Source organism: Oncorhynchus kisutch, unplaced genomic scaffold (assembly GCF_002021735.2).
Source record: "Oncorhynchus kisutch isolate 150728-3 unplaced genomic scaffold, Okis_V2 scaffold3988, whole genome shotgun sequence".
NCBI classification, from domain to species: domain Eukaryota; kingdom Metazoa; phylum Chordata; class Actinopteri; order Salmoniformes; family Salmonidae; genus Oncorhynchus; species Oncorhynchus kisutch.
The window spans coordinates 274,521-410,332 of NW_022265933.1; the positions used below are offsets into that span (position 1 = coordinate 274,521).

Genomic DNA, 135,812 nt, shown 5'->3' on the forward strand with positions numbered 1-135,812 from the left:
CTTCTCCCCTTCTCCTTCTCCCCTTCTCCTTCTCCCTTCTCCTTCTCCTCCCCCTCTCTCATTCTCCCCTTCTCCTTCTCCCTCTCTCCTTCTCCCCTTCTCCTTCTCCCTCTCCCCTTCTCCCCTTCTCCTTCTCCCTCTCCCCTTCTCCCCTTCTCCTCTCCCTTCTCCCTCTCCCCTTCTCCCCTTCTCCTTCTCCCTCTCTCCTTCTCCCCTTCTCCTTCTCCCTCTCCCCTTCTCCCCTTCTCCTTCTCCCTCTCCCCTTCTCCCCTTCTCCTTCTCCCTCTCTCCTTCTCTCCTTCTCCCCTTCTCCTTCTCCTTCTCTCCTTCTCCCCTTCTCCTTCTCCCCTTCTCCTTCTCCCTCTCCCCCTCTCTCCTTCTCCCCTTCTCCTTCTCCCTCTCTCCTTCTCCCCTTCTCCTTCTCCCTCTCCCCTTCTCCCCTTCTCCTTCTCCCTCTCCCCTTCTCCCCTTCTCCTTCTCCCTCTCCCCTTCTCCCCTTCTCCTTCTCCCTCTCTCCTTCTCCCCTTCTCCTTCTCCCTCTCCCCTTCTCCCCTTCTCCTTCTCCCTCTCTCCTTCTCCCTCTCTCTCTCTCTACTTGTACACTGTGTGACCTCTTAGAGCCAGAGATGGAGTGTAGAAATGTATTTTGTTTAACTAGGCAAGTCAGTTAAATCAGTTAATAAAAACAAAACAATAGACTCAATTAAAAAACAAAAAAGCAAAGGCCGTGCCTTTAAAAAGGTCAGAGACAGTAGACTGTCGAGTCAAAATGAGTCCCTCTTCTACTGTTGAACTAAATCATTAACATTCTACCTACAGTATCGGTTTGGAGACGTACTGTTAGACGATAACAACAGAGCTCACTCATAGCACTCGGGCCAAAACATGGCTGTCTTTGATTGAAAATGCCCTTTTGATCTCTCTCCTGCTGTGTGTATCTAGGGGGTTATGTATTGCTGTTGGGCAGGTGATGTGGTAGAGAAAAGAGAAAGACAGAATGAGAAGGTTGGGTGCCAGTGCTGTGACCATAGACACCAATATTCATGTTTATATCGTTGGCTGTGGCAATAGCTGTCTTGGTTGAGGTTGCTGGGTGCAACAGGCAGGGTCAGGAACAAGGTACAACAGGGTCAGGAACAAGGTACAACAGGGCCAGTAACAAGGTACAACAGGTAGGAACAAGGTACAACAGGGTCAGGAACAAGGTACACCAGGGTCAGGAACAAGGTACACCAGGTTCAGGAACAAGGTACAACAGGGTCAGGAACAGGGTACAACAGGGTCAGGAGCAAGGTAAAACAGGGGCAGGAACAGGGTACAACAGGGTCAGGAACAAGGTACAACAGGGTCAGGAACAAGGTACAACAGGGTCAGGAACAGGGTACAACAGGGTCAGGAGCAAGGTACAACAGGGTCAGGAACAGGGTACAACAGGGTCAGGAACAAGGTACAACAGGGTCAGGAACAAGGTACAACAGGGCCAGGAACAAGGTACAACAGGGTCAGGAACAAGGTACAACAGGGTCAGGAACAAGGTACAACAGGGTCAGGAACAAGGTACAACAGGGTCAGGAACAAGGTACAACAGGGCCAGGAACAAGGTACACCAGGGTCAGGAACAAGGTACAACAGGGTCAGGAACAAGGTACAACAGGGCCAGGAACAAGGTACAACAGGGCCAGGAACAAGGTACAACAGGGCCAGGAACAAGGTACAACAGGGCCAGTAATGAGATACATAATTCAGTTAACCAGCTCCAGCAAAGGGAAGATATCTATGTCCACTAGACTCCACACTACATCTCCAGTAAGAACAACACATAGTCACAAATCCACCTAAAACACAGGCAACATTCAGTGTATGTAACTACAACAAGGAATATGGTAGGGTGAGGGGAAGGGGAAGGGAGGAATCACCCAAAGCCCACAATGCACTGCCAATCACGATCATAACAAATTAGAATTCAATTACTACCAATGAATCCATGAACGATTAACCCTAATCCCCACTAGTGGGTGTCTATTAGATCCCCTCAAGCACGGGAGTCTCAGGAGCAGCAGGCTGTGGAGGGTTGGCTCGCCCTCACAGGGTGTCCAATTTCACTCCACCAGTGGAGACATGGGTTCCCTGGGGAGCATGGTAATCCAATCCCAGGCTTTCCTTAGGCCTCAGGTGGGAGGCTATGGGGTAGTCTGTCTGTCTGTCTCTGTCTCTGTCTCTGTCTCTGTCTCTGTCTCTGTCTCTGTCAGTCTCTCTCTCTCTCACTCTCTCTCTCTCTCTCTCTCTCTCTCTCTCTCTCTCTCTCTCTCTCTCTCTCTCTCTCTCTCTCTCTCTCTGGTTAGACAGCTCTGTCTCTGTAACTAGCTGGTTAGACAGCTCTGTCTCTGTAACTAGCTGGTTAGACAGCTCTGTCTCTCTACCTAGCTGGTTAGGCAGCTCTGTCTCTGTAACTAGCTGGTTAGACAGCTCTGTCTCTGTAACTAGCTGTCTCTCTGTAACTAGCTGGTTAGACAGCTCTGTCTCTGTAACTAGCTGTCTCTCTGTAACTAGCTGGTTGGACAGCCCTGTCTCTGTAACTAGCTGTGTAGACAGCTCTGTCTCTCTGTAACTAGCTGGTTAGACAGCTCTGTCTCTGTAACTAGCTGTGTAGACAGCTCTGTCTCTCTGTAACTAGCTGGTTAGACAGCTCTGTCTCTGTAACTAGCTGTGTAGACAGCTCTGTCTCTGTAACTAGCTGGTTAGACAGCTCTGTCTCTGTAACTAGCTGTGTAGACAGCTCTGTCTCTCTATAACTAGCTGTGTAGACAGCTCTGTCTCTGTAACTAGCTGGTTAGACAGCTCTGTCTCTGTAACTAGCTGTGTAGACAGCTCTGTCTCTCTGTAACTAGCTGGTTAGACAGCTCTGTCTCTGTAACTAGCTGTGTAGACAGCTCTGTCTCTGTAACTAGCTGGTTAGACAGCTCTGTCTCTGTAACTAGCTGGTTAGACAGCTCTGTCTCTCTACCTAGCTGGTTAGGCAGCTCTGTCTCTGTAACTAGCTGGTTAGACAGCTCTGTCTCTGTAACTAGCTGTCTCTCTGTAACTAGCTGGTTAGACAGCTCTGTCTCTGTAACTAGCTGTCTCTCTGTAACTAGCTGGTTAGACAGCCCTGTCTCTGTAACTAGCTGGTTAGACAGTGCTAGGGAAAGCAGCACTAGTAGATACAGGACAGAATACCATTTAGAGTCTGACTCAGCTCTGTCTCTCTGTAACTAGCTGGTTAGACAGCTCTGTCTCTGTAACTAGCTGTGTAGACAGCTCTGTCTCTGTAACTAGCTGGTTAGACAGCTCTGTCTCTGTAACTAGCTGTGTAGACAGCTCTGTCTCTCTGTAACTAGCTGGTTAGACAGCTCTGTCTCTGTAACTAGCTGTCTCTCTGTAACTAGCTGGTTAGACAGCCCTGTCTCTGTAACTAGCTGTCTCTCTGTAACTAGCTGTCTCTCTGTAACTAGCTGTCTCTCTGTAACTAGCTGGTTAGACAGCTCTGTCTCTGTAACTAGCTGTGTATACAGCTCTGTCTCTCTGTAACTAGCTGGTTAGACAGCCCTGTCTCTGTAACTAGCTGTGTAGACAGCTCTGTCTCTCTGTAACTAGCTGGTTAGACAGCTCTGTCTCTGTAACTAGCTGTGTAGACAGCTCTGTCTCTCTGTAACTAGCTGGTTAGACAGCTCTGTCTCTGTAACTAGCTGTGTAGACAGCTCTGTCTCTGTAACTAGCTGGTTAGACAGCTCTGTCTCTATAACTAGCTGTGTAGACAGCTCTGCCTCTGTAACTAGCTGTGTAGACAGCTCTGTCTCTGTAACTAGCTGTGTAGACAGTTCTGTCTCTGTAACTAGCTGGTTAGACAGCTCTGTCTCCACCTAACTAGCTGGTTAGACAGAGCTGTCTCTGTAACTAGCTGTCTCTCTGTGACTAGTTGGTTAGATAGCCCTGTCTCTCTAACTAGCTGGTTAGACAGCTCTGTCTCTGTAACTAGCTGGTTAGACAGCTCTGTCTCTGTAACTAGCTGGTTAGACAGCTCTGTCTCTCTACCTAGCTGGTTAGGCAGCTCTGTCTCTGTAACTAGCTGGTTAGACAGCTCTGTCTCTGTAACTAGCTGTCTCTCTGTAACTAGCTGGTTAGACAGCTCTGTCTCTGTAACTAGCTGTCTCTCTGTAACTAGCTGGTTGGACAGCCCTGTCTCTGTAACTAGCTGGTTAGACAGCTCTGTCTCTATAACTAGCTGGTTAGACAGCTCTGTCTCTGTAACTAGCTGTGTAGACAGCTCTGTCTCTCTGTAACTAGCTGGTTAGACAGCTCTGTCTCTGTAACTAGCTGTGTAGACAGCTCTGTCTCTCTATAACTAGCTGTGTAGACAGCTCTGTCTCTGTAACTAGCTGGTTAGACAGCTCTGTCTCTGTAACTAGCTGTGTAGACAGCTCTGTCTCTCTGTAACTAGCTGGTTAGACAGCTCTGTCTCTGTAACTAGCTGTGTAGACAGCTCTGTCTCTGTAACTAGCTGGTTAGACAGCTCTGTCTCTGTAACTAGCTGGTTAGACAGCTCTGTCTCTCTACCTAGCTGGTTAGGCAGCTCTGTCTCTGTAACTAGCTGGTTAGACAGCTCTGTCTCTGTAACTAGCTGTCTCTCTGTAACTAGCTGGTTAGACAGCTCTGTCTCTGTAACTAGCTGTCTCTCTGTAACTAGCTGGTTAGACAGCCCTGTCTCTGTAACTAGCTGTGTAGAAAGCTCTGTCTCTCTGTAACTAGCTGGTTAGACAGTGCTAGGGAAAGCAGCACTAGTAGATACAGGACAGAATACCATTTAGAGTCTGACTCAGCTCTGTCTCTCTGTAACTAGCTGGTTAGACAGCTCTGTCTCTGTAACTAGCTGTGTAGACAGCTCTGTCTCTGTAACTAGCTGGTTAGACAGCTCTGTCTCTGTAACTAGCTGTGTAGACAGCTCTGTCTCTCTGTAACTAGCTGGTTAGACAGCTCTGTCTCTGTAACTAGCTGTCTCTCTGTAACTAGCTGGTTAGACAGCCCTGTCTCTGTAACTAGCTGTCTCTCTGTAACTAGCTGTCTCTCTGTAACTAGCTGTCTCTCTGTAACTAGCTGGTTAGACAGCTCTGTCTCTGTAACTAGCTGTGTATACAGCTCTGTCTCTCTGTAACTAGCTGGTTAGACAGCCCTGTCTCTGTAACTAGCTGTGTAGACAGCTCTGTCTCTCTGTAACTAGCTGGTTAGACAGCTCTGTCTCTGTAACTAGCTGTGTAGACAGCTCTGTCTCTCTGTAACTAGCTGGTTAGACAGCTCTGTCTCTGTAACTAGCTGTGTAGACAGCTCTGTCTCTGTAACTAGCTGGTTAGACAGCTCTGTCTCTATAACTAGCTGTGTAGACAGCTCTGCCTCTGTAACTAGCTGTGTAGACAGCTCTGTCTCTGTAACTAGCTGGTTAGACAGCTCTGTCTCTGTAACTAGCTGTCTCTCTGTAACTAGCTGGTTAGACAGCTCTGTCTCTGTAACTAGCTGTCTCTCTGTAACTAGCTGGTTGGACAGCCCTGTCTCTGTAACTAGCTGTGTAGACAGCTCTGTCTCTCTGTAACTAGCTGGTTAGACAGCTCTGTCTCTGTAACTAGCTGTGTAGACAGCTCTGTCTCTCTGTAACTAGCTGGTTAGACAGCTCTGTCTCTGTAACTAGCTGTGTAGACAGCTCTGTCTCTGTAACTAGCTGGTTAGACAGCTCTGTCTCTGTAACTAGCTGTGTAGACAGCTCTGTCTCTCTATAACTAGCTGTGTAGACAGCTCTGTCTCTGTAACTAGCTGGTTAGACAGCTCTGTCTCTGTAACTAGCTGTGTAGACAGCTCTGTCTCTCTGTAACTAGCTGGTTAGACAGCTCTGTCTCTGTAACTAGCTGTGTAGACAGCTCTGTCTCTGTAACTAGCTGGTTAGACAGCTCTGTCTCTGTAACTAGCTGGTTAGACAGCTCTGTCTCTCTACCTAGCTGGTTAGGCAGCTCTGTCTCTGTAACTAGCTGGTTAGACAGCTCTGTCTCTGTAACTAGCTGTCTCTCTGTAACTAGCTGGTTAGACAGCTCTGTCTCTGTAACTAGCTGTCTCTCTGTAACTAGCTGGTTAGACAGCCCTGTCTCTGTAACTAGCTGGTTAGACAGTGCTAGGGAAAGCAGCACTAGTAGATACAGGACAGAATACCATTTAGAGTCTGACTCAGCTCTGTCTCTCTGTAACTAGCTGGTTAGACAGCTCTGTCTCTGTAACTAGCTGTGTAGACAGCTCTGTCTCTGTAACTAGCTGGTTAGACAGCTCTGTCTCTGTAACTAGCTGTGTAGACAGCTCTGTCTCTCTGTAACTAGCTGGTTAGACAGCTCTGTCTCTGTAACTAGCTGTCTCTCTGTAACTAGCTGGTTAGACAGCCCTGTCTCTGTAACTAGCTGTCTCTCTGTAACTAGCTGTCTCTCTGTAACTAGCTGTCTCTCTGTAACTAGCTGGTTAGACAGCTCTGTCTCTGTAACTAGCTGTGTATACAGCTCTGTCTCTCTGTAACTAGCTGGTTAGACAGCCCTGTCTCTGTAACTAGCTGTGTAGACAGCTCTGTCTCTCTGTAACTAGCTGGTTAGACAGCTCTGTCTCTGTAACTAGCTGTGTAGACAGCTCTGTCTCTCTGTAACTAGCTGGTTAGACAGCTCTGTCTCTGTAACTAGCTGTGTAGACAGCTCTGTCTCTGTAACTAGCTGGTTAGACAGCTCTGTCTCTATAACTAGCTGTGTAGACAGCTCTGCCTCTGTAACTAGCTGTGTAGACAGCTCTGTCTCTGTAACTAGCTGTGTAGACAGTTCTGTCTCTGTAACTAGCTGGTTAGACAGCTCTGTCTCCACCTAACTAGCTGGTTAGACAGAGCTGTCTCTGTAACTAGCTGTCTCTCTGTGACTAGTTGGTTAGATAGCCCTGTCTCTCTAACTAGCTGGTTAGACAGCTCTGTCTCTGTAACTAGCTGGTTAGACAGCTCTGTCTCTGTAACTAGCTGGTTAGACAGCTCTGTCTCTCTACCTAGCTGGTTAGGCAGCTCTGTCTCTGTAACTAGCTGGTTAGACAGCTCTGTCTCTGTAACTAGCTGTCTCTCTGTAACTAGCTGGTTAGACAGCTCTGTCTCTGTAACTAGCTGTCTCTCTGTAACTAGCTGGTTGGACAGCCCTGTCTCTGTAACTAGCTGGTTAGACAGCTCTGTCTCTATAACAAGCTGGTTAGACAGCTCTGTCTCTGTAACTAGCTGTGTAGACAGCTCTGTCTCTCTGTAACTAGCTGGTTAGACAGCTCTGTCTCTGTAACTAGCTGTGTAGACAGCTCTGTCTCTCTATAACTAGCTGTGTAGACAGCTCTGTCTCTGTAACTAGCTGGTTAGACAGCTCTGTCTCTGTAACTAGCTGTGTAGACAGCTCTGTCTCTCTGTAACTAGCTGGTTAGACAGCTCTGTCTCTGTAACTAGCTGTGTAGACAGCTCTGTCTCTGTAACTAGCTGGTTAGACAGCTCTGTCTCTGTAACTAGCTGGTTAGACAGCTCTGTCTCTCTACCTAGCTGGTTAGGCAGCTCTGTCTCTGTAACTAGCTGGTTAGACAGCTCTGTCTCTGTAACTAGCTGTCTCTCTGTAACTAGCTGGTTAGACAGCTCTGTCTCTGTAACTAGCTGTCTCTCTGTAACTAGCTGGTTAGACAGCCCTGTCTCTGTAACTAGCTGTGTAGAAAGCTCTGTCTCTCTGTAACTAGCTGGTTAGACAGTGCTAGGGAAAGCAGCACTAGTAGATACAGGACAGAATACCATTTAGAGTCTGACTCAGCTCTGTCTCTCTGTAACTAGCTGGTTAGACAGCTCTGTCTCTGTAACTAGCTGTGTAGACAGCTCTGTCTCTGTAACTAGCTGGTTAGACAGCTCTGTCTCTGTAACTAGCTGTGTAGACAGCTCTGTCTCTCTGTAACTAGCTGGTTAGACAGCTCTGTCTCTGTAACTAGCTGTCTCTCTGTAACTAGCTGGTTAGACAGCCCTGTCTCTGTAACTAGCTGTCTCTCTGTAACTAGCTGTCTCTCTGTAACTAGCTGTCTCTCTGTAACTAGCTGGTTAGACAGCTCTGTCTCTGTAACTAGCTGTGTATACAGCTCTGTCTCTCTGTAACTAGCTGGTTAGACAGCCCTGTCTCTGTAACTAGCTGTGTAGACAGCTCTGTCTCTCTGTAACTAGCTGGTTAGACAGCTCTGTCTCTGTAACTAGCTGTGTAGACAGCTCTGTCTCTCTGTAACTAGCTGGTTAGACAGCTCTGTCTCTGTAACTAGCTGTGTAGACAGCTCTGTCTCTGTAACTAGCTGGTTAGACAGCTCTGTCTCTATAACTAGCTGTGTAGACAGCTCTGCCTCTGTAACTAGCTGTGTAGACAGCTCTGTCTCTGTAACTAGCTGTGTAGACAGTTCTGTCTCTGTAACTAGCTGGTTAGACAGCTCTGTCTCCACCTAACTAGCTGGTTAGACAGAGCTGTCTCTGTAACTAGCTGTCTCTCTGTGACTAGTTGGTTAGATAGCCCTGTCTCTCTAACTAGCTGGTTAGACAGCTCTGTCTCTGTAACTAGCTGGTTAGACAGCTCTGTCTCTGTAACTAGCTGGTTAGACAGCTCTGTCTCTCTACCTAGCTGGTTAGGCAGCTCTGTCTCTGTAACTAGCTGGTTAGACAGCTCTGTCTCTGTAACTAGCTGTCTCTCTGTAACTAGCTGGTTAGACAGCTCTATCTCTGTAACTAGCTGTCTCTCTGTAACTAGCTGGTTAGACAGCCCTGTCTCTGTAACTAGCTGTGTAGAAAGCTCTGTCTCTCTGTAACTAGCTGGTTAGACAGTGCTAGGGAAAGCAGCACTAGTAGATACAGGACAGAATACCATTTAGAGTCTGACTCAGCTCTGTCTCTCTGTAACTAGCTGGTTAGACAGCTCTGTCTCTGTAACTAGCTGTGTAGACAGCTCTGTCTCTGTAACTAGCTGGTTAGACAGCTCTGTCTCTGTAACTAGCTGTGTAGACAGCTCTGTCTCTCTGTAACTAGCTGGTTAGACAGCTCTGTCTCTGTAACTAGCTGTCTCTCTGTAACTAGCTGGTTAGACAGCCCTGTCTCTGTAACTAGCTGTCTCTCTGTAACTAGCTGTCTCTCTGTAACTAGCTGTCTCTCTGTAACTAGCTGGTTAGACAGCTCTGTCTCTGTAACTAGCTGTGTATACAGCTCTGTCTCTCTGTAACTAGCTGGTTAGACAGCCCTGTCTCTGTAACTATCTGTCTCTCTGTAACTAGCTGTCTCTCTGTAACTAGCTGGTTAGACAGCTCTGTCTCTGTAACTAGCTGTGTAGACAGCTCTGTCTCTCTGTAACTAGCTGGTTAGACAGCTCTGTCTCTGTAACTAGCTGTGTAGACAGCTCTGTCTCTGTAACTAGCTGGTTAGACAGCTCTGTCTCTATAACTAGCTGTGTAGACAGCTCTGCCTCTGTAACTAGCTGTGTAGACAGCTCTGTCTCTGTAACTAGCTGTGTAGACAGTTCTGTCTCTGTAACTAGCTGGTTAGACAGCTCTGTCTCCACCTAACTAGCTGGTTAGACAGAGCTGTCTCTGTAACTAGCTGTCTCTCTGTGACTAGTTGGTTAGATAGCCCTGTCTCTCTAACTAGCTGGTTAGACAGCTCTGTCTCTGTAACTAGCTGGTTAGACAGCTCTGTCTCTGTAACTAGCTGGTTAGACAGCTCTGTCTCTATAACTAGCTGTGTAGACAGCTCTGTCTCTGTAACTAGCTGTGTAGACAGTTCTGTCTCTGTAACTAGCTGTGTAGACAGCTCTGTCTCTGTAACTAGCTGGTTAGACAGCTCTGTCTCTCTGTAACTAGCTGTGTAGACAGTGCTAGGGAAAGCAGCACTAGTAGATACAGGACAGAATACCATTTAGAGTCTGACTCAGCTCTGTCTCTGTAACGAGCTGGTTAGACAGCCCTGTCTCTGTAACTAGCTGTGTAGACAGCTATGTCTCTCTGTAACTAGCTGGTTAGACAGCTCCCTCTCTGTAACTAGCTGTGTAGACAGCTCTGTCTCTGTAACTAGCTGTGTAGACAGCTATGTCTCTGTAACTAGCTGGTTAGACAGCCCTGTCTCTGTAACTAGCTGGTTAGACAGCTCTGTCTCTGTAACAAGCTGTGTAGACAGCTCTGTCTCTGTAACTAGCTGTGTAGACAGTACTAGGGAAAGCAGCACTAGTAGATACAGGACAGAATACCATTTAGAGTCTGACTCAGCTCTGTCTTTGTAACTACCTGTCTCTCTGTAATTAGCTGGTTAGACAGCTCTGTCTCTGTAACTAGCTGGTTAGACAGCTCTGTCTCTGTAACTAGCTGTCTCTCTGTAACTAGCTGGTTAGACAGCTCTGTCTCTGTAAGTAGCTGTGTAGACAGTGCTAGGGAAAGCAGCACTAGTAGATACAGGACAGAATACCATTTAGAGTCTGACTCAGCTCAGTTCTACAACAGCTCTCTATATCACACCATGGCTTGACAGAGACTCAAGAATATTAAGCAGTACATGGTTATGGAGGAGAGGAGAAGGAATGGAAGGATGGTGAAGGCTGGGGGGAGGGAGCGATAGAGGGAGGAGGACGTCGGATCCCAGATACCCTGGAGAGGGAAGAAGAGTGTCTGCTTCAGAATCATTAACAGCTGGAGCTCTTTTATAGACAGCAACTACAGTAAAGCTCTTCTGACATACTGACATCATTACCAAGCCTGTGAAGCCATCTACAAAGCACAGGGATCTGACCGTACACATAGAGTAGAACCAACCTCCCCATTCAGGTCAATGGTGGCATAATGGGTGGACTGGTTAGCAGCCATACTGAGTCTCCCCATACGTTTCCAGTCAAACTGCCCCGGTTAGAGGTTCCAGTTTCCAGTCAAACTGCCCCGGTTAGGGGTTCCAGTTTCCAGTCAAACTACCAGGGTTAGAGGTTCCAGTTTCCAGTCAAACTGCCTGGGTTAGAGGTTCCAGTTTCCAGTTTCCAGTCAAACTGCCCTGGTTAGAGGTTCCAGTTTCCAGTCAAACTGCCCTGGTTAGAGGTTCCAGTTTCCAGTCAAACTGTCTGGGTTAGAGGTTCCAGTTTCCAGTCAAACTGCCTGGGTTAGAGGTTCCAGTTTCCAGTCAAACTGCCCTGGTTAGAGGTTCCAGTTTCCAGTCAAACTGCCCTGGTTAGAGGTTCCAGTTTCTAGTCAAACTGCCTGGGTTAGAGGTTCCAGTTTCTAGTCAAACTGCCCCGGTTAGAGGTTCCAGTTTCCAGTCTGGGATATTAGGTTGGATCAGGGCTGTACTGTGTGAGTCCTCCATTCATTAGTTTGCTAAGCACAACAAGGTCTGAGGCCTGGTGCCCATTACTGCAGATGGCAGGTCATCAAGACTATGGAAGCTGCCTGAACACACACACACACACACACACACACAGACGGACACACACACACATCCCCACACACACATACACACACACACACACGGACACACACACACACACACACACACACACACATACAGACGGACACACACACACAGCCCCACACACACACACACACACACACACACACACACACACACACACACACACACACACACACACACACACGGACACACACACACACACACATACAGACGGACACACACACACGGACACACACACACACACAGACCGTTACACACACACATGCTAATGGTGGACAGTAACCTCCCGTTAAAAGCCGGCCAATGCCAGGTGACTCCATAGCAACCACACATCCACGCCACAGAACAGAGACTAGCTTCTTCTGCCAGAGAAGAGTTTACTCATGATTGATCAACAGAACGATGAATAAACATTTGGACATTGGGAATGAATGGTTATACTCATACACAACAGTCAACTCTGAATATAGCCTGTAGGAATAGCACATATGTTGATGTGTAGCCTAGTCTACGGATGAGAAACATTACCTTATTGTCTTTATAGTACACTACTGTAGACCAGGTCTCTATAGATGTATCCTAGTCTACGGATGAGACACATTACCTTATTGTCTTTATAGTACACTACTGTAGACCAGGTCTCTATAGATGTATCCTAGTCTATGGATGAGACACATTACCTTATTGTCTTTATAGTGCACTACTGTAGACCAGGTCTCTATAGATGTATCCTAGTCTACGGATGAGAAACATTACCTTATTGTCTTTATAGTACACTACTGTAGACCAGGTCTCTATAGATGTATCCTAGTCTACGGATGAGTCACATTACCTTATTGTCTTTATAGTACACTACTGTAGACCAGGTCTCTATAGATGTATCCTAGTCTACGGATGAGAAACATTACCTTATTGTCTTTATAGTGCACTACTGTAGACCAGGTCTCTATAGATGTATCCTAGTCTACGGATGAGACACATTACCTTATTGTCTTTATAGTACACTACTGTAGACCAGGTCTCTATAGATGTATCCTAGTCTACGGATGAGAAACATTACCTTATTGTCTTTATAGTGCACTACTGTAGACCAGGTCTCTATAGATGTATCCTAGTCTACGGATGAGAAACATTACCTTAATGTCTTTATAGTACACTACTGTAGACCAGGTCTCTATAGATGTATCCTAGTCTACGGATGAGTCTGCACTCGTTGAAAAAAACCTAAAAGAGTTCCAAAAGTGTTCTTTGCGGAGGGATGCGGTTTCTACCAGGAACCGTTTTGATCTGATGAACCCATTTTTAAGGAAGACAAATGGCTCTTTGCAAGGTAAACGGTTCTACATAGAACCTTTAACATTCTAATAAGTGTTTTGAAAGATAGGGTTCTTTGATGATTCTTTGGAGGTTCAGAAGGATTCTTTGGAAGTTAAGAAGGATTCTTTGGAAGTCCAGAAGGATTCTTTGGAAGTACAGAAGGATTCTTTGGAAGTTAAGAAGGATTCTTTGGAAGTCTAGAAGGATTCTTTGGAAGTCCAGAATGATTCTTTGGAAGTCTAGAAGGATTCTTTGGAAGTTCAGAAGGGTTCTTTGGAAGTCCAGAAGGATTCTTTGTAAGTCTAGAAGGATTCTTTGGAAGTCTAGAAGGGTTCTTTGGAAGTCCAGAAGGATTCTTTGGAAGTCAAGAAGGATTCTTTGGGAGTCCAGAATGATTCTTTGGAAGTCTAGAAGGATTCTTTGGAAGTTCAGAAGGGTTCTAAGCATGCTCTATTGCCTAATTGTTTTTTTGAATGTTTGAATGTGTTTTTGCATGGTTGATTAATTGTATGCTGCACATAAGAAAGAAAAAAAAAATATTGTTTTTTAAACTAAAACAATCTGTTGGTATTTGGACTTATTGCATCTTGTTACTGAGATGGTTGTTACAGTTTAGATGATTGAGCTAGTCTCAGTATTGACTTACTCCTACCCTGGCAGTCCTGCCCCTACCCTGGCAGTCCTTCCCCTACCCTGGCAGTCCTTCGCCCTAACCTGGCAGTCCTTCCCCTACCCTGGCAGTCCTTCCCCTACCCTGGCAGTCCTTCGCCCCTACCCTGGCAGTACTGCCCCTACCCAGGCAGTCCTGCCCCTACCCTGGCAGTCCTTTGCCCCTACCCTGGCAGTCCTACCCCTACCCTGGCAGTCCTTCGTCTAACCTGGCAGTCCTTCGCCCTAACCTGGCAGTCCTTCGCCCCTACCCTGGCAGTCCTTCTCCCCTACCCTGGCAGTCCTGCCCCTGACCTGGCAGTCCTGCCCCTACCCTGGCAGTCCTTCCCTTAACCTGGCAGTCCTTCGCCCTAACCTAGCAGTCCTGCCCCTACACTAGCAGTCCTGCCCCTAACCTGGCAGTCCTTCCCCTACCCTGGCAGTCCTTCCCCTACCCTGGCAGTCCTTCCCCTACCCTGGCAGTCCTTCCCCTACCCTGGCAGTCCTTCGCCCGACCCTGGCAGTCCTTCTCCCTACCCTGGCAGTCATGCTGAATTCAGGTTGTGGGTAATACATTTAAGCGTTCCACAGGGATGCTGGACCATGTGGATTCTACAAGGTGTTGAAAGCGTTCCACAGGGATGCTGGACCATGTGGACTCTACAAGGTGCTGAAATCAGGGATACTGGCCCATGCGGACTCTACAAGGTGTTGAAAGCGTTCCACAGGGATGCTGGCCCATGTGGACTCTACAAGGTGTTGAAAGCGTTCCACAGGGATGCTGGACCGTGTTGACTCTACAAGGTGTTGAAATCAGGGATACTGGCCCATGTTGACTCTACAAGGTGTTGAAAGCGTTCCACAGGGATGCTGGACCATGTGGACTCTACAAGGTGTTGAAAGCGTTCCATAGGGATGCTGGACCATGTGGACTCTACAAGGTGTTGAAAGCGTTCCACAGGGATGCTGGACCATGTGGACTCTACAAGGTGTTGAAAGCGTTCCACAGGGATGCTGGACCATGTTGACTCTACAAGGTGTTGAAAGCGTTCCACAGGGATACTGGCCCATGTGGACTCTACAAGGTGTTGAAATCAGGGATACTGGCCCATGTTGACTCTACAAGGTGTTGAAAGCATTCCACAGGGATGCTGGCCCATGTGGACTCTACAAGGTGTTGAAAGCATTCCACAGGGATGCTGGCCCATGTGGACTCTACAAGGTGTTGAAAGCAGGGATACTGGCCCATGTTGACTCTACAAGGTGTTGAAAGCAGGGATACTGGCCCATGTTGACTCTACAAGGTGTCGAAAGCATTCCACAGGGATGCTGGCCCATGTTGACTCACAATGCTTCCCACAGTTCTGTCAAGTTGGATGGGATGTCCTTTGGGTGGTGGATCATTCTTGATAAACAAGGGAAACTGTCGAGCATGAAAACCCCAGAAGCGTTGCAGTTCTTGACACAATCAAACCGGTGCGCCTGGTACCATACCCCGTTCAAAGGCACTTAATTGATTGTTTTGCCGACCCACCCTACGAATGGCACACATACACAATCCATGTCTCAAATGTCGCAAATGCCTGAAAAATCATTCTTTAACACGTCTCCTCCCCTTCATCTACACTGTTTGAAGTGGATTTAATTCATACGTGACATCAACGAGGGATCATAGACTGAACACGTGAAACCAGGTGAAAGCTATGTCATGGAAACAGCATGTGTTCATCATGTTTTGTACACTCAGTGTGTATATATATATATATGTCATTTATTGTCATAAATAATACCATTTTAAAGGCTAAAGAGGCTGGTGGAAACCCTTCATAAAGGGGTAGAAGCAAACAGGAGGTTCTTTGATGATTATTTGGAAGTCCAGAAGGATTCTTTAGAAGTCCAGAAGGATTCTTTAGAAGTCCAGAAGGATTCTTTAGAAGTCCAGAAGGATTCTTTAGAAGTCCAGAAGGATTCGTTAGAAGTCCAGAAGGATTCGTTAGAAGTCCAGAAGGATTCGTTAGAAGTCCAGAAGGATTCTTTAGAAGTCCAGAAGGATTCTTTGGAACAGGGGGTTCTTTGAAAAACCCTAACTAGAGGGTTTTAGGTTAAAAACCCTCTGCAAAAGGTTCTACCCACATTAGCACCAAAAAAAGAAGTTCCCCTATGAGGACATATCGAAAAAAACACTGGATGGTTCTAGTTCGCAACCTTTTTTACGAAGAGTGTACGCATGAGACTTTCATCTAAGTCGAAGGATGAGGTCTGAGTGAGTGTCCCTGTCTTCATAGTGAGGTAGACCTACAGGCTAGGATGTAACCGTCTCTCTTGATAATGAGGTAGACCTACAGGCTAGGGTGTAACAGTCTCTCTTCATAGTGAGGTAAAACTACAGGCTAGGGTGTAACCGTCTCTCTTCATAGTGAGGTAAAAGTACAGGCTAGGATGTAACCGTCTCTCTTCATAATGAGGTAGACCTACAGGCTAGGGTGTAACAGTCTCTCTTCATAATGAGGTAGACCTACAGGCTAGGGTGTAACAGTCTCTCTTCATAATGAGGTAGACCTACAGGCTAGGGTGTAACAGTCTCTCTTCATAATGAGGTAGACCTACAGGCTAGGGAGTAATAGGTAATGACATGATACAACCCCGGGTCTTCACGTGATAACCACAGCTTCCTTATATTTTGTGGATAGGAGAGTCGTGTTTTAAGGGGTCTGAGTCTCCCTCCTCATAGTGTATTAGGACTGGCCTAGCACACAAAACAGGAAGTGGTGACATCATCATTATTTACAGTGTGAGGGTCAGGAGGATATAGCATCCCACGGGGTGGGGGGTAGACACACACACACAGGCAGGCACACACACACATACAAAACAGAGAGAGGGGTAGAGACAGAGAGAGGGGTAGAGACAGAGAGAGAGGTAGAGACATAGAAAGAGAGAGAGAGAGAGAGAGAGGTAGAGACAGAGAGAGAGGTAGAGACAGAGAGAGAGGTAGACACAGAGAGAGAGGTAGAGACAAAGAGAGAGAGGTAGGGACAGAGAGAGAGAGGTAGAGACACAGAGAGAGGTAGAGACACAGAGAGAGAGGTAGAGACAGAGAGAGAGAGGTAGAGACAGAGAGAGAGGTAGAGACACAGAGAGAGAGAGGTAGAGACTGAGAGAGAGGCAGAGACACAGAGAGAGGTAGAGACACAGAGAGAGAGAGGTAGAGACAGAGAGAGAGGCAGAGACAGAGAGAGAGAGGCAGAGACACAGAGAGAGGTAGAGACACAGAGAGAGGTAGAGACACAGAGAGAGAGAGGTAGAGACACAGAGAGAGAGAGAGGTAGAGACAGAGAGAGAGGTAGAGACACAGAGACAGAGACACACAGAGAGACAGAGACAGCGAGAGGTAGAGACACACAGAGAGACAGAGACAGCGAGCGGTAGAGTCACAGAGAGACAGAGACAGCGAGAGGTAGAGACACAGAGAGACAGAGACAGCGAGAGGTAGAGACACACAGAGAGACAGAGACAGCGAGAGGTAGAGACACACAGAGAGACAGAGACAGCGAGCGGTAGAGACACAGAGAGACAGAGACAGCGAGAGGTAGAGACACAGAGAGACAGAGACAGCGAGAGGTAGAGACACAGAGAGACAGAGACAGAGACAGCGAGCGGTAGAGACACACAGAGAGACAGAGACAGCGAGAGGTAGAGACACAGAGAGACAGAGACAGCGAGAGGTAGAGACACAGAGAGACAGAGACAGTGAGCGGTAGAGACACAGAGAGACAGAGACAGCGAGCGGTAGAGACACAGAGAGAGACAGAGACAGTGAGAGGTAGAGACACAGAGAGACAGAGACAGCGAGCGGTAGAGACACAGAGAGACAGAGACAGCGAGAGGTAGAGACACACAGAGAGACAGAGACAGTGAGAGGTAGACACACAGAGAGACAGAGACAGTGAGAGGTAGAGACAGAGAGACAGAGACAGCGAGAGGTAGAGACACACAGAGAGACAGAGACAGTGAGAGGTAGAGACACAGAGAGACAGAGACAGTGAGCGGTAGAGACACAGAGAGACAGAGACAGCGAGAGGTAGAGACACAGAGAGACAGAGACAGCGAGAGGTAGAGACACAGAGAGACAGAGACAGCGAGAGGTAGAGACACAGAGACAGCGAGAGGTAGAGACAGAGAGACAGAGACAGCGAGAGGTAGAGACACAGAGAGACAGAGACAGTGAGCGGTAGAGACACAGAGAGACAGAGACAGCGAGCGGTAGAGACACAGAGAGACAGAGACAGCGAGCGGTAGAGACACACAGAGAGACAGAGACAGCGAGCGGTAGAGACACACAGAGACAGAGACAGCGAGCGGTAGATGTGAGAATGGAGCCGTAGTTACAGCAAGCAGCAGGCCTACTACCATCTAGTGGATCAGAGCTTTGTGTTGCCATGGTGCATCAGCCTCAAATGATAGCCTGTACTCTCCTCCTACAACATGACACACACGACTCAGCTGAAGGACATTTGAAATCCAGCATTACAGAGGTGTTGGTGACGTATCTCTATCTTACCTCGCTCTCTCTGAGAGAGATAGTGGCTTGAAGAGCTTGAATAATATGATTCTTCTGAAGCCTAATTGTCTAGCCAGGGGGCTTGCGAAGAGCACAACTAACCACGGTCAACCAAAACAAACTATTTCAGAATTTCCCAATATGAGCAATATTCATAGTGGCTTGATGTTTGGTTAGTTAAACACACACTACACACAGATACACTCCCGTTATGTAACAGTAGACCTACTGTCTTATTGTATACAATGATGTTTGGTTAGGTAAACACACACTACACACAGATAGACTCCCGTTATGTAACAGTAGACCTACTGTCTTATTGTATACAATGATGTTTGGTTAGGTAAACACACACTACACACAGATACACTCCCGTTATGTAACAGTAGACCTACTGTCTTATTGTATACAATGATGTTTGGTTAGTTAAACACAGACTACACACAGATACACTCCCGTTATGTAACAGTAGACCTACTGTCTTATTGTATACAATGATGTTTGGTTAGGTAAACACACACTACACACAGATAGACTACCGTTATGTAACAGTAGACCTACTGTCTTATTGTATACAATGATGTTTGGTTAGGTAAACACACACTACACACAGATAGACTCCCGTTATGTAACAGTAGACCTACTGTCTTATTGTATACAATGATGTTTGGTTAGGTAAACACACACTACACACAGATAGACTCCCGTTATGTAACAGTAGACCTACTGTCTTATTGTATACAATGATGTTTGGTTAGGTAAACACACACTACACACAGATAGACTATTATCTACTGTATTATTTTCCTCTCTCTTACCTTTGCGAATGAGGTCTTCTGTGTCCTGGTCGAAGCCCAGTCGGTGGCATTTGCTCCACAGTCCCATGTTGGTGGAGTTGTACTGCCTGCTACACTCGTCCGCGGCGGACATAGCGAACAGCTGTCTTCTGTTCCGGGATAGGAGCAGCTTGTCCTCCCAGCGGTCCAGTCTGGAGCGGCTAGCCCGCAGAGGGAGGCTGTTGTTGGGGATGTAGATAAAGCCTGGGTTCTTACGGCTGGAGAAGCTCCGACAGCGCTCCCGATACCTCCGCGCGTCAGTCTCGTACCAGTGGTCGGAACAGATCGCCACTGCTAGCATTCCTAGGGCGCACAGAGAGAGGGACAGGCCGGCGTAGAGCAGTAGCTTCCCTGCAGCCATGCTCGGTTTCTCTGCTTTACTCAGAGCCGCCGCATCAGCACCACCAGCCTATGGACAGCTCCTCTGCTCTCCTCTCCTCGCTCTGTCGGTCTGTCGCTTTGTCAGTCCGCACAGCGCTACTACGGCTACAACCCACCTCCAACGAATCAGTTTACATCTCCCCTTGGCGCCGATAGCAAGACCATCATCGAGGTTACAACCATGAGCAAATAGAATTTAAGTCTAGGTTGCAAATCATAAAATTAGTTGAATCTACCGGATAAGGCAAGGTCCTTGCTGTAAAATAGTGTTCCGTTCCGTTCTTTCCTGCGTACGGGAGAGAGTGATCTGGAGAGAGTGATCTGGAGAGAGTGATCTGGAGAGAGGGAGCGAGCGGCTGCAGCTGTTCGGATGCTGCCTCGACGACTGAAAAGATGCTGATCTCACTCCCCGGCTCTCAGCAAACCTCCATCTGCTGCGATTAGGCGGAATGGGGCGAGACAGGAACAAACGTCCACGCAGAACACAATCGTTTTTTCCCCCCAAAGCGTTTCAGTTCGAGTCGAAAACCTACAAAACCAGAGAAACAAGGAATATTATTAGCCTGAACAATCGTGAGATCCCACTTTTAGCATGAGCTCGGATGTTTACAAGAACATGCCTTTGCTCTTGTAGGCTATTCTGTAACAGGCCACGCTACAATGTAATCTCCCCAAAAATTTAACGTTATGCTTGCTGGGTGTTCAGTGATGTTTTTGTCGTGCAATGTGCACATGAAAAGGTCATGTTTTGTTGTCAGTCAAAAGCCCTTGGCATGCAGCCCCCCCCCCCCCCCCCTGCCATCCCATCTGGACTAAAAGGGCTGGCGATACGTGAATGTAGAGCCGTCAAATTATCTTAATTTTCCTCGGCCTAAATAATAGGGATATGACCTCATCCAGGACGCACCGTAACATAATCACTCATTGTCAAATTAAACCGCACAACGTCTGTCGTTCAAAAAGGAAACGTCCCCAATAGATATTAAACATTTTTTTTTTTAAATACGTTGCTTCATTACCATAATAAATGTACATAAGATAATTCACCATGAATATCCAAATGACCGTGACAAGACAATCAATTACATGCGGTTGAATACGTCTCTATGTCCATCAGAGTCAACTCAAATAGCTACATCACATCAGTGTGTGACTCGAGGAGGGTTGGACGCGCATCAACTCACCGCTCAGAACGACGCGACTTCGGCGTAGCTTTACGTTCCAATGGGATTATTTCAAACTCTACGTTCCAGATGTCTTCAAACGTTCAGTAACCGGAACAGGCTAAAGTTTCGCCTTCAAATATTAATTGCACAGAGAGACTCTGATCCCTGCTGCACTGGGCGACATTGACAGGAGCCAGGAAGCGTTGCGTAAAGATGTTATTTGACGCGGCAGATGTCGCCGTTGGGATTAACTCCTCAGAGGGATATATATATATATATATATGTAGGGTAAAACAATATGCGTTATCGTTACTGTCGAGTTTAAAACCCCTCTGGCAGCTAGGCTCCTAACGCATTCAGACTAGTGTGGACAGTCTACAGCGGTGACGTCATGGTGTCCAAATTCATTGTTTATTAACAAAAAACACCTTCTTAAAGAAATAGTACCCCTCCCCCCTCCTCTTTACTTGTGAGGCGAGGATTTAGGTTTCCAAACATATTACGCCTCTATAGAAAATGGCCTGTGCTTTTGTTTTTTGACGGAATCAGCCTCATAAGAACAAAGTCGACAACCCAACATAGCACCTGCCCGGTCTTCGTCAGAAATGAAAAGGAGTCATTGAACCAGGGGACCATTTGATATCCCTGACTACGTAGTTGTCAAGGAAGAAGACAGGGGGCGCTGCTGCATAATTTATGACGAGGCTGAGATGCACCTGTCACACCACTGGAGATGACGGACGGAGAGTCGTCTATCTACTGTGACTGACAGTTTGCTACGACATATATGCCAATACAAAACGGGCTGCACTGACGTAGATATTTTACAGCTTAATGAAAACTATATATTTACTACACAACATTTCTTCACTGGACTAAAGCCTGTTATTATATATCATGGGTGTCCCCACCACTCTCAACAACAACAAGACCAATCTATTATAAGTGGAGTACAACAGGGACAATATAACAGGGACCTTACTGGAGGGACAACAGGGACAATTTAACAGGGACCATACTGACTGGTCTGGAGGGACAACAGGGACAATATAACAGGGACCATACTGACTGGTCTGGAGGGACAACAGGGACAATATAACAGGGACCATACTGACTGGTCTGGAGGGACAACAGGGACAACATAACAGGGACCATACTGACTGGTCTGGAGGGACAACAGGGACAACATAACAGGGACCATACTGACTGGTCTGGAGGGACAACATAACAGGGACCATACTGACTGGTCTGGAGGGACAACAGGGACAACATAACAGGGACCATACTGACTGGTCTGGAGGGACAACAGGGACAATATAACAGGGACCATACTGACTGGTCTGGAGGGACAACAGGGACAACATAACAGGGACCATACTGACTGGTCTGGAGGGACAACAGGGACAATATAACAGGGACCATACTGACTGGTCTGGAGGGACAACAGGGACAATATAACAGGGACCATACTGACTGGTCTGGAGGGACAATATAACAGGGACCATACTGACTGGTCTGGAGGGACAACAGGGACAATATAACAGGGACCATACTGACTGGTCTGGAGGGACAACAGGGACAATATAACAGGGACCATACTGACTGGTCTGGAGGGACAACAGGGACAACATAACAGGGACCAGACTGACTGGTCTGGAGGGACAACAGGTACAACATAACAGGGACCATACTGACTGGTCTGGAGGGACAACAGGCACCATACTGACTGGTCTGGAGGGACAACAGGGACAACATAACTATAGTAGTGTACTATATAGGGAATAGGGCTCTGGTCTAAAGTAGTGCACTATATAGGGAATAGGCCCTGGTCTAAAGTAGTGCACTATATAGGGATTGGGGCTCTGGTCTAAAGTAGTGCACTATATAGGGAATAGGGCTCTGGTCTAAAGTAGTGCACTAAATAGGGAATAGGGCTCTGGTCTAAAGTAGTGCACTATATAGGGAATAGGCCCTGGTCTAAAGTAGTGCACTATATAGGGATTGGGGCTCTGGTCTAAAGTAGTGCACTATATAGGGAATAGGGCTCTGGTCTAAAGTAGTGCACTAAATAGGGAATAGGGCTCTGGTCTAAAGTAGTGCACTATATAGGGAATAGGGCTCTGGTCTAAAGTAGTGCACTATATAGGGAATAGGGTTCTGGTCTATAGTAGTGCACTATATAGGGATTAGGGCTCTGGTCTAAAGTAGTGCACTATATAGGGAATAGGGCTATGGTCTAAAGTAGTGCACTATATAGTGAATAAGGCTCTGGTCTAAAGTAGTGCACTATATAGGGAATAGGGCTCTGGTCTAAAGTAGTGCACTATATAGGGAATAGGGCTCTGGTCTAAAGTAGTGCACTATATAGGGAATAGGGCTCTGGTCTAAAGTAGTGCACTATATAGGGAATGGGCCTCTGGTCAAAAGTAGTGCACTATATAGGGAATAGGGCTCTGGTCTAAAGTAGTGCACTATATAGGGAATAGGGCACTGGTCTAAAGTAGTGCACTATATAGGGAATAGGGCTCTGGTCTAAAGTAGTGCACTATATAGGGAATAGGGTGCCATTTGGGCAAGAGGTGTCACTACAGTCCCCGGTTCGATTCCAGGCTGTATCACATCTGGCCGTGATTGGGAGTCCCATAGGGGCGTGTCGTCTGGGTTTGGCCCGGTGCTATGCCGTCCATTGTAAATAAGAATTAGTTCTTTAACTGACTAGTTCAATGAAAGGTTAAATCAACAAACAGCTGCCATCTGGGTCACCTTCTGGCTCTGCTTGTTAGCTGCTCTCCCCGTTACACACTTCCTGTCAACTGTCTCCCACTTGTTAACTTCACACAATATTAGGCCATTTGTGTGGCTCGCTTTCGGCTGATGTGTTCCCTTGTCTCATTCTTTATCCCTGACATCGTCTTTAATGGAAACATCCTCTCGCTGAAGAAGAGTGGACATGACTGTGTTACTAATGCCCGGTTGTGTCCTGAATGGCGCCGTGGCCCTGGTCAAATGTAGGCCTCTGTATAGGGAATAGAGTGCCATTTTTGGAGGCAGTCCTGCTACAGCTGACTCTATCAGCTTCCTGTTTATCAGCTTCCTGTCTATCAGCTGACCTCCACCCTTCTCAAGAAATACTTTCATTATTCAAAATCATTGTGGGGGGGAGTATAACAAACGCTCAGTAACATCAGTTTATTCACATTACAGAGACCAAGACCCCCCCCCCCCCTCCGTGTGAGCCGAAGAATTAAACAAATATCCAGATCCAGGTCTCCAGATTTTGGTACGAGGAGAGGGGCGGCAGGGTAGCCTAGTGGTTAGAGTGGAGGGGCGGCAGGGTAGCCTAGTGGTTAGAGTGGAGGGGTGGCAGGGTAGCCTAGTGGTTAGAATGGAGGGGCGGCAGGGTAGCCTAGTGGTTAGAGTGGAGGGGCGGCAGGGTAGCCTAGTGGTTAGAGTGGAGGGGTGGCAGGGTAGCCTAGTGGTTAGAGTGGAGGGGCGGCAGGGTAGCCTAGTGGTTAGAGTGGAGGGGCGGCAGGGTAGCCTAGTGGTTAGAGTGGAGGGGTGGCAGGGTAGCCTAGTGGTTAGAGTGGAGGGGCGGCAGGGTAGCCTAGTGGTTAGAGTGGAGGGGTGGCAGGGTAGCCTAGTGGTTAGAGTGGAGGGGCGGCAGGGTAGCCTAGTGGTTAGAGTGGAGGGGTGGCAGGGTAGCCTAGTGGTTAGAATGGAGGGGCGGCAGGGTAGCCTAGTGGTTAGAATGGAGGGGCGGCAGGGTAGCCTAGTGGTTAGAGTGGAGGGGCGGCAGGGTAGCCTAGTGGTTAGAGTGGAGGGGTGGCAGGGTAGCCTAGTGGTTAGAGTGGAGGGGCGGCAGGGTAGCCTAGTGGTTAGAGTGGAGGGGCGGCAGGGTAGCCTAGTGGTTAGAGTGGAGGGGTGGCAGGGTAGCCTAGTGGTTAGAGTGGAGGGGCGGCAGGGTAGCCTAGTGGTTAGAGTGGAGGGGTGGCAGGGTAGCCTAGTGGTTAGAGTGGAGGGGTGGCAGGGTAGCCTAGTGGTTAGAGTGGAGGGGCGGCAGGGTAGCCTAGTGGTTAGAGTGGAGGGGCGGCAGGGTAGCCTAGTGGTTAGAGTGTAGGGGCGGCAGGGTAGCCTAGTGGTTAGAGCGTTGGACTAGTAACCGGAAGGTTGCAAGTTCAAACCCCCGAGCTGACAAGGTACAAATCTGTCGTTCTGCCCCTGAACAGGCAGTTAACCCACTGTTCCTAGACCGTCATTGAAAATAAGAATTTGTTCTTTAACTGACTTGCCTCGTTAAATAAAGGTAAAATACAACAATACCTACAGTACATGTCTAAAAAGTTTGGACACACCTACTCATTTTTTTCTACATTGTAGAATAATGGGGAAGACATATTTTATCTTTGAGATTCTTCAAATTCTTCTTCTTCCACACCTTGCCTTGATGACAGCTTTGTACACTCTTGGCATTCTCTGAAGCAGCTTCATGAGGTGGATTGGAGGTGTGCTTTCTTTAAAGTAAATGTTTTGAATTTCTTTCCTTCTTAATGCGTTTGAGCCAATCAGTTGTTGTGACAAGGTAGGGGTGGTATACAGAAGATAGGACTATTTGGTAAAAGACCAAGTCCATATTAAGGACAAATCAAATAAGCAAAGAGAAACTACAGTCCATCATTACTTTAAGACACGAACGTCAATCTGGAAGATAAGTGCAGTCGCAAAAATCATCAAGCACTATGATGAAACTGTCTCTCATGAGGACCACCACAGGAAAGGAAGACCCAGAGTTACCTGTCTCTCATGAGGACCACCACAGGAAAGGAAGACCCAGAGTTACCTGTCTCTCATGAGGACCACCACAGGAAAGGAAGACCCAGAGTTACCTGTCTCTCATGAGGACCACCACAGGAAAGGAAGACCCAGAGTTACCTGTCTCTCATGAGGACCACCACAGGAAAGGAAGACCCAGAGTTACCTGTCTCTCATGAGGACCACCACAGGAAAGGAAGACCCAGAGTTACCTGGCTCTCATGAGGACCGCCACAGGAAAGGAAGACCCATAGTTACCTGTCTCTCATGAGGACAGCCACAGGAAAGGAAGACCCAGAGTTACCTGTCTCTCATGAGGACCGCCACAGGAAAGGAAGACCCAGAGTTACCTGTCTCTCATGAGGACCGCCACAGGAAAGGAAGACCCAGAGTTACCTGTCTCTCATGAGGACCGCCACAGGAAAGGAAGACCCAGAGTTACCTGTCTCTCATGAGGACCGCCACAGGAAAGGAAGACCCAGAGTTACCTGTCTCTCATGAGGACCGCCACAGGAAAGGAAGACCCAGAGTTACCTGTCTCTCATGAGGACCTCCACAGGAAAGGAAGACCCAGAGTTACCTGTCTCTCATGAGGACCGCCACAGGAGAGGAACCCAGAGTTACCTGTCTCTCATGAGGACCACCACAGGAAAGGAAGACCCAGAGTTACCTGTCTCTCATGAGGACCACCACAGGAAAGGAAGACCCAGAGTTACCTGTCTCTCATGAGGACCGCCACTGGAATGGAAGACCCAGAGTTACCTGTCTCTCATGAGGACCGCCACAGGAAAGGAAGACCCAGAGTTACCTGTCTCTCATGAGGACCGCCACAGGAAAGGAAGACCCAGAGTTACCTGTCTCTCATGAGGACCGCCACAGGAAAGGAAGACCCAGAGTTACCTGTCTCTCATGAGGACCGCCACAGGAAAGGAAGACCCAGAGTTACCTGTCTCTCATGAGGACCGCCACAGGAAAGGAAGACCCAGAGTTACCTGTCTCTCATGAGGACCGCCACAGGAAAGGAAGACCCAGAGTTACCTGTCTCTCATGAGGACCGCCACAGGAAGGAAGACCCAGAGTTACCTCTGCTGCAGAGGATAAGTTCATTAGAGTTACCTGTCTCTCATGAGGACCGCCACAGGAAAGGAAGACCCAGAGTTACCTCTGCTGCAGAGGATAAGTTCATTAGAGTTACCTGTCTCTCATGAGGACCGCCACAGGAAAGGAAGACCCAGAGTTACCTGTCTCTCATGAGGACCGCCACAGGAAAGGAAGACCCAGAGTTACCTCTGCTGCAGAGGATAAGTTCATTAGAGTTACCTGTCTCTCATGAGGACCGCCACAGGAAAGGAAGACCCAGAGTTACCTCTGCTGCAGAGGATAAGTTCATTAGAGTTACCAGCCTCAGATTGCAGCCCAAATAAATGCTTCAGAGTTCAAGTAACAGATAAATCAGGCCTTCATGGTTGAATTGCTGCAAAGAAACCACTACTAAAGGACACCAATAAGAAGATACTTGATGGGCCAAGAAACATGAGTAATGGACATTAGACTGGTAGAAATATGTCCTTTGGTCCGATGAGTCCAAATGTGAGATTTTTGGATCCAACCGCCGTGTCTTTGTGAGATGCGGAGTAGGTGAACGGATGATCTCCGCATGTGTGATTCCCACCGTGAAGCATGGAGGAGGAGGTGTGTGATTCCCACCGTGAAACATGGAGGAGGAGGTGTGATGGCGTGGGGTTGCTTTGCTGGCATCTGTGATTTATTTACAATTCAAGGCACAGTTAACCAACATGGGCTACCACAGCATACCACAGCGATACGCCATCCCATCTGGTTTGCACTTAGTGAGATTATCATTTGTTTTTCAACAGGACAATGACCCAACACACCTCCAGGCTGTGTAAGGGCTATTTGACCAAGCAAGAGAGTGATAGAGTGCTGCATCAGATGACCTGGCCTCCACAATCACCTGACCTCAACCCAGTTGAGATGGTTTGGATTAGTTGGACCGCAAAGTTAAGGAAACGCAGCCAGGAAATGCTGAGCATATTTGGGAACTCCTTCAAGACTGTTTGAAAAGAATTCCAGGTGAAGCTGGTTGAGAGAATGCCAAGCGTGTGCAAAGCTTTTATCAAGGAAAAGGGTGGCTACTTTGAGGAATATAAAATATATTTTAATTTGTTTAACACTTTTTTTGGTTACTACATGACTCCATATGTGTTATTTCATAGTATTGATGTCTTCACTATTATTCTACAATGTAGAAAATAGTAAAAATAAAGAAAAACCCTTGAATTTGTAGGTTTTCTAAAACGTTTGAAGCTCCAGCGCTGAGGTCTGTTCAACGCTGGTCCGACCAATCTGATTCCACACTCCAAGACTGCTTCCATCACGTGGACTGGGATATGTTTCGTATTGCGTCAGACAACAACATTGACGAATACGCTGATTCGGTGAGCGAGTTCATTAGACCGTGCGTTGAAGATGTCGTTCCCATAGCAACGATTAAAACATTCCCAAACCAGAAACCGTGGATTGATGGCAGCATTCGCGTGAAACTGAAAGCGCGAACCATTGCTTTTAATCAGGGCAAGGTGACTGGAAACATGACTGAATACAAACAGTGTAACTATTCCCTCCGCAAGGCAATCAAACAAGCTAAGCGTCAGTATAGAGACAAAGTAGAATCTCAATTCAACGGCTCAGACACAAGAGGTATGTGGCAGGGTCTACAGTCAATCACGGATTACAAAAAGAAAACCAGCCCCGTCACGGACCAGGATGTCTTGCTCCCAGGCAGACTAAATAACTTTTTTGCTCGCTTTGAGGACAATACAGTGCCACTGACACAGCCCGCAACTAAAACATGCGGACTCTCCTTCACTGCAGCCGACGTGAGGAAAACATTTAAACGTGTCAACCCTCGCAAGGCTGCAGGCCCAGACGGCATCCCCAGCCGCGCCCTCAGAGCATGCGCAGACCAGCTGGCTGGTGTGTTTACGGACATATTCAATCAATCCCTATCCCAGTCTGTTGTTCCCACATGCTTCAAGAGGGCCACCATTGTTCCTGTTCCCAAGAAAGCTAAGGTAACTGAGCTAAACGACTACCGCCCCGTAGCCCTCACTTCCGTCATCATGAAGTGCTTTAAGAGACTAGTCAAGGACCATATCACCTCCACCCTACCTGACACCCTAGACCCACTCCAATTTGCTTACCGCCCAAATAGGTCCACAGACGATGCAATCTCAACCACACTGCACACTGCCCTAACCCATCTGGACAAGAGGAATACCTATGTGAGAATGCTGTTCATCGACTACAGCTCGGCATTTAACACCATAGTGCCCTCCAAGCTCGTCATCAAGCTCGAGACCCTGGGTCTCGACCCCGCCCTGTGCAACTGGGTACTGGACTTCCTGACGGGCTGCCCCCAGGTGGTGAGGGTAGGCAACAACATCTCCACCCCGCTGATCCTCAACACTGGGGCCCCACAAGGGTGCGTTCTGAGCCCTCTCCTGTACTCCCTGTTCACCCACGACTGCGTGGCTACGCACGCCTCCAACTCAATCATCAAGTTTGCGGACGACACAACAGTGGTAGGCTTGATTTCCAACAACGACGAGACGGCCTACAGGGAGGAGGTGAGGGCCCTCGGAGTGTGGTGTCAGGAAAATAACCTCACACTCAACGTCAACAAAACTAAGGAGATGATTGTGGACTTCAGGAAACAGCAGAGGGAACACCCCCCTATCCACATCGATGGAACAGTAGTGGAGAGGGTAGTAAGTTTTAAGTTCCTCGGCGTACACATCACAGACAAACTGAATTGGTCCACCCACACAGGCAGCATCGTGAAGAAGGCGCAGCAGCGCCTCTTCAACCTCAGGAGGCTGAAGAAATTCGGCTTCTACAGATGCACAATCGAGAGCATCCTGTCGGGCTGTATCACCGCCTGGTATGGCAACTGCTCCGCCCACAACCGTAAGGCTCTCCAGAGGGTAGTGAGGTCTGCACAACGCATCACCGGGGGCAAACTACCTGCCCTCCAGGACACCTACACCACCCGATGTCACAGGAAGGCCATAAAGATCATCAAGGACAACAACCACCCGAGCCACTGGCCATCAGACTGTTAAACAGCCACCACTAACATTGAGTGGCTGCTGCCAACACACTGACTCAACTCAAGCCACTTTAATAATGGGAATTGATGGGAAATGATGTAAATATATCACTAGCCACTTTAAACAATGCTACCTTATATAATGTTACTTACCCTACACTATTCATCTCATATGCATACGTATATACTGTACTCTATATCATCTACTGCATCTTTATGTAATACATGTATCACTAGCCACTTTAACTATGCCACTTTGTTTACATACTCATCTCATATGTTATACTGTACTCGATACCATCTACTGTATCTTGCCTATGCCGCTCTGTACCATCACTCATTCATATATCCTTATGTACATATTCCTTATCCCCTTACACTGTGTATAAGACAGTCATTTTGGAATTGTTAGTTAGATTACTCGTTGGTTATTACTGCATTGTCGGAACTAGAAGCACAAGCATTTCACTACACTCGCATTAACATCTGCTAACCATGTGTATGTAACAAATAAAATTTGATTTAGATTTTTGATTTGATATAATATTAGTATATTTATTTAATACAGTCTAGATTTTAAAAAACAGTGAAATTATGATAATATTCTGATCATGATAATGAAAAATGTAAAAAAACTAAAACATGTTTGCCCCTCCCCTTTTTAAAAAATGTGTCTCATCTCATTTGCATAACTTTACAGATATTTCTGACTGATGAACACTGACATGCTGGTGGGTGTGGTAAATAAAACCCAGCCTTGAAACCAAACGTAGGATGACAATAATTTGTCATATCATAGGAATAGACGATTCACATGGATTTGAACGGAAGGGTCAGATTGAATTTGTCACTGCTAGTCCATATATGTCACACTGCCTAAAAAAAAAAAAAGACCTATTGACATAAATCGTGGTGCAACGTAATGGGTAAGTTCTGGCCATTATCTTTCTGCTCCAAAAAAAAAGTGGATTTCTACTGGTGCAGGCATTTTAAGGATTAGCTCACGAAAGCTTGAACATTGGAGATGTTGTCTCCAACAGCATTGTTCCCCTCCTGACCTCCAGAAGGTCTGAAAATAAAGAAAAACCCCTTGGAGATGTTGTCTCCAACAGCAATGTTCCCCTCCTGACCTCCAGAAGGTCTGAAAATAAAGAAAAACCCCTTGAATGAGCAGGTGTTCTAAAACATTAACAGAGTAGCCCTCCTTGTCTCCCTTAGGACTAAACCAAGTCGTATGAAAACAGGGGAGGACTTCACTTTAGCAGGTAAAAAAATGACACACAATGAATACACGACATGAATAACCAACACTCAGGTACTGTGAGCATATCCAACATTATCCAACTGCAATAACTATGCAAAACCTTTTACATAACTAACACCAAAACTATTTCAAATATTCCTGTGTACATTGACGTTTTACACAGACAAAGTCACGTTCCCTATGATCACTGCATCTAACTGGCGGCCTAATATGCACGAGGTCAGGGTCAAAGGTTCCTTCCCAGACGATGGGTGCCAACCACGGGGTGACTGCCACCACATCAGTACGACTAAAGAAACAAAACAAGATGAAGCCTGACTGTGTTGTTCTGATTATGAGCTCAATGTTTACAGATATACAGATCAAGCTGGACTGTGTTGTTCTGATTATGATCTCAATGTTTACAGATATACAGATCAAGCTGGACTGTGTTGTTCTGATTATGATCTCAATGTTTACAGATATACAGATCAAGCTGGACTGTGTTGTTCTGATTATGATCTCAATGTTTACAGATATACAGATCAAGCTGGACTGTGTTGTTCTGATTATGATCTCAATGTTTACAGATATACAGATCAAGCTGGACTGTGTTGTTCTGATTATGATCTCAATGTTTACAGATATACAGATCAAGCCGGACTGTGTCACGTTCTGACCTTTATTTCCTTTGTTTTGTCGTTATTTAGGATGGTCAGGGTGTGAGTTGGGGTGGGCAGTCTGTGTTTGTTTTTCTATGATTTGGGTATTTCTATGTTTCGGGCCTAGTATGGTTCTCAATCAGAGGCAGGTGTCATTAGTTGTCTCTGATTGAGAATCATACTTAGGTAGCCTGGGTTTCACTGTTTGTTTGTTGGGTGATTGTCTATGTTAGTTGCTTGTGTTCAGCACAGTTCTCATTATAGCTTCACGGTCGTTATTCCTTTATTGGTTTTTGTATTCAGTTGTTCAGTGCTTTTCTTTAATTAAAAACTTCATCATGAACACGCTGTATTCAGTTGTTCAGTGCTTTCTTTAATTAAAAACTTCATCATGAACACGCTGTATTCAGTTGTTCAGTGCTTTCTTTAATTAAAAACTTCATCATGAACACGCTGCCTTTTGTTCTGCTCCTTACGACGATCGTGACACATGTTACCAAGGTAACCCTATTACCAACAGACAGGGAGGTGTGACCTCTGACATGTTACCAAGGTAACCCTATTACCATCAGACAGGAAGGTGTGACCTCTGACATGTTACCAAGGTAACCCCATTACCACCAGACAGGAAGGTGTGACCTCTGACATGTTACCAAGGTAACCCCATTACCACCAGACAGGAAGGTGTGACCTCTGACATGTTACCAAGGTAACCCCATTACCACCAGACAGGAAGGTGTGACCTCTGACATGTTACCAAGGTAACCCCATTACCACCAGACAGGAAGGTGTGACCTCTGACATGTTACCAAGGTAACCCCATTACCACCAGACAGGAAGGTGTGACCTCTGACATGTTACCAAGGTAACCCTATTACCATCAGACAGGGAGGTGTGACCTCTGACATGTTACCAAGGTAACCCCATTACCACCAGACAGGAAGGTGTGACCTCTGACATGTTACCAAGGTAACCCCATTACCACCAGACAGGAAGGTGTGACCTCTGACATGTTACCAAGGTAACCCCATTACCACCAGACAGGGAGTTGTGACCTCTCGCTCCTGACAAAGATCGTGACACAGTGGAGGTGAACCAGGAAGTGTATGTGTTTGTTTATGCAAATACTAATATGCACAGTGGAGGTGAACCAGGAAGTGTTTGTGTTTGTTTATACAAATACTTTGGCTGTGAACTTCCACAAAGTAATAAATGTGTCTGCGTGATTCTGTAACTGTGATTAATCAATAGTTTGATTAGGACGTAACAATGTTGACAAACTATAACTAACAAAGCTAGCATGGTTCATGTAAAATCAAGCAACTTTAATTACACAAGCAAACAGCATGGAGCAAGTTAACCCAGGAAATGGAGAGAGGGATGGAGCTGGTTAACCCAGGAGATGGAGAGAGGGAGAGAGGGATGGTGCTGGTTAACCCAGGAGATGGAGAGAGGGAGAGAGGGAGAGAGGGATGGAGCTGGTTAACCCAGGAGATGGAGAGAGGGAGAGAGGGATGGAGCTGGTTAACCCAGGATAGGGAGAGAGGGATGGAGCTGGTTAACCCAGGAGATGGAGAGAGGGAGAGAGGGATGGAGCTGGTTAACCCAGGAGAGGGAGAGAGGGAGAGAGGGATGGAGCTGGTTAACCCAGGATAGGGAGAGAGGGATGGAGCTGGTTAACCCAGGAGATGGAGAGAGGGAGAGAGGGAGAGAGGGATGGAGCTGGTTAACCCAGGAGATGGAGAGAGGGAGAGAGGGATGGAGCTGGTTAACCCAGGATAGGGAGAGAGGGATGGAGCTGGTTAACCCAGGAGATGGAGAGAGGGAGAGAGGGATGGAGCTGGTTAACCCAGGAGAGGGAGAGAGGGAGAGAGGGATGGAGCTGGTTAACCCAGGAGATGGAGAGAGGGATGGAGCTGGTTAACCCAGGAGATGGAGAGAGGGATGGAGCTGGTTAACCCAGGAGATGGAGAGAGGGATGGAGCTGGTTAACCCAGGAGATGGAGAGAGGGATGGAGCTGGTTAACCCAGGAGATGGAGAGAGGGATGGAGCTGGTTAACCCAGGAGATGGAGAGAGGGAGAGAGGGATGGAGCTGGTTAACCCAGGAGATGGAGAGAGGGAGAGAGGGATGGAGCTGGTTAACCCAGGAGATGGAGAGAGGGAGAGAGGGATGGAGCTGGTTAACCCAGGAGATGGAGAGAGGGATGGAAGCTGGTTAACCCAGGAGATGGAGAGAGGGAGAGAGAGGGATGGAGCTGGTTAACCCAGGAGATGGAGAGAGGGAGAGAGGGATGGAGCTGGTTAACCCAGGAGATGGAGAGAGGGAGAGAGGGATGGAGCTGGTTAACCCAGGAGATGGAGAGAGGGAGAGAGGGATGGAGCTGGTTAACCCAGGAGATGGAGAGAGGGAGAGAGGGATGGAGCTGGTTAACCCAGGAGATGGAGAGAGGGAGAGAGGGATGGAGCTGGTTAACCCAGGAGATGGAGAGAGGGAGAGAGGATGAGGCTGGTTAACCCAGGAGATGGAGAGAGGGAGAGAGGGATGGAGCTGGTTAACCCAGGAGATGGAGAGAGGGGAGAGAGGGATGGAGCTGGTTAACCCAGGAGATGGAGAGAGGGAGAGAGGGATGGAGCTGGTTAACCCAGGAGATGGAGAGAGGGATGGAGCTGGTTAACCCAGGAGATGAGAGAGGGAGAGAGGGATGGAGCTGGTTAACCCAGGAGATGGAGAGAGGGAGAGAGGGATGGAGCTGGTTAACCCAGGAGATGGAGAGAGGGAGAGAGGGATGGAGCTGGTTAACCCAGGAGATGGAGAGAGGGAGAGAGGGATGGAGCTGGTTAACCCAGGAGAGGGAGAGAGGGAGAGAGGGATGGAGCTGGTTAACCCAGGAGATGGAGAGAGGGAGAGAGGGATGGAGCTGGTTAACCCAGGAGATGGAGAGAGGGAGAGAGGGATGGAGCTGGTTAACCCAGGAGATGGAGAGAGGGAGAGAGGGATGGAGCTGGTTAACCCAGGAGGTGGAGAGAGGGAGAGAGGGATGGAGCTGGTTAACCCAGGAGATGGAGAGAGGGAGAGAGGGATGGAGCTGGTTAACCCAGGAGATGGAGAGAGGGATGGAGCTGGTTAACCCAGGAGATGGAGAGAGGGATGGAGCTGGTTAACCCAGGAGATGGAGAGAGGGAGAGAGGGATGGAGCTGGTTAACCCAGGAGATGGAGAGAGGGAGAGAGGGATGGAGCTGGTTAACCCAGGAGATGGAGAGAGGGATGGAGCTGGTTAACCCAGGAGATGGAGAGAGAGAGAGAGGGATGGAGCTGGTTAACCCAGGAGATGGAGAGAGGGAGAGAGGGATGGAGCTGGTTAACCCAGGAGATGGAGAGAGGAGAGAGGGATGGAGCTGGTTAACCCAGGAGATGGAGAGAGGATGGAGCTGGTTAACCCAGGAGATGGAGAGAGAGGGATGGAGCTGGTTAACCCAGGAGATGGAGAGAGGGAGAGAGGGATGGAGCTGGTTAACCCAGGAGATGGAGAGAGGGAGAGAGGGATGGAGCTGGTTAACCCAGGAGATGGAGAGAGGAGAGGGATGGAGCTGGTTAACCCAGGAGATGGAGAGAGGGAGAGAGGGATGGAGCTGGTTAACCCAGGAGATGGAGAGAGGGAGAGAGGGATGGAGCTGGTTAACCCAGGAGATGGAGAGAGGGAGAGAGGGATGGAGCTGGTTAACCCAGGAGATGGAGAGAGGGAGAGAGGGATGGAGCTGGTTAACCCAGGAGATGGAGAGAGGGAGAGAGGGATGGAGCTGGTTAACCCAGGAGATGGAGAGAGGGATGGAGCTGGTTAACCCAGGAGATGGAGAGAGGGAGAGAGGGATGGAGCTGGTTAACCCAGGAGATGGAGAGAGGGAGAGAGGGATGGAGCTGGTTAACCCAGGAGATGGAGAGAGGGAGAGAGGGATGGAGCTGGTTAACCCAGGAGATGGAGAGAGGGAGAGAGGGATGGAGCTGGTTAACCCAGGAGATGGAGAGAGGGAGAGAGGGATGGAGCTGGTTAACCCAGGAGATGGAGAGAGGGAGAGAGGGATGGAGCTGGTTAACCCAGGAGATGGAGAGAGGGAGAGAGGGATGGAGCTGGTTAACCCAGGAGATGGAGAGAGGGAGAGAGGGATGGAGCTGGTTAACCCAGGAGATGGAGAGAGGGAGAGAGGGATGGAGTTGGTTAACCCAGGAGATGGAGAGAGGGAGAGAGGGATGGAGCTGGTTAATTCAGGAGATGGAGAGAGGGAGAGAGTAATGGAGCTGGTTAACCCAGGAGATGGAGAGAGGGAGAGAGGGATGGAGCTGGTTAACCCAGGAGATGGAGAGAGGGAGAGAGGGATGGAGCTGGTTAACCCAGGAGATGGAGAGAGGGAGAGAGGGATGGAGCTGGTTAACCCAGGAGATGGAGAGAGGGAGAGAGGGATGGAGCTGGTTAACCCAGGAGATGGAGAGAGGATGGAGCTGGTTAACCCAGGAGATGGAGAGAGGGAGAGAGGGATGGAGCTGGTTAACCCAGGAGATGGAGAGAGGGAGAGAGGGATGGAGCTGGTTAACCCAGGAGATGGAGAGAGGGAGAGAGGGATGGAGCTGGTTAACCCAGGAGATGGAGAGAGGGAGAGAGGGATGGAGCTGGTTAACCCAGGAGAGGGAGAGAGGGAGAGAGGGATGGAGCTGGTTAACCCAGGAGATGGAGAGAGGGAGAGAGGGATGGAGCTGGTTAACCCAGGAGATGGAGAGAGGGAGAGAGGGATGGAGCTGGTTAACCCAGGAGATGGAGAGAGGGAGAGAGGGATGGAGCTGGTTAACCCAGGAGATGGAGAGAGGGAGAGAGGGATGGAGCTGGTTAACCCAGGAGATGGAGAGAGGGAGAGAGGGATGGAGCTGGTTAACCCAGGAGATGGAGAGAGGGATGGAGCTGGTTAACCCAGGAGATGGAGAGAGGGAGAGAGGGATGGAGCTGGTTAACCCAGGAGATGGAGAGAGGGAGAGAGGGATGGAGCTGGTTAACCCAGGAGATGGAGAGAGGGATGGAGCTGGTTAACCCAGGAGATGGAGAGAGGGAGAGAGGGATGGAGCTGGTTAACCCAGGAGATGGAGAGAGGGAGAGAGGGATGGAGCTGGTTAACCCAGGAGATGGAGAGAGGGAGAGAGGGATGGAGCTGGTTAACCCAGGAGATGGAGAGAGGGATGGAGCTGGTTAACCCAGGAGATGGAGAGAGGGAGAGAGGGATGGAGCTGGTTAACCCAGGAGATGGAGAGAGGGAGAGAGGGATGGAGCTGGTTAACCCAGGAGATGGAGAGAGGGAGAGAGGGATGGAGCTGGTTAACCCAGGAGATGGAGAGAGGGGAGGGAGAGAGGGATGGAGCTGGTTAACCCAGGAGATGGAGAGAGGGAGAGAGGGATGGAGCTGGTTAACCCAGGAGATGGAGAGAGGGAGAGAGGGATGGAGCTGGTTAACCCAGGAGATGGAGAGAGGGATGGAGCTGGTGGTTAACCCAGGAGATGGAGAGAGGGAGAGAGGGATGGAGCTGGTTAACCCAGGAGATGGAGAGAGGGAGAGAGGGATGGAGCTGGTTAACCCAGGAGATGGAGAGAGAGGGAGGAGAGGGATGGAGCTGGTTAACCCAGGAGATGGAGAGAGGAGAGAGAGGGATGGAGCTGGTTAACCCAGGAGAGGGAGAGAGGGAGAGAGGGATGGAGCTGGTTAACCCAGGAGATGGAGAGAGGGAGAGAGGGATGGAGCTGGTTAACCCAGGAGATGGAGAGAGGGAGAGAGAGGGATGGAGCTGGTTAACCCAGGAGATGGAGAGAGGGAGAGAGGGATGGAGCTGGTTAACCCAGGAGATGGAGAGAGGGAGAGAGGGATGGAGCTGGTTAACCCAGGAGATGGAGAGAGGGAGAGAGGGATGGAGCTGGTTAACCCAGGAGATGGAGAGAGGGATGGAGCTGGTTAACCAGGAGATGGAGAGAGGGAGAGAGGGATGGAGCTGGTTAACCCAGGAGATGGAGAGAGGGAGAGAGGGATGGAGCTGGTTAACCCAGGAGATGGAGAGAGGGATGGAGCTGGTTAACCCAGGAGATGGAGAGAGGGAGAGAGGGATGGAGCTGGTTAACCCAGGAGATGGAGAGAGGGAGAGAGGGATGGAGCTGGTTAACCCAGGAGATGGAGAGAGGGAGAGAGGGATGGAGCTGGTTAACCCAGGAGATGGAGAGAGGGAGAGAGGGATGGAGCTGGTTAACCCAGGAGATGGAGAGAGGGAGAGAGGGATGGAGCTGGTTAACCCAGGAGATGGAGAGAGGGAGAGAGGGATGGAGCTGGTTAACCCAGGAGATGGAGAGAGGGAGAGAGGGATGGAGTTGGTTAACCCAGGAGATGGAGAGAGGGAGAGAGGGATGGAGCTGGTTAATTCAGGAGATGGAGAGAGGGAGAGAGTAATGGAGCTGGTTAACCCAGGAGATGGAGAGAGGGAGAGAGGGATGGAGCTGGTTAACCCAGGAGATGGAGAGAGGGAGAGAGGGATGGAGCTGGTTAACCCAGGAGATGGAGAGAGGGAGAGAGGGATGGAGCTGGTTAACCCAGGAGATGGAGAGAGGGAGAGAGGGATGGAGCTGGTTAACCCAGGAGATGGAGAGAGGGATGGAGCTGGTTAACCCAGGAGATGGAGAGAGGGAGAGAGGGATGGAGCTGGTTAACCCAGGAGATGGAGAGAGGGAGAGAGGGATGGAGCTGGTTAACCCAGGAGATGGAGAGAGGGAGAGAGGGATGGAGCTGGTTAACCCAGGAGATGGAGAGAGGGAGAGAGGGATGGAGCTGGTTAACCCAGGAGAGGGAGAGAGGGAGAGAGGGATGGAGCTGGTTAACCCAGGAGATGGAGAGAGGGAGAGAGGGATGGAGCTGGTTAACCCAGGAGATGGAGAGAGGGAGAGAGGGATGGAGCTGGTTAACCCAGGAGATGGAGAGAGGGAGAGAGGGATGGAGCTGGTTAACCCAGGAGATGGAGAGAGGGAGAGAGGGATGGAGCTGGTTAACCCAGGAGATGGAGAGAGGGAGAGAGGGATGGAGCTGGTTAACCCAGGAGATGGAGAGAGGGAGAGAGGGATGGAGCTGGTTAACCCAGGAGATGGAGAGAGGGAGAGAGGGATGGAGCTGGTTAACCCAGGAGATGGAGAGAGGGAGAGAGGGAGAGAGCTGGTTAACCCAGGAGATGGAGAGAGGGAGAGAGGGATGGAGCTGGTTAACCCAGGAGATGGAGAGAGGGAGAGAGGGAGAGAGCTGGTTAACCCAGGAGATGGAGAGAGGGAGAGAGGGAGAGAGCTGGTTAACCCAGGAGATGGAGAGAGGGAGAGAGGGATGGAGCTGGTTAACCCAGGAGATGGAGAGAGGGATGGAGCTGGTTAACCCAGGAGATGGAGAGAGGGAGAGAGGGATGGAGCTGGTTAACCCAGGAGATGGAGAGAGGGAGAGAGGGATGGAGCAAAATGGCTTTGTACCTGTTCAGACAACACCCTCCAGGGGGCAGTGTGCACCCTTTCAGTTAGTTTACCAACTCATAGAAGTAAAAGAAGAACAAAATGGAGAAGTCCTCAATGGCACTGCCTGTGATCTCACAGACACCTTAATGGGGCCAGTAAAATGATGCAATGTCTGTCCCTGTAAGAGCACATGAGACTGGGTTAAGGGTGATATGGCCAGGTAGAGAAACCTGTATTTTGTCTGTCCCTGTAAGAGCACATGAGACTGGGTTAAGGGTGATATGGCCAGGTAGAGAAACCTGTATTTTGTCTGTCCCTGTAAGAGCACATGAGACTGGGTTAAGGGTGATATGGCCAGGTAGAGAAACCTGTATTTTGTCTGTCCCTGTAAGAGCACATGAGACTGGGTTAAGGGTGATATGGCCAGGTAGAGAAACCTGTATTTTGTCTGTCCCTGTAAGAGCACATGAGACTGGGTTAAGGGTGATATGGCCAGGTAGAGAAACCTGTATTTTGTCTGTCCCTGTAAGAGCACATGAGACTGGGTTAAGGGTGATATGGCCAGGTAGAGAAACCTGTATTTTGCAAACAAAAGTCAATGTACATTTGATATCTGACTTTTTAACTGACAACAAATCACTTTTACTTGGTCCTAAGTTCTCGGTTGACTTACTGTTGAAAGAGTTATTTACTATTATACTTGTGACCAATCAATGGGAGAGTCTGATAGATGACTACATTGTAATGTAAATGTAGTGCTCTGTGTATTATGTATGTTATGGATTTGTTGTGTTATTTCCTGTTTGCTTCCCGAGAAGAATAGCTAATTAGGAATCCTAATTCATGCTAAATATGAGGCCTTTTTTGACCTTATTTGGTCATATTTGACCTTATTTGGTCATATTTGACCTTATTTGGTCATATTTGACCTTATTTGACTTTACTTTCTTATTTGGATGGATACTACATGTACAACTGGTTAGGGTTGGTTGGTAAAGGACTGTATTTTCAGGTTACTTCTGGTTTGGGTGTGGGTTACCGTGGTGATGTGTGTCCATATGGAGGTACAGTTCAAAGGGCTGAGGCTCCTCCCCCTCATTTGCGTAGGCTCGCTGAAGAGATCCAAAGGTTTCATTGGAGAGATCTTCGTTTGATTGGAAATTGCTTCTAGTGTAGGATGGACTAAATATTTGCTGACACTATTAGAGGAATAATGTATCATTTCAGTGCAAATGCAAAGCAGTTTGTTCTCCTTCTCATTGTTGGAATTGTTTTGCTTCTGGGGTATGTATGTTTCTATATTTTATGTAATTACTATGCGTGTACTATGTGTGTAAGTAAATTGTGTTATTTTGGAATAACTAAATCTGTACTAAATAAATTGAAGTTGAATTAAAGTGATGTAACAGTACTGTTTCCTGTTCAACTAAGTGTACTGAGTAAAGTGACCCACCTAAACGTGTTTAATACCCACCTTATCTACCCACCTAAACGTGTTAAATACCCACCTTATCTACCCACCTTAAACTGTTAAATACCCACCTTATCTACACACCTAAACGTGTTAAATACCCACCTTATCTACCCACCTAAACGTGTTAAATACCCACCTTATCTACCCACCTAAACGTGTTAAATACCCACCTTATCTACCCACCTTAAACTGTTAAATACCCACCTTATCTACCCACCTAAACGTGTTAAATACCCACCTTATCTACCCACCTAAACGTGTTAAATACCTACCTTATCTACCCACCTTAAACTGTACTTGTCAGATAGTATTCGAGTGTTCTCTATACACATTCGGTGTACTTGTAGCGTCACCGAAAGATAATTGCAAATAGTAATGTCACTAGCATATCCCATGTACACTAAAGATGCACTTTTTTAGCTTTGGTGCACATTTTTACATTTGACATGTCACTCATTTAGCAGACGCTCTTATCTAGATTGACTTACAGTTATTGCATTCATCTACAGATAGCTAGGTGGGACAACCACATATCTCAGTCATAGTCAGTACATTCATCTTCAGATAGCAAGGTGGGACAACCACATATCACAGTCATAGTCAATACATTCATCTCCAGATAGCTAGGTGGGACAACCACATATCTCAGTCATAGTCAGTACATTCATCTACAGATAGCTAGGTGGGACAACCACATATTACAGTCATAGTCAGTACATTCATCTTCAGATAGCTAGGTGGGACAACCACATATCTCAGTCATAGTCAGTACATTCATCTCCAGATAGCTAGGTGGGACAACCACATATCTCAGTCATAGTCAGTACATTCATCTTCAGATAGCTAGGTGGGACAACCACATATCTCAGTCATAGTCAGTACATTCATCTTCAGATAGCTAGGTGGGACAACCACATATCTCAGTCATAGTAAGTACATTTTTCCTCAATAACATAGCTGTTAGTAGAGTCAGAGCTAGAATGGGGGATGGGGGGGGGGGGGGTCCAGGTGAGGAGAAGGATTATTTAAGATGCTGTTTGAAGACGTAGGGTTTCAGATGTTTTCAGAAGATGGGCAGGGACTCTGCTGTCCCTGTTTTAGGGTGAAGCTGGTTCCACCATTGGGGTGACAGGTCAGAGGAGAGTTTGGACTGGGCTGAGCGGAAGCTCAGGGGTGGGAGTGCCAAGAGACCTGAGGTGGCATAATGGAGTGCTTGGGTTGGGGTGTAGGGTAGCCTGAAGGTAGGGATGGGCATTTCCTCCTGCTGTTCCATAGGTAAACACCATGGTCTTGTAGTGGTAGGGAGGGGCAGGTCCTCCTGCTGTTCCGTAGGTAAACACCATGGTCTGGTAGTGGTAGGGAGGGGCAGGTCCTCCTGCTGTTCTGTAGGTAAACACCATGGTCTGGTAGTGGTAGGGGGGGGGGGCAGGTCCTCCTGCTGTTCCATAGGTAAACACCATGGTCTGGTAGTGGTAGGGAGGGGCAGGTCCTCCTGCTGTTCCGTAGGTAAACACCATGGTCTGGTAGTGGTAGGGAGGGGCAGGTCCTCCTGCTGTTCCATAGGTAAACACCATGGTCTTGTAGTGGTAGGGAGGGGCAGGTCCTCCTGCTGTTCTGTAGGTAAACACCATGGTCTGGTAGTGGTAGGGAGGGGCAGGCCCTCCTGCTGTTCTGTAGGTAAACACCATGGTCTGGTAGTGGTAGGGAGGGGCAGGTCCTCCTGCTGTTCCGTAGGTAAACACCATGATGATCTTCATGTCTGAAAGTGCTGACTCACAAAGCTAGTTAGATCCAAAATATGCTGTCAAGTACATGGCAACTTTTCTGATGTTTGGATATTTCTCCTCCACGATAAGGTTCCGAAAGTGTTGATGCCCTCGATTTGATTTGGAAGTCGCTTTGCAGTGTAAAGTTTTCACTCTCGATGGCTGATGTTTCCTAATGAAACAATTATGACATTTTTGTTGCAATCCACACCTAACGGAAAGAACACAAATGTTGCCATGGTTCCAGGATCGCAAAGTCTGGAACGCGTCAGTCTGCGATAATGTTATCCAACGCTCTAACCACTAGGCTACGCTGCCACCCCATGATGGAGAGGTCTTTGAGGGTGCGGACCTTCCACCGGGAGGAAGAGCTGCTCCGTCTTGCCGAGGTTGAGCTTGAGGTGGTGGGCCGACATCCAAGTTGAGATCAGATCCTAACGAGCAGTATGGCTGGTGGCATTGTCATGCTGGAGGGTCATGTCTGGATGAGCCTGCAGGAAGGGTACCACATGAGGGAGGAGGATGTCTTCCCTGTAACGCACAGCGGGGAGGTTGCCTGCAAAGACAACAAGCTCAGTCCGATGATGCTGTGACACAGCGCCCCAGACCATGATGGACACTCCACCTCCAAATTGATCCCGCTCCAGAGTACAGACCTCGGTGTAACGTTCATTCCTTCTACGATAAATGTGAATCCGAACATCACCCCTGGTGTGACAAAAACCATGTCTCGTTGATGAAGAGCACTTTTTGCCAGTCCTGTCTTGGCCAGCGACGGTGGGTTAGTGCCCACATGCCTTCAAGCCCTAAGTCCAGCCTCTCTCAAGCTATTGCGGACAGTCTGAGCACTGATGGAGGGATTGTGCGTTCCTGGTGTAACTCGGGCAGTTGTTGTTGCCATCCTGTACCAGGTGTGATGTTTGGATGTACCGATCCTGTGCAGGTGTTGTTACACGTGGTCTGCCACGGCGAGGACGATCAGCTGTCCATCCTGCCTGTAGCGCTGTCTTAGGTGTATCACAGTACGCACATTGCAATTTATTGCCCTGGCTACATCTGTAGTCCTCATGCCTCCTTGCAGCATGTCTAAGGCACGTTCACACAGATGAGCAGGGACCCTGGGCATCTTTCTTTTGGTGGTTTTCAGAGTCAGTAGAACGGCCTCCTTTAGTAGCCTAAGTTTTCATAACTGTGACCTTAATTGCCTAACGTCTGTAAGCTGTTGGTGTCTTAACGACCGTTCCACAAGTGCATGTTCGTTAAATGTTTTTGGTTCCTTGAATAATCAGTGAAACAGTGTTTAAACCCTACAATGAAGATCTGTGAAGTCTTTTGGATTTTTATGAATTATCTTTGAAAGACAGTGTCCTGAAAAAGGGACATTTCTTTTTTTTTGCTGAGTTTATATTGGTATTACTACATCCTATGGATGTGGATACTGCTTTAAATCAAATTTCTGCAGCATTAGTATAAATGGGATCAGTACATGTTAATGATTTAATTCCTGTGCTGTTTGTAACTACCCTGGTAGGTTGACTGATTACCTGAACCAGGTTGCAGGCACTGATTTAACGTTTTAAATGTTTTCTTGAGTGGGCAGCTTTATGAAAGCCAGTCAGTAGTCACCCAGAAATTATACATCTCAGTTGATATCACATACATTATCAAGCATTTCACACATGTTTTCCAGATACTGACTGTTAACACTTGGTCTATAGCAGCTTCCCAACATAATGGGCATTAGGTGAGGCAGATGAACCTGTAGCCATATTACATTATTTAACATGAGATCCTCTCTAATCTTTACAGGAATGTGTTTCTGAATATAATCTGCAACACTGCCCCCATTGGCATTTCTGTCTTTTCTGTAGATGTTATAACCATGTATCATACAATGAGTCCATATGGCAGAGGCAGACACATTCATAACTGGAGTTTAGAGGCCTGCCCCAATCCCGTTATAGACGGAGCCCCATCTGTGCAAAAGCCCACCATTCGATCCCATGGAATCAGTTTGTCATCAATATAGCCACGCAGCACACTGAACATCCCCTGTGCAGTTTCATGCTCGGGAATCGTGAGACAGAACAATATGTCCTCGTGAATAGCATGCCGCGACATGTAGAGAACAATGGACAATGCAGGGGCATCTCGGACCCCACAGCTAACGTCCATTTGGAGAGCGTAAGGTGGGGAGTTTGAGTCGTTCAGTCAGAGTTTCCTCTTGATTGCTAGCTATACCATCAATTCTTAGTTTCACAGTGTTATCTGACAAAGGTATTGATGTTTGTAGTTTCTGTTCCTTTCTACACATTGCTTTTACCATTTCAACTGCGGCTGGTAATATCAAAGTCTCTGCAAAAGTGTATGGTTTCATAGCGCGGGCGGGCTTTCACCGTGGGAATGATTCAAGAGCAACGGTCAAGTGTGGCAATTTGTCACGATCTAAGGTCGGTATTTGAATTTTAACTATTCAATTGTAATACATTTCATTCCGATTCTTAAGGTTAAATTACAATGATTTTGAGAGACAAAGACGACATAATACAAAATAATAATTCAACCAGGGTTTTGGAAAATCTCCCGTTGACCCCATTTTCATATGGGGTTGTGACCCGTGGTTTGGAAACCGCTGGCTTAGATTGTTGACAACATGAAAGCTATATTTTGTCTCCAATGTTTATTGAAAACAAATATACATTAGCACAATGATCACTCTTCCTCTCTCATATACATCGTTACAGTTGTTGGTTAGCTAGCTAGCAAATTGTAGCCATATTAGCATTGACATGAAATCAGTTCAAAAACCTCAAGACATGGTATCCCCACATGGCAGTTTCTTGTCATTGCGACCATCCAGAATCACAACAACAGGCTGACTTCCATTTCTTTCCTTTCTTTCCATAGAACAACATAATTAGAGTGGTGTTAGAGTGGTGTTAGAGTGGTGTTAGATGTGTGAGTCTATCATCAAGTTCGACTAAGACTGGTGTTGGATAGAGAGTGTATCATTAAACTTCCCCTTAACCTGGACATCCACCTCATGACCGGACATTCTGTGGTGGTTTGGACGTTCTACAGACCATGTCAACACCTAGGCTTTCCTATTACGTCCATGATTCTTCTAATATCTACAACCCCACCCCTATTTTTCAGCTTCACCTTTAAAACTTGAAATCCTTAATTGTTGAAACTGCCAACAAAGAAGTTACTGCAAACAACAAACCAAGTCAGGGTCCCCCCCCACCCCCCCACGGACATCATTGAACGCAGGATAGAACACGAGAATATGTACTGATAACGATATGTACGCTGAGCAAAACAATAACAAAAGGTGCTGTTTCCCCAAAAGTGATTTTAAATGAAACACATTGTCTCTCTGAGGCCACATGCCCATGCAATAATAACACATCATTGTTGTCGTAATAGCTAACGATTAAACCCTTTTAAAAATAAAATTTATTCACACCTTTTTTTTAAATCATTGCATTATTCAAGTGTGCAATCTGGTCCTCTATAGTTTGAATATCTTGCTTCCATTTCTATACTACTATATACACTATACACTATGGTTTGGACTTCAGGTTAATAGATGCACACATGCATGTAGCATGCATGAGGCTTTGCCCACACCACATCCAAGGTAATGTAAGGATAATGTAAGGATAATGTAAACTTGTGCAGCTCATAATTTGTAACTCGACTCAACTAAGCTGGATCCCCATTTTCAGTAGCTCATTGCATTATTGCGTTGCGTTGAAGCCTAATTGTGTAGCGTATAAATTAGGCTTCAAAGACAAGCTGCAAATCGGATGTAGAAGAAAAGCAGCGTGAGCAGCACATTTTGGGTAATAAGGCCTTTAAATGTTTTCATGACAGACTTGAATTGATTTTCTCCTCTCTTCCGAAAGGTATGTTCACTACAGCTTCTTCAATGAAAGGCTCAATGGGTAAGATCACGTTTCTGTTAATTTATTACACCCTAATGATGCTATAATGTGATATGGATTTTCTGATTGATTCATATTCACAGGGTTTGGTTTGACTCTTCCAACAAAGATATCCCAGTTGATGAGGACCAGAGGAACACCAGGTTAGTTGATATGAACGGAGAAATCCTCCCAACAAGTCATGATACTTCTAAACGCTCTTTCCTATTTCCTTAATGTTACCCGCTAGATCATTAACAGAGATAATTTACATAACAGAGATGTACTGTACACAGTTACTAGTGGTGGGCACCAATAAGGATATGAACAAGTCATATTGTGATATTGGTTCATTGCTGTTACCCTACACTATTATGAAAAAGAGCAAACATGACTGTTCCCGGAGGCACAAAACCCTGGAGGCACAAAACCCTGGAGGCACAAAACCCTGGAGGCACAAAACCCTGGAGGCACAAAACCCTGGAGGCACAAAACCCTGGAGGCACAAAACCCTGGAGGCACAAAACCCTGGAGGCACAAAACCCTGGAGGCACAAAACCCTGGAGGCACAAAACCCTGGAGGCACAAAACCCTGGAGGCACAAAACCCTGGAGGAACAAAACCCTGGAGGCACAAAACCCTGGAGGCACAAACCCCTGGAGGCACAAAACCCTGGAGGCACAAAACCCTGGAGGCACAAAACCCTGGAGGCACAAAACCCTGGAGGCACAAAACCCTGGAGGCACAAAACCCTGGAGGCACAAAACCCTGGAGGCACAAAACCCTCTCAAAGGCCTTCAACGTAGCAAACTTAACGGATGGCATGCGAAGGGTCTGTGGGGCATTTTCTCTCAGATTGTAGTTGAATCAGGGTTATTTGTTACAATGTATTTTTTCCATTTGGTTGTTTTCTCATTGTAAAAAAATTGTCAAACAAACTACAATACTTGAACAAAACCATGTGTGTATCGGAAGTCACACCGCTTGCTCAGTGAGTACCAGTTCCTCCTAATTCGGCTTACACCAATACTGCAGCCAATTGGACGTAAGATTCTCTAAAATGCCGTTTGAGGCGGCTTACGGTAGAGAAATTAACATTACATTTTCTGGCATCAGCTCTGGTTGACATTCCTGCAGTCAGCATGTCTATGGCCTTTTATTGTCCCCAGCAGAAGGTGCACCTGTGTAATGATCACATTGTTTAATCAGCTTCTTGATATGCAACACCTATCAGGTGAATGGAATATCCTTGGCAAACGAGAAATGATCACCAACAGGGATGTAAAGACATTTGAAAGAAATAAGCTTTTTCATGGATCATTTCCTGTATTTTTTTTCATCTCGTGAAACACGGAACCAACACTTTACATGTTGCGTTTACACACTGAGTGTACAAAACATTAAGGACACCATGTCTTTCCATGACATAAACTGACAGGGGAATCCAGGTGAAAGTTCAGATCCCTTATTGATGTCACTTGCTACATCCACTTCAATCAGTGTAGATGATACTATCGAGCATTTCACACACATTGTCTAAGTACTGACTGTTAGCACTTGGTGACCTATAGAGATGAGGCAGGTAAACCTGCAAATCAATAACACTGGAAATGAGATCTTCTCTAAACATTACAGGGAAATGGCTCTAAATATATAAAGCAACACCTCCCCCATAAGCATTCCTGTCTCTTCTGTAGATATTATATCCCTGTATTGCTACTGCGGTATCATTAAAGTAATTATCTACGTGAATCTCACAAATGGCTAATATAAAGAATGTTATCTGATGTTAGCAAGTTACTGATTTACGGAATCTTATTTCTAAGGCTACATATACAGTGTATTCAGGAAGTATTAAGGCCCCTTGACCTTTGACACATTTTATTTAATTACAGCCTCATTCTAAAATGGATTACATTGCCCTCCCCCCCTACACACGATACCCCATAATGACAAAGCAAAAAAAACAGATTTTTGGAAATTTGGAAAAAGTTAGGCTGCCAGAAAATTCACAATTGGCCTAGGCAGGGTAGCCTAGTGGTTAGAGTGTTAGAGTGTTGGACTAGTAACCGAAAGGTTGCAAGTTAAAATCCCCGAGCTGACAAGGTACAAATCTGTCATTCTGCCCCTGAACAGGCAGTTAACCCACTGTTCCTAGGCCGTCATTGAAACTAAGAATTTCTTCTTATCTGACTTGCCTAGTCAAATAAAGGTCATTTAAAAAAATGGGCAATCAGCATGCAGTTGTCTGGACTTCACAAAGCCATGGAAGTGAACAGACAATGAAACATTGACACAGTTGCAACTCAATGGATTGGCTGTATTGTCGAAAACATCAGACTCCTTGGAAAAACAAATGAACCTTCTGCACGTATGTGGCATTCTCTACTTTATAATATTGTTCTCCCTCTGCTACCGCTTCCCCCTCATGTGTGTGTGTGTGTGAAGTTGGGAGAGTTAGCTGAGTGTTCAGGGTTAATTTAATTTGATAATTTTTAGATACAATGTTATTACTATTGTAATGATCAAAAAGGCTGCTTTTCTACTTGGGAATGAGCTAAAAAACTTGGAAGGAAAACATTTGGCTTCAAATTTGTTTTTTTGCTGACATCTATAGAGTTTCCATATTGATGCCGATCACTAACAATCAAATCAAATGTTATTGGTCACATACACGTATTTATCAGATGTTATTGATTCGTGTAGCGAAATGCTTGTGTTCCTAGCTCAACAGTGCAGTACTACCTAACAATTCACAACAATACACACATCAAAAAGTACAATTATGGAATTAAGAAATATATAAATATATGGGTATTATGATGAGCATTGTCAGAGTGGCATTGACTAAAATACAGTAGAATAGAATACAGTATATACATATGAGATGAGTAAAGCAGTATGTAAACATTATTTAAGTGACTAGTTAGTAAATACAGTAGAATAGAATACAGTAGATACATATGAGATGAGTAAAGCAGTATGTAAACATTATTTAAGTGACTAGTTAGTAAATACAGTAGAATAGAATACAGTATATACATATGAGATGAGTAAAGCAGTATGTAAACATTATTTAAGTGACTAGTTAGTAAATACAGTAGAATAGAATACAGTATATACATATGAGATGAGTAAAGCAGTATGTAAACATTATTTAAGTGACTAGTTAGTAAATACAGTAGAATAGAATACAGTATATACATATGAGATGAGTAAAGCAGTATGTAAACATTATTTAAGTGACTAGTTAGTAAATACAGTAGAATAGAATACAGTAGATACATATGATTATGATCTCAATGTTTACAGATATACAGATCAAGCCGGACTGTGTTGTTCTGATTATGATCTCAATGTTTACAGATATACAGATCAAGCCGGACTGTGTTGTTCTGATTATGATCTCAATGTTTACAGATATACAGATCAAGCTGGACTGTGTTGTTCTGATTATGATCTCAATGTTTACAGATATACAGATCAAGCCGGACTGTGTTGTTCTGATTATGATCTCAATGTTTACAGATATACAGATCAAGCCTGACTGTGTTGTTCTGATTATGATCTCAATGTTTACAGATATACAGATCAAGCCGGACTGTGTTGTTCTGATTATGATCTCAATGTTTACAGATATACAGATCAAGCCGGACTGTGTTGTTCTGATTATGATCTCAATGTTTACAGATATACAGATCAAGCTGGACTGTGTTGTTCTGATTATGATCTCAATGTTTACAGATATACAGATCAAGCTGGACTGTGTTGTTCTGATTATGATCTCAATGTTTACAGATATACAGATCAAGCTGGACTGTGTTGTTCTGATTATGATCTCAATGTTTACAGATATACAGATCAAGCTGGACTGTGTTGTTCTGATTATGATCTCAATGTTTACAGATATACAGATCAAGCTGGACTGTGTTGTTCTGATTATGATCTCAATGTTTACAGATATACAGATCAAGCTGGACTGTGTTGTTCTGATTATGATCTCAATGTTTACAGATATACAGATCAAGCCGGACTGTGTCACGTTCTGACCTTTATTTCCTTTGTTTTGTCGTTATTTAGGATGGTCAGGGTGTGAGTTGGGGTGGGCAGTCTGTGTTTGTTTTTCTATGATTTGGGTATTTCTATGTTTCGGGCCTAGTATGGTTCTCAATCAGAGGCAGGTGTCATTAGTTGTCTCTGATTGAGAATCATACTTAGGTAGCCTGGGTTTCACTGTTTGTTTGTTGGGTGATTGTCTATGTTAGTTGCTTGTGTTCAGCACAGTTCTCATTATAGCTTCACGGTCGTTATTCCTTTATTGGTTTTTGTATTCAGTTGTTCAGTGCTTTCTTTAATTAAAAACTTCATCATGAACACGCTGTATTCAGTTGTTCAGTGATTTTCTTTAATTAAAAACTTCATCATGAACACGCTGTATTCAGTTGTTCAGTGATTTTCTTTAATTAAAAACTTCATCATGAACACGCTGTATTCAGTTGTTCAGTGCTTTCTTTAATTAAAAACTTCATCATGAACACGCTGTATTCAGTTGTTCAGTGCTTTTCTTTAATTAAAAACTTCATCATGAACACGCTGTATTCAGTTGTTCAGTGCTTTCTTTAATTAAAAACTTCATCATGAACACGCTGCCTTTTGTTCTGCTCCTTACGACGATCGTGACACATGTTACCAAGGTAACCCTATTACCAACAGACAGGGAGGTGTGACCTCTGACATGTTACCAAGGTAACCCTATTACCATCAGACAGGAAGGTGTGACCTCTGACATGTTACCAAGGTAACCCCATTACCACCAGACAGGAAGGTGTGACCTCTGACATGTTACCAAGGTAACCCCATTACCACCAGACAGGAATGTGTGACCTCTGACATGTTACCAAGGTAACCCCATTACCACCAGACAGGAAGGTGTGACCTCTGACATGTTACCAAGGTAACCCTATTACCATCAGACAGGGAGGTGTGACCTCTGACATGTTACCAAGGTAACCCCATTACCACCAGACAGGAAGGTGTGACCTCTGACATGTTACCAAGGTAACCCCATTACCACCAGACAGGAAGGTGTGACCTCTGACATGTTACCAAGGTAACCCCATTACCACCAGACAGGAAGGTGTGACCTCTGACATGTTACCAAGGTAACCCCATTACCACCAGACAGGGAGTTGTGACCTCTCGCTCCTGACGAAGATCGTGACACAGTGGAGGTGAACCAGGAAGTGTATGTGTTTGTTTATGCAAATACTAATATGCACAGTGGAGGTGAACCAGGAAGTGTTTGTGTTTGTTTATACAAATACTTTGGCTGTGAACTTCCACAAAGTAATAAATGTGTCTGCGTGATTCTGTAACTGTGATTAATCAATAGTTTGATTAGGACGTAACAATGTTGACAAACTATAACTAACAAAGCTAGCATGGTTCATGTAAAATCAAGCAACTTTAATTACACAAGCAAACAGCATGGAGCAAGTTAACCCAGGAAATGGAGAGAGGGATGGAGCTGGTTAACCCAGGAGATGGAGAGAGGGAGAGAGGGATGGAGCTGGTTAACCCAGGAGATGGAGAGAGGGAGAGAGGGAGAGAGGGATGGAGCTGGTTAACCCAGGAGATGGAGAGAGGGAGAGAGGGATGGAGCTGGTTAACCCAGGATAGGGAGAGAGGGATGGAGCTGGTTAACCCAGGAGATGGAGAGAGGGAGAGAGGGATGGAGCTGGTTAACCCAGGAGAGGGAGAGAGGGAGAGAGGGATGGAGCTGGTTAACCCAGGAGAGGGAGAGAGGGAGAGAGGGATGGAGCTGGTTAACCCAGGAGATGGAGAGAGGGATGGAGCTGGTTAACCCAGGAGATGGAGAGAGGGATGGAGCTGGTTAACCCAGGAGATGGAGAGAGGGATGGAGCTGGTTAACCCAGGAGATGGAGAGAGGGAGAGAGGGATGGAGCTGGTTAACCCAGGAGATGGAGAGAGGGAGAGAGGGATGGAGCTGGTTAACCCAGGAGATGGAGAGAGGGAGAGAGGGATGGAGCTGGTTAACCCAGGAGATGGAGAGAGGGAGAGAGGGATGGAGCTGGTTAACCCAGGAGATGGAGAGAGGGAGAGAGGGATGGAGCTGGTTAACCCAGGAGATGGAGAGAGGGAGAGAGGGATGGAGCTGGTTAACCCAGGAGATGGAGAGAGGGAGAGAGGGATGGAGCTGGTTAACCCAGGAGATGGAGAGAGGGAGAGAGGGATGGAGCTGGTTAACCCAGGAGATGGAGAGAGGGATGGAGCTGGTTAACCCAGGAGATGGAGAGAGGGAGAGAGGGATGGAGCTGGTTAACCCAGGAGATGGAGAGAGGGAGAGAGGGATGGAGCTGGTTAACCCAGGAGATGGAGAGAGGGAGAGAGGGATGGAGCTGGTTAGCCCAGGAGATGGAGAGAGGGAGAGAGGGATGGAGCTGGTTAACCCAGGAGATGGAGAGAGGGAGAGAGGGATGGAGCTGGTTAACCCAGGAGATGGAGAGAGGGAGAGAGGGATGGAGCTGGTTAACCCAGGAGATGGAGAGAGGGAGAGAGGGATGGAGCTGGTTAACCCAGGAGATGGAGAGAGGGATGGAGCTGGTTAACCCAGGAGATGGAGAGAGGGAGAGAGGGATGGAGCTGGTTAACCCAGGAGATGGAGAGAGGGAGAGAGGGATGGAGCTGGTTAACCCAGGAGATGGACAGAGGGAGAGAGGGATGGAGCTGGTTAACCCAGGAGATGGAGAGAGGGAGAGAGGGATGGAGCTGGTTAACCCAGGAGATGGAGAGAGGGAGAGAGGGATGGAGCTGGTTAACCCAGGAGATGGAGAGAGGGATGGAGCTGGTTAACCCAGGAGATGGAGAGAGGGAGAGAGGGATGGAGCTGGTTAACCCAGGAGATGGAGAGAGGGAGAGAGGGATGGAGCTGGTTAACCCAGGAGATGGAGAGAGGGAGAGAGGGATGGAGCTGGTTAACCCAGGAGATGGAGAGAGGGAGAGAGGGATGGAGCTGGTTAACCCAGGAGATGGAGAGAGGGAGAGAGGGATGGAGCTGGTTAACCCAGGAGATGGAGAGAGGGAGAGAGGGATGGAGTTGGTTAACCCAGGAGATGGAGAGAGGGAGAGAGGGATGGAGCTGGTTAACCCAGGAGATGGAGAGAGGGAGAGAGGGATGGAGCTGGTTAACCCAGGAGATGGAGAGAGGGAGAGAGGGATGGAGCTGGTTAACCCAGGAGATGGAGAGAGGGAGAGAGGGATGGAGCTGGTTAACCCAGGAGATGGAGAGAGGGAGAGAGCTGGTTAACCCAGGAGATGGAGAGAGGGAGAGAGGGATGGAGCTGGTTAACCCAGGAGATGGAGAGATGGAGAGAGGGATGGAGCTGGTTAACCCAGGAGATGGAGAGAGGGAGAGAGGGAGAGAGCTGGTTAACCCAGGAGATGGAGAGAGGGATGGAGCTGGTTAACCCAGGAGATGGAGAGAGGGAGAGAGGGATGGAGCTGGTTAACCCAGGAGATGGAGAGAGGGAGAGAGGGATGGAGCTGGTTAACCCAGGAGATGGAGAGAGGGAGAGAGGGATGGAGCTGGTTAACCCAGGAGATGGAGAGAGGGAGAGAGGGATGGAGCTGGTTAACCCAGGAGATGGAGAGAGGGAGAGAGGGAGAGAGCTGGTTAACCCAGGAGATGGAGAGAGGGAGAGAGGGATGGAGCTGGTTAACCCAGGAGATGGAGAGAGGGAGAGAGGGAGAGACCTGGTTAACCCAGGAGATGGAGAGAGGGAGAGAGGGAGAGAGCTGGTTAACCCAAAGAGATGGAGAGAGGGAGAGAGGGATGGAGCTGGTTAACCCAGGAGATGGAGAGAGGGATGGAGCTGGTTAACCCAGGAGATGGAGAGAGGGAGAGAGGGATGGAGCTGGTTAACCCAGGAGATGGAGAGAGGGAGAGAGGGATGGAGCTGGTTAACCCAGGAGATGGAGAGAGGGATGGAGCTGGTTAACCCAGGAGATGGAGAGAGGGAGAGAGGGATGGAGCTGGTTAACCCAGGAGATGGAGAGAGGGAGAGAGGGATGGAGCTGGTTAACCCAGGAGATGGAGAGAGGGAGAGAGGGATGGAGCTGGTTAACCCAGGAGATGGAGAGAGGGAGAGAGGGATGGAGTTGGTTAACCCAGGAGATGGAGAGAGGGAGAGAGGGATGGAGCTGGTTAACCCAGGAGATGGAGAGAGGGAGAGAGGGATGGAGCTGGTTAACCCAGGAGATGGAGAGAGGGAGAGAGGGATGGAGCTGGTTAACCCAGGAGATGGAGAGAGGGAGAGAGGGATGGAGCTGGTTAACCCAGGAGATGGAGAGAGGGAGAGAGCTGGTTAACCCAGGAGATGGAGAGAGGGAGAGAGGGATGGAGCTGGTTAACCCAGGAGATGGAGAGATGGAGAGAGGGATGGAGCTGGTTAACCCAGGAGATGGAGAGAGGGAGAGAGGGAGAGAGCTGGTTAACCCAGGAGATGGAGAGAGGGATGGAGCTGGTTAACCCAGGAGATGGAGAGAGGGAGAGAGGGATGGAGCTGGTTAACCCAGGAGATGGAGAGAGGGAGAGAGGGATGGAGCTGGTTAACCCAGGAGATGGAGAGAGGGAGAGAGGGATGGAGCTGGTTAACCCAGGAGATGGAGAGAGGGAGAGAGGGATGGAGCTGGTTAACCCAGGAGATGGAGAGAGGGGAAATACAGTAAATCACCAACCGTGGCTTTGTACCTGTTCAGACAACACCCTCCAGGGGGCAGTGTGCACCCTTTCAGTTAGTTTACCACCTCATAGAAGTAAAAGAAGAACAAAATGGAGAAGTCCTCAATGGCACTGCCTGTGATCTCACAGACACCTTAATGGGGCCAGTAAAATGATGCAATGTCTGTCCCTGTAAGAGCACATGAGACTGGGTTAAGGGTGATATGGCCAGGTAGAGAAACCTGTATTTTGTCTGTCCCTGTAAGAGCACATGAGACTGGGTTAAGGGTGATATGGCCAGGTAGAGAAACCTGTATTTTGTCTGTCCCTGTAAGAGCACATGAGACTGGGTTAAGGGTGATATGGCCAGGTAGAGAAACCTGTATTTTGTCTGTCCCTGTAAGAGCACATGAGACTGGGTTAAGGGTGATATGGCCAGGTAGAGAAACCTGTATTTTGTCTGTCCCTGTAAGAGCACATGAGACTGGGTTAAGGGTGATATGGCCAGGTACAGAAACCTGTATTTTGTCTGTCCCTGTAAGAGCACATGAGACTGGGTTAAGGGTGATATGGCCAGGTAGAGAAACCTGTATTTTGTCTGTCCCTGTAAGAGCACATGAGACTGGGTTAAGGGTGATATGGCCAGGTAGAGAAACCTGTATTTTGTCTGTCCCTGTAAGAGCACATGAGACTGGGTTAAGGGTGATATGGCCAGGTACAGAAACCTGTATTTTGTCTGTCCCTGTAAGAGCACATGAGACTGGGTTAAGGGTGATATGGCCAGGTAGAGAAACCTGTATTTTGTCTGTCCCTGTAAGAGCACATGAGACTGGGTTAAGGGTGATATGGCCAGGTAGAGAAACCTGTATTTTGTCTGTCCCTGTAAGAGCACATGAGACTGGGTTAAGGGTGATATGGCCAGGTAGAGAAACCTGTATTTTGCCTGTCCCTGTAAGAGCACATGAGACTGGGTTAAGGGTGATATGGCCAGGTACAGAAACCTGTATTTTGTCTGTCCCTGTAAGAGCACATGAGACTGGGTTAAGGGTGATATGGCCAGGTAGAGAAACCTGTATTTTGTCTGTCCCTGTAAGAGCACATGAGACTGGGTTAAGGGTGATATGGCCAGGTACAGAAACCTGTATTTTGTCTGTCCCTGTAAGAGCACATGAGACTGGGTTAAGGGTGATATGGCCAGGTAGAGAAACCTGTATTTTGTCTGTCCCTGTAAGAGCACATGAGACTGGGTTAAGGGTGATATGGCCAGGTAGAGAAACCTGTATTTTGTCTGTCCCTGTAAGAGCACATGAGACTGGGTTAAGGGTGATATGGCCAGGTAGAGAAACCTGTATTTTGTCTGTCCCTGTAAGAGCACATGAGACTGGGTTAAGGGTGATATGGCCAGGTAGAGAAACCTGTATTTTGTCTGTCCCTGTAAGAGCACATGAGACTGGGTTAAGGGTGATATGGCCAGGTAGAGAAACCTGTATTTTGTCTGTCCCTGTAAGAGCACATGAGACTGGGTTAAGGGTGATATGGCCAGGTAGAGAAACCTGTATTTTGTCTGTCCCTGTAAGAGCACATGAGACTGGGTTAAGGGTGATATGGCCAGGTAGAGAAACCTGTATTTTGTCTGTCCCTGTAAGAGCACATGAGACTGGGTTAAGGGTGATATGGCCAGGTAGAGAAACCTGTATTTTGTCTGTCCCTGTAAGAGCACATGAGACTGGGTTAAGGGTGATATGGCCAGGTAGAGAAACCTGTATTTTGTCTGTCCCTGTAAGAGCACATGAGACTGGGTTAAGGGTGATATGGCCAGGTAGAGAAACCTGTATTTTGTCTGTCCCTGTAAGAGCACATGAGACTGGGTTAAGGGTGATATGGCCAGGTAGAGAAACCTGTATTTTGTCTGTCCCTGTAAGAGCACATGAGACTGGGTTAAGGGTGATATGGCCAGGTAGAGAAACCTGTATTTTGTCTGTCCCTGTAAGAGCACATGAGACTGGGTTAAGGGTGATATGGCCAGGTAGAGAAACCTGTATTTTGTCTGTCCCTGTAAGAGCACATGAGACTGGGTTAAGGGTGATATGGCCAGGTAGAGAAACCTGTATTTTGTCTGTCCCTGTAAGAGCACATGAGACTGGGTTAAGGGTGATATGGCCAGGTAGAGAAACCTGTATTTTGTCTGTCCCTGTAAGAGCACATGAGACTGGGTTAAGGGTGATATGGCCAGGTAGAGAAACCTGTATTTTGTCTGTCCCTGTAAGAGCACATGAGACTGGGTTAAGGGTGATATGGCCAGGTAGAGAAACCTGTATTTTGTCTGTCCCTGTAAGAGCACATGAGACTGGGTTAAGGGTGATATGGCCAGGTACAGAAACCTGTATTTTGTCTGTCCCTGTAAGAGCACATGAGACTGGGTTAAGGGTGATATGGCCAGGTAGAGAAACCTGTATTTTGCCTGTCCCTGTAAGAGCACATGAGACTGGGTTAAGGGTGATATGGCCAGGTAGAGAAACCTGTATTTTGTCTGTCCCTGTAAGAGCACATGAGACTGGGTTAAGGGTGATATGGCCAGGTAGAGAAACCTGTATTTTGTCTGTCCCTGTAAGAGCACATGAGACTGGGTTAAGGGTGATATGGCCAGGTAGAGAAACCTGTATTTTGTCTGTCCCTGTAAGAGCACATGAGACTGGGTTAAGGGTGATATGGCCAGGTAGAGAAACCTGTATTTTGTCTGTCCCTGTAAGAGCACATGAGACTGGGTTAAGGGTGATATGGCCAGGTAGAGAAACCTGTATTTTGTCTGTCCCTGTAAGAGCACATGAGACTGGGTTAAGGGTGATATGGCCAGGTACAGAAACCTGTATTTTGTCTGTCCCTGTAAGAGCACATGAGACTGGGTTAAGGGTGATATGGCCAGGTAGAGAAACCTGTATTTTGTCTGTCCCTGTAAGAGCACATGAGACTGGGTTAAGGGTGATATGGCCAGGTAGAGAAACCTGTATTTTGTCTTTCCCTGTAAGAGCACATGAGACTGGGTTAAGGGTGATATGGCCAGGTAGAGAAACCTGTATTTTGTCTGTCCCTGTAAGAGCACATGAGACTGGGTTAAGGGTGATATGGCCAGGTACAGAAACCTGTATTTTGTCTGTCCCTGTAAGAGCACATGAGACTGGGTTAAGGGTGATATGGCCAGGTAGAGAAACCTGTATTTTGCAAACAAAAGTCAATGTACATTTGATATCTGACTTTTTAACTGACAACAAATCACTTTTACTTGGTCCTAAGTTCTCGGTTGACTTACTGTTGAAAGAGTTATTTACTATTATACTTGTGACCAATCAATGGGAGAGTCTGATAGATGACTACATTGTAATGTAAATGTAGTGCTCTGTGTATTATGTATGTTATGGATTTGTTGTGTTATTTCCTGTTTGCTTCCCGAGAAGAATAGCTAATTAGGAATCCTAATTCATGCTAAATATGAGGCCTTTTTTGACCTTATTTGGTCATATTTGACCTTATTTGGTCATATTTGACCTTATTTGGTCATATTTGACCTTATTTGACTTTACTATCTTATTTGGATGGATACTACATGTACAACTGGTTAGGGTTGGTTGGTAAAGGACTGTATTTTCAGGTTACTTCTGGTTTGGGTGTGGGTTACCGTGGTGATGTGTGTCCATATGGAGGTACAGTTCAAAGGGCTGAGGCTCCTCCCCCTCATTTGCGTAGGCTCGCTGAAGAGATCCAAAGGTTTCATTGGAGAGATCTTCGTTTGATTGGAAATTGCTTCTAGTTCTTCTATTTGCTGACACTATTAGAGGAATAATGTATCATTTCAGTTCAAATGCAAAGCAGTTTGTTCTCCTTCTCATTGTTGGAATTGTTTTGCTTCTGGGGTATGTATGTTTCTATATTTTATGTAATTACTATGCATGTACTATGTGTGTAAGTAAATTGTGTTATTTTGGAATAACTAAATCTGTACTAAATAAATTGAAGTTGAATTAAAGTGATGTAACAATACTGTTTCCTGTTCAACTAAGTGTACTGAGTAAAGTGACCCACCTAAACGTGTTTAATACCCACCTTATCTACCCACCTAAACGTGTTAAATACCCACCTTATCTACCCACCTAAACGTGTTAAATACCCACCTTATCTACCCACCTAAACGTGTTAAATACCCACCTTATCTACCCACCTAAACGTGTTAAATACCCACCTTATCTACCCACCTAAACGTGTTAAATACCTACCTTATCTACCCACCTTAAACTGTACTTGTCAGATAGTATTCGAGTGTTCTCTATACACATTCGGTGTACTTGTAGCGTCACCGAAAGATAATTGCAAATAGTAATGTCACTAGCATATCCCATGTACACTAAAGATGCACTTTTTTAGCTTTGGTGCACATTTTTACATTTCACATGTCACTCATTTAGCAGACGCTCTTATCTAGATTGACTTACAGTTATTGCATTCATCTACAGATAGCTAGGTGGGACAACCACATATCTCAGTCATAGTCAGTACATTCATCTACAGATAGCTAGGTGGGACAACCACATATCTCAGTCATAGTCAGTACATTCATCTTCAGATAGCTAGGTGGGACAACCACATATCTCAGTCATAGTCAGTACATTCATCTTCAGATAGATAGGTGGGACAACCACATATCACAGTCATAGTCAGTACATTCATCTTCAGATAGATAGGTGGGACAACCACATATCACAGTCATAGTCAGTACATTCATCTCTGGATAGATAGGTGGGACAACCACATATCACAGTCATAGTCAATACATTCATCTCCAGATAGCTAGGTGGGACAACCACATATCTCAGTCATAGTAAGTACATTTTTCCTCAATAACATAGCTGTTAGTAGAGTCAGAGCTAGAATGGGGGATGGGGGGGGGGGGTCCAGGTGAGGAGAAGGATTATTTAAGATGCTGTTTGAAGACGTAGGGTTTCAGATGTTTTCAGAAGATGGGCAGGGACTCTGCTGTCCCTGTTTTAGGGTGAAGCTGGTTCCACCATTGGGGTGACAGGTCAGAGGAGAGTTTGGACTGGGCTGAGCGGAAGCTCAGGGGTGGGAGGGCCAAGAGACCTGAGGTGGCATAATGGAGTGCTTTGGTTGGGGTGTAGGGTAGCCTGAAGGTAGGGATGGGCATTTCCTCCTGCTGTTCCATAGGTAAACACCATGGTCTTGTAGTGGTAGGGAGGGGCAGGTCCTCCTGCTGTTCTGTAGGTAAACACCATGGTCTGGTAGTGGTAGGGGGGGGGGCAGGTCCTCCTGCTGTTCCATAGGTAAACACCATGGTCTGGTAGTGGTAGGGAGGGGCAGGTCCTCCTGCTGTTCCGTAGGTAAACACCATGGTCTGGTAGTGGTAGGGAGGGGCAGGTCCTCCTGCTGTTCTGTAGGTAAACACCATGGTCTGGTAGTGGTAGGGAGGGGCAGGTCCTCCTGCTGTTCCGTAGGTAAACACCATGGTCTTGTAGTGGTAGGGGGGGGCAGGTCCTCCTGCTGTTCCGTAGGTAAACACCATGGTCTTGTAGTGGTAGGGAGGGGCAGGCCCTCCTGCTGCTCCGTAGGTAAACACCATGGTCTGGTAGTGGTAGGGAGGGGCAGGTCCTCCTGCTGTTCTGTAGGTAAACACCATGGTCTTGTAGTGGTAGGGAGGGGCAGGTCCTCCTGCTGTTCCGTAGGTAAACACCATGGTCTTGTAGTGGTAGGGGGGGGCAGGTCCTCCTGCTGTTCCGTAGGTAAACACCATGGTCTTGTAGTGGTAGGGAGGGGCAGGCCCTCCTGCTGCTCCGTAGGTAAACACCATGGTCTAGTAGTGGTAGGTAGGGGCAGGCCCTCCTGCTGCTCCGTAGGTAAACACCATGGTCTTGTAGTGGTAGGGAGGGGCAGGCCCTCCTGCTGCTCCGTAGGTAAACACCATGATGATCTTCATGTCTGAAAGTGCTGACTCACAAAGCTAGTTAGATCCAAAATATGCTGTCAAGTACATGGCAACTTTTCTGATGTTTGGATATTTCTCCTCCACGATAAGGTTCCGAAAGTGTTGATGCCCTCGATTTGATTTGGAAGTCGCTTTGCAGTGTAAAGTTTTCACTCTCGATGGCTGATGTTTCCTAATGAAACAATTATGACATTTTTGATGCAATCCACACCTAACGGAAAGAACACAAATGTTGCCATGGTTCCAGGATCGCAAAGTCTGGAACGCGTCAGTCTGCGATAATGTTATTCACCTGTTCAACATGTCAACCACAGCCACAAATTGCAGGTGCTTTTCCCTGTCTTTCGAGCTCTGACATCATATTATTTTTAGAAATTCTTCAGTTCATGTCACTGCAATTGGGAGGGTGACACTGTGGAGTAGTCAACCATGATTTTTAATTTAATTTTTTAACCTTTATTTTACCAGGCAAGTCAGTTAAGAACACATTCTTATTTTCAATGACGGCCTAGGAACAGTGGGTTAACTGCCTTGTTCAGGGGCAGAACGACAGATTTGGTACAGATTTGTACCTTGTCAGCTCGGGGGTTTGAACACCTGAGTTCAAACCCCCGAGCTGACAAGGTACAAATCTGTCGTTCTGCCCCTGAACAAGGCAGTTAACCCACTGTTCCTAGGCCGTCATTGAAAATAAGAACTGATCTTAACTGACTTGCCTGGTAAAATAAAGGTAAAAAATTAAATTAAAAATCGTGGTTGACTACTCCACAGTGTCACCCTCCCAATTGCAGTGACATGAACTGAAGAATTTCTAGTTGCTAGTCCAACGCTCTAACCACTAGGCTACGCTGCCACCCCATGATGGAGAGGTCTTTGAGGGTGCGGACCTTCCACCGGGAGGAAGAGCTGCTCCGTCTTGCCGAGGTTGAGCTTGAGGTGGTGGGCCGACATCCAAGTTGAGATCAGATCCTAACGAGCAGTATGGCTGGTGGCATTGTCATGCTGGAGGGTCATGTCTGGATGAGCCTGCAGGAAGGGTACCACATGAGGGAGGAGGATGTCTTCCCTGTAACGCACAGCGGGGAGGTTGCCTGCAAAGACAACAAGCTCAGTCCGATGATGCTGTGACACAGCGCCCTAGACCATGATGGACACTCCACCTCCAAATTGATCCCGCTCCAGAGTACAGACCTCGGTGTAACGTTCATTCCTTCTACGATAAATGTGAATCCGAACATCACCCCTGGTGTGACAAAAACCATGTCTCGTTGATGAAGAGCACTTTTTGCCAGTCCTGTCTTGGCCAGCGACGGTGGGTTAGTGCCCACATGCCTTCAAGCCCTAAGTCCAGCCTCTCTCAAGCTATTGCGGACAGTCTGAGCACTGATGGAGGGATTGTGCGTTCCTGGTGTAACTCGGGCAGTTGTTGTTGCCATCCTGTACCAGGTGTGATGTTTGGATGTACCGATCCTGTGCAGGTGTTGTTACACGTGGTCTGCCACGGCGAGGACGATCAGCTGTCCATCCTGCCTGTAGCGCTGTCTTAGGTGTATCACAGTACGCACATTGCAATTTATTGCCCTGGCTACATCTGTAGTCCTCATGCCTCCTTGCAGCATGTCTAAGGCACGTTCACACAGATGAGCAGGGACCCTGGGCATCTTTCTTTTGGTGGTTTTCAGAGTCAGTAGAACGGCCTCCTTTAGTAGCCTAAGTTTTCATAACTGTGACCTTAATTGCCTAACGTCTGTAAGCTGTTGGTGTCTTAACGACCGTTCCACAAGTGCATGTTCGTTAAATGTTTTTGGTTCCTTGAATAATCAGTGAAACAGTGTTTAAACCCTACAATGAAGATCTGTGAAGTCTTTTGGATTTTTATGAATTATCTTATCTTTTTTTGCTGAGTTTATATTGGTATTACTACATCCTATGGATGTGGATACTGCTTTAAATCAAATTTCTGCAGCATTAGTATAAATGGGATCAGTACATGTTAATGATTTAATTCCTGTGCTGTTTGTAACTACCCTGGTAGGTTGACTGATTACCTGAACCAGGTTGCAGGCACTGATTTAACGTTTTAAATGTTTTCTTGAGTGGGCAGCTTTATGAAAGCCAGTCAGTAGTCACCCAGAAATTATACATCTCAGTTGATATCACATACATTATCAAGCATTTCACACATGTTTTCCAGATACTGACTGTTAACACTTGGTCTATAGCAGCTTCCCAACATAATGGGCATTAGGTGAGGCAGATGAACCTGTAGCCATATTAGATTATTTAACATGAGATCCTCTCTAATCTTTACAGGAATGTGTTTCTGAATATAATCTGCAACACTGCCCCCATTGGCATTTCTGTCTTTTCTGTAGATGTTATAACCATGTATCATACAATGAGTCCATATGGCAGAGGCAGACACATTCATAACTGGAGTTTAGAGGCCTGCCCCAATCCCGTTATAGACGGAGCCCCATCTGTGCAAAAGCCCACCATTCGATCCCATGGAATCAGTTTGTCATCAATATAGCCACGCAGCACACTGAACATCCCCTGTGCAGTTTCATGCTCGGGAATCGTGAGACAGAACAATATGTCCTCGTGAATAGCATGCCGCGACATGTAGAGAACAATGGACAATGCAGGGGCATCTCGGACCCCACAGCTAACGTCCATTTGGAGAGCGTAAGGTGGGGAGTTTGAGTCGTTCAGTCAGAGTTTCCTCTTGATTGCTAGCTATACCATCAATTCTTAGTTTCACAGTGTTATCTGACAAAGGTATTGATGTTTGTAGTTTCTGTTCCTTTCTACACATTGCTTTTACCATTTCAACTGCGGCTGGTAATATCAAAGTCTCTGCAAAAGTGTATGGTTTCATAGCGCGGGCGGGCTTTCACCGTGGGAATGATTCAAGAGCAACGGTCAAGTGTGGCAATTTGTCACGATCTAAGGTCGGTATTTGAATTTTAACTATTCAATTTTAATACATTTCATTCCGATTCTTAAGGTTAAATTACAATGATTTTGAGAGACAAAGACGACATAATACAAAATAATAATTCAACCAGGGTTTTGGAAAATCTCCCGTTGACCCCATTTTCATATGGGGTTGTGACCCGTGGTTTGGAAACCGCTGGCTTAGATTGTTGACAACATGAAAGCTATATTTTGTCTCCAATGTTTATTGAAAACAAATATACATTAGCACAATGATCACTCTTCCTCTCTCATATACATCGTTACAGTTGTTGGTTAGCTAGCTAGCAAATTGTAGCCATATTAGCATTGACATGAAATCAGTTCAAAAACCTCAAGACATGGTATCCCCACATGGCAGTTTCTTGTCATTGCGACCATCCAGAATCACAACAACAGGCTGACTTCCATTTCTTTCCTTTCTTTCCATAGAACAACATAATTAGAGTGGTGTTAGAGTGGTGTTAGAGTGGTGTTAGAGTGGTGTTAGAGAGGTGTTAGAGTGGTGTTAGAGTGGTGTTAGATGTGTGAGTCTATAATCAAGTTCGACTAAGACTGGTGTTGGATAGAGAGTGTATCATTAAACTTCCCCTTAACCTGGACATCCACCTCATGACCGGACATTCTGTGGTGGTTTGGACGTTCTACAGACCATGTCAACACCTAGGCTTTCCTATTACATCCATGATTCTTCTAATATCTACAACCCCACCCCTATTTTTCAGCTTCACCTTTTAAACTTGAAATCCTTAATTGTTGAAACTGCCAACAAAGAAGTTACTGCAAACAACAAACCAAGTCAGGGTCCTCCCCCACCCCCCCACGGACATCATAGAACACGAGAATATGTACTGATAACGATATGTACGCTGAGCAAAACAATAACAAAAGGTGCTGTTTCCCCAAAAGTGATTTTAAATGAAACACATTGTCTCTCTGAGGCCACATGCCCATGCAATAATAACACATCATTGTTGTCGTAATAGCTAACGATTAAACCCTTTTAAAAATAAAATTTATTCACACCTTTTTTTTAAATCATTGCATTATTCAAGTGTGCAATCTGGTCCTCTATAGTTTGAATATCTTGCTTCCATTTCTATACTACTATATACACTATACACTATGGTTTGGACTTCAGGTTAATAGATGCACACATGCATGTAGCATGCATGAGGCTTTGCCCACACCACATCCAAGGTAATGTAAGGATAATGTAAGGATAATGTAAACTTGTGCAGCTCATAATTTGTAACTCGACTCAACTAAGCTGGATCCCCATTTTCAGTAGCTCATTGCATTATTGCGTTGCGTTGAAGCCTAATTGTGTAGCGTATAAATTAGGCTTCAAAGACAAGCTGCAAATCGGATGTAGAAGAAAAGCAGCGTGAGCAGCACATTTTGGGTAATAAGGCCTTTAAATGTTTTCATGACAGACTTGAATTGATTTTCTCCTCTCTTCCGAAAGGTATGTTCACTACAGCTTCTTCAATGAAAGGCTCAATGGACATGCTGCAGTCAGCATGTCTATGGCCTTTTATTGTCCCCAGCAGAAGGTGCACCTGTGTAATGATCACATTGTTTAATCAGCTTCTTGATATGCAACACCTATCAGGTGAATGGAATATCTTGGCAAACGAGAAATGATCACCAACAGGGATGTAAAGACATTTGAAAGAAATAAGCTTTTTCATGGATCATTTCCTGTATTTTTTTTCATCTCGTGAAACACGGAACCAACACTTTACATGTTGCGTTTACACACTGAGTGTACAAAACATTAAGGACACCATGTCTTTCCATGACATAAACTGACAGGGGAATCCAGGTGAAAGTTCAGATCCCTTATTGATGTCACTTGCTACATCCACTTCAATCAGTGTAGATGATACTATCGAGCATTTCACACACATTGTCTAAGTACTGACTGTTAGCACTTGGTGACCTATAGAAATATCCCTAAAAGGCTTTAGATGAGGCAGGTAAACCTGCAACCCAATAACACTGGACATGAGATCTTCTCTAAACATTACAAGGAAATGGCTCTAAATATATAAAGCAACACCTCCCCCATAAGCATTCCTGTCTCTTCTGTAGATATTATATCCCTGTATTGCTACTGCGGTATCATTAAAGTAATTATCTATGTGAATCTCACAAATGGCTAATATAAAGAATGTTATCTGATGTTAGCAAGTTACTGATTTACGGAATCTTATTTCTAAGGCTACATATACAGTGTATTCAGGAAGTATTAAGGCCCCTTGACCTTTGACACATTTTTATTTAATTACAGCCTCATTCTAAAATGGATTACATTGCCCTCCCCCCCTACACACGATACCCCATAATGACAAAGCAAAAAAAACAGATTTTGGGAAATTTGGAAAAAGTTAGGCTGCCAGAAAATTCACAATTGGCCTAGGCAGGGTAGCCTAGTGGTTAGAGTGTTAGAGTGTTGGACTAGTAACCGAAAGGTTGCAAGTTCAAATCCCCGAGCTGACAAGGTACAAATCTGTCATTCTGCCCCTGAACAGGCAGTTAACCCACTGTTCCTAGGCCGTCATTGAAACTAAGAATTTCTTCTTATCTGACTTGCCTAGTCAAATAAAGGTCATTTAAAAAAATGGGCAATCAGCATGCAGTTGTCTGGACTTCACAAAGCCATGGAAGTGAACAGACAATGAAACATTGACACAATGTTATTCTCAATGGATTGGCTGTGTTGTCGAAAACATCAGACTCCTTGGAAAAACAAATGAACCTTCTGCACGTATGTGGCATTCTCTACTTTATAATATTGTTCTCCCTCTGCTACCGCTTCCCCCTCATGTGTGTGTGTGTGTGAAGTTGGGAGAGTTAGCTGAGTGTTCAGGGTTAATTTAATTTGATAATTTTTAGATACAATGTTATTACTATTGTAATGATCAAAAAGGCTGCTTTTCTACTTTGGAATGAGCTAAAAAACTTGGAAGGAAAACATTTGGCTTCAAATTTGTTTTTTTGCTGACATCTATAGAGTTTCCATATTGGTGCCGATCACTAACAATCAAATCAAATGTTATTGGTCACATACACGTATTTATCAGATGTTATTGATTCGTGTAGCGAAATGCTTGTGTTCCTAGCTCAACAGTGCAGTACTACCTAACAATTCACAACAATACACACATCAAAAAGTACAATTATTTCAATTAAGAAATATATAAATATATGGGTATTATGATGAGCATTGTCAGAGTGGCATTGACTAAAATACAGTAGAATAGAATACAGTAGATACATATGAGATGAGTAAAGCAGTATGTAAACATTATTTAAGTGACTAGTTAGTAAATACAGTAGAATAGAATACAGTAGATACATATGAGATGAGTAAAGCAGTATGTAAACATTATTTAAGTGACTAGTTAGTAAATACAGTAGAATAGAATACAGTAGATACATATGAGATGAGTAAAGCAGTATGTAAACATTATTTAAGTGACTAGTTAGTAAATACAGTAGAATAGAATACAGTATATACATATGAGATGAGTAAAGCAGTATGTAAACATTATTTAAGTGACTAGTTAGTAAATACAGTAGAATAGAATACAGTATATACATATGAGATGAGTAAAGCAGTATGTAAACATTATTTAAGTGACTAGTTAGTAAATACAGTAGAATAGAATAAAGTAGATACATATGAGATGAGTAAAGCAGTATGTAAACATTATTTAAGTGACTAGTGTTCCATTATTAAAGTGGCCAGTGATTCCATGTCTATGTATATGGGGCAGCAGTCTCTAATATGAAGGGTTGAACAACCAGGTGGTAGCTGGCTAGTGATGGCTATGTGATGGCTATTTAACAGCCTGATGGTCTATGTAGACCATCATAGATAATATTTCCAAAAAGTCGAGCTGCTCGAATCTTTGCGCCAGGAGTGGCATAAAGTCACCCAACATCAATGTGAAAGACTGGTGGAGTGCATGATAAGACACATGAAAGCTGTGATTGAAAATCAGGGTTATTCCACCAAATATTGATTTCTGAACTCTTCCTAAGTTAAAACATTAGTATTGTGTTTATTAAAAAATGAATATGAACTTATTTTATTTTCATTATTCGAGGTCTGACAACACTGCATCTTTATTGTTATTTTGGCCAGTTGTCATTTTCGGCAAATAAATGAATAAATAAATGCTCTAAATTACAATATTTTAATTTGGTATTTGGGAGAAATGCTGTCAGTAGTTTATAGAATAAAACATTTGTAATTTTACCCGAACACATCAGCCACGCTCAAGGTACTAAATGATATCATAACCGCCATCGATAAAAGACAGTACTGTGCAGCCGTCTTCATCGACCTTGCCAAGGCTTTCGACTCTGTCAATCATATTCTTATCGGCAGACTCAGTAGCCTCGGTTTTTCTAATGACTGCCTTGCCTGGTTCACCAACTACTTTGCAGACAGAGTTCAGTGTGTCAAATTGGAGGGCATGTGGTCCGGTCCTCTGGCAGTCTCTATGGGGGTGCCACAGGGTTCAATTCTCGGGCCGACTCTTTTCTCTGTATACATCAATGATGTTGCTCTTGCTGCGGCCGATTCCCTGATCCACCTCTACGCAGACGACACCATTCTGTATACTTCTGGCCCTTCCTTGGACACTGTGCTAACTTACCTCTAAACGAGCTTCATTGCCATTCAACACTCCTTCCGTGGCCTCCAACCGCTCTTAAATGCTAGTAAAACCAAATGCATGCTTTTCAACCGTTTGCTGCCTGCACCAGCACGCATGACTAGCATCACCGTGCTTCTACACCTGCATTGCTTGCTGTTTGGGGTTTTAGGCTGGGTTTCTGTACAGCACTTTGAGATATCAGCTGATGTACGAAGGGCTATATAAATAAATTTGATTTGATTTGATTTGATCACCACCCTGGATGGTTCCGACCTAGAATATGTGGACATCTATAAGTACCTAGGTGTCTGGCTAGACTGTAAACTTTCCTTCCAGACTCATATCAAACATCTCCAATCTAAAATCAAATCTAGAATCGGCTTTTTATTTCGCAACAAAGCCTCCTTCACTCACGCCGCCAAACTTACCCATGTAAAACTGACTATCCTACCAATCCTCGACTTCGGCGATGTCATCTACAAAATAGCTTCCAATACTCTATTCAGCAAACTGGATGCAGTTTATCACAGTGCCATCCGTTTTGTTACTAAAGCACCTTATACCACCCACCACTGCGACCTGTATGTTCTAGTCGGCTGGCCCTCGCTACATATTCGTCGCCAGACCCACTGGCTCCAGGTCATCTACATGTCCATGCTAGGTAAAGCTCCGCCTTATCTCAGTTCACTGGTCACGAAGGCAACACCCACCCGTAGCACGCGCTCCAGCAGGTGTATCTCACTGATCATCCCTAAAGCCAACACCTCATTTGGCCTCCTTTCCTTCCAGTTCTCTGCTGCCTGTGACTGGAACGAATTGCAAAAAATCGTTGAAGTTGGAGACTTTTATCTCCCTCACAAACTTCAAACATCTGCTATCTGAGCAGCTAACCGATCGCTGCAGCTGTACATAGTCTATCGGTAAATAGCCCACCCATTTTTACCTACCTCATCCCCATACTGTTTTTATTTATTTACTTTTTTGCTCTTTTGCACACCAGTATCTCTACCTGTACATGACCATCTGACCATTTATCACTCCAGTGTTAATCTGCTAAATTGTAATTATTTGCCTACCTCCTCATGCCTTTTGCACACAATGTATATGGACTTTTTTTCCTACTGTGTTATTGACTTGTTTATTGTTTATGCCATGTGTAACTCTGTGTTGTTGTCTGTTCACACTACTATGCTTTATCTTGGCCAGGTCGCAGTTGTAAATGAGAACTTGTTCGCAACTAGGCTACCTGGTTAAATAAAGGTGTTCTCAACTAGGCTACCTGGTTAAATAAAGGTGTTCTCAACTAGCCTACCTGGTTAAATAAAGGTGTTCTCAACTAGCCTACCTTGTTAAATAAAGGTGTTCTCAACTAGCCTACCTGGTTAAATAAAGGTGAAAAATAAAATGAATAAAAAATACTGTATAGCTGGTTGTCATTAATCATTGTACCACGTCTTTCTATTCACACAGTCTGAGTAAATCCATATTCAGGAGCAGAGAACAGAACATCATCTCTCCAGAAAGGTGTCTATCAGTATATTCAGGAGCAGAGAACAGAACATAATCTCTTCAGAAAGGTGTGTATCTGTAAATTCAGGAGCAGAGAACAGAACATTGTCTCTCCAGAAAGGTGAGTATCAGTATATTCAGGAGCAGAGAACAGAACATCGTCTCTCCAGAAAGGTATGTATCTGCATATTCAGGAGCAGAGAACAGAACATCATCTCTTCAGAAAGGTGTGTATCTGTAAATTCAGGAGCAGAGAACAGAACATTGTCTCTCCAGAAAGGTGAGTATCAGTATATTCAGGAGCAGAGAACAGAACATCGTCTCTCCAGAAAGGTATGCATCTGCATATTCAGGAGCAGAGAACAGAACATCATCTCTTCAGAAAGGTGTTTATCTGTATATTCAGGAGCAGAGAACAGAACATTGTCTCTCCAGAAAGGTGTGTATCAGTATATTCAGGAGCAGAGAACAGAACATCATCTCTCCAGAAAGGTGTGTATCAGTATATTCAGGAGCAGAGAACAGAACATCATCTCTCCAGAAAGGTGTGTATCAGTATATTCAGGAGCAGAGAACAGAACATCATCTCTCCAGAAAGGTGTGTATCTGTATATTCAGGAGCAGAGAACAGAACATCATCTCTCCAGAAAGGTGTGTATCAGTATATTCAGGAGCAGTAGATCCCACTTCTCCCCCAAAACAAGGACACAGATCAACTACAAGTACTACCTCCACCCAGCAACTGCCAACCCAGACCCCACCCCTTCCCCTCCCCAAACACAAGGACACAGACAAACAGTTAAATATTCCACCAAACCAGCCATCAAACTGCAGTCTCAAATCTCAAGCAGAAAAAATCTATTTATTCATGGATGACATTCATACAAAGCTTTCCCTCACCCTCCATTTGGCAAATCTGGCCATAACTCCTTCCTCTTAATTCCTGTTTACAAGCAAAAGCTCAAACAGGAAGTACCAGAAAGGCGCTCAATTGAAGTGGTGTAATGAAGCAGACACTACAATCGTGACCAAAAGTTTTGAGAATGACACAAATATAAATTTTCACAAAATCTGCTGCCTCAGTTTGTATGGTGGCAAATTGTACAGTATATACTACAGAAAGTTATGAAGAGTGATCAGATGAATTGCAATTAAATGAACTGAATCCCCCCCAAAACATTTCCACTGCATTTCAGCCCTGCCACAAAAGGACCAGCTGACATCATGTCAGTGATTCTCTCGTTAACACAGGTGATTGTTGATGAGGACAAGGCTGGAGATCACTCTGTTATGCTGATTGAGTTCGAATAACAGACTGAAGCTTCAAAAGGAAGGTGGTTCTTGGAATCATTGTTCTTCCTCTGTCAAGCATGGTTACCTGCAAGGAAACACGTGCCGTCATCATGACGTGCCGTCATTGCTGCCAGTAAGATTGCACCTAAATCAACCATTTATCGGATCATCAAGAACTTCAAGGAGCGGTTCAATTATTGAGAAGAAGGCTTCAGGAGGCCCAAGAAAGTCCAGCAAGCGCCAGGACCGTCTCCTAAAGTTGATTCAGCTGCGGGATCGGGGCACCACCAGTACAGAGCTTGCTCAGGAATGGCAGCAGGCAGGTGTGAGTGCATCTGCACGCACAGTGAGGCAAAGACTTTGAGGATGGCCTGGTGTCAAGAAGGGCAGCAAAGAAGCCACTTCTCTCCAGGAAATACATAAGGGACAGACTGATATTCTGCAAAAGGTACAGGGATTGGACTGCCGAGGACTGGGGTAAAGTCATTTTCTCTGATGAATCCCCTTTCTGATTGTTTGGGGCATCCGGAAAAAAGCTTGTCCGGAGAAGACAAGGTGAGCGCTACCATCAGTCCTGTGTCATGCCAACAGTAAAGCATCCTGAGACCATTCATGTGTGGGGTTGCTTCTCAGCCAAGGGAGTGGGCTTACTCACAATTTTGCCTAAGATCACAGCCATGAATCAAGAATGGTACCAACACATCCTCCGAGAGCAACTTCTCCCAACCATCCAGGAACAGTTTGGTGATGAACAATGCCTTTTCCAGCATGATGGAGCACCTTGCCATAAGGAAAACGTGATAACTAAGTGGCTCGGGGAACAAAACATTAATATTTTGTGTCCATGGCTAGGAAATTCCCCAGCCCTTAATCCCATTGAGAACTTGTGGTCAATCCTCAAGAGGCGGGTGGACAAACAAAAACCCACAAATTCTGACAAACTCCAAGCATTGATTATGCAAGAATGGGCTACCATCAGTCAGGATGTGGCCCAGAAGTTAATTGACAGCATGTCAGGGCAGATTGCAGAAGTCTTGAAAAAGAAGGGTCAACACTACTAATATTGACTCTTTGCATCAACTTCATGTAATTGTCAATAAAAGCCTTTGACACTTATGAAATGCTTGTAATTATACTTCAGTATTCCATAGTAACATCTGACAAAAATATCTAAAGACACTGAGGCAGCAGACTTCGTGAAAATTAATATTTGTGTCATTCTCAAAACTTTTGGCCACGACTGCAAGTTTGGGGATTGTTTTGCTAGCGCTGATGGTAATATGCATCAACGGCGTAGTCCCCACAGTGATGGTACGTACAAATCCTAACCAAAAAGCCATAGATTACAGGAAACATCTGCACTGAGCTGAAGGCTGGAGCTGCCGCTTTCAAGGAGTGGGACACACAACCCGGAATGTTATAAGAAATCCCGCTATGCCCTCAGATGAACCATCAAACAGGCAAATCATCAATACAGGATTAAGATTGAATCGTTCTACACCGGCTCTGATGCTCAGATGTTGCAGGGCTTGGAAACTATTACAGATTACAAAGGGAAGCACAGACACAAGCTGCACCAGTGACGCGAGCCTACCAGACGAGCTAAATGCCTTCTATGCTGGCTTCGAGGCAAGAAACACTGAACCATGCATGAGAGCACCAGCTGTTCACGGATGACTGTGTGATCACGCGCTCAGTAGCCGATGTGAGTAAGACCTTTAAACAGGTTAACATTCACAAGGCTGTAGGGCCGGATGGATTACCTGGACATGTACTCAGAGCATTTGATGAACAGCTGGCAAGTGTCTTCACCGACATTTTCAACCTCTCCTTGGCCCAGTCTGTAATATCCAGATGTTTCAAGCAGACCACCATAGCCCCTGTACCCTAGACCACCAAGTTAACCTGTCTGTCGTTCTGCCCCTGAGCAAGGCAGTTATCCAACTGTTCCCCGGGTGCCGACGATGTGGATGTCGATTAGTGCAGCCCCCCACACCTCTCTGATTCAGAAGACACATTTCAGTTGAATGCATTCAGTTGTACAACTGACTAGTTATCCCCCTTTTCCTTCTAAATTACTATTGCACCGTAGAACTTACATTTGTATCCATGAACTGATTTGAAAGGCTGATCATGGCTCATATCAACACCATCATCCCAGACACCCTGGACCCACTCCAATTCACATACCACCCCAACAGATTCACAGATGAAGCAATCTCTATTGTGCTCCACACTGCCTTTTCCCACCTGGACATAAGGAACACCTACTTGAGAATGCTGTTCAATGTCTACAGCTGAGTGTTCAACACCATAGTGCCCTCCAAGCTCCTCACTAAGCTAAGGACCCTGGGATTAAACACCTTCCTCTGCAATCGGATACTGTTTAAAGGTCTTACTCACATCTGCTGCAGAGAGCGTGATCACACAGTCGTCCAGAACAGCTGATGCTCTCATCAATGCTTCAGTGTTACTTGCCTCGAAGTGAGCATAGAAGTTATTTTGCTCGTCTGGTAGGTTTCTGTCACTGTAATAGTTTGCAAGCCGTGCCATATCCGATGAGCGTTGGAGCCGGTGTTGTACGATTCGATCTTAGTCCTGTATTGACACTTTGCCTGTTTGATGGTTCGTCGGAGGGCATAAGCTTCTGGGTTAGAGTCCCGCTCCTTGAAAGTGGCAGCTCTACCCTTTAGCTCAGTGCAAATGTTCCCTGTAATCCATGGCTTCTGGTTAGGGTATGTACGCACATTCAATGTGGGGATGACGTCCTCGATGCACTTATTGATAAAGCCAGTGACTGATGTGGTGTACTCCTCAATGCCATTGGAAGAATTCCGGGACATATTCCAGTCTGTGCTAACAAAACAGTCCTGTAGTTTAGCATCTGCTTCATCTGACCACTTTTTTATAGACCGAGCATCTGGTGTTTCCTGCTTAAAATTGTGCATGTAAGCAGGAATCAGGAGGTTGGAATTATGATTTGCCAAATGGAGGGAGAGCTTTATACGCATCTCTGTGTGTGGAGTAAAGGTGGTCTAGAACTTTTGCACGTTTGACATGCTGAAAGAAATGAGGTAAAACTGATTTAAGTTTCTCTGCATTAAAGTCAATGGCCAATTGGCATATATATTACTGAAACAAAATTTCCACTTGGGCGAGGATATTGGAAATGTAATCAAAGCCTCTTGGATTGAAACTTGTTTTCAACCTGTTCGGGCTAGGTGTTCCGTGAGTGGGACACCTGCCGACAACATCCGGTGAAATTGGAGGGAATTCAAATAAAAAATCGTAATATTAAACATTCATGAAAATACAAGTGTCTTACATCATTCAAAAGCTTAGAATCCTGTTAATCGATTTACAAAAGACTTTACGGCGAAAGCAAAGCATGCGATTGTCTGAGGACACCGCCACACATCAACATATTTTTCAACCAGCACAGACATCACAAATAGCGATAAAAAAATCACTTACTTTTGAAGATCTTCCTCTGTTTGCAATCCCAAAGGGTCCCAGCTACACAATGAATGGTTGTTTTGTTTGATAAAGTCCTTCTTTATATCCCAAAAAGTCAATTTAGTTGGCGCCATTGATTTCAGTAATCTACTCGTTCAACATGCAGACAAAGGAATACAAAAAGTTATTGGTAGGGTTCGTCCAAACAAGTCAAATGACGTTTCTAATTAATCTCAGGTACTCTAATATCTAAATAAACGATAATATTTCATACGGAAAGTAGTATGTTCAATAGGAAAGAAAAGAACGAACTATACACGAACTGACTTTTCCAACTTAACATACAATACTGTTCGAATGTTTGGGGTCATTTAGAAATGTCTTTGTTTTTGAAAGAAAAGCACATTTTTATTACCATTAAAATAACATCAAATTGATCAGAAATACAGTGTGCACATTGTTCATGTTGTAAATGACTATTGTAGCTGGAAACGACCGATTTTTAGTGGAATATCTACATAGGCGTACAGAGGCCCATTATCAGCAACCATCACTCCTGTGTTACAATGGCATGTTGTGTTAGCTAATCCAAGTTTATAATTTTAAAAGGCTAATTGATCAATAGAATACCCTTTTGCAGTTATGTTAGTGAAGGGTTAAAGTTGATATTGGGGGTCTTCTCAAGACCCCCACCACTGATTATGTTGTAATTAATTTGCTTACGTGCCATTGTACTGATGCTCACTCTATAGCTGAATATTAAGGCCTCTGTCTGTGCCTAGCTCTCTGCCAAAACACGCAGGAACCACGGCGTCTGTGAGAAAAGGTGAGAAAAGGGACTGTGGGTGATAGCGAGACACAGAGAGACAGCGTCTGTTTTTCTCTGATACTATGGCAGATTTGCATAACGCTGAAACAGGTTCTCAGAAACCTCGTGTTAAGAATAACTGGGTCTTTTAGCTGCACATGAAGGGTTTGACATAGGAGATCACACCATCAGGTGTGACCTCGGGTATATAAGATCCAGTCTTTCTTTTGTTCGGGGCAGAACTCAGGAGAGACATAAGTTGTATGTTCTGTCTACAACTGTACTCTAATTAAAATATCTTAATGTTAAATATGCACATTTAGTGTATTCATTATTTGTTAAGTAAATAACAGAGCCCAGAAAAGTGGAACCAACATTAGCAGAAAATTGTTGTTCTGATTAAAGAAGCATTAAAAATGTCTTTCTTTAGACTAGCTGAGTATCTGGAGCATCAGCATTTGTGGGTTCGATTACAGGCTCAAAATGGCCAGAAACAAAGCCCTTTCTTCTGAAACTAGTCAGTCTATTCTTCTTCTGAGAAATGAAGGCTGTTCCATCCAAGAAACTGAAGATCTCATGCAACGCTGTGTACTACTCCCTTCACAGAACAGTGCAAACTGGCCCTAACCAGAATAGAATGAGGAGTGGGAGGCCCCGGTGCACAACTGAGCAAGAGGACAAGTACATGAGAGTGTCTAGTTTGAGAAACAGTCCTCAACTGACAGCTTCATTAAATAGTAACCGCAAAACACCAGTCTCAACGTCGACAGTGAAGAGACGACTCTGGGATGCTGGCCTTATAGGCAGAGTTGCAAAGAAAACGTTGTATCTCAGACTGGCCAATAAAAAGAAAAGATTGGCAAAAGAACACAGGCACTGGACAGATGAACTCTGCCTAGAAAGCCAGCATCCCAGAGTTTTCAGTAAGGATCTCTCTGTACCTTGCTCCGTTCATCTTCTCCTCGATGCTGACTAGTATCCCAGTTCCTTCCTCTGTAAAATATCCCCAAAACATGATGCTGCCACCACCATGCTTCACCGTAGGGATGGTGCCAGGTTTCCTCCAGACGTTACGCTTGTCATTCAGGCCAAAGAGTTCAATCTTGGTTTCATCAGAACAGAGAATCTTGTTTCTCATGGTCAGAGTCCTTTAGGTGCCTTGTGGAAATCTCCAAGTGGGCTGTCATGTGCATTTTACTGAGTAGTTGCTTCCGTCTGGCCACTCAACCATAAAGGCCTGATTAGTGGAGTGCTGCAGAGATGGTTGTCCTTCTGAAAGATTCTGCCATCTCCATAGAGGAACTCTGGAGCTCTTTCAGAGTGACAATTGTGTTCTTGGTCACATCCCTGACCAAGGCCCTTCTCCCTTGAATGCTCAGTTTGGCCGGGCGGCCAGCTCTTCAAAGAGTCTTGGTGGTTCCAAATTTCTTCCATTTAAGACTGATGGAGGCCACTGTGTTCTTGGGATCCTTCATTGCTGCAGAATCTTTGTTGGTCCCTTTCCTCACATCTGTTCCTTGATACAATCCTGTCTCTGAGCTCTACGGACAATTCCTTCCACCTCATGGCTTGGTTTCTGCTGTGACATGCCCTGTCAACTGTGGGAGCTTTTATAGACAGGTGTGTGCCTTTCCAACATTCCAACCTTCCAACTTCCTATGGCTTGTTTTAAACATTTTGATATTTTGGAGATTATTTCATTTTCAAATAACTGAAAGTGAGAGGTTGTAATCTATATAAAGGGAATAAGGCCATTCTTGAACATGGGGTGAGACATTCTTATTTATCTGCCAGAGAACCAGTTTGGATTTAAATTAACTTTGGTGAGACTGAAGCCTTTGTGAGAGGTCTATTGCTTTAATATTTAATAATATTCACCCTCTGAATTCATCTCCAAAATATAAATAGGCCCGTTTAATTTTGACTAGCTGGCCATTCCAAATAAAATGGAAAACACCAAGGACATAAGGACATGGTAATTCCACAAATGTTATTACTCCAACACAATTTACCCTCAAACATTTTTTAAAGCAACCTAGATTGACTACAATCCTATTCTTCCACGCTCCACATTGTTTTCCTGCTAGAACAGTTTTTTTTATATATAAAGGATGAACCAAAGTACCATGAAAAAGGTTCTCCACACCCTAAAAAAGGTTCTCCACACCCTAAAAAAGGTACTCCACAGCCTAAAAAAGGTTTCCCCTGCAGTGAAAAAGTTAAAAAACCTTTTTGGTACTAGCACCTTGTTTTTGAGAGAGCAATAACAACATCAGCCCATATCTTCATTAACTAATGAATTCCGTTTTGTTCTCCCAGGCTATTGTACAAGCAGCCCAGTGTCTTGGTGGGGTGAGTAGTGTTGCTACGTTATGTTATCTCATTGTTATCTTCCACATCAGCGTGTAGCCTAGTTTACCTCACGTCTTTTCATGGGACTTTAACTGCAAAAACATTGAGCAGAGAATCAGAACAACACAGTCAGGCTTGATCTGTATATATATATATATATATTTTTTTTTACCTTTATTTAACTAGGCAAGTCAGTTATGAACAAATTCTTATTTTCAATGACGGCCTAGGAACAGTGGGTTAACTGCCTGTTCAGGGGCAGAATGACAGATTTGTACCTTGTCAGCTCGGGGATTTGAACTTGCAACCTTCCGGTTACTAGTCCAACGCTCTAACCACTAGGTTACCCTGTAAACATTGAGATCATAATCAGTACAACACAGTCCGGCTTCATCTTGTTTTGTTTCTTTAGTCGTACTGATGTGGTGGCAGTCACCCCGTGGTTGGCACCCATCGTCTGGGAAGGAACCTTTGACCCTGACCTCGTCGACACAATCTACAAGTCCATGAACATCACCATAGCAACCACAGTGTTTGCCGTTGGAAAGTGAGTAGCCTACAACCTTTCCCAAATATTCAAAAAGGGAAATTAAACTGTCAATATTTTTTATAAACACTGAAACTACACTGAGTGTACAAACATTATGAACACCTGCTTTCTCCATAACAGACTGACCAGGTGAATCCAGGTGAAAGCTATGATCCCTTATTGATGTCACTTGTTAAATCCACTTCAATCAGTGTAGACAAAGAGGAGAAGACAGGTTAAAGAAGGATTGTTAAGCCTCAACACATTTAAGACATGGATTGTGTTTGTGTGACATTCCGATGGTGAATGGGCAAGACAAAAACAACACTGTGTATGAGGACATAACATGTGTGACATTCCGATGGTGAATGGGCATGTCGTGTCTTTGGCTATGCCGGATTAAGTGATATGACATGCTATTCTATAAAATCCTTTCTCCGTAATTAATATTACCTGATTGAGCTAATAATGTCAAAGTCGGGGAACAACGAAATAATATTTATAGAGCTGTTATCTTCCAAATAAACTCTTAAAGACCTAGTAATATTCTACATCAATAGCAGTCAATATTAATCGTCACCTTAATTCTGTCTCATCTGAAAGTTGTAAATTCTTGGTTATCTTCACGAACCCTGGCTAACAAGTTGAATCAGCAATATAAAATTGGGTTTAATTATTTATTTACTAAATATCTAACTAATGACACAGAATTACATATACAAAGAATGAATCATATCTTGATTACAAATTACGTCATAAAGGAAAACGTCCCTAGCGGGCGGAACAGATATGACAGCTTGTTACACAAAAGAAAAGGGGCTGGGTTTGAGTGAAAGAGCGGGAAGACTGAGGGACAAAGGGAGAGACAAAGAGGAGACAGGATAAAGAAGGATTGTTAAGCCTCGACACATTTAAGACATGGATTGTGTTTGTGTGACATTCCGATGGTGAATGGGCAAGACAAAAACCACACTGTGTATGAGGACATGACCAGCTATGGGAAGCATTGGAGTAAACCTGGGAATCCCTGTGGAACGCTTTCAGCACCTAGTAGAGTGTATGAGGACATGACCAGCTATGGGAAGCATTGGAGTCAACATGGGCCAGAATCCCTGAAAACGATGTAAACCATATGCCAGTCACCAGATCTCAATCCAATGAGGCAGTACCTGAGATAGCGTTTTCACGACTATCAACAAAACACCAAATTATCCCTCCGACAGAGTTCCAGACACTCGTAGAATCTTTGCCAAGGTGCATTAGAGCTGTTCTGGTGGCTAGTGGTAGCCCAAGGTTGCTGGTGGTGGCCCAAGGTTGCTGGTGGTGGCCCAAGTTTGCTGGTGGTGGCACAAGGTTGCTGGTGGTGGCCCAAGGTGGCTGGTGGTAACCCAAGGTGGTTGGTGGTAACCCAAGGTGGCTGGTGGTAACCCAAGGTGGCTGGTGGAGGCCCAAGGTGGCTGGTGGTGCCCCAAGGTGGCTGGTGGTGCCCCAAGGTAGCTGGTGGAGGCCCAAGGTGGCTGGTGGAGGCCCAAGGTGGCTGGTGGAGGCCCAAGGTGGCTGGTGGAGGCCCAAGGTGGCTGGTGGAGGCCCAAGGATGCTGGTGGTGGCCCAAGGTTGCTGGTGGTGGCCCAAGGTGGCTGGTGGTGGACCAAGGATGCTGGTGGTGGCCCAAAGTTGCTGGTGGAGGCCCAAGGTGGCTGGTGGAGGCCCAAGGTGGCTGGTGGTGGCCCAAGGTGGCTGGTGGTGGCCCAAGGTGGCTGGTGGTGGCCCAAGGATGCTGGTGGTGGCCCAAGGTGGCTGGTGGAGGCCCAAGGTTGCTGGTGGTGGCCCAAGGTGGCTGGTGGTGGCCCAAGGTGGCTGGTGGTGGCCCAAGGATGCTGGTGGAGGCCCAAGGTGGCTGGTGGAGGCCCAAGGTGGCTGGTGGTGGCCCAAGGTGGCTGGTGGTGGCCCAAGGTGGCTGGTGGTGGCCCAAGGATGCTGGTGGTGGCCCAAGGTGGCTGGTGGTGGACCAAGGTTGCTGGTGGAGGACCAAGGTGGCTGGTGGTGGACCAAGGTGGCTGGTGGTGGACCAAGGTTGCTGGTGGAGAACCAAGGTGGCGGCCCAACTCTCTATTAAGATGCTTTATGTTGATGTTTCCTATATTTTGACAGTTACCTGTGTGCCTTTAAATTCTGACAGATACGTCCGCTTTCTCCGAGATTTCCTGGAGACAGCAGAGAAGCACTTCATGGTCGACTTCAACGTGCGCTACTACGTTTTCACAGATCGGCCCGACGATGTTCCATCAGTGAACCTGTCTCAGGGGAGACATTTAAGTGTGATCCAGGTGCCAGGTTCAAACCGCTGGCAGGAGATATCAGCCCGGAGGATGGAGATCATCCAGACAGCCATCGAACGTCAGATCAGCAGGGAGGCTGACTACATCTTCTGTCTGGACGTGGACAGCAAGTTCCACGCTCGCTGGGGAGCCGAGTCTCTGGGCAGGCTGGTTGCTGTGATTCACCCATGGTTCTACCAGGCGACCCGTGACCACTTCACATACGAACGGCGTCCAGCCTCGACAGCCTACATCCCCATGGATGAGGGAGATTACTACTATGCCGGGGCCCTGTTTGGAGGATTCGTGGAGGATGTGTACACACTAACAAAGGTATGCCGGAACCAGCTTGAAGAGGACGCGAGGAATTCCATCGAGGCTGCCTGGCAGGAGGAGAGTCACCTCAACAGGTACCTGCTTTACAACAAGCCCAGCAAGCTGTTGTCTCCAGAGTACCAGTGGGATGACAAGAAGACCAATACCAAAGAGGTCAAAGTCATTCGCTTCTCTTCTGTCGTTAAAAACTATGCTGAAATTCGTCCCAATGTATAGGACTAGGAATTGGATATTCGACCGACAGAAGAAAAACTGAGGTTTGGGTTAATGTTAGGTTAAGTTCAGGTATAGCTTCACTGAGGTTTGGGTTAATGTTAGGTTAAGTTCAGGTATAGCTTCACTGAGGTTTGGGTTAATGTTAGGTTAAGTTCAGGTATAGCTTCACTGAGGTTTGGGTTAATGTTAGGTTAAGTTCAGGTATAGCTTCACTGAGGTTTGGGTTAATGTTAGGTTAAGTTCAGGTATAGCTTCACTGAGGTTTGGGTTAATGTTAGGTTAAGTTCAGGTTTAGCTTCACTGAGGTTTGGGTTAATGTTAGGTTATGTTCAGGTATAGCTTCACTGAGGTTTGGGTTAATGTTAGGTTAAGTTCAGGTATAGCTTCACTGAGGTTTGGGTTAAGGTTAGGTTAAGTTCAGGTATAGCTTCACTGAGGTTTGGGTTAAGGTTAGGTTAAGTTCAGGTATAGCTTCACTGAGGTTTGGGTTAAGGTTAGGTTAAGTTCAGGTATCGCTTCACTGAGGTTTGGGTTAATGTTAGGTTAAGTTCAGGTATAGCTTCACTGAGGTTTGGGTTAATGTTAGGTTAAGTTCAGGTATAGCTTCACTGAGGTTTGGGTTAAGGTTAGGTTAAGTTCAGGTATAGCTTCACTGAGGTTTGGGTTAAGGTTAGGTTAAGTTCAGGTATAGCTTCACTGAGGTTTGGGTTCATGTTAGGTTAAGTTCAGGTATAGCTTCACTGAGGTTTGGGTTAAGATTAGGTTAAATTCAGGTATAGCTTCACTGAGGTTAGGGTTAATGTTAGGTTAGGTTAAGTTCAGGTATAGCTTCACTGAGGTTTGGGATAAGGTTAGGTTAAGTTCAGGTATAGCTTCACTGAGGTTTGGGTTAATGTTAGGTTAAGTTCAGGTATAGCTTCACTGAGGTTTGGGTTAAGGTTAGGTTAAGTTCAGGTATAGCTTCACTGAGGTTTGGGTTAAGGTTAGGTTAAGTTCAGGTATAGCTTCACTGAGGTTTGGGTTCATGTTAGGTTAAGTTCAGGTATAGCTTCACTGAGGTTTGGGTTAAGATTAGGTTAAATTCAGGTATAGCTTCACTGAGGTTAGGGTTAATGTTAGGTTAGGTTAAGTTCAGGTATAGCTTCACTGAGGTTTGGGATAAGGTTAGGTTAAGTTCAGGTATAGCTTCACTGAGGTTTGGGTTAATGTTAGGTTAAGTTCAGGTATAGCTTCACTGAGGTTTGGGTTAAGGTTAGGTTAAGTTCAGGTATAGCTTCACTGAGGTTTGGGTTAAGGTTAGGTTAAGTTCAGGTATAGCTTCACTGAGGTTTGGGTTAGGGTTAGGAAAAGGTATAAAATCTCACATTGGATATACAGCTGTCTGGCGCCATTCATTTTCTGTTGGTGAAATATATACACTGACATAAAACTACTATTTTAAATGTACTGTATATCAGTCACTGTTGTAGTTTATGGATAATAACGTTCTTCATTTATAGGAAAATAAATATTTTTTATTACCTTATTCATTCTGTATTCTGTAGCCTATCTACTGTGTATGTTGATTACTGTGAAAAACATCAAGAAATATCATGTTTCAAAAAAGATTACGATTATGTGTATTTTTCTTGAAATAAATAGTTAACCACTTTCAGAATGTTTGTGTTATTTCACTACTTGTTATATTTTCCACAGCCTAACTAAAAACAACATCTCCCCTGTGACAACGATATGCGGTGTATGAGTAACTAACCAGTGGTTTAGTGGAGAGATGGAGAAATAGGGATTTGTTGCCATTGGGATTCCATCAATAGATGTGTAGATCAGACAAGACACAGCGGTGGACTGAATTGTCATTCAGAAAAACATTAGCATAATGACAATGTGGAGCTGGTATTCCTTTCCAGAAACAAGCCCTAACCACTAGACACATACCGTAAACTGTATGAAAACAAAGGGAAATACCGCTTTAAAAAGGTCATATGGAGGTAAAAACATCCTGCCAATGACAAGGCAAAAGGGGAAATCCTTCAATTCAAGTTGTACCATCTAATCCATGTCATGTAAGGGATAATCAATGAGGGGCTAAGGGTTCAATGGAATATAATGACATGGAAGGTGTGTTCTATGACGCGCTAGGGGATTAGATTTGACCATTTAAAACCACCATTTTATATAATCCATTTAAAATGATTGAGGATGACAAGTTAAAATTGAAAATACTTGAACATATATATATATATATATATATATACACAGATTATAATATGAAAAGTTATAACTACATTGAACAAACAATATCAACTCAACATGCAACAATTTAAATAGAATTAGTACTGAGTTACAGTTCTTATAAGGAAACCAGTCAATGTAAATAAATTCACCAGGCACTAATCTGTTGATTTCACATGACTGGAAATACAGATATGTATCTGTTGGTCAAAGATGCCTTTAAAAAAGGTAGGGGCGTGGATCAGACAACTAGTCAGTATCTGGTGTGACCATCATCAAGTAGGGGCGTGGATCAAAGGAGGTGTTGGCTTTGGGGATGACCAGTGAGATATACCTGCAGGAGCGCGTGCTACGGGTGGGTGTTATTATGGTGACCAGTGAGATATACCTGCAGGAGCGCGTGCTACGGGTGGGTGTTATTATGGTGACCAGTGAGATATACCTGCAGGAGCGCGTGCTACGGGTGGGTGTTATTATGGTGACCAGTGAGATATACCTGCAGGAGCGCGTGCTATGGGTGGGTGTTATTATGGTGACCAGTGAGATATACCTGCAGGAGCGCGTGCTATGGGTGGGTGTTATTATGGTGACCAGTGAGATATACCTGCAGGAGCGCGTGCTACGGGTGGGTGTTATTATGGTGACCAGTGAGATATACCTGCAGGAGCGCGTGCTACGGGTGGGTGTTATTATGGTGACCAGTGAGATATACCTGCAGGAGCGCGTGCTACGGGTGGGTGTTATTATGGTGACCAGTGAGATATACCTGCAGGAGCGCGTGCTACGGGTGGGTGTTATTATGGTGACCAGTGAGATATACCTGCAGGAGCGCGTGCTATGGGTGGGTGTTATTATGGTGACCAGTGAGATATACCTGCAGGAGCGCGTGCTACGGGTGGGTGTTATTATGGTGACCAGTGAGATATACCTGCAGGAGCGCGTGCTACGGGTGGGTGTTATTATGGTGACCAGTGAGATATACCTGCAGGAGCGCGTGCTATGGGTGGGTGTTATTATGGTGACCAGTGAGATATACCTGCAGGAGCGCGTGCTATGGGTGGGTGTTATTATGGTGACCAGTGAGATATACCTGCAGGAGCGCGTGCTATGGGTGGGTGTTATTATGGTGACCAGTGAGATATACCTGCAGGAGCGCGTGCTACGGGTGGGTGTTATTATGGTGACCAGTGAGATATACCTGCAGGAGCGCGTGCTACGGGTGGGTGTTATTATGGTGACCAGTGAGATATACCTGCAGGAGCGCGTGCTATGGGTGGGTGTTATTATGGTGACCAGTGAGATATACCTGCAGGAGCGCGTGCTATGGGTGGGTGTTATTATGGTGACCAGTGAGATATACCTGCAGGAGCGCGTGCTACGGGTGAGTGTTATTATGGTGACCAGTGAGATATACCTGCAGGAGCGCGTGCTACGGGTGAGTGTTATTATGGTGACCAGTGAGCTGAGATAACAGAGAGACCGTTTTTTGGACTGATTTGTTTGTCCAAATCAATGTTTTTTTTGCAAACAATTGTCTTCGTTCATTTACATGCACTATCATTTTTAAGTGTAAAACAGAGAGAGATAGAGTGTGTGACCTTACTTAAGGTTAGTGTGTGTCTGAGCAGTTTTCTCTGTGTCTTCTGTCAGAGGAGGAGATGTGCTGTTAGAACTAGCAGGATGTTGATGTGATTCTAGTCTGTCAGAACAGGAGATACTAGTCCAAGCCAGAAGCAGGTAAAAAAAGAGCAGATGCTCTGAGCTTCACTACCAAGACCAAGCTACTACTACTAGCCAGCTCAGGTACTCTCAACATTCTCTGATTCTGAGCTACACTACCAAGACCAAGCTACTACTTCTACTGCCACTGTGTTACTAGCCAGCTCAGGTACTCTCAACATTCTCTGATTCTGAGCTACTCTACCAAGACCAAGCTACTACTACTACTGTCACTGTGTTACTAGCCAGCTCAGGTACTCTCAACATTCTCTGATTCTGAGCTACACTACCAAGACCAAGCTACTACTACTACTGTCACTGTGTTACTAGCCAGCTCAGGTACTCTCAACATTCTCTGATTCTGAGCTATCCTACCAAGACCAAGCTACTACTACTACTGTCACTGTGTTACTAGCCAGCTCAGGTACTCTCAACATTCTCTGATTCTGAGCTATACTACCAAGACCAGGCTACTACTACTACTGTCACTGTGTTACTCTCAACATTCTCTGATTCATGTCCAGGTAATGTGCTACGTTACAGATGGAGCTGCTCATGTTAACTTATGTCACTTAAAAGTTCATTTGTGTTACGTTTTGTCATGTTATGCGATGTCATTTTAAAATAAGTTATGTTAAATGCATAATGTAAGATTCTAGTTCAATGACTGGAAGTCTACAGGTGCATTAGCAATGCTACCGTACCTGTAGACTTCCAGTCATTGTGCTAATGCTAAATAGCATTTGTTCGTGAAACAACCACTACCTTCCTTCCTAATGCACACACAGACATTAAAATGGTATCCAGGATCCCTTTAACACTATTAGAGGTTATTAAATGTAAAGTTAAGTTATGTAATGTAATATCATTGTTTCCTCTGTAGATCGGTTGGCAGAATGTCTCTGCTGCTTTGTTGTATAGTGATGGCTCTGCACCTCGCAACAGGTGAATATGAAACTTGAAATCAAACAGTGTGTGTGTGTAAATAGTTTAATTCAATGATAAAAAACACCCTCTGTGTTCTGTCATTTTCCTATTTGATTTAACCTTCATTTAACTCGGCAGGTGAGTTAAGAACAAATTCTTATTCTTTATTTAACTAGGCAGGTCTGTAATTAAGAACAAAGGCCACACTGAAGTCTAACAAAGCAACTACCACAATCGTTTAATCATCATTTTCACTCAGCCAATCATCAACCATCTGTGTAAACGCTGTGGTTGTTGAAGCGTGCTGAAAGTCTGTTGTCAATTTGTTTACAGTAAAATAGCATTGTATCTAGTCAAACCCAACTCTAGATGCTATAAAGTATTTGAGGTGCTACTTGATCTAGCTTAGTTTGCACTTTTGGGATTATTCCCTTAATTGCTTCATATGTACCAGGTAAACTAAGTCAAGCACAGCTCTTGAACAGTACATACTGTCGGTGTGTGTTGTTGTTCCAGGGCTGGATGCTGCCCCGGGGGTGGTGAACACTACAGAGGAGGAGGTGGAAGGGGTGGACTCCCAGTCACCATGCCCAGCCGGGTGGCATCAGAATGAGCATCACTGCTTCTCCTTCTACCCCGTCTGGGCCACCTGGGCCACTGCAGAGGTAACGCTTGTAATTGGGAGAGACTGAGAAACTAAAGGTCAACTTGTTCTGTTGCTGTAATAGAGTTGGTTAGGAATTGATTTAGGGCAAATCCATGGTAAAAGAATGACGCTAAAATCAGATTTTTCACAAAAAGAATATACTTTAAAATGTTGTTAAATTAAAAACTATTACAGGGACTACCGGGTGGTGCCGTGGTTAAGGGCGCCAGCTGTGCCACCAGAGACTCTGGATTCGCGCCCAGGCTCTTTTGTATCCGGCCGCGACCGGGAGGTCCGTGGGCCGATGCACAATTGGCCTAGCGCCAGTGACTCCTCTCATTGCACACCAGCGACTCCTGTGGCAGGCCGGGCGCAGTGAACACTAACCAAGGTCGCCAGGTGCACAGTGTTTTCTCTGACACATTGGTGCGGCTGGCTTCCGGGTTGGATGCGCGCTCTGTTACAGAAGCAGTGCGGCTTGGTTGGGTTGTGTTTCAGAGGAAGCATGGCTTTCGGCCTTCGTCTCTCCCGAGCCCGTACGGGAGTTGTAGCGATGAGACAAGATAGTAATTACTAACAATTGGATACCACGAAATTGAGGGTAAAAAAAATAAAAACTATTACTACTCCTACTAGGACTACTTCTGTCACTAATACTACCACTTCTTCTGCTGTCACTACAACTGCTATTACTATTACACAACCATTGATATTTCAAGACATTTCATTTAATTCAGGAAATGCCCATTTCTAGCCTGCGTTCATCCGGTAATGCCGGGGCTTTAGCTCAGCAGGCTAACACAGTGTTCTCTGACTGTCCCTCTAGTTGTACTGCTCCCAGCACAGAGGGAACCTGGCATCGGTTCATAGCCCGGGTCAACAGGTGTTTGTCCAGGATCTGGTCACGAGACACACAGACCAGCCGGTCTGGATGGGAGGCTACGATGCAGCTCAGGTACACTGGGTCAATAATTCATCAGTCAGTCTGTCAAATGTCTACAGTTTACAGAGGCAAAAGCTCAACGTAATTTCTGTTTAAAAACAATGAAGTGGTTTCAATCCATCAACCAATGTGTTTCTGTGATAAGGAGGGGATGTGGCTGTGGAGTGATGACTCAGCTGTTGACAGTTTTTACTGGGAGGAGGATGAGCCCAGTAACTCTGGACAGGGGGAGAACTGTATGGAGCTACACACTGGAGGTACACACACACACACACACACACACACACACACACACTCTCTCTGAGCACATTGAAATAACTGAAGTGAGATTTGTCTTGACAACAGGTGGGCAGGGCTGGAATGACGTGTCCTGTGGAGAGCTGAGGTTCTATGTGTGTTCTATGGAGACAAGGTAGCAGGTCTAACACTGTCTTGTATCTGGACATGTTTTATACAGGGACCATATCAACACTCAATTACATTCATGTATTTCTTATTTCCTTTTCTTTTAGATCTGGTTTAGCATCATTACCAAGTCAGAAGAAATCACACGAGAGAGGTAGGAATGTCTTGGCCCATTGCCTCGGCAAAGTTAATGCTGTTGCAGGTGCAGCTCCTTGTTGAATGGCACTCTGACATTTAGAAGTGAACAGGTGTCATCTTCTAAATGTCAGAGTGCCATTCAACAAGGAGCTGCACCTGTTTGCCCTTTAAAACGTGTTGAACGGGACATCTTCAACATTCTACATCTCCTTTTATTTAAATCTCCCATTTTAAATCTGACTTCCAACAGTCTATTCACTCTAAACAATGTGATTTTGACACAAATCAGCTATCAGCTATTTTGACCACTTTCCCTGTAGCTTCGACAAAAACATAGAGCACATTATTAGTCTACTCTGCTATAGAACTAGTTTAATGTAGCTAACTTCCCACTGTTGAATTAGCTACCATAGAACTCGTTTAATGTAGCTAACTTCTCACTGTTGAATTAACTACCATAGAACTAATTTAATGTAGCTAACTTCCTACTGTTGAATTAACTACCATAGAACTAGTTTAATGTAGCTAACTTCCTACTGTTGAATTAACTACCATAGAACTAGTTTAATGTAGCTAACTTCCCACTGTTGAATTAACTACCATAGAACTAATTTAATGTAGCTAACTTCCTACTGTTGAATTAACTACCATAGAACTAGTTTAATGTAGCTAACTTCCTACTGTTGAATTAACTACCATAGAACTAGTTTAATGTAGCTAACTTCCTACTGTTGAATTAACTACCATAGAACTAGTTTAATGTAGCTAACTTCCCACTGTTGAATTAACTACCATAGAACTAATTTAATGTAGCTAACTTCCTACTGTTGAATTAACTACCATAGAACTAGTTTAATGTAGCTAACTTCCCACTGGTGAATTAACTACCATAGAACTAGTTTAATGTAGCTAACTTCCTACTGTTGAATTAACTACCATAGAACTAGTTTAATGTAGCAAACTTCCTACTGTTGAATTAACTACCATAGAACTAGTTTAATGTAGCTAACTTCCTACTGTTGAATTAACTACCATAGAACTAGTTTAATGTAGCAAACTTCCTACTGTTGAATTAACTACCATAGAACTAGTTTAATGTAGCTAACTTCCTACTGTTGAATTAACTACCATAGAACTTTTAGAATGTTCTCATTAAGACTGATTATGCATTATGCTAATTATAACACCTCTAACCCACTTTCCTGTGGTAGCAATTCTACAGGAAGAGAGAGACTGCAGATTCTTTCAAACAACAATTTTATAAGATTTGCATAAATGAAGCAATCAACCATCACCAAGAATGGTTCAGAGTTGAAAGATTAACTAACATAGTCAGGTCTCTGCTTTTATAGAAGAATACATCCTTCTTGTATACACGGCAGTCAGCAGACAGAGTGTAAAAGGTCATTAGTCATCTGTGCAGATTTAAGATAGCACGAGGTTGATAGTCCGAGGACTCAACCGTCTAACTGCATTTACAATAACAAAAAAATGAAATAAAATAACATGTTATTGGTCACATACATATGTTTAACAGATGTTATTGGTCACATACATGTGTTTAACAGATGTTATTGGTCACATAAATGTGTTTAACAGATGTTATTGGTCACATACATGTGTTTATCAGATGTTATTGCGGGTGTAGCGAAATGCTTGTGCTTCTAGTTCCGACAGTGCAGTAATATGTAACAGTTATCTACTGCTACTAATATCTATCTACTACTACCCACTGAAGGCTACTATTCTACAACAGTCACTCCCTCTACTAAAACCAACCTACTAAAATGTAACACTAACAAACTTCTAAACTACTTCCACTAGATGCACCATATCATATTTCCTCCCTAAATAATATCCTAAAACTTTTTTTATTCCTTATGAGTGAAAGTGTAGTAGTCTGACTGTAGTTGTTAGTGATGAAATATGTGACCTAACTGCCCCACACTCCAGGGTCTCTTAAATGAAAATGGATTTCCCTCCCTTCAGCAACATATATTTTCTATCAACAGAGGCAAGCTGTTTCACCCCCTGGAGTCGATTGATGCACCGGCCAATCAATTGAAGTTACAAAACAACAAAAATCACGTCAAACACTCTGTTCATCAGCTAGCTGACCAGACTGTTCTAGATAGTAGATAGTAGACTGTTCTAGATAGTAGATAGTAGACTGTTCTAGATAGTAGATAGTAGACTGTTCTAGATAGTAGAGAGTAGACTGTTCTAGATAGTAGATAGTAGACTGTTCTAGATAGTGGATAGTAGACTGTTCTAGATAGTAGATAGTAGACTGTTCTAGATAGTAGATAGTAGACTGTTCTAGATAGTAGATAGTAGACTGTTCTAGATAGTGGATAGTAGACTGTTCTAGATAGTAGATAGTAGACTGTTCTAGATAGTGGATAGTAGACTGTTCTAGATAGTAGACTGTTCTAGATAATAGATAGTAGACTGTTCTAGATAGTAGATAGTAGACTGTTCTAGATAGTAGATAGTAGACTGTTCTAGATAGTGGATAGTAGACTGTTCTAGATAGTAGATAGTAGACTGTTCTAGATAGTAGATAGTAGACTGTTCTAGATAGTAGATAGTAGACTGTTCTAGATAGTGGATAGTAGACTGTTCTAGATAGTAGATAGTAGACTGTTCTAGATTGTAGATAGTAGACTGTTCTAGATAGTAGATAGTAAACTGTTCTAGATAGTGGATAGTAGACTGTTCTAGATAGTAGACTGTTCTATATAATAGATAGTAGACTGTTCTAGATAGTAGACTGTTCTAGATAATAGATAGTAGACTGTTCTAGATAGTAGATAGTAGATAGTAGACTGTTCTAGATAGTAGATAGTAGACTGTTCTAGATAGTGGATAGTAGACTGTTCTAGATAGTAGACTGTTCTAGATAATAGATAGTAGACTGTTCTAGATAGTAGATAGTAGACTGTTCTAGATAATAGATAGTAGACTGTTCTAGATAGTAGATAGTAGACTGTTCTAGATAGTAGATAGTAGACTGTTCTAGATAGTAGATAGTAGACTGTTCTAGATAGTAGATAGTAGACTGTTCTAGATAGTAGATAGTAGACTGTTCTAGATAGTAGATAGTAGACTGTTCTAGATAGTAGATAGTAGACTGTTCTAGATAGTAGATAGTAGACTGTTCTAGATAGTAGATAGTAGACTGTTCTAGATAGTAGATAGTAGACTGTTCTAGATAGTAGATAGTAGACTGTTCTAGATAGTAGATAGTAGACTGTTCTAGATAGTAGATAGTAGACTGTTCTAGATAGTAGATAGTAGACTGTTCTAGATAGTAGATAGTAGACTGTTCTAGATAGTGGATAGTAGACTGTTCTAGATAGTCGATAGTAGACTGTTCTAGATAGTGGATAGTAGACTGTTCTAGATAGTAGATAGTAGACTGTTCTAGATAGTAGATAGTAGACTGTTCTAGATAGTGGATAGTAGACTGTTCTAGATAGTAGATAGTAGACTGTTCTAGATAGTGGATAGTAGACTGTTCTAGATAGTAGACTGTTCTAGATAATAGATAGTAGACTGTTCTAGATAGTAGATAGTAGACTGTTCTAGATAGTAGATAGTAGACTGTTCTAGATAGTGGATAGTAGACTGTTCTAGATAGTGGATAGTAGACTGTTCTAGATAGTAGATAGTAGACTGTTCTAGATAGTAGATAGTAGACTGTTCTAGATAGTGGATAGTAGACTGTTCTAGATAGTGGATAGTAGACTGTTCTAGATAGTAGACTGTTCTAGATAGTAGATAGTAGACTGTTCTCGATAGTAGATAGTAGGTAGTAGACTGTTCTTGATAGTAGATAGTAGACTGTTCTAGATAGTAGATAGTAGACTGTTCTTGATAGTAGATAGTAGACTGTTCTAGATAGTAGATAGTAAACTGTTCTAGATAGTAGATAGTAGACTGTTCTAGATAGTTCTGGATTGATGTCTCATCCATGGCCTGAAGGAGGGCAGTATGCTCAAGGGGACGGCCATCATACATCTTCCACCTTTATTGTAATCATTAAATGTATTTTAATTGCGCTTGTGTATTATAGTGTGCGTGGCTCAGTTAGTATGAGCATGGCACTAGCAACACCAGAGCTGTGGGTTTGATTCCCACTGAGGTCACATACCAACACTTTGGAGAAAAACACCTGCTACACAAATGGCATATATTAGAGTGATAGTAAAATGTATTTTAACAAATGAGAAGAGAATCATATCTAAAGTAAAGAGTGGGTTGCATTGTGAAAAGCATTTACACTATATGAACATGTATTGCAATGTGAAACATGTATTTCTAGATGAAACACTGATTAAGTCTGGTGAATAAGTGACTGTATGATTTTGTGTCTTGTAATAGTCAATTGAAAATGTGCTTGAAACAACTGTTTTTTGATGATCTATTTTGGGGTTTTGTACTAATCATTGCTAAAAATGTACCACATAGTTGTGAACACTGCCCCTCCCTCCCTCCCTCCCTCCCTCCCTCCCTCCCTCCCTCCCTCCCTCCCTCCCTCCCTCCCTCCCTCCCTCCCTCCCTCCCTCCCTCCCTCCCTCCCTCCCTCCCTCCCTCCCTCCCTCCCTCCCCCAGAGCTGGCTGAAGAGGTGAGTATTTATGACGTCCTGTGGGAGACCAGTGAGAGAGTAGCAGATGAGATCCTCGACTCAGCCTTCCTCAGAGGGATGTATTCCAGACGTCTGCCTGCCCACTGCTATGCTGACTTCTGCCACCAGGAGGTGCTATACCTGGACAGAGTCATCACCATGCTGCGGGTGAAAAGAAAATACATTAAATCAAACCAATACCATAAAGATTTACTTACTATGACTGTGATACGTGGTTGTCGTCCCTAGCTATCTTAAGATATGTTGCTCTGTATAACAGTGTAAATGTGTGTATGAGCCAGGTGCTGATCAGAACAGTCCAGGGTCCTCCAGACATCATGATGTTTCTCCAGAGAACACATCAACGCTACCAGGAGTCTCTGAAGGAGGCCCAGATCCAAACTCCACCACACCTGGTAGGAAGCTGGATATACAGGATATTTGAGAAACTCATATACATTCAGATCCAACCTGGTGCCTGACAACATGACAGGGAAGGTTTTAATTTACAGGATATTTGAGAAACCCCAAAATAGAACTGTTTGGTCATAATGACCATCGTTATGTTTGGAGGAAAAAGGGGGAGGCTTGCAAGCCAAAGAACACCATCCCAACCTTGAAGCACGGGGGTGGCAGCATCATATTGTGGGGGTGCTTTGCACCAACCCAACCTCTGGTCTGTGGAGTCTGGACCTGATGTTAGCTTGAGTGACGTATTTATTTATGACATGCAGGAGGGACTGGTGCACTTCACAAAATAGATGCCATCATGAGGGGGACAATTATGTGGATATATTGAAGCAATATCTCAAGATATCAGTCAGGAAGTTGAAGCTTGGTTGCAAATGGGTCTTCCAAATGGACAATGACCCCAAGAATATTTCCAAAGTTGTGGCAAAATGGCTAAAGGACAACAAAGTCAAGGTATTGGAGTGGCCATCACAAAGCGCTGACCTCAATCCCATAGAAGATTTGTGGGCAGAACTGAAAAAGCGTGTGCGAGCAATGAGGCCTACAAGCCTGACTCAGTAACACCAGCTCTGTCAGGAGGACTGGACCAACATTTACCCATCTACTTGTGGGAAGCTTGTGGAAGGCTAACCGAAATGTTTGACCCAAGTTAAACAATTTATAGGCAAAGCTACCAAATACTAATTGAGTGTATGTACATTTCTGACTGACTGGGAATGTGATGAAATAAATAAAAGCTGAAATAAATCATTCTCTCTACTATTATGCTGACATTTCACATTCTTAAAATAAAGGGGTGATCCTAAGACATGGTATTTGAACTTTTATTAAATGTCAGGAACTGTGAAACTGAGTTGTATGAGAAATGTATTCAGCTAAGCTTAGCCATAACCACATAGTAAACTCTTTACAGGTTAGGTTGTTGATGTGATTCTAGTCTGTCAGAACAGGAGATGTGTTGTTAGAACTAGCAGGTTGTTGATGTGATTCTTGTCTGTCAGAGCAGGAGATGTGTTGTTAGAACTAGCAGGATGTTGATGTGATTCTAGTCTGTCAGAGCAGGAGATGTGTTGTTAGAACTAGCAGGTTAGGTTGTTGATGTGATTCTAGTCTGTCAGAGCAGGAGAAGTGTTGTTAGAACTAGCAGGTTGTTGATGTGATTCTAGTCTGTCAGAGCAGGAGAAGTGTTGTTAGAACTAGCAGGATGTTGATGTGATTCTAGTTTGACTGATAATGAGAGTGGGCAGGGCTGAGGCTTTTAGGACACACCCACTAGTGTAGAGAGGACGATATGGGCTGGTTGCTGTTCTGCAGTACCTTATTATTTCCTCATCTCTTCTCCTCACATCATCTCATTTCACTCCTCCTCAACAGTGACTCATCCAAGCCAGAAGCAGTAGCCAGCTCAGGTACTCTCAACATTCTCTGATTCTGAGCTTTACTACCAAGACCAAGCTACTACTACTACTATCACTGTGTTACTCTCAACATTCTCTGATTCATGTCCAGGTAATGTGCTACGTTACAGATGGAGCTGCTCTGTTATGTCATGTTAACTTATGTCACTTAAAAGTTCATTTGTGTTACGTTTTGTCATGTTATGCGATGTCATTTTAAAATAAGTTATGTTAAATGCATAATGTACGATTCTAGTTCAATGACTGGAAGTCTACAGGTGCATTAGCAATGCTACCGTACCTGTAGACTTCCAGTCATTGTGCTAATGCTAAATAGCATTTGTTCGTGAAACAACCACTACCTTCCTTCCTAATGCACACACAGACATTAAAATGGTATCCAGGATCCCTTTAACACTATTAAAGGTTAATAAATGTAAAGTTAAGTTATGTAATGTAATATCATTGTTTCCTCTGTAGATCGGTTGGCAGAATGTCTCTGCTGCTTTGTTGTATAGTGATGGCTCTGCACCTCGCAACAGGTGAATATGAAACTTGAAAAACAGACGGTGTGTTTGTGTAAACAGTTCAAATGATTGATAAAAAACACCCTCTGTGTTTCTGTTAAAACACTTTTTTATTTAACCTGTATATAAATAGGCAGGTCAGTTAAGAACAAATTCTTATTCTTTATTTAACTAGGCAGGTCTGTAATTAAGAACAAATTCTTATTCTTTATTTAACTAGGCAGGTCTGTAATTAAGAACAAATTCTTAACCTTTATTTAACTAGGCAGGTCAGTTAAGAACAAATTCTTATTCTTTATTTAACTAGGCAGGTCTGTAATTAAGAACAAATTCTTAACCTTTATTTAACTAGGCAGGTCAGTTAAGAACAAATTCTTATTCTTTATTTAACTAGGCAGGTCTGTAATTAAGAACAAATTCTTAACCTTTATTTAACTAGGCAGGTCAGTTAAGAACAAATTCTTATTCTTTATTTAACTAGGCAGGTCTGTAATTAAGAACAAATTCTTAACCTTTATTTAACTAGGCAGGTCAGTAATTAAGAACAAATTCTTATTCTTTATTTAACTAGGCAGGTCTGTAATTAAGAACAAATTCTTAACCTTTATTTAACTAGGCAGGTCAGTAATTAAGAACAAATTCTTATTCTTTATTTAACTAGGCAGGTCTGTAATTAAGAACAAATTCTTAACCTTTATTTAACTAGGCAGGTCAGTTAAGAACAAATTCTTATTCTTTATTTAACTAGGCAGGTCTGTAATTAAGAACAAATTCTTATATAGAAATGGTTATTTATTTAAACAGGTTACTATTTATCCACATTATAGCAGGTGGTATAAAGCCATAGACTATGAATGATAACGTCAAAGGCCACACTGAAGTCTAACAAAACAGCCCCTACAATCTTTTGGTCACTTTATTTAACTAGGCAGGTCAGTTAAGAACAAATTCTTATTCTTTATTTAACTAGGCAGGTCAGTTAAGAACAAATTCTTATTCTTTATTTAACTAGGCAGGTCAGTTAAGAACAAATTCTTATTCTTTATTTAACTAGGCAGGTCAGTTAAGAACAAATTCTTATTCTTTATTTAACTAGGCAGGTCAGTTAAGAACAAATTCTTATTCTTTATTTAACTAGGCAGGTCAGTTAAGAACAAATTCTTATTCTTTATTTAACTAGGCAGGTCAGTTAAGAACAAATTCTTATTCTTTATTTAACTAGGCAGGTCAGTTAAGAACAAATTCTTATTCTTTATTTAACTAGGCAGTTCAGTTAAGAACAAATTCTTATTCTTTATTTAACTAGGCAGGTCAGTTAAGAACAAATTCTTATTCTTTATTTAACTAGGCAGGTCAGTTAAGAACAAATTCTTATTCTTTATTTAACTAGGCAGGTCAGTTAAGAACAAATTCTTATTCTTTATTTAACTAGGCAGGTCTGTAATTAAGAACAAATTCTTAAACTTTATTTAACTAGGCAGGTCAGTTAAGAACAAATTCTTATTCTTTATTTAACTAGGCAGGTCTGTAATTAAGAACAAATTCTTAAACTTTATTTAACTAGGCAGGTCAGTTAAGAACAAATTCTTATTCTTTATTTAACTAGGCAGGTCTGTAATTAAGAACAAATTCTTATTCTTTATTTAACTAGGCAGGTCAGTTAAGAACAAATTCTTATTCTTTATTTAACTAGGCAGGTCAGTTAAGAACAAATTCTTATTCTTTATTTAACTAGGCAGGTCTGTAATTAAGAACAAATTCTTATATAGATTATATAGAAATGTATTATTTATTTAAACAGGTAACTCTTTATCCACATTGATCATGAATTTCACTCAGCCAATCATCAACCATCTGTGTAAACGCTGTGGTTGTTGAAGCGTGCTGAAAGTCTGTTGTCAACTTGTTTACAGTAAAATAGAATTGTATCTAGTCAAACCCAACTCTAGATGCTATAAAGTATTTGAGGTGCTACTTGATCTAGCTTAGTTTGCACTTTTGGGATTATTCCCTTAATTGCTTCATATGTACCAGGTAAACTAAGTCAAGCACAGCTCTTGAACAGTACATACTGTCAATGTGTGTTGTTGTTCCAGGGCTGGATTCTGCCCCGGGGGTGGTGAACACTACAGAGGAGGAGGTGGAAGGGGTGGACTCCCAGTCACCATGCCCAGCCGGGTGGCATCAGAATGAGCATCGCTGCTTCTCCTTCTACCCCGTCTGGGCCACCTGGGCCACTGCAGAGGTAACGCTTGTAATTGGGAGAGCCTGAGAAACTAAAGGTCAACTTGTTCTGTTGCTGTAGTAGAGTTGGTTAGGCATTGATTTAGGGCAAATCCATGGTAAAAGAATGAAGCTAAAATCAGTTTTTTCACATAAAATTGTATGCTTTAAAATCTAGTTAAATTAAAAACTAATACTACTACTAGTACTACTTCTGTCACCAATACTACCACTTCTACTGCTGTCACTACTACAACTATTACTATTTCACAACCATTGATACTTCAAGACTAGCACACATTTAATTCAGGAAATGTCAATTTCTAGTCTGCATTGATCTTCGCTCCCTGAGGTTCATTGGTGCGGCTGGCTTCAGGGTTGGATGCGCGCTGTCTTAAGAAGCAGTGCGGCTTGGTTGGGTTGTGTTTCAGAGGACGCATGGCTTTCGACCTTCGTCTCTCCCGACGCCGTACGGGAGTTGTAGCGATGAGACAAGATAGTAATTATTAACAATTGGATACCACGAAATTGGGGGTAAAAAAATTAAAACTAGTACTACTTCTGTCACTAATACTACCACTTCTTCTGCTGTCACTACAACTGCTATTACTATTTCACAACCATTGATATTTCAAGACATTTAATTTAATTCAGGAAATGTCCATTTCTAGCCTGCGTTGATCCGGTAATGCCGGGGCTTTAGCTCAGTGGGCTAACACAGTGTTCTCTGACTGTCTCTCTAGTTGTACTGCTCCCAGCACAGAGGGAACCTGGTGTCGGTTCACAGCCCGGGTCAACAGGTGTTTGTCCAGGATCTGGTCAGGAGACACACAGACCAGCCGGTCTGGATGGGAGGCTACGATGCAGCTCAGGTACACTGGGTCAATAATTCATCAGTCAGTCTGTCAGTCTGTCAACCAGTCTGTCAAATGTCTACAGTTTACAGAGGCAAAAGCTCAACGTACTTTCTGCTTAAAAACAATGAAGTGGTTTCAATCCATCAACCAATGTGTTTCTGTGATAAGGAGGGGATGTGGCTGTGGAGTGACGGCTCAGCTGTTGACAGTTTCTACTGGGAGGAGGATGAGCCCAGTAACTCTGGACAGGGGGAGAACTGTATGGAGCTACACACTGGAGGTACACACACACACACATACACACACACACACACACACATACACACACACACACATACACACACACACACACACACACACACACATACACACACACACACACACACACACACACACACACACACACACACACACACACACACACACACACACACACTCTCTCTGAGCACATTGAAATAACTGAAGTGAGATTTGTCTTGACAACAGGTGGGCAGGGCTGGAATGACGTGTCCTGTGGAGAGCTGAGGTTCTATGTGTGTTCTATGGAGACAAGGTAGCAGGTCTAACACTGTCTTGTATCTGGACATGTTTTATACAGAGACCATATCAACACTCAATTACATTCATGTATTTCTTATTTCCTTTTCTTTTAGATCTGGTTTAGCATCATTACCAAGTCAGAAGAAATCACACGAGAGAGGTAGGAATGTCTTGGCCCATTGCCTCGGCAAAGTTAATGCTGTTGCAGGTGCAGCTCCTTGTTGAATGGCACTCTGACATTTAGAAGTGAACAGGTGTCATCTTCTAAATGTCAGAGTGCCATTCAACAAGGAGCTGCACCTGTTTGCCCTTTAAAACATGTTGACCGATCTGGAATTGTTTTTAAACTATTAAGCTTTTTGTCCTCCTAGAAAACCTCTTCCTCTTTAACGGGATATCTTCAACATTCTACATCTCCTTTATTTAAATCTCCCATTTTAAATCTGACTTCCAGTCTATTCATTTGGTAACTGCATCAATTAATTTAATGTAGCTAACTTCCTACTGTTGAATTAACTACCATAGAACTAGTTTAATGTAGCTAACTTCCTACTGTTGAATTAACTACCATAGAACTAGTTTAATGTAGCTAACTTCCTACTGTTGAATTAACTACCATAGAACTAGTTTAATGTAGCTAACTTCCTACTGTTGAATTAACTACCATAGAACTAGTTTAATGTAGCTAACTTCCTACTGTTGAATTAACTACCATAGAACTAGTTTAATGTAGCTAACTTCCCACTGGTGAATTAACTACCATAGAACTAGTTTAATGTAGCTAACTTCCTACTGTTGAATTAACTACCATAGAACTAGTTTAATGTAGCTAACTTCCTACTGTTGAATGAACTACCATAGAACTAGTTTAATGTAGCTAACTTCCTACTGTTGAATTAACTACCATAGAACTAGTTTAATGTAGCTAACTTCCCACTGTTGAATTAACTACCATAGAACTAGTTTAATGTAGCAAACTTCCTACTGTTGAATTAACTACCATAGAACTAGTTTAATGTAGCTAACTTCCTACTGTTGAATTAACTACCATAGAACTTTTAGAATGTTCTCATTAAGACTGATTATGCATTATGCTAATTATAACACCTCTAACCCACTTTCCTGTGGTAGCAATTCTACAGGAAGAGAGAGACTGCAGATTCTTTCAAACAACAATTTTATAAGATTTGCATAAATGAAGCAATCAACCATCACCAAGAATGGTCCAGAGTTGAAAGATTAACTAACATAGTCAGGTCTCTGCTTTTATAGAAGAATACATCCTTCTTGTATACACGGCAGTCAGCAGACAGAGTGTAAAAGGTCATTAGTCATCTGTGCAGATTTAAGATAGCACGAGGTTGATAGTCCGAGGACTCAACCGTCTAACTGCATTTACAATAACAAAAAAATGAAATAAAATAACATGTTATTGGTCACATACATGTGTTTTACAGATGTTATTGGTCACATACATGTGTTTAACAGATGTTATTGGTCACATACATTGGTTTAACAGATCTTATTGGTCACATACATGTGTTTAACAGATGTTATTGGTCACATACATGTGTTTAACAGATGTTATTGGTCACATAAATGTGTTTAACAGATATTATTGGTCACATGCATGTGTTTATCAGATGTTATTGCGGGTGTAGCGAAATGCTTGTGCTTCTAGTTCCGACAGTGCAGTAATATGTAACAGTTATCTACTGCTACTAATATCTATCTACTACTACCCACTGAAGGCTACTATTCTACAACAGTCACTCCCTCTACTAAAACCAACCTACTAAAATGTAACACTAACAAACTTCTAAACTACTTCCACTAGATGCACCATATCATATTTCCTCCCTAAATAATATCCTAAAACTTTTTTTATTCCTTATGAGTGAAAGTGTAGTAGTCTGACTGTAGTTGTTAGTGATGAAATATGTGACCTAACTGCCCCACACTCCAGGGTCACATGGATAAAATTGAACCTCTCTTAAATGAAAATGGATTTCCCTCCCTTCAGCAACATATATTTTCCCTCAACAGAGGCAAGCTGTTTCACCCCCTGGAGTCGATTGATGCACCGGCCAATCAATTGAAGTTACAAAACAACAAAAATCACGTCAAACACTCTGTTCATCAGCAAGCTGACCAGACTGTTCTAGATAGTAGATAGTAGACTGTTCTAGATAGTAGATAGTAGACTGTTCTAGATAGTAGATAGTAGACTGTTCTACATAGTAGAGAGTAGACTGTTCTAGATAGTAGATAGTAGACTGTTCTAGATAGTGGATAGTAGACTGTTCTAGATAGTAGATAGTAGACTGTTCTAGATAGTAGATAGTAGACTGTTCTAGATAGTGGATAGTAGACTGTTCTAGATAGTAGATAGTAGACTGTTCTAGATAGTAGATAGTAGACTGTTCTAGATAGTGGATAGTAGACTGTTCTAGATAGTAGATAGTAGACTGTTCTAGATAGTGGATAGTAGACTGTTCTAGATAGTAGACTGTTCTAGATAATAGATAGTAGACTGTTCTAGATAGTAGATAGTAGACTGTTCTAGATAGTAGATAGTAGACTGTTCTAGATAGTGGATAGTAGACTGTTCTAGATAGTAGATAGTAGACTGTTCTAGATAGTAGATAGTAGACTGTTCTAGATAGTAGATAGTAGACTGTTCTACATAGTAGAGAGTAGACTGTTCTAGATAGTAGATAGTAGACTGTTCTAGATAGTAGATAGTAGACTGTTCTAGATAGTAGATAGTAGACTGTTCTAGATAGTAGATAGTAGACTGTTCTAGATAGTGGATAGTAGACTGTTCTAGATAGTAGATAGTAGACTGTTCTAGATAGTAGATAGTAGACTGTTCTAGATAGTAGATAGTAGACTGTTCTAGATAGTAGATAGTAGACTGTTCTAGATAGTGGGAGAGTCTGTTATTTAGAATTCAGGAATACAGGTTACATACATTGCTAATGCAACTAATCCCTCTATGGTTCAATGTGATTTTAGTGTCCTTTTTGGAGGATTTTGAGATAGGATTGATTATAGATTTCTACTATACTGAAGGAATAATACCAATCTCAAAACAAGTCTGCAAAGAGTTCAAATAGTATTTGGAAAAGTTTTTGGGGAAATGATGACATATTTCACAATAATTGATGCAAGAAATAAATGTATTGTTCCGATATCATTACAACATAGGTGTACTGTAATCAAATGAAAGAAACAAGGTTTAGCAGGCACCAGTTAGCATTAAGCCTGTCTGGAGCATCTGACCATAGTTTCTCATCCACATCACAGTAAATGTCCTCATTGTTCATGCACCTGCGGAAAAACCTTTTGGCATGACAAATCCAAGCCTGACATAGTTCTGGATTGATGTCTCATCCATGGCCTGAAGGAGGGCAGTATGCTCAAGGGGACGGCCATCATACATCTTCCACCTTTATTGTAATCATTAAATGTATTTTAATTGCGCTTGTGTATTATAGTGGCTCAGTTAGTATGAGCATGGCACTAGCAACACCAGAGCTGTGGGTTTGATTCCCACTGAGGTCACATACCAACACTTTGGAGAAAAACACCTGCTACACAAATGGCATATATTAGAGTGATAGTAAAATGTATTTTAACAAATGAGAAGAGAATCATATCTAAAGTAAAGAGTGGGTTGCATTGTGAAAAGCATTTACATTTTTATGAACATGTATTGCAATGTGAAACATGTATTTCTAGATGAAACACTGATTAAGTCTGGTGAATAAGTGACTGTATGATTTTGTGTCTTGTAATAGTCAATGAAAAAAATTGCTTAGTTTTGAAACAACTGTCTTTTTGATGAACTGTTTTGAGTTTTGTACTAATCATTGCTAAAAATGTACCACATAGTTGTGAACACTGCCCCTCCCTCCCTCCCTCCCTCCCTCCCTCCCTCCCTCCCTCCCTCCCTCCCTCCCTCCCTCCCTCCCTCCCTCCCTCCCTCCCTCCCTCCCTCCCTCCCTCCCTCCCCCAGAGCTGGCTGAAGAGGTGAGTATTTATGACGTCCTGTGGGAGACCAGTGAGAGAGTAGCAGATGAGATCCTCGACTCAGCCTTCCTCAGAGGGATGTATTCCAGACGTCTGCCTGCCCACTGCTATGCTGACTTCTGCCACCAGGAGGTGCTATACCTGGACAGAGTCATCACCATGCTGCGGGTGAAAAGAAAATACATTAAATAAAACCAATACCATAAAGATTTACTTACTATGACTGTGATACGTGGTTGTCGTCCCTAGCTATCTTAAGATAAGTTGCTCTGTATAACAGTGTAAATGTGTGTATGAGCCAGGTGCTGATCAGAACAGTCCAGGGTCCTCCAGACATCATGATGTTTCTCCAGAGAACACATCAACGCTACCAGGAGTCACTGAAGGAGGCCCAGATCCAAACTCCACCACACCTGGTAGGAAGCTGTTATAACAATCACCCTTAATATACAATTTAAGATAATATATATTAGTATATAATTTAAGAGGATTTATAGCAAGAAAATTCAACTAGAACGTAGTAGGTGATTTATCTATTACAAAAACCTTCCATAAACATTTTCAATTGCATACCTTAAGGGAACATTTTGACATTCGCCATACGGTTAGTGAGAAAGTCCATATTGCAAATGTACGGTCCCTTACTAGACATCCGAAAACGTTTGTAAAAATTGCGGACGGCGTCGGGCCGTGCGGCAGTGCCGGATCTACCGGGAAGTCATCAAACGAACTCTCTCGGACATTCGGTTTCCGTTTGATAAAATAATCAAATTTTGGTCATTTTTCTGCTGTCCCGGTAAATCCCACAAGAGGGCATAAGCAATCATATTTCAAATGTACAAAACATCACGAATCACGACGTGGCCTTATCTCCTAAACTGAAAATATTTCGAAGCCCAAACTTGGTGAGCATAGGTTTGGCATAATGGGCAGTTGGCCCCAAACAAGATGGCATCTAGGCCTCAACGGTTTTTGAGTTAATTCAAAAATTTGAGCCATTTTTCAACGGTTTTTGAGTTATGGCCATTTTTCTGGGATTAAAGGTCCAAAATGAAAATAGAGCAATAACTTTTGCACTTCACGTCAAAGTAAAGGAACCTACGGTGTCAATAAAAAAAGAACTAGACATTTATCTATCGTTGTTTACGAGAAATCGTACAATGTCAAATTGGTGATGTTCAAAAATAGTTTTTTTTTAAACAGTTACAGATCCAGTTGCAGGGTGTTCATACGAATCTTTTTAAAGTGTGCTGCGAGATTTCTGTGATTTTCTGTGATTTTCTGAAATAACACACACTCACTAAACCCTCCGTAAATAACTTAGTTCTTAACGTAAAGACTTAAAACTCAGGATTCTGTAAAGGCATACCCCAATCAGGATATGAGTTTATGTATAGCTTCCTGTGCCAACCGGAAGTGCCATGATTGGTGTCACAGGGGCTGTTTCGAAGGGTTAAAAAAGTCAGATCTTTCCAAAACTTAATGTGTGATTAGGCAACCCCCATGAACTCTAAATCAGTAATTTTTCCCATAAAATTTCAAAGAAAAACTAAATCACACACACACACAGCTTGGCAGGAGGGACCCATTGGGGTGCATAGAGACACACAGTGCCTGCAATAGTTACCTTTGTTCGAGCTAAAAAAGAACCGTCAGACCTAGAGTTCTGAAACTTTAGAAACCTTTTCTAGACCTCAGGTTGATAGTGCGTGGTGAGTTAGGTGGCTCTAGAAGGTTCTCGGACCGAGAAACAGCCTCGTACATTTGCAATGACTTCAATTAATTTTGACCATTATGAAAATGACGACATTTAGAAAATAGACGCAAGACTAGGTGCATTGAAACCGGCTCGGCGCATAGAGATGGCATGGAAAAAAGTGGATTTTCATCACCAATCAGGGTCTTGCTCGGGCACCGAATTACCTATCGAGCCGAAACTCGGGATTTGGGGTCGCCTCACATAGGCCTACACATAATGTCCGAACTGGACCCGCAGCTAGAACGTAACTATGTGTTTTACGTTTTTATTATGTTTTAAACTGAAGGCGCTGTGAATTATGGGCCTGCTCTGAAATATGTGATAGTTGGCTTCTAAATTAGTTGTAAAAAGTGGGTTTGGTGTCAATTGGTATCAGTTTGGTGTCAGAATGACATCTAATTGACTGATGAACACTGACTTGCTAGTTGACTTTTGTACATTTGCAATATGTTTAAACGGAGAGGGACCATCACCAAAATGGCATTCTGAAATCAACACTAAAAATGGCATCACCATAGTCTCCAGACTGTGCCAAGTTCAACGAGACGCCCTGCTTGACTGTAGCTCGCTCTGAGTGCAGCGATCTTGAAAAAGAGAAGGCCCAAAATGAAGCCTGGCCCTAAATGTCATTTGCTTTTGGGTGACAGTGAGAGAACCGTTAGGATGAGAAGCACAATTCGACCTCAGGTACGTTCCTGAGGTCCTCCCGATCCGTGCAAGCCTAACCTTGACCGTGTGGCATTAACCCTTAACAGTAAAACAGGGTTTTTTGTTCTCACAGATTACAACGACTTCTCTCCCCATAGGAATACATTGCCTGCACCCCTAAATTCAACCTGAATCCTATGTGGGTTATGAATGCCGTATGAACCTGTCTTCGATGACAGTCCATCAGGCCACTATGAGGTCTACGTGTGTTGATTCTAAGCTTCCTGGACCAACCGGAAGTGGTTAAATTCACCCTAAAAGTGTATATCCATACCCTGCCTGCAGTTTGATAGAAATAGTGCATTCAACCCTGTGTAAATCAGTCAGTTCTTAACGTAAAGACCTAAAACTCAGGATTCTGTAAAAGCATACCCCAATGAGGATATGTGTTGACTTATAGCTTCCTGTGCCAAACGGAAGTGCCATAATTGGTGTCTCAGGGGCTGTTTCGAAGGGTTAAAAAAGTCAGATCTTTCCAAAACTTCATATGTGTGATTAGGCAACCCCACTGAACTGTAAATCAGTCAAAGAAAAACGAAATCACACACACAGCTTGGAAGGATGGACACATTGGGGTGCGTAGAGAAATACACTGCCTGCATTAGTTAACCTTGTTGGAACCTTTAAAGAACCGTCAGACCTAGAGTTCCGAAACATTAGAAACCTGTTCTAGACCTCAGGTCGATAGTGCGTGGTGAGTTACGTGGCTCTAGAAGGTTCTCGGACCGAGAAACAGAGCCTCGTACATTTGCAATAACTTCAATTAATTTCTGCATCATGAAAATGACGACATTTAGAAATGTCCCAGAGTCGCAAGACTAGGTGCATTGCGACCGCCTCTGCCCATATAGACGGACCCCAACGTTTCTGTCCGATTGCTCATTCAAGGACCCCGTAGCAAGGCATGGAAAAAGAGTCTTGCAAGGGCACCAAATGACTTATTGAGCCGAAAGTTGGGATTCGGGGTCGCCTCAGCTAGGCCTATACATGACATCTGAACTGGACCCACAGCTAGAACGTTACTACGTTTTTTACGTTTTATTATGGTTAGAACAGAAGGCGTTGTGAATTTTGGGCCAGCTCTGAAGTATGTGATAGTTGGCTACTAAGCGAGTTGGAAAAAGTGGGTTTGGTGTCAGTTTGTATCAGTTTGGTGTCAGAATGATATCTAATTGACTGATGGACAGTGACTTGCTGGTGACTATTGTCCATTTGCAATATGTTTAAACAGTGAGGTACCATCGCCAAAGTGACATTCTGAAATCAACCCCAACGAGTGATGGAGAGGAACCAGAATCACTGCCCAGCCATCCCGAGTTCATCGGGCCAGTCAATTTCGCATTCCTCCAGGATTTTTATAGCATGACAAATTTGTGATGGTAAATGCCCATTGAACCATATTGCAAATGCACAGTGAATTTGCAAAAGTGAGAAAACATAAACAAATGGACATAATGAAATCAACACAATGAGCGATGGAGAAGAACCACTATCAATGCCCGGCCATTCACTTTTTAAGGGTGTGTGAAGTTTTTTCAAAATGTTTGCTATTTTTGACTTTTGACTTCCTATGAAATCATATTGCAAATGGACAAAACATATGCCTTATGCACAAGTTTAAAAAATATATATATTTTTTAAATATGGCTAAAGTATGTTGATACAGTTCTTATACATGTGTAATTGACAAAAAAATCGAAAGAATTTTGAAAAATGGTCCAGAAAGCACTTTTTTAAGGGTGTGTGATGTTTTTTCAAAATTGTAGCTATTTTTGACTTTTGACTTTTGACTTCCTATGAAATCATATTGCAAATGGAGAAAACATATGCCTTATGCACAAAAAAAAAAAATTATGATAATAAAATATGACTAAAGTATGTTGATACGGTTCTTATACATGTGTAATTGACACAAAAATCGAAAGAATTTTGAAAAATGGTCCAGAAAGCACTTTTTAAGGGTGTGTGAAGTTTTTTCAAAATTTTAGCTATTTTTGACTTTTGACTTCCTATGAAATCATATTGCAAATGGACAAAACATATGCCTTATGCACAAGTAATTTTTTTTTTTAAATAAACAAATATGGCTAAAGTATGTTGATACAGTTCTTATACATGTGTAATTGACACAAAATTCTAAAGAATTTCGAAAAATGGTCCAGAAAGCACTTTTTTAAGGGTGTGTGAAGTTTTTCCAAATTTTTGCTATTTTTGCCTCATGCACAAGTAAAAAAAAATGATGATGATGATAATAAAATATGACTAAAGTATGTTAATACAGTTCTTATACATGTGTAATTGACACAAAAATCGAAAGAATTTCGAAAAACTGTCCAGAAAGCACTTTTTTAATTAAGGGGGTGATAAGTTTTTGATTTCTTTTCTCACTTTTTCAAAATTTTACTTTTGGATGTTGACTTGTATTACATTTCCAATATGAAAAACCACGGTGGAGCGCGCTCGCCGCCTGTTGGATTTTTAAAGTGTTACACCTGGCATTTGCCATATGGCATTTGCAATCAACTTTGAATGAAACAACGCCAAATTGAGTATTGGACACCGTGTATATGGTTTGTCCAGTGCCAATGACACTGTGTTTAAGTGACACTGTGTCCAGTCCCCATGGACACTGTGTTTAAGGTTTGTCCAGGGCCATTCATTTTTGTCCATTTCAGGTGGGTGTTCCCTTTTTTTGTTTTGGTTAATTTCAAGTTCAATTTGCGGCTACCCAAGTTTTGGTGTCTTTAGACACACCCCAAAATGTAAACCAATCATATCTTCTATCTTTTCCCTTTTTGACTCCCTTTACTTCATTCAGTTCAAGGTCTTTTAACATGACAGTTTATAGCTGGTTTCCAGTCATTTGGGAATATTAAAACATCTTCATATAATCAATAAGCCACTTCAGAGTTTCCTTTAAGAACATTTGGTGCCTGACAACATGACAGGGAAGGTTTTAATTTACAGGATATTTGAGAAACCCATATACATTCAGATCCAACTTGGTGCCTGACAACATGACAGGGAAGGTTTTAATTTACAGGATATTTGAGAAACCCATATACATTCAGATCCAACTTGGTGCCTGACAACATGACAGGGAAGGTTTTAATTTACAGGATATTTGAGAAACCCATATACATTCAGATCCAACTTGGTGCCTGACAACATGACAGGGAAGGTTTTAATTTACAGGATATTTGAGAAACCCATATACATTCAGATCCAACTTGGTGCCTGACAACATGACAGGGAAGGTTTTAATTTACAGGATATTTGAGAAACCCATATACATTCAGATCCAACCTGGTGCCTGACAACATGACAGGGAAGGTTTTAATTTACAGGATATTTGAGAAACCCATATACATTCAGATCCAACCTGGTTCCTGACAACATGACAGGGAAGGTTTTAATTTACAGGATATTTGAGAAACCCATATACATTCAGATCCAACTTGGTGCCTGACAACATGACAGGGAAGGTTTTAATTTACAGGATATTTGAGAAACCCATATACATTCAGATCCAACCTGGTGCCTGACAACATGACAGGGAAGGTTTTAATTTACAGGATATTTGAGAAACCCATATACATTCAGATCCAACCTGGTGCCTGACAACATGACAGGGAAGATTTAATTTACAGGATATTTGAGAAACCCATATACATTCAGATCCAACCTGGTGCCTGACAACATGACAGGGAAGATTTAATTTACAGGATATTTGAGAAACCCATATACATTCAGATCCAACCTGGTGCCTGACAACATGACAGGGAAGATTTAATTTACAGGATATTTGAGAAACCCATATACATTCAGATCCAACCTGGTGCCTGACAACATGACAGGGAAGATTTAATTTACAGGATATTTGAGAAACCCATATGCATTCAGATCCAACCTGGTGCAGGACAACATGACAGGGAAGATTTAATTTACAGCATATTTGAGAAACCCGAAAATAGAACTGTTTGGTCATAATGACCATCGTTATGTTTGGAGGAAAAAGGGGGAGGCTTGCAAGCCAAAGAACACCATCCCAACCTTGAAGCACGGGGGTGGCAGCATCATGTTGTGGGGGTGCTTTGCACCAACCCAACCTCTGGTCTGTGGAGTCTGGACCTGATGTTAGCTTGAGTGACGTATTTATTTATGACATGCAGGAGGGACTGGTGCACTTCACAAAATAAATGCCATCATGAGGAAGGACAATTATGTGGATATATTGAAGCAATATCTCAAGACATCAGTCAGGAAGTTGAACTTTGGTTGCAAATGGGTCTTCCAAATGGACAATGACCCCAAGAATACTTCCAAAGTTGTGGCAAAATGGCTAAAGGACAACAAAGTCAAGGTATTGGAGTGGCCATCACAAAGCGCTGACCTCAATCCCATAGAAGATTTGTGGGCAGAACTGAAAAAGCATGTGCGAGCAATGAGGCCTACAAACCTGACTCAGTAACACCAGCTCTGTCAGGAGGACTGGACCAACATTTACCCATCTACTTGTGGGAAGCTTGTGAAAGGCTAACCGAAATGTTTGACCCAAGTTAAACAATTTATAGGCAATGCTACCAAATACTAATTGACTCACTGGGATGAAATATATAAAAGGTGAAATAAATAATTCTCTCTACTATTATGCTGACATTTCACATTCTTAAAATAAAGTGGTGATCCTAAGACATGGAATTTGAACTTTTATTAAATGTCAGGAACTGTGAAACTGAGTTGAAATGTATTCAGCTAAGCTTAGCCATAACCACATAGTAAACTCTTTGTCTCACTTCCTCCATCTCTTTCTCTTCCTCTTCCTGCCTACAGAACCTGTCCTCCATCCAGCCCTCTGCAGCTGTGCGTCAGTACCTCCAGAGCTTCCATGACATTGTAAATGAGGAGCCCATTTACTGGCTGGTGTCTCTGCTGCCCAGAGCCCTGCTCAGACCTTACCTGGCACAGAACCTGCCCCTGGGAGAGAGGACCAGACCAGACCCCAGCCCCTGCCTTTACCCCTGGCTAAATCTCTTCCCCTGCCCCTGCTACCAGTGGGGGGGAGAGGACATGAAGCCAGACCAGAGGAACCAGAAGGATGAGTCTGGGACATATTACAGGTATATTGAGGAGATATTAATGTAATACAACTGATACAATATAATATATGCTGATTGATATTGATGATATGAGGTATGCTAATTGATATTGATGACATTGATTGCCTATGGAAGGTTATAGTGTCTGAACTCCACATTGTTGTGTTTAATCTTGTCAAGTGTGGTGATATTGTGGAGTGAATCTATTCCATCATGTCTCTCTCTCCAGGCATCTACTGGAGAAGTACCAGGATGTGATAGACGTCTATAAGGCTGTCAACATCTTCAGAGTCCAGATGATCAACGAGAAGTCTCTCTTCACCTCCAGGTGCGGTTAGCCTGACTTAGGTCTACAGTTAGCCTAACTTACGAATGCTGTTAGCCTGGTCCTGCTATCTAAGTCTACAGTTAGCCTGGTCCTGCTAATCAAGTTTACAGTTAGCCTGGTCCTGCTAATCAAGTTTACAGTTAGCCTTGTCCTGCTATCTAATTCTACAGTTAGGTCCTGCTAAACAAGTCTTGCCAGGTCTCCCTCTCAAAACAGGCTCTGAACCCTACGGGATCTTCTTAGCCTAGGCACCAGTCTATTTTGTGATAACATTCTACTCCTTGTCAACATAATTTGGCATATGACATGGAGTACAAGAAGTGTAATCCCAACTAGCGCATATGGTTTATTGAAAGTTGTGGGAACATACATTTTTGGTTTACCATTGGTTCTTGGGAGGAAACCATAACTTTACTGCCTGGTAAAACGGAGCATTTTTTAAACGTTCTGAAAACGGAAGTGGAAAGTTAGCCTGTTCTGGGAACGTTAAGTTTTAGGTTGCAGGGAGGTTCTGAGAACGTTTTACTATGGTTCCGGGGAGGTTCTGAGAACGTCTAACTATGGTTCCAAGGAGGTTCTGAGAACGTCTAACTATGGTTCCAGGGAGGTTCTGAGAACGTCTAACTATGGTTCCAGGGAGGTTCTGAGAACGTCTTACTATGGTTCCAGGGAGGTTCTGAGAACGTTTTACTATGGATCCAGGGAGGTTCTGAGAACGTGTGACGTAGAAGTCCGTCACTGGCCGCGGGCAGCATTTGGTTCTTATATATACACATATTCATCACTCCTCCCTGCGCCATTATACCATAAGTTAACAATGTGGGTCGACACACAATTTAACTTCTGTCTTGGTGCATGCATTTCACACTTGTCAATGTTCATATTTGAGAGATACAATAATTATTATACTTATCAATGTTGTGGATGAGCGCATTGTTTGTTTGTTCTGTTCCTCTCTCTCCATCTCTGTAGCTTCTGGGTATGCTGGAAAAGGACCCGAGCTAAGGGAATTGGGTTGGCTTTATAGTGCCTGTCCCAAATGGCTCATTAATGCATATGGGCATATTGAAAGATATTATCAGTAGTGATGTAATGTTGTAAATGTTATGTTGTGATATTGTTTAAAACCGTGTTGCAATGTATATCCTTTAGTATGTTTAGTTCATGGAAAATGTAGGTTTGTATTGTTAATTGATTAATTAATTAGGGTTAATTGTTCTGAGGGGAGGGGCTAGCCCTACAAAAGGAGCCTCTCTCCAGTCTCTAAGGGGGATTTTTTGGATTGAGCTGTGGATGGGGCAGCATTGTTGTTAAGCTGTCCCATAAGGTAGACGTTGATGGCAGTACTGTTGTTTTCTGTTCCGGAATCACTTGTAAATAAACACCTTTGCACAGAAGAACTTTTGCGGTTCCGCCATCTTTTTATTTTTATAGAGGTTAGGATATCCAGTTTAGCCATCTGGCCTACTCTACGTGGCATATGGTGGCAGTGGTGGGATGGCGTACCGCAAATCAGTGAATTCCAACAAGAGAGGTAAAGGAATGCGTACAGGATTGCGTTCTCAGCAACAGCATCAACTGTCAGAAAAGGTACCTGAAGTTGAACCGGGGTGGAATACCATGGAATCGTCTGGTGAAGAAGAGGTCAAGTATGAGAAACTAGGAGCCCGACCGCGGGGCCAAAGACAACCAGAACTGGGTGAGCTGCTGACTGAAGGAGCAGTTGGGGGACCAGAACCACACCCAACCATGGTAACCCTTTTTCAGCAACTTTTCGCCTGCCTTGAGAGGAGGGACGAAGACCTCAAGCAGGAGTTACGTGGCCTACACCAATCTATCCTCACAGCTCCCCACCAGGCGGAACTCGTCAGTGAGAGCCCAAGATTGGGTCTTCCAACACCAGGACGACAAAGGCTCGATGCAGCAGGGACTTCAACTCCACAGCAGGCACCCCAAGCAGTAATGAGGCCAGCACCAGGAGACCAGTCCAGCAGTGTTAACGTCCATCTTCCAGCATTCCTGAGGAAGGAGCCAAAGATGCCCTCATACCAGCAGGGGGAGGACATTGAAAACTACCTGCTGAGGTTTGAGCGCATGGCTAAGACGTGGCAGTGGCCTGAGGTAGAGTGGGCCTGCAGGCTTGTCCCATTGCTCACGGGCAAGGCCTTAGAGGCTTACACAGCAATGGATGAGGGGCTGGCCAATGTCTACAAGGGCTTGAAGGAAGCGCTGCTGGTGAAGTTTGACATCTCACCGGAAACCTACCGTCAACGCTTCAGAGCTGCATCAACGCCATCGGGTGAGTCGCCGACAGAGACGTACCACCGCCTCAAGGGTCTCTACCGACGATGGGTTCGACCGGGGGAGAAGACACAGGACGAAATCGGGGAGGTCATCATCCTCGAGCAACTTCTACAAGTTCTACCACACGACATTCGAACCTGGGTCCGAGAGCACGAGCCCAAGGACGGGCTTATGGCGGCCAAGCTTGCACTGCAGTATCTTAATGCACGTAAAGGGGGCCCACCACAACCTGCAGCACCCACTCCAAGGAGTCTCAGAGACACAAGGGACATCAGAAACGCCAGAGATGGTGGAGGTAACTCTGGGGGTTATGTGTCTGGGAGGGAGGTAAGGGATCATGCAGTTCGCTCTGATGGGAGGGGTCTGACCTGTTTTTACTGCCGGCAGCAGGGGCACAAAGCTTCAATGTGTCCACTACGTAAATCCAAGCTCTCAGGTTACTGTTATGTACCCAGAGAGGGGGATGGTGTTCAGAATAGACAGACTCGGGAAGGGTCATGCTTGGTACCTGTGAAAGTGAATGGTAAAAGTCTTACTGCAATGATTGACACCGGCAGTTCCCTGTCATTGATCAGAAAAGGTAATGTACCTGTTAATGACATTGATTATGGTCATCAGACACTGATCCAATGTGTCCATGGTGACCAGTCACAGCAGCCCACAGCTGAGCTCACAGTTGAGATTCAGGGTCAGAAATACCTCCTCAAAGTTGGGGTAATGGAGAAGCTACCTTTTGAGATGATTTTGGGGAGGGATGTGCCTGTACTCTCTGATCTGTTGGGAAGTGTGGGGGGTCAGCTATATGAGCAGTCAGTTTGCCAGTCTGATGTTCAGATGGCATGTTCAGTTGTCACTCGTGCCCAGGCCAAAGCTGGTTTACAACCTCTGCCTGACTTGTGTGATAGTCTGTGCGAGGGGGGAACCAAAGGGCCCAGAAAGTCACGCCGCCAGCGGCGTCTTGAGAAGTATGTTGGAACCCCTGTACCTGTTGCTGATGTGTCTGGGTTAGAGGTGCAATGGGATGTTCCACAAAATTTTGCTACATTGCAGAATTCTGACGCAACCTTGAAATGTTTGTTTGACAAGGCCTTAGCTGGGGACAGTCAATCTTTATGTGGGGGGATTTACACAGTAGACAACCACATACTCTACCTTGGGTCAGAGGCAGATAGCAGGAAGTTGGTGGTGCCATCTACCTGTAGACCACTTGTTCTCAACCTTGCACATACAGTTCCATGGGCAGGCCATCTAGGGCAACATAAGACCTATCTTAGGCTAGGCTCCCGTTTCTTTTGGCCCTCCATGTATACTGATGTACAAAAATACTGCAAATCATGCCCCACGTGCCAGAAAACCAGTGCTGTCCGTAGGTCTGAACGGGCTCCTCTATGTTCACTGCCAGTTATCTCTACCCCATTCAAGAGAATTGCAATGGACATTGTTGGACCCTTGGAGAAGAGTAGTGCAGGTTACAAGTATATATTGGTGATCTGTGACTATGCCACCCGGTTCCCAGAAGCCTTCCCACTCCGTTCCATAACCACTCCAAAGATAATTAGTGCTCTTGTTCAGCTCTTCTCTCGTGTAGGAATCCCAGATGAAATCCTGACGGACCAAGGGACAAACTTCACCTCGCGACTGATGGTTCAACTCCACCGACAGCTGGGCATTAAAGGCTTGAGGACTACTCCCTACCATCCCCAAACGGATGGGCTCGTAGAGAGATTCAATCAAACGCTCAAGAACATGCTGAGGAAGTTTGTGGCTGACACTGGTAAAGACTGGGATAAGTGGTTACCCTTTCTGCTTTTTGCTTACAGGGAGGTGCCTCAGGCATCGACAGGTTTCTCGCCATTCGAACTCCTCTATGGATGGCCAGTGCAAGGACCACTGGACCTGCTGAAGAAGTGCTGGGAAGGTTCCCCAGTAGCTACCTCAGGACAGGGGATTGTCCAGTATGTCCTCCAGATGCGAGACAGGTTGGAACGGTACCGAGAGGAAGCTAGAGCAAACCTTCAGCAAGCCCAGAAGGCCCAGAAGAGAGGCTATGACCAGCACGCTCGCCACAGAGAGTTTGAGCCAGGACAGAAAGTCCTGCTCCTCCTTCCCTCGTCTACCAGCAAGCTCCTTGCGCAATGGCAAGGACCGTACCTAATCGGGAGGAAGATGGGCCCGGTGACCTACGAGGTGCTGCACCCGGACAAGGGTAAGAAGAAGCAAACCTACCATGTGAACCTTCTCAAGGCCTGGGAGGAGAAAGAGGAACTCTCCAAAGGAAAGTCCTTTCTGGTCCGCAGAGTAGAAGAGGATGAGTCGGATGGGGTCACAGAGGCATGGAAAGAACGAGCAGAAGTCATACTGGCTCACCTGGAAGAAGACAAGCAAGATGAGCTGAAGCAGCTGTTTGGCAAGTATCCGGCCCTCTTCAGTCAGAGACCAGGAAGAACCAAAGTCCTGGAACACGTCATTCGTTTGAAACCTGGCCAGAACCCTGTCCGCCAGCATCCTTACCGTGTGCCTGAGAGGCTGGTGGTAGCCCTCAAGGAAGAGGTCCACACCATGATAGAGATGGATGTTGTCGAGCCATCTTCAAGTGAATGGAGCAGCCCTATTGTCATTGTCCCAAAGAAGGATGGCTCTTTGCGCGTCTGCATGGACTTCCGTAAGGTGAATGCCATCTCCCAGTTTGATGCCTATCCCATGCCCCGCATTGATGACTTACTGGAGAGAATAGGTAGAGCTCATTACATCACCACATTGGATCTCTGCAAAGGGTACTGGCAGGTGCCCCTGGATGAACAATCCAAGGCCTACACTGCATTCCGGACGCCAATGGGCCTGTTCCAGTTCAAGGTCATGCCGTTTGGCCTTCATGGGGCCCCTGCGACTTTCCAGAGGCTGATGGACAAGGTCCTCCAGGACTGTGACAATTACTGTGCTGCTTACTTGGACGACGTGGTGATCTACAGCCACTCCTGGGAGGAGCACATACAGCATCTTAGCAGCGTCCTGGGGAAGATCCATGAAGCAGGCCTCACGCTTAACCTCCTGAAGTGTGAGTGGGCGAAACAGGAGACAAAGTACCTGGGTTACCAGCTGGGTAAGGGTGAAGTTCGGCCTCAGGTGGAGAAAGTGGAGTCCATCAGGAATAGCCCTCAACCCAGAACCAAGACACAGGTGAAGTCCTTCCTAGGTCTGGCAGGGTGGTACCGGAGATTCATTCCACAGTTTTCGACCATCGCTGTCCCTCTGACCAACCTCACTTCGAAGGGGGCCAGCAACCCTGTGAAGTGGACTGAGGAGTGTGAGGAAGCCTTCATGACACTAAAAAAACGACTGTGCTCATTCCCTGTTCTCCAGACCCCTGATTTTAAGAAGAGATTTCTTGTGCAGGTGGACGCTTCGGCTGTAGGAATTGGAGCTGTACTGGCCCAAGGGGAGCCAAGAGAAGAGCTTCCTGTGCTGTACCTGAGTCGGAAGCTGTTGCCCAGGGAAACCAGGTATTCTACAATCGAAAAGGAGTGCCTGGCTATAAAGTGGGCCCTAGATAGCCTCCGTTACTACCTTCTTGGGAGGGAATTTGACCTGCACACGGATCACAGAGCACTGACCTGGATCCAGACCATGAAGGACCGGAATTCTCGTGTGACCAGGTGGTATCTGGAGCTCCAGCCCTTCAGGTTCTGTGTCCGTCACAAGGCAGGAAAAGAGAACGTTACTGCGGACTACCTATCAAGGCTCCCGAACATGGTCGCTTCAGGAGAGGAGGAAGGTAATGTGACGTAGAAGTCCGTCACTGGCCGCGGGCAGCATTTGGTTCTTATATATACACATATTCATCACTCCTCCCTGCGCCATTATACCATAAGTTAACAATGTGGTTCGACACACAATTTAACTTCTGTCTTGGTGCATGCATTTCACACTTGTCAATGTTCATATTTGAGAGATACAATAATTATTATACTTATCAATGTTGTGGATGAGCGCATTGTTTGTTTGTTCTGTTCCTCTCTCTCCATCTCTGTAGCTTCTGGGTATGCTGGAAAAGGACCCGAGCTAAGGGAATTGGGTTGGCTTTATAGTGCCTGTCCCAAATGGCTCATTAATGCATATGGGCATATTGAAAGATATTATCAGTAGTGATGTAATGTTGTAAATGTTATGTTGTGATATTGTTTAAAACCTTGTTGCAATGTATATCCTTTAGTATGTTTAGTTCATGGAAAATGTAGGTTTGTATTGTTAATTGATTAATTAATTAGGGTTAATTGTTCTGAGGGGAGGGGCTAGCCCTACAAAAGGAGCCTCTCTCCAGTCTCTAAGGGGGATTTTTTGGATTGAGCTGTGGATGGGGCAGCATTGTTGTTAAGCTGTCCCATAAGGTAGACGTTGATGGCAGTACTGTTGTTTTCTGTTCCGGAATCACTTGTAAATAAACACCTTTGCACAGAAGAACTTTTGCGGTTCCGCCATCTTTTTATTTTTATAGAGGTTAGGATATCCAGTTTAGCCATCTGGCCTACTCTACGTGACTTACGTCTTACTATGGTTCCAGGGAGGTTCTGAGAACATTTTACTATGGTTCCGGGGAGGTTCTGAGAACGTCTAACTATGGTTCCAGGGAGGTTCTGAGAACGTCTAACTATGGTTCCAGGGAGGTTCTGAGAACGTTTTACTATGGATCCAGGGAGGTTCTGAGAACGTCTTACTATGGTTCCAGGGAGGTACTGAGAACGTCTAACTATGGTTCCAGGGAGGTTCTGAGAACGTCTAAGTATGGTTCCAGGGAGGTTCTGAGAACGTCTAACTATGGTTCCAGGGAGGTTCTGAGAACATCTAACTATGGTACCAGGGAGGTTCTAAGAACGTCTAACTATGGTTCCAGGGAGATTCTGAGAAGTTCTGAGAACATCTAACTATGGTTCCAGGGAGGTTCTGAGAACGTCTAACTATGGTTCCAGGGAGGTTCTGAGAACGTCTAACTATGGTTCCAGGGAGGTTCTGAGAACGTCTAACTATGGTTCCAGGGAGGTTCTGAGAACGTCTAACTGTGGTTCCAGGGAGATTCTGAGAACATCTTACTATGGTTTCAGGGAGGTTCTGAGGTTCTGAGAACGTCTAGCTATGGTTCCAGGGAGGTTCTGAGAACATCTAACTATGGTACCAGGGAGGTTCTGAGAACGTCTAACTGTGGTTCCAGGGAGATTCTGAGAACATCTTACTATGGTTTCAGGGAGGTTCTGAGGTTCTGAGAACGTCTAGCTATGGTTCCAGGGAGGTTCTGAGAACATCTAACTATGGTTCCAGGGAAGTTCTGAGAACGTCTTACTATGGTTCCATGAACATTTTCCTGAGAGGTTTTATTAACACTCAGAGAAACAGAATTATTGGTTATTTGGAGTTTAAAAAAAAAACTTCCTTCAACGTTCACTGAATGTTTCAATAATACTTTTAAGAAAAGCACAAATAGAACGAGGGGCGCAACTTTATGCGCTAGCTGGGGTGTTCGCACAAAACAGCTCTCAGTGAAACACTACAGTAGAACACATGTATCACATTAACCAGGTGATGTCTGTATTAATGTTTAATGTCTCTGTGATGTTCATCTCTGTATTAATGTCTCTGTGATGTTCATCTCTGTATTAATGTTTAATGTCTCTGTGATGTTCATCTCTGTATTAATGTTGAATGTCTCTGTGATGTTCATCTCTGTATTAATGTCTCTGTGATGTTCATCTCTGTATTAATGTTTAATGTCTCTGTGATGTTTATCTCTGTGTTAATGTTGAATGTCTCTGTGATGTTCATCTCTGTATTAATGTCTCTGTGATGTTCATCTCTGTATTAATGTCTCTGTGATGTTCATCTCTGTATTAATGTTTAATGTCTCTGTGATGTTCATCTCTGTGTTAATGTTTAATGTCTCTGTGATGTTCATCTCTGTATTAATGTCTCTGTGATGTTCATCTCTCTATTAGTAGTTGACAGAGTAATATAACTGAGGTCATATATAATGTTGTCTCTGTGATGTTCATCTCTGTGTTACTAGTTGACAGAGTAATATAACTGAGGTCATATATAATGTTGTCTCTGTGATGTTCATCTCTCTATTAGTAGTTGACAGAGTAATATAACTGAGGTCATATATAATGTTGTCTCTGTGATGTTCATCTCTGTGTTACTAGTTGACAGAGTAATATAACTGAGGTCATATATAATGTTGTCTCTGTGATGTTCATCTCTGTGTTACTAGTTGACAGAGTAATATAACTGAGGTCATATATAATGTTGTCTCTGTGATGTTCATCTCTGTGTTACTAGTTGACAGAGTAATATAACTGAGGTCATATATAATGTTGTCTCCGTGATGTTCATCTCTGTGTTACTAGTTGACAGAGTAATATAACTGAGGTCATATATAATGTTGTCTCTGTGATGTTCATCTCTGTGTTACTAGTTGACAGAGTAATATAACTGAGGTCATATATAATGTTGTCTCTGTGATGTTCATCTCTGTGTTACTAGTTGACAGAGTAATATAACTGAGGTCATATATAATGTTGTCTCTGTGATGTTCATCTCTGTGTTACTAGTTGATAGAGTAATATAACTGAGGTCATATATAATGTTGTCTCTGTGATGTTCATCTCTGTGTTACTAGTTGACAGAGTAATATAACTGAGGTCATATATAATGTTGTCTCTGTGATGTTCATCTATGTATTACTAGTTGACAGAGTAATATAACTGAGGTCATATATAATGTTGTCTCTGTGATGTTCATCTCTGTGTTACTAGTTGACAGAGTAATATAACTGAGGTCATATATAATGTTGTCTCCGGCTGGAGTGTCCCAATACTTTAAATATCAAATCAATAAATGAGTGAATATCTGATGTAATCTAATCCATCTGTGTTATATTATCCTAGCTGCTTTCCCACTGGTGACGAGGAGGAAGAGGAGGACCAACCCAACCTGTGGTCTGTGGAGTCTGGTCCTGACGTTAGGGTGAGTGACGTATTTATTTATGACATGTTCATCTTGTCTTGAAATCAGTCGAGGATTGTGAACATTCATATATTCATATATTATTTCACCTTTATTTAACCAGGTAGGCTAGTTGAGAACACCTTTATTTAACCAGGTAGGCTAGTTGAGAACACCTTTATTTAACCAGGTAGGCTAGTTGAGAACACCTTTATTTAACCAGGTAGGCTATTTGAGAACACCTTTATTTAACCAGGTAGGCTAGTTGAGAACACGTTCTCATTTACAAATGTGACCTGGCCAAGATAAAGCAAAGCAGTTCGACACATACAACAACACAGAGTTACACATGGAATAAACAAACATACAGTCAATAATTCAGTACAAAAAGTCTATATACAGTGTGTGCAAATGAGGTAAGATAAGGGAGGTAAGGCAATAAATAGGCCATGGTGACGACGTCATTACAATATAGCAATTAATCACTGGAATGGTAGATGTGCAGAAGATGAATGTGGAAGTAGAGATACTGGGGTGCAAAGGATCAAGATAAATAACTTAATACAGTATGGGGATGAGGTAGTTGGATTGGCTATTTACAGATGGGCTATGTACAGGTGCAGTGATCTGTGATGATTGATAATGTGACTGTTTTTCTTTTCAACATTTACATGTATTTATTTTCTAACACAACCTAAACTAACCCCCCCCCCCCTTCCCAAAACAGTTGTTCTTTGCAAACACCCAATTTAGGCCAGCCCACTGTGCTTAAAGACGAACTGGCCCATCTGGCCCCAAAATGTCCCATGGCCAGTCAGTTTCTGGTTCATAGTGACTCTATTGGGACAGCTATGTCAAGAGAGTCTTTCAGATAAGATGTGTTGTCTGTCATTGGTCTTTTTGTCCTGTCCCTTAAATCTGGTTGTTTCTGTCGCCCCCTCCAGGTGAAGCTGTAGCAGTGCAGCTGTAGAATACAGGGAGCTCAGTGTGTACGGCTGTGTGTGTTGGCTTTCACACTGGGCAGGACTGTTCCTCTTGTCAGACATATTCCAATATTCCACTTCTATGTTAGTAACTTCCCCCAAATATCTACTGTTTAAACTGTATTAATGCAATAACACAATGAATGTACACATCTAATAACACATTTAATTATTGTCAACAAAGGAGCTACAATAAAATACAAAATATTTAGGTAATGAAATCAAAGAATGAAACTGTGTGAACTGTTCAACTGTATTTTCTTATGGGTATTGGAATATGAATGATACACAACCAATCACATTGCTGTGCTCGATCTCAATCAGAAGAATTGCTCTGGCTAGCCAATAAACAGATGGTATTGCTTCCAAGAATTGACCAATCAGAAAAAGCTTAGTTTGCCCCACTAGCAGTGGGTAAATATTTGAATGCTCCATTGTATAAACTAATGTATTTATCCTGTGTGCATATTTTACATTCATGTTGGATCCACTGATTTCAAACAATTAGAGAATAGTTGTATTTAATTCTGTCTTTAATTATTTCCTGGATTTCCAATCAAAACAACTTGGATAACATTATGGTTGAGATGTAAACCTGTTCTTAAATGAATAGATGAAAGCCTTTCTCTTTGGGACGTACCAAACATAACTCCTGTTACTTTAACACTTTCACCTTTCTGGGTGTAACGTTGTGAAGTTTCCATCCTGACGAGTGGATTGACAAAAATACAGGGTTTTATATCAGAATTTAGGGTCTGGATGACGATGACAGATTTACATGTTGAGGATAGTTAGAAACCAGATGTTTTCTCCTGTCAGATTTACATGTTGAGGATAGTTAGAAACCAGATGTTTTCTCCTGTCAGATTTACATGTTGAGGAGCGAGGATAGTTAGAAACCAGATGTTTTCTCCTGTCAGATTTACATGTTGAGGATAGTTAGAAACCAGATGTTGTCTCCTGTCAGATTTACATGATGAGGATAGTTAGAAACCAGATGTTTTCTCCTGTCAGATTTACATGTTGAGGATAGTTAGAAACCAGATGTTAACTCCTGTCAGATTTACATGTTGAGGATAGTTAGAAACCTGATGTTTTCTCCTGTCAGATTTACATGTTGAGGAGCGAGGATAGTTAGAAACCAGATGTTTTCTCCTGTCAGATTTACATGTTGAGGATAGTTAGAAACCAGATGTTGTCTCCTGTCAGATTTACATGATGAGGATAGTTAGAAACCAGATGTTTTCTCCTGTCAGATTTACATGTTGAGGATAGTTAGAAACCAGATGTTAACTCCTGTCAGATTTACATGTTGAGGATAGTTAGAAACCAGATGTTTTCTCCTGTCAGATTTACATGTTGAGGATAGTTAGAAGCCCAATGTTTTCTCCTGTCAGATTTACATGTTGAGGATAGTTAGAAACCAGATGTTTTCTCTTGTCAGATTTACATGTTGAGGATAGTTAGAAGCCCAATGTTTTCTCCTGTCAGATTTACATGGCGAGGAGCGAGGATAGTTAGAAGCCTTCCACAAGCTTCCCACAATAAGTTGGGTTAATTTTGGTCCCCTGGAACAGAGGTAAACGAGCCTGGAAGAGGACGGAAGGTTTGCTGTATCGTGGCGTCATCAAGTCTACAAATCTCCAATTAGACGCCACCTCCGTGTCAATAGGTTATTTGGAAGGGTTGCCAGGTGGGGAAAAGCCTTTATTGAGATCAACCAACACATGTAAAGGCCAGGAGTTTGATAAACATCATTGGATTGGAACCAGGTTCTATGGACAGATGAGAGGAAAATAGATCTCTTTGGCAACACACACCAGTGGTTTGGCCTCAAAAGACGGATTCATACTCAGCAAATAGACCTGTAACGACTGTAAAATATGATGGTGGATCTTTGATGTAATGGGCCTGTTTTGCCTCCACTGGTCCTGGTGTCCGTGTAAAGTAAAGGTCAGCGGCGTCATGATCTTTACCAAAGTACCAAGACGTTTTACACCAAAAACCTGGTTGCCTCTGAAAGGAGGCTGAAACTTGGCCGCAAGTGACTATTCAAGCAACACAATAACACGGGAGGGTGCTAGACTATTGAAAACAATCGGTAACAATCATTTTAGTAAAAGGCTCAGTGGGGTTATCCTCACAAGGGGAGGGTGCTAAACTATTGAAAACAAGGGGTAACAATAATTTTAGTAAACGGCTCAGTGGGGTTTTCCTCACAAGGGGAGGGTGCTAGACTATTGAAAACAAGGGGTAACAATAATTTTAGTAAAAGGCTCAGTGGGGTTTTCCTCACAAGGGGAGGGTGCTAAACTATTGAAAACAAGGGGTAACAATAATTTTAGTAAAAGGTTCAGTGGGGTTTCCTCACAAGGGGAGGGTGCTAGACTATTGAAAACAAGGGGTAACAATAATTTTAGTAAAAGGCTCAGTGGGGTTTTCCTCACAAGGGGAGGGTGCTAAACTATTGAAAACAAGGGGTAACAATAATTTTAGTAAAAGGCTCAGTGGGGTTTTCCTCACAAGGGGAGGGTGCTAGACTATTGAAAACAAGGGGTAACAATAATTTTAGTAAAAGGCTCAGTGGGGTTTTCCTCACAAGGGGAGGGTGCTAGACTATTGAAAACAAGGGGGAACAATCATCATGACCTTTATTCGATGGGACTTTATTTCTTGTTGAACAAAATATATTTCTCAAAGCAAATGTATAAAAAATAATAGAATAATAGAGAATATAGAGAACATAGAGAACATAGAGAACATAGAGAATATAGAGAACATAGAGAACATAGAGAATATAGAGAACATAGAGAATATAGAGAACATAGAGAACATAGAGAACATAGAGAATATAGAGAACATAGAGAACATAGAGAACATAGAGAATATAGAGAACATAGAGAACATAGAGAACATAGAGAATATAGAGAACATAGAGAACATAGAGAATATAGAGAATATAGAGAACATAGAGAACATAGAGAACATAGAGAACATAGAGAATATAGAGAACATAGAGAACATAGAGAATATAGAGAACATAGAGAACATAGAGAACATAGAGAACATAGAGAACATAGAGATTATAGAGAATATAGAGAACATAGAGAACATAGAGAATATAGAGAACATAGAGAACATAGAGAATATAGAGAATAGAGAACATAGAGAACATAGAGAATATAGAGACATAGAGAATCATAGAGAATAGAGAACATAGAGAACATAGAGAACATAGAGAACATAGAGAATATAGAGAACATAGAGAACATAGAGAACATAGAGAATATAGAGAACATAGAGAATATAGAGAACATAGAGAACATAGAGAACATAGAGAATATAGAGAACATAGAGAATATAAGAGAACATAGAGAACATAGAGAACATAGAGAACATAGAGAATATAGAGAATATAGAGAACATAGAGAATATAGAGAATATAGAGAACATAGAGAATATAGAGAATATAGAGAACATAGAGAAACATAGAGAACATAGAGAAATAGAGAACATAGAGAACATAGAGAACATAGAGAACATAGAGAATAGAGAAATAGAGAACATAGAGAACATAGAGAATATAGAGAATATAGAGAATATAGAGAACATAGAGAATATAGAGAATATAGAGAACATAGAGAACATAGAGAATATAGAGAATATAGAGAACATAGCGAACATAGAGAATATAGAGAACATAGAGAACATAGAGAACATAGAGAATATAGAGAACATGGAGAACATAGAGAACATAGAGAATATAGAGAACATAGAAAATATAGAGAATATAGAGAACATAGAGAACATAGAGAATATAGAGAACATAGAGAACATAGAGAACATAGAGAATATAGAGAACATAGAGAATATAGAGAATATAGAGAATATAGAGAATATAGAGAACATAGAAAATATAGAGAACATAGAGAACATAGAGAACATAGAAAATATAGAGAATATAGAGAACATAGAGAACATAGAGAACATAGAGAACATAGAGAACATAGAAAATATAGAGAATATAGAGAACATAGAGAACATAGAGAACATAGAAAATATAGAGAACATAGAGAACATAGAGAACATAGAGAACATAGAGAACATAGAAAATATAGAGAATATAGAGAACATAGAGAACATAGAGAACATAGAAAATATAGAGAATATAGAGAACATAGAGAACATAGAGAACATAGAGAACATAGAGAATATAGAGAATATAAGAACATAGAGAACATAGAAAATATAGAGAATATAGAGAACATAGAGAAACATAGAGAACATAGAGAACATAGAGAACATAGAAAATATAGAGAATATAGGAGAACCTAGAGAACATAGAGAACATAGAGAATATAGAGATATAGAGAACATAGAGAACATAGAGAACATAGAGAATATAGAGAATATAGAGAATATGGAGAACATAGAAAATATAGAGATCATAGAGAACATAGAAGAACATAGAGAACATAGAGAATATAGAGAATATAGAGAATATAGAGAACATAGAGAATATAGAGAATATAGAGAATATAGAGAACATAGAGAACATAGAGAATATAGAGAACATAGAGAACATAGAGAATATAGAGAATATAGAGAATATAGAGAATAGAGAACATAGAGAACATAGAGAATATAGAGATATAGAGAACATAGAGAACATAGAGAACATAGAGAACATAGAGAATATAGAGAACATAGAGAACATAGAGAACATAGAGAATATAGAGACATAGAGAATATAGAGAAATATAGAACATAAGAAAGAGACATAGAGAACATAGAGAATATAGAGAATATAGAGAAATAGAGAATATAGAGACATAGAGAATATAGAGAACATAGAGAACATAGAGAACATAGAGAATATAGAGAAATAGAGAATATAGAGAACATAGAGAACATAGAGAACATAGAGAACATAGGGAACATAGAGATATAGAGACATAGAGAACATAGAGAACATAGAGAACATAGAGAATATAGAGAACATAGAGAATATAGAGAATATAGAGAACATAGAGAATATAGAGAACATAGAGAACATAGAGAATATAGAGAATATAGAGAATATAGAGAATATAGAGAACATAGAGAATATAGAGAATATATAGAACATAGAGAATATAGAGAACATAGAGAACATAGAGAACATAGAGAATATAGAGAACATAGAGAACATAGAGAACATAGAGAATATAGAGAATATAGAGAATATAGAGAACATAGAGAACATAAGAGAATATAGAGAATATAGAGAATATAGAATATAGAGATATAGAGAACATAGAGAATATAGAGACATAGAGAACATAGAAAACATAGAGAATATAGAAAATATAGAGAATATAGAGACATAAGAGAACATAGAGAACATAGAGAACATAGAGAATATAGAGAATAATAGAGAACATAGAGAACATAGAGAATATAGAGAACATAGAGAACATAGAGAACATAGAGAAATAGAGAATATAGAGAACATAGAGAATATAGAGAAATAGAGAACCATAGAGAACATAGAGAACATAGAGGAATATAGAGAACATAGAGAAATAGAGAATATAGAGAACATAGAGAATATAGAGAACATAGAGAATATAGAGAATATAGAGAACATAGAGAATATAGAGAATATAGAGAATATAGAGAACATAGAGAACATAGATAATATAGAGAATATAGAGAACATAGAGAGAACATAGAGAACATAGAGAATATAGAGAATATAGAGAACATAGAGAACATAGAGAATTATAGAGAACATAGAGAACATAGAGAACATAGAGAACATAGAGAATATAGAGACATAGAGGAACATAGAGAATATAGAGAACATAGAGAACATAGAAAATATAGAGAATATAGACGAACATAGAGAACATAGAGAACATAGAGAACATAGAGAATATAGAGAATATAGAGAACATAGAGGAACATAGAAAATATAGAGAATATAGAGAACATAGTAGGAACATAGAGACATAGAGAGAACATAGAGAACATAGAAGAATAAATCTGAGGAATATAGACGAACATAGAGACACCTAGAGAACATAGGAAGATATAGAGAATATAGAGAACATAGAGAACATAGAGAACATCAGAGAATATAGAGAATATAGAGAATATGGAGAACATAGAAAATATAGAGGAATATAAGAGAACATAGAGAACATAGAGAACATAGAGAACATAGAGAACATAGAGAATATAGAGAATATAGAGAATATAGAGAACATAGAGAATATAGAGAATATAGAGAACATAGAGAACATAGAGAATATAGAGAACATAGAGAACATAGAGAATATAGAGAATATAGAGAACATAGAGAATATAGAGAACATAGGAACATAGAGAACATAGAGAATATAGAGAATATAGAGAACATAGAGAATATAGAGAATATAGAGAACATAGAGAACATAGAGAATATAGAGAATATAGAGAACATAGAGAAATAGAGAATATAGAGAACATAGAGAACATAGAGAACATAGAGAATATAGAGAATATAGAGAACATAGAGAATATAGAGAACATAGAGAATATAGAGAACATAGAGAACATAGAGAACATAGAGAATATAGAGAATATAGAGAATATAGAGAACATAGAGAATATAGAGAACATAGAGAACATAGGGAACATAGAGAATATAGAGAACATAGAGAACATAGAGAACATAGAGAACATAGAGAATATAGAGAATATAGAGAATATAGAGAATATAGAGAACATAGAGAATATAGAGAACATAGAGAACATAGAGAATATAGAGAATATAGAGAATATAGAGAATATAGAGAACATAGAGAATATAGAGAATATAGAGAACATAGAGAATATAGAGAACATAGAGAACATAGAGAACATAGAGAATATAGAGAACATAGAGAACATAGAGAACATAGAGAACATAGAGAATATAGAGAATATAGAGAATATAGAGAACATAGAGAACATAGAGAAATATAGAGAATATAGAGAATATAGAAAATATAGAGAATATAGAGAACATAGAGAATATAGAGAACATAGAGAACATAGAGAACATAGAGAACATAGAGAATATAGAAAATATAGAGAATATAGAGAACATAGAGAACATAGAGAACATAGAGAACATAGAGAATATAGAGAATATAGAGAACATAGAGAACATAGAGAATATAGAGAACATAGAGAACATAGAGAACATAGAGAATATAGAGAATATAGAGAACATAGAGAATATAGAGAACATAGAGAACATAGAGAACATAGAGAACATAGAGAATATAGAGAACATAGAGAATATAGAGAATATAGAGAACATAGAGAATATAGAGAACATAGAGAATATAGAGAATATAGAGAATATAGAGAAATAGAGAACATAGAATATAGAGAATATAGAGAAAATAGAGAACATAGATAAATATAGAGAATATAGAGAACATAGAGAACATAGAGAACATAGAGAATATAGTGAATAGAGAACATAGAGAACATAGAGAATATAGAGAACATAGAGAACATAGAGAACATAGAGAATATAGAGAACATAGAGAACATAGAGAATATAGAGGAACATAGAGAATATAGGAATATAGAGAAATAGAGAACATAGAGAACATAGAGAATATAGAGAACATAGAGAACATAGAGAATAAGAGAATATAGAGAAATAGAGAACTATAGAGAACATAGAGAACATAGAGAACATAGAGAGAATATAGAGAATATAGAGAAATAGAGAATATAGAGAACATAGAGAATATAGAGAATATAGAGAATTAGAGAATATAGAGAACATAGAGACATATAGAGAACATAGAGAATATAGAGAACTAGAGAATATAGAAGAATATAGAGAATATAGAGAATATAGAGAATATAGAGAATATAGAGAACATAGAGAATATAGAGAACATAGAGAATATAGAGACTATAGCGAACATAGAGAATATAGAGAACATAGAGAACATAGAGAACATAGAGAAATAGAGAATATAGAGAATATAGAGAACATAGAGAACATAGAGAATATAGAGAATATAGAGAACATAGAGAACATAGAGAATATAGAGAATATAGAGAACATAGAGAACATAGAGAACATAGAGAATATAGAGAACATAGAGAACATAGAGAACATAGAGAATATAGAGAATATAGAGAACATAGAGAACATAGAGAACATAGAGAATATAGAGAACATAGAGAACATAGAGAATATAGAGAATATAGAGAACATAGAGAATATAGAGAATATAGAGAATATAGAGAATAAGAGAACATAGAGAAATAGAGAATATAGAGAACATAGAGAACATAGAGAACATAGAGAATATAGAGAAATAGAGAATATAGAGAATATAGAGAATATAGAGAAATAGAGAACATAGAGAACATAGAGAACATAGAGAATATAGAGAATATAGAGAACATAGAGAACATAGAGAACATAGAGAATATAGAGAACATAGAGAACATAGAGAACATAGAGAACATAGAGAATATAGAGAACATAGAGAACATAGAGAACATAGAGAATATAGAGAACATAGAGAATATAGAGAACATAGAGAACATAGAGAATATAGAGAATATAGAGAACATAGAGAACATAGAGAACATAGAGAATATAGAGAACATAGAGAATATAGAGAATATAGAGAACATAGAGAACATAGAGAATATAGAGAATATAGAGAATATAGAGAACATAGAGAATATAGAGAACATAGAGAACATAGAGAACATAGAGAATATAGAGAACATAGAGAATATAGAGAACATAGAGAACATAGAGAACATAGAGAACATAGAGAATATAGAGAACATAGAGAACATAGAGAATATAGAGAACATAGAGAACATAGAGAACATAGAGAATATAGAGAACATAGAGAACATAGAGAACATAGAGAATATAGAGAACATAGAGAACATAGAGAACATAGAGAACATAGAGAATATAGAGAACATAGAGAACATAGAGAACATAGAGAATATAGAGAACATAGAGAATATAGAGAACATAGAGAACATAGAGAACATAGAGAATATAGAGAACATAGAGAACATAGAGAACATAGAGAACATAGAGAATATAGAGAACATAGAGAATATAGAGAACATAGAGAACATAGAGAATATAGAGAACATAGAGAACATAGAGAACATAGAGAATATAGAGAACATAGAGAACATAGAGAACATAGAGAACATAGAGAACATAGAGAACATATAGAACATAGAGAATATAGAGAACATAGAGAATATAGAGAACATAGAGAATATAGAGAACATAGAGAATATAGAGAACATAGAGAATATAGAGAATATATAGAACATAGAGAACATAGAGAACATAGAGAACATAGAGAATATAGAGAACATAGAGAACATAGAGAACATAGAGAATATAGAGAACATAGAGAACATAGAGAATATAGAGAACATAGAGAACATAGAGAACATAGAGAACATAGAGAATATAGAGAACATAGAGAACATAGAGAACATAGAGAATATAGAGAATATAGAGAACATAGAGAACATAGAGAACATAGAGAACATAGAGAATATAGAGAACATAGAGAATATAGAGAACATAGAGAACATAGAGAATATAGAGAACATAGAGAACATAGAGAACATAGAGAATATAGAGAACATAGAGAACATAGAGAATATAGAGAACATAGAGAACATAGAGAACATAGAGAATATAGAGAACATAGAGAATATAGAGAACATAGAGAACATAGAGAACATAGAGAACATAGAGAATATAGAGAACATAGAGAACATAGAGAACATAGAGAATATAGAGAACATAGAGAACATAGAGAACATAGAGAACATAGAGAACATAGAGAACATAGAGAATATAGAGAACATAGAGAACATAGAGAACATAGAGAACATAGAGAATATAGAGAACATAGAGAATATAGAGAACATAGAGAACATAGAGAACATAGAGAATATAGAGAATATAGAGAATATAGAGAATATAGAGAACATAGAGAACATAGAGAACATAGAGAATATAGAGAACATAGAGAACATAGAGAACATAGAGAATATAGAGAACATAGAGAACATAGAGAACATAGAGAAATAGAGAACATAGAGAACATAGAGAATATAGAGAACATAGAGAACATAGAGAATATAGAGAACATAGAGAACATAGAGAACATAGAGAATATAGAGAATATAGAGAATATAGAGAATATAGAGAACATAGAGAATATAGAGAATATAGAGAATATAGAGAATATAGAGAACATAGAGAACATAGAGAACATAGAGAATATAGAGAATATAGAGAACATAGAGAACATAGAGAATATAGAGAACATAGAGAACATAGAGAACATAGAGAATATAGAGAACATGGAGAACATAGAGAACATAGAGAATATAGAGAACATAGAAAATATAGAGAATATAGAGAACATAGAGAACATAGAGAATATAGAGAACATAGAGAACATAGAGAACATAGAGAATATAGAGAACATAGAGAATATAGAGAATATAGAGAATATAGAGAATATAGAAAATATAGAGAACATAGAGAACATAGAGAACATAGAGAACATAGAAAATATAGAGAATATAGAGAACATAGAGAACATAGAGAACATAGAGAACATAGAAAATATAGAGAATATAGAGAACATAGAGAACATAGAGAACATAGAAAATATAGAGAATATAGAGAACATAGAGAACATAGAGAACATAGAGAACATAGAAAATATAGAGAATATAGAGAACATAGAGAACATAGAGAACATAGAAAATATAGAGAATATAGAGAACATAGAGAACATAGAGAACATAGAGAACATAGAAAATACTAGAGAATATAGAGAACATAGAGAACATAGAAAATATAGAGAATATAGAGAACATTAGAGAACATAGAGAACATAGAGAACAAGAGAACATAGAAAATATCGAGAATATAGAGAACATAGAGAACATAGAGAACATAGAGAGAATATAGAGAATATAGAGAACATAGAGAACTAGAGAACATAGAGAATATAGAGAATATAGAGAATATGGAGAACATAGAAAATATAGAGAATATAGAGAACATAGAGAAACATAGAGAACATAGAGAACATAGAGAATATAGAGAATATAGAGAACATAGAGAATATAGAGAATATAGAGACTATAGAGAACATAGAGGAATATAGAGAAATAGATATAGAGACAATATAGAGAACATAGAGAAATATAGAGAACATAGAGAATATAGAGACATAGAGAAACATAGAGAATATAGAGAACATAGAGAACATAGAGAACATAGAGAACATAGAGAAATCATAGAGGGAATATAGAGAACATAGAGAACATAGAGAACTATAGAGAATATAGAGAACATAGAGAATATAGAGAACATAGAGAACATAGAGAACATAGAGTAATCATAGAGAACATATTGAGAAATAGAAGATACATAGAGAACATAGAGAACATAGGAATATAGAGCACAAGAGAATATAGAGAACATAGAGGAATATAGAGAACATAGAGAATATAGAGAACATAGAGAACATAGAGCATATAGAGAACATAGAGGACATAGAGAACATAGGAATATAGAGACATAGAGAACTATAGAAGAGAACATAGAGACTATAGAGAACATAGGAACATAGAGAACATAGCGAATATAGAGAACATAGAGAACATAGAGAACTATAGAGATATAGAGAACATAGAGAACATAGAGAACATAGAGAACCTTAGAGAATATAGAGAACATAGAGAACATAGAGAACATAGAGAATATAGAGAATATAGAGAACATAGAGAATATAGAGAACATAGAGAACATAGAGAACATAGAGGAATATAGAGAACATAGAGAACATAGAGAACATAGAGAATATAGAGAATATAGAGAACATAGAGAAATATAGAGAATATAGAGAAATAGAGAACATAGAGAATATAGAGAATATAGAGAATATAGAGAATATAGAGAAACATAGAGAATATAGAGAATATAGAGAACCAATAGAGAATATAGAGATATAGAGAACATAGAGAACATAGAGAACATAGAGAATATAGAGAAACATAGAGAACATAGAGAACATAGAGAATATAGAGATATAGAGAACATAGAGAAATAGAGAACATAGAGAATATAGAGAATATAGAGAATATAGAAAATATAGAGAACATAGAGAATATAGAGAACATAGAGAACATAGAGAACATAGAGAATATAGAAATAAGAGAATATAGAGAACATAGAGAACATAGAGAACATAGAGAACATAGAGCATATAGAGACTTATAGAGCAACCTAGAGAACATGAGAATATAGAGAACATAGAGAACATAGAGAACATAGAGAATATAGAGAACATAGAGAACATAGAGAATATAGAGAACATAGAGAACATAGAGAACATAGAGAACATAGAGAATATAGAGAACATCGAGAATATAGAGAATATAGAGAACATAGAGAATCTAGAGAACATAGAGATATAGAGAATATAGAGAATATAGAGAACATAGAGAATATAGAGAATATAGAGAATATAGAGAAATAGAGAACATAGATAATATAGAGAATATAGAGAACATAGAGAACATAGAGAACATAGAGAATATAGAGAATATAGAGAATATAGAGAACATAGAGAACATAGAGAACATAGAGAATATAGAGAACATAGAGAACATAGAGAACATAGAGAACTATAGAGAATATAGAGAACATAGAGAACATAGAGAATATAGAGAACATAGAGAATATAGAGAATATAGAGAATATAGAGAACATAGAGAACATAGAGAATATAGAGAACATAGAGAATATAGAGAATATAGAGAACATAGAGAATATAGAGAATATAGAGAACATAGAGAACATAGAGAACATAGAGAATATAGAGAACATAGAGAATATAGAGAATATAGAGAACATAGAGAATATAGAGAACATAGAGAATATAGAGAATATAGAGAATATAGAGAACATAGAGGAATATAGAGAACATAGAGAATATAGAGAATATAGAGAACATAGAGAATATAGAGAACATAGAGAATATAGAGAATATAGAGAATATAGAGAACATAGAGAATATAGAGAATATAGAGAACATAGAGAACATAGAGAACATAGAGAATATAGAGAATATAGAGACATAGAGAACATAGAGAACATAGAGAATATAGAGAATATAGAGAACATAGAGAACATAGAGACTATAGAGAATATAGAGACATAGAGAACATAGAGAACATGAGAATATAGAGAACATAGAGAACATAGAGAACATAGAGAATATAGAGAACATAGAGAACATAGAGAACATAGAGAACATAGAGAATATAGAGAACATAGAGAACATAGAGAATATAGAGAACATAGAGACATAGAAAATATAGAGAATATAGAGAATATAGAGAATATAGAGAACATAGAGAACATAGGAATATAGAGAACATAGAGAACATAGAGAACATAGAGAACATAGAGATTATAGAGAATATAGAGAATATAGAGAATATAGAGAACATAGAGAACATAGAGAACATAGAGAATATAGAGAATATAGAGAACATAGAGAACATAGAGAACATAGAGAATATAGAGAACATAGAGAACATAGAGAACATAGAGAACATAGAGAATATAGAGAACATAGAGAACATAGAGAATATAGAGAACATAGAGAATATAGAGAACATAGAGAACATAGAGAATATAGAGAATATAGAGAACATAGAGAACATAGAGAACATAGAGAACATAGAGAATATAGAGAACATAGAGAATATAGAGAATATAGAGAACATAGAGAACATAGAGAATATAGAGAATATAGAGAATATAGAGAACATAGAGAATATAGAGAACATAGAGAACATAGAGAACATAGAGAATATAGAGAACATAGAGAACATAGAGAACATAGAGAACATAGAGAATATAGAGAACATAGAGAACATAGAGAACATAGAGAATATAGAGAACATAGAGAACATAGAGAACATATAGAACATAGAGAATATAGAGAACATAGAGAATATAGAGAACATAGAGAATATAGAGAACATAGAGAATATAGAGAACATAGAGAATATAGAGAATATATAGAACATAGAGAACATAGAGAACATAGAGAACATAGAGAATATAGAGAACATATAGAGAACATAGAGAATATAGAGAACATAGAGAATATATAGAACATAGAGAATATAGAGAACATAGAGAACATAGAGAACATAGAGAACATAGAGAATATAGAGAACATAGAGAATATAGAGAATATAGAGAACATAGAGAACATAGAGAACATAGAGAACATAGAGAACATAGAGAATATAGAGAACATAGAGAATATAGAGAACATAGAGAATATAGAGAACATAGAGAATATAGAGAACATAGAGAATATAGAGAACATAGAGAACATAGAGAATATAGAGAATATAGAGAACATAGAGAATATAGAGAATATAGAGAACATAGAGAACATAGAGAACATAGAGAACATAGAGAATATAGAAAATATAGAGAATATAGAGAACATAGAGAATATAGAGAATAGAGAACATAGAGAACATAGAGAACATAGAGAACATAGAGAATATAGAAAATATAGAGAATATAGAGAACATAGAGAATATAGAGAATATAGAGAACATAGAGAACATAGAGAATATAGAAAATATAGAGAATATAGAGAACATAGAGAATATAGAGAATATAGAGAACATAGAGAATATAGAGAATAT

The 135,812-nt window shown here is 42.9% G+C and overlaps 2 protein-coding genes across 7 annotated transcripts; both read left to right on the top strand.

Annotated features, from left to right (window-relative positions):
* Positions 1 to 39,885: 39,885 nt before the first annotated feature.
* LOC109886141 (globoside alpha-1,3-N-acetylgalactosaminyltransferase 1) lies at positions 39,886 to 93,289 on the top strand. Of its 5 annotated transcripts, XM_031821523.1 has the most exons (14): positions 39,901 to 40,068; positions 45,936 to 45,974; positions 46,058 to 46,117; positions 69,805 to 69,858; positions 77,720 to 77,752; positions 78,165 to 78,299; positions 85,986 to 86,047; positions 86,546 to 86,694; positions 87,502 to 87,630; positions 87,764 to 87,875; positions 87,964 to 88,030; positions 88,131 to 88,177; positions 92,779 to 92,960; positions 93,095 to 93,289. In XM_031821523.1, exons 1-14 carry the CDS (start codon positions 39,998 to 40,000, stop codon positions 93,272 to 93,274), a joined length of 1,320 nt encoding a protein of 439 aa, XP_031677383.1. In that variant the 5' UTR covers positions 39,901 to 39,997; the 3' UTR covers positions 93,275 to 93,289. The 5 variants fall into 5 exon arrangements, 2 of the variants coding, with proteins under 2 accessions (XP_031677384.1, XP_031677383.1); XR_004209463.1 differs by lacking the exons at positions 85,986 to 86,047; positions 86,546 to 86,694; positions 87,502 to 87,630; ... (3 more) ...; positions 92,779 to 92,960; positions 93,095 to 93,289 and adding exons at positions 80,461 to 82,434; positions 82,479 to 82,805 and having other exon boundaries at positions 39,886 to 40,068; XR_004209465.1 differs by lacking the exons at positions 85,986 to 86,047; positions 86,546 to 86,694; positions 87,502 to 87,630; ... (3 more) ...; positions 92,779 to 92,960; positions 93,095 to 93,289 and adding exons at positions 80,461 to 82,165; positions 82,479 to 82,805 and having other exon boundaries at positions 39,886 to 40,068.
* Positions 93,290 to 94,238: 949 nt separating this feature from the next.
* On the top strand, positions 94,239 to 121,389 carry LOC109887185 (uncharacterized). 2 transcript variants are annotated; one of them, XM_031821527.1, is made up of 13 exons: positions 94,239 to 94,672; positions 95,141 to 95,202; positions 97,284 to 97,432; positions 98,154 to 98,282; positions 98,436 to 98,547; positions 98,754 to 98,820; positions 98,921 to 98,967; positions 102,829 to 103,010; positions 103,145 to 103,258; positions 110,143 to 110,429; positions 110,638 to 110,736; positions 119,973 to 120,051; positions 120,975 to 121,389. In XM_031821527.1, exons 2-13 carry the CDS (start codon positions 95,154 to 95,156, stop codon positions 120,984 to 120,986), a joined length of 1,326 nt encoding a protein of 441 aa, XP_031677387.1. In that variant the 5' UTR covers positions 94,239 to 94,672; positions 95,141 to 95,153; the 3' UTR covers positions 120,987 to 121,389. The 2 variants fall into 2 exon arrangements, with proteins under 2 accessions (XP_031677387.1, XP_031677386.1); XM_031821526.1 differs by having other exon boundaries at positions 94,584 to 94,772.
* The last annotated feature ends 14,423 nt before the right edge of the window (positions 121,390 to 135,812 follow it).

Excerpts from the sequence above, each read along its gene's own strand:
- LOC109887185 (XM_031821526.1), top strand. Across the intron at positions 97,433-98,153 it reads CCACCTGGGCCACTGCAGAG|TTGTACTGCTCCCAGCACAG; the intron begins GTAACGCTTGTA and ends CTGTCTCTCTAG. Across the intron at positions 98,548-98,753 it reads TATGGAGCTACACACTGGAG|GTGGGCAGGGCTGGAATGAC; the intron begins GTACACACACAC and ends TCTTGACAACAG.
- LOC109886141 (XM_031821523.1), top strand. The coding sequence starts at position 39,998 with ATGTATCATTTCAGTGCAAATGCAAAGCAGTTTGTTCTCCTTCTCATT. Across the intron at positions 45,975-46,057 it reads TTCAATGAAAGGCTCAATGG|GGTTTGGTTTGACTCTTCCA; the intron begins GTAAGATCACGT and ends TCATATTCACAG. Across the intron at positions 87,876-87,963 it reads TATGGAGCTACACACTGGAG|GTGGGCAGGGCTGGAATGAC; the intron begins GTACACACACAC and ends TCTTGACAACAG.